Raw genomic sequence first — 144,179 nt, 5'->3', positions numbered from 1 at the left:
GCGTGAGCCAATTCCTATAAAAATTCTCACTTTATTTGTTGGTTTGGTTTCCCTGGAGAACGCTGACTAATATATCAAGGGTTAAAGATCAAATTAGAAAACATGAATATACAACTTAAGCACTCATAGCAGTGCTTCACATACAGTGGTTACTCAATAAATGTCCAGTTGTTTCTATTTTTTCATATTTAAATAGTTATTTATTCCGTACTGAATTTTAGGTGCTAAACTTGGAGCACAGCACCCTTAAGGTGAGTCAGGTTGTGACTGTGCAAGCAGACCTTGGGCTTTCCAGACATCCCTGGCAAACAGTTCATCTCAGGAAGGTAGTCCTCTCAGAAGCCACAAGTCACCTTAATTACTTAATTACTGGGTAAGAGCTGGAGCAATATATGAATATCCCTGTAGCTGTTGATGGAGCCTCGATCCATGAACGTCCTGGGATATAGCCAGGTGAAGCAGACACCAAATGCTTGCAATCCCACAAACCTGCAAGCAAAGCCTGGCTCTACCACTTGCCATATGAGTTACTTTGAATAACTCAATTTCTCTTAGAGTCCATTTCCTCGTTTATAAAGTAGATCAAGAGACTTAATGTGAAAATACGCCAAGATAATATATAGAGAGTGCCTGGCAGAGTGTAGAGCCTTATTCTGGTAAATGCTGTTGCCTTTCTCACTATGTTATAATCCTGGAATGTCCAACTCCTTTATTCAGAACTAGTACTTCCTTGAGCCTTGTTTTATCTAAGGCTTAGTCACCCATGCCATCCATGGGCAAGGGTAGTCACTGTACATAGTCAACTTAGTGACCAGACACTTAATGAAAATCTCTGTGTGAGAAAGAGCCCCATTAGTTGATTTTTTAAATGCCAGGTTTACTTTGTCACAGGAAGGAGTATTCTGCAAGTCTCTCTCCTTCAGTTGAATCATTCATTCAGTAACAGAAAGTATCCTCAAAATTTACAGAAGTCCTGCCTCTCCTGCATGTGGCTGAACATTACAGATAGACATACTATCCCCTGGTTCTGGAGTCTGGGGGCAGTGGGAGATACTCAGGCTAGAGAGGGGCACTAGGCCAGAAACTTGCAGGAGAGTTGCTCAATTGCTATGAAGGAGAGTCAAAAAAACCACTGAGGCTAGGAGTGCTCCCACACCCAGACGTGAGTACTGAAGTAGAGGTACAGAATGAGTTCTCAGAGCTAGGGAGACAAAAAAGGTCAGAGCAGTGCACCCTCAACTGGGGCAGGGAGGGCTGGTGGTCCGGAGCAATTGCCTTAGATGCCAGAAGTATGAGCTTCAGGTACTGTCTTTCATCACAGATTCTGGAGAGCACAGTATGGTTGAGTTTGGAGTTCAGCCACTTACTGCAATATAAGTTCTTCATCTCTCTAGACTCAGTTTCCTTGTCTACGAAATCAGGATAACACTACTACACTACCAACCTTAGAGATTTGTGGTGAGGATTAAACAAAATAATCAGTGTCTAGCCCTTAGATTCCCTGCACATGGAAAATATTCAATAAAAGTAAAGTATCATAATCATGCTTGCTTTCTATTTTTGGGCCAGAGAGGGGGCATTCACAGGGTCTGAAACCTATAGAGGAAGGTACAATCTATTTTACCCACTAGGTCCCATGGTCTCTTCCTATGACTCAGCTAATAGTACCTCAATCACACAAAAAAATTACATTATGGGGAAGGGACCTCAGTTCTAATTCAGTTTCCAACACTTGATTTCTGAGTGACTTAGTGAAGCAATAGAACACAGTGACTCTGCATTCTGGCTGCTCTGCTGTGGTATTCTCCACCAAGCTCCACTCAATGCTAAGTTACTTGAACCCACAGGCCCTCTGTCCCCTCATCTCTGAATGAGCCTGGTTAAACTGTAACTTTTCTTTCAGCTCTAAAATTCTATGAATATCATGATTTCTATTCCTCAAGCTCTATTGTGGCTTGATAAATTCTGCTTCCTAAAAACATAATAGTTTTCTTACTTTAAAGCATTTATTATTGTGGGTATGTGTGTGTACACGTGCACATGTGTATGCATGTGTTTTTGGCAAAGTGGTCAGGGAAAACATCGAGCATATAGCCATGCTTTATCTAGACTGAATTCCCTAAAATATACTTAGAAGCTTACTATATTTAATTCAAAGTTCTCCTCCATTCAGTAAAAAGAGAGAAAAAAAAGGAGCACACCTTTATCAAGTACTCTGTATTAAACACTCAAAAGACATACTCTTATTTAATCATCATAAGAACACTGGAAAATAGATATTATGTTTCCTACTTTATAAAGGAGAAACAGGCTCAGAAAGCCTTTAAGATACTTGCCCAGGCTTAACACCCAGTAATATACAAGCATGTGGTGAAATCAGCTGGAGCCAACTACCCAAGCTAATGAGAATGGTGTAACGAGCAACAAGTCTCCAGGAGTGCGGCAGATTGATTCAGTGAAGGTAAGTTGGTGAGAAGACAAGGTAAGAGAGAGAACACCAAAGACGGAAGAAAAAATATGAGAATTTATCTCAGAAACTACAAGCTTGGTCCCTTCTGCTCACCTGGAAAATGTTGCCACAGAAAAGAGGGAATGTTTCTGGATTATTCTAACATAAAACATGCAGAACTGAGTCATTGGCAGGAATGCTTTCTTATTCACAAGGGCTAGGTCTATGAGGAATAATCCAGCTGACTGTACTCAGCAGGAATGTGACTGAAGTACACCAAGCACAGAAGGCACAGGAGATTGTACCAGGGAAGCAGTGCCAAGGGCCCCATCAGAGGGCAGCACAAACTACCAACAAGCTATAACTCAAGGAGTCAAGAACCAGGAAACTCAAGAACAGGTCGTAGAGTGGGTACAAGATGCACAGAGGTGAACTGTACAGATGGCAACTACAAATCTAGGCACTGCTGTGGGGCCTCATTTCCATTAGTTTCTATAGAATGAGGGTTAGGGGCTGCTTAAAGGTGCAGAGTTGGCCTAATACACATTGACTTAGGTTGTCAGTTTGTAAATAATTAGGACATAATAAGGTATTTACTCATAGCATTCTATAGAGCAAAATTTAATTTCTTTGATAATTTAAATAACTCCTCAGGAAAATAAAACATTTTCCTTTAATCATTCAGACCATTAGCAAAGCTAATGCAGAAGCATCATTTTGTAACTGGGTGTTCTCTCCTCTCCCCTCATGGTTGAACTACTACAACCACTGTCTTCTGTTTTTTCATGAATACTTCTCCTCCATTACCACCATTCAAATGAAATGCTTCCCTCATATTTATTGTTGATCTTGTTCCAGGTGCTGTTAAGGCATATTTTTGCATGTTAACTTCCTTAATTTTTTATTAACCCTGAAAGGAAGCTAATTCAGAGATTGCAGCAAAGATGAGAGTTTAAGCCCAAGTTTCCACAACTCAAAGCTCATGCTGGTTCCAATATACTACACTGCTTCTCACTGGTCACTAAACACCTCTGAATTTCAAATCAGGGATCTTTTGTCCAGACTTCACTCTCTTTGACAACTCTGCAGGGTTTTCATTATCAGAGCATCCCGGTTCTAGGGCAATTATTTCCCCCATAAGATTACTTAATTCTATATCTCCTACTACCTCTGATTACTGTCTCCCTATTACCTTTACTCTTAGCCAGCCTCTTTATCTTTTATCTACCCCCACTCCTGCTTCAATTTCCTCCCCTTCTCTCTTGCTACCCCCTTTTCCACAGAGTTCGAAAGTTTTCAAATGATATTTTAAGTTTAGTGTTAACTTTTCCTGTAGCATACCATAATTCATCTCCTTCCAGACGATTCTACTTGGATTCATTATTTTTATCATTTCATCCTTTCTACAATTACTGAATACCCTCAATGTGAAAAATACTATGCCAGGTGCTATGAATGACACATAGATGAATAAGATTCCTCCCAGATTATAAATAGCCGAGACTGTAGCAGACAGATAAGAGTCAGCATGTTATAAATGGTAGGAGGCAAACATGGTAACTCCTTGTAGCTCCCTCTAGTCTTTCACCTCAAAGTCTTCCAATGATTCTACTCCATGAAAAGGCAGGGTTTCTGTGAGAGGCAGTAAAGCCAATATCCAGTGCTCACTAAATGTCATTCGTGTTGAGCTAAATTTGTTCCAATTATCAATTGCTGAGTAACAAATTATCCCAAAACTTGAGTAGCTTTTAAAAAGCAACCCTTTATTATATCTCATGAATTTGGGCAGGGTTTGTGTAGGCAATTCTTTTGCTCCAAATGGCACCAACTGAGATCACTGAGTGAATTAAGCTGGTATTTGGAAGGATTAGGCTCCTTGCCTCACATACTGGGTGCCTTGGCAGAGACAGCTGAAGGCTGTTCTCAGCTGGGCCATTCTTTCTCACCATGGAGTCTCAGGGCCCCTCCATGTGACCTCCCTAGCTGGCAGTAAGAGTCCTCGAATTGTATTTCAAGGCTACAAGTGTTCCAAAAGGTCCAAGAAGAAGCTTCATGTTTCTTTTGAATTAATCTCAGAAACCTCAGAACGTCACTTGTGCATTCTAGTGACTGAAATTGCTAAGGCCAACCTAGAGTCAAAACAAGGCAAATGAGGCTTCACCTCCCAAAGTGAGGAGTTGCAGAGAATGAGAACTTGCAGTCCCCTTTAATTTTCCACATTGGTACACTTTGATAACTAGAGCCATTTTAAGACCTGGAAAGTTAGGATGGATGATTAGCAGAGTCACAAGACAATACCCAGACTGGAAAAATCCTGAAGGAAGACAGAAACTCCTAAGAGGAAAATAAAATGGTGCCAGGGAGCTCCTGACATCTTGTTCTTACTGCAGTCCTCTGTCCTCCAACCAACACACAGAGAATAGGGGTTAGCCTGGCCTCCTCTAGGCTGCATTTAGGAAGCTATCATTCTGGGGAGAATTCAGAAGTCCTCTCCTTAATGGAGCATGAGTGCTTTCCTGGTTGAATTTGAATCAAAATTTATGAAAGGTGTGGGAAGTCACATATTATACTCATAGTACACATAGTACTTTGTAAATCATGTTTCCCAAAGAATATTGAAAACATGGAGCTGTACAGGCTATGCACTCACAGCTTCAAAGAAGCTGAAGATGGAGAGAGATCAAGGATGTTATCAAGTGATCTTGCATTTTTTCAGAGAGTGGCTGCTTGGCTCTTCTTTGGAGAAATGAATGACAAATCTGCTTTCTAAGCCTTTTTGGTTTTCTAAAAAATCAACATTTGAAAGTGAGGATGGGAGATATACAAATGAGGTAAGCAATAAAGCATTTCTAGTAAAAACCACATATTTCCAATAGGTACTTAAGTTTCACAAGGTTTTCAAAATAGTAGCTAACCTGCAGGCTTAGGAAATAGCTCCAAGTCTCTAAAGACAAGCGAGCATCTCTGATTTTTCCTGATAGTCTCAAGAGAAGAAACATTCCTTCATCAGGACTTTCATGTCCCTCTGCTTCCTTCCAAACTTCTCCATTCTGTGTCTTTTTCTATCATGGGCTGTTTTCCTGGGAAGCAGACCCTAGAATGGAGATCAGCATGCAAGCGGTATATTAGGGAGTACTCTTAGGATAAATTCCTGTGGAAAGGAAAGGAAAGAAACAAGACTGAGCAAAGGAAGAACTTGATTTGTGATCCAGTCTCAATGCAGGACCCAGTCAACTCTACAGGGATCCCTGAAGTTGGATTGTCCCTTCAGAATTGCCCTGAATTGGGGCAAGTGGCCTAAGCCCTCCATGGCAATCAATCATTGCATATGGGCCACCCTAGGAAAGAGGTGTGGCCTTGGGTGAGGTGGCTCTCCTCACCTAGGCAGTTCCCACAGGGAGCTGATGGTTGAGAGCTTTCTACTGGCAACAGTTCCAACAGTTGGGGAAGTAAGTCCCTCCTTTCTACAGGGGAATCTGGGCTGTGTATTACATCAGCCAACATAGTATACCTCTTATTGGTTTACATTCTTATAGTAACTTCTTCATGATTCTTATTGGGGGGGAGCAGGGTTCAAAGAAGAAGGTGAGTGAGATGAAGAGCAGCTTCTGCCACTGTTGCTGGTCTTAGGGCTACAACAGTGTTCAAAATGACCTAACTTTACAATCCATTCTAGATTCCTCTTACTTTCAGTTGTACTTTTAGTACTCTTGCTGCCTACACATTTATTTTGCCCCTAGGAAGACCATGTTTTTTAAACATAACCATAAAAATCTGAGTTGTCAGGTTCCTCTATCTGCCCCTTCCAGCTTGTTACTTCTAATAATTGTGTCCACCCAGTGGCTTCTAACAACTGGCATCTATTATTCTTGGATTCTACCATCCAAATTGCTATCAGTGATCCAAATTCATTAACAGCACTTCCTATCATCAGCCCTGGCCTACAGAGGAATTTCTCACTGAATTTCTCTCTGATAGTTGGGCCCCTCTCACCGCTGGGTTCCTTGTTGCTTTGCTAAATGGTGCATCTTTCAGGTCTTCAGCTGGAACATAGTCCTCTAGTGGGTTTCCAGCCTTATACTTGCTCTAGCATGCCCACCTTGCTGTGCCTTTAAATTACTTCCTCCACCATCTACCACGTATATTCTGATATTTCAGTCTCAGTTAGTGTGGCCTTGATTTTTCATGATCCAGGAGCCATCTTTGTACCATTCCACACTACTTTCCTGGATCCTTACAAAGATGTTCAACCCTGTATTCTAAGGGATGGTTCCCATATCAATAAATTTTCCTTTATCCAACATTATATTCTGCCTCTCTTGATCATGTACCTTCAAATCCAGAGTCTAGTGCCTGCTGGTATCTGAGTCCTTCAGTACCTTTTGGGTGTAGTCCCTTTCCTCCCTTATCAGAGACAGCATATACCCACCTGGGATGAGTTATGACTAAATGCTAGTTCTGATCTTGTGGCCCAGAGTTGTCATGGGGTTCAGTACCTGAAGGGGACACATGTTATCTTACAGAGAAGAGGCCTCTTCATCATCTTCATGCATGAAGGGTAGTGTGAGCTCTTAATAGGGAGGAGTGAGCCATTTCTTAGACTGAGGATTCAAGAGAATCTGGGAACTCAAGATGTTCAGAAGCAGCAACGCTATTTCAAATGTCAGGATCCTATTCTTTCACAACCCGTTCCCTAACCTTAGCATAGCAGACCTTCTTTGCCTGGTATTTTAACCTTCATTGGGTCTCAGCTATTCTTATTCTTAAGTTCTGGGACAAACGCTTCAGCTTTTTCTGTCCTGCCTAGTAAAAGATGGGTGCCTCTTTTGTGCTACCAAGGAAGCCCTCTGGCTTTCACACTTAGCTTTTAATTGCCAATTAATCACACTAGCTTCTTGTTATCCTTTCACACTTAATAAGAGGAACCCAGTTCCATTGCCTTTACATCACAATTTCCCTCTACTTCTCAACCACCTGCTACATCCCTGCAGCAAGTGCATTCCTTTCATCATGAGTGAAAATTTTAGCAGTTGTGTGGTTACTTTATGTCAGGGATTACATGCCCTTCACCCACCACCAGTGATAGGATTCTCATTGGCAAAAGAGAGGTAGGTGATCCAGTTCTACAAAACCATCCCAGAATAAGCTTGCTTGGACTACACCTAACAGTGTTCACAGGTTGTGTTTCCTGGGAAGCAGGCTCTGAGATGGAGATTAATGTGCAGGAGTCTACCTGGGGACTACTCTTTAAGTTGTGCTGTGATGAAGTCTCAGGGAAACTTCATCCAACCTTAAAGGGAGTCGTGAATCCAGGATGCCTCACCAGAGTCGTCCCAAGTTGAGGTGAGAGTAGGGATCCAGGTCTTTAGAACCCCACATGAGTGAGTCACTGGACGTGGGCGTCTCTGGAGGTGGGTGTGGCCTTGGGTGAGGCAGCTGTCTGCTTGGCCAATCAAAGTAGGGAGCTGACAGCGAGGGGGTCCCTGTAAGCAGCATCCTAAACGGGGCTTTGGGGTCCTCCCCATCTTCCTAAATCTCTGCTAGGTGAAACATATAGATCTATTTAGTAAAGGGACTAAAGGGACCCTGCACAGGAACTAGATCAGAGTCTCCCAGTTGCCAGCAAGGAATGTAGTACCTTCTCTATTGTTTTCAAGGCACAGGACCTCCAGGGTTATTATTTACTTAATCTAATCTTTAAATCAACCCACTTTTTAACCAAAAAATATATTTGAAAACGCATTTTATGTCATTATCATGAACAGAAATCTGGTACATCTGGCCTTATAGAAAAATAAATACAATAAAACAAAAACAGTATTTCTAATTCTAGCCAAATGGGCCTCCTACCGAAGATTCTGAGCTGAGGCTGGCTAATACACTTTTGGTTAAAAAGAGAAAATAGCAAGTGTTAGAGAGGTTAGAGACATGCCAACCCTCAGCTGAGACCGTCTTTTTACCAGAAATGGATAGATTGATAAAAACTGAAAAGGACATTACTCTCTTCTATAAGATTCAATATTATTTAAAACTAATGTCATATACGACCTGAAATTATACTCCGTAAATACAGGGGCATATTACCAAACTTTGGGAAACACTGTCCTAGGGGAAAGATAATGTAAAACATTTCAACATAAAAATACTTAAAAGTTATTGCTGGTAAGGTATGTTCCTGAGTTAATAACACTGTGCCAACATCAATTTCCTATGTTTGACAATGTACTATGATTAGGTAAGATACTGACATTGGGGTAAACTAGGTAAAGGAACTCTCTGTACTGCATTTGCAATGTCCTGTGAAACTTAAACTTCCAAAATAAAGTGATAAAAAGTATTGCTGGGTGACTGTTTAATAAATGAAGAGATGGTCTGTGACAAAAGGAAGGCTATTGTGTTAAGCAATACTAAATCAAAGATAGGAAGAAAGAGCACCTAAAGAAGCTTGGTCAGTAGTCCTTCACAGCTGAAAAGGAAAATCCAAAACAGCTATCCCAATTCTATCCCAATTGAAGAATCTTCAGATAACCCAGATAGGTGGAAATCTGTCTACTGAAATGGTTTCAAAGTCCTTTCCAGCACTAACTTTGCTTGCGGACTGAGGACTAATTGCTGGCCAATATGGCCCTTTAGTTTTCCAAAGTAGAGACGAAGCTCAGAGACAAATGTTCCAGAAAGAACTTCTCTCTCTCCAAGCAAGTTCATCACATTTCCTCTTTGGCTTGTCATCTTGCAACTCCGTTCACCAGCCTCCTACTCCAGGAGGTCCGTGTTCCCATCATCAGAGCACTGCTGACTTACTTCTCCAGAAGAAGAGGAAAAGGAAGGGTTGAAACTACTGAGGCTCATCTCTTCAAAGTTTCTCTTATTTTAAAAAATGTACATGAAATGTCTCAATTGCTAAGGTCACTAACCATCCTCTTCTTTATCTTTAAAGTAGGTAATTGTTAGACAACAGTTCTAAATGTTTAAGAATGGAATCCTGGGCTTTGATTCCAATGTTAATGCTTATAAGTATTTGCTGTTTCAAAGACATGTGTTTTTTCTTTGGCTCTTCCATTTTTGTTTGTTATTTATGCAGCTCATTCTGTTGCTTCCTCTCTGTAGATCATTTCACAGAAGCAGTAAGGGCGTCTTTCAGGTGGGGGGAGCACAAATGCAGAGTCAGAAGTAAGAACTGGGAATCCCAACTGTGCTACGAAGTAGTTACAAGACTTTGAGCACACTGGTGAACCTCAGTTTCTTCTGTAAATTGAGGATAACAATCCTTAGAAGGTTGGTCATAAATGCTTGTGAATTTTTTCAATTACAAGTGAGAGACATGCAGACCGAAGGAGTTCCAGAAGACAAGGAATGTATTGATTTACGTAGCCAGGAAGGCTAGCACAATGGGTCCCAGGGCTGCAGAAATCCAGCGCTAAGTGCCACCGGGTCACTTGCAGGCTCCCTACTCAACTCTGCCAGCCTCTGCTTGGTTTCATTGTACAGGCTCCATCACCACAGACTCTGACTTGCTTCTCCACAAGGGATAAAAGCACTTGTTTCCCTCTCCTTGTATCCATTCATCCGTCCCACAGAAGGATTCTAATTAACCCTGCTCAGGGCATGTGTTCACCCAACAGGCTGTTGTTACTAAGGAGATGGAGTATTATGATTGGCAAACATAGATTAAATGACTTTTTCCACAGCCAGCAGATTAGAGAAAGAGAGAGGGGGAATTTTTGCTGAATCACCCCCAAATCATCACTGCTACCCGCAGGTATACTTTGGATTAAATAATATAGGGCAGGCAAGAGACGGGTACTGCTGCAGCTTATGCGGGAGGAAGTGTGTGTGATTGGGCTACCAGGAAGTTAGATCGGCAGCTGGTCAAGGTCGGAGGCAGATGCTCAGGAGGCCCGTGGGATGGATCACCAGCCCGGCTGCTGCATGCCTGGGGCAGAGGCCAGCGTGAAACAAAGAGAGAACACACGAGCAGAGAGGGTGTAGGCAGGAAATGGTGCAAAGGCAGGCCAGAAACAAAGGGACAAAATGGTATATGCAGGGGTTCTTAACCAGGGGTCCACGGACAGATTTCAGGGGGTCTGTGAGCTTGAATTGAAAATTCAGAAAACCATTATTCTTGTGCAGACAGGTTGGTACAGGTGTGTCACAAAACCCTCTACTGCTGCGTTCTGAGATGGGGTCCATGGTTTTCACCTGACTGGCAAAGGGGTCCGTGGAACAAAAAAGGGTTAAGAACCCCTGGTATAAGGGGAGAGTCCAGGTGCAACCCAAGATTGGAAGGAGAGAGGAACAGAAGGCGCAAAGGGAAGGAGGGAGAAAGGCCGAAGGGCCTAGACAATGTCTGAGGGACAGATGGGCTGGTGGCAAGCGGGCAGGGCTCCAGGTATCTCTCGGTGCTGAGCCCTCTCTCTGCCAGGCTTTCACCCAGATCATAAAGGCCCACTCAAGTGTTTCCCACAGCACAGTGCCTGACGCATCAGAGGCACTCAATAAGTGCATCTTAGTTCCTTTCCTCTGAGTGCTCAGGAGACTGAGCAGAAATGGGGGCATAGGGTCTTGATGAATTTACATTGATGATGGAATTTCAGCATGAGCTTTTAATCTAGTCCTATAGCCTGAAACAGTTTCAAATGCTATGCATCTTTGAAGTGTAGAAAAAGCTGTACTTCAACTCTATAATTTTCCCAAATTACAAGACAAAAAGACGAACAAAAAATATCTGTTCTCTAAGGTAATAAAAATGCTCAAAAATGAACACCAAGGCTGTGTCATTGCTCCTTACTCATCTGAAAATACAGAAGCTTATTTTAAATGTTAACCATCATCATATGTCTATGAAAATACCTCACAAATAATTTATGATAAATGCATTGCCTAAAAGGATGTACAACTTGAATTTTGGATCGAATCTATAACATCGTATTAATTAGACACATATCATTAAATATTAAATCATCTCAGCCTATACAGTTTTTAATATGTGGTTCAAAATTATATTTGCAATATGTCCACAAGGCTTATTTGCTGCAAAACAAAAAGTCTATCAAATTCCATCTCATAGTGAATGTAGATGCTTGCTTGGAAAAGAAAGAGAAAATAAGGCTGATTCCATATTATCTAAGCTAAAATGTATGCTTCCATTCTTCACATACACAAAACCTATTTTCTGCCATGTAAAATAAGTCTCTTCAAGATGCATCACATATACTGTCTACTGTGGAGCCTTGCTCACGTGATGTCACATTTCTTCACAATTATTGTTACCTAGTTCATGTTCAGGCTACTATTTCCTAAGAAAAATAATTTTGCTCAATACCAGGATTAAATTATATTCAGAGTGTATTTAAATTTATAAACAACATATAATTACTCATTTCAGCATTGTACCAATTGTTAAGAAAGAGAAATTAACTTTACAGCTAATCAAGTTTTAGAATTTGGCATAGAATCAGAGTAACTGCCCGGGACTAAAAACTGGGACAACCGGCTTTGTTTTGCTTTGCTTTAATTTGCTTTGTTTTGCTCTTGTTTTCTGCTCACAGCACTAACTCATCAACTTGCTGTAAGACTCTGAGCAAGTCTTCACTCTTCTCTGAGGCCCAATTTCCTAATCTGAAGAATAAAGGTAGTTCCTGAGTCCTCTTCCAACTATCACGTTCCATCTTCCTATTTGAGGGAAGGAAGGACTGTCAAAAGGAGATTACAGACAATATAAAGTTAAATGGGATGCCGCTGCTATATCTGCAGCATAGAAACCCTTCATGTTTTGCAAATCAAGATGTTCCTCCCTTTGCCTATTATTTGTCTGCATAAAATAATGAAATGTCACTTCATTCAACAAACCTTTATGGGGCACCTACTATGTCAAAGCACTCTTTTAGACATTGAGGATGTAGCAGTAAGCAAACAGTAAGCAAAGAGACAAAAATCCCTAATATCATTAAACCTACATCATAGTGAGGGGAAACAGACACAAATAAGTACAAATATAGAGACTGTTAGATGTTAGGGTTTTTATTGCCATGTAACAAATCACTGCAAACTCAGAGGCTTACAACCACACATATTTTTTAAAAATTTATTTATTTCTCTCCCCTTCTCCCCCCTGCCCCAGTTGTCTGTTCTCTGTATCTATTTGCTGCGTGTTCTTTGTCCGCTTCTGTTGTTGTCAGCGGCATGGGAATCTGTGTTTCTTTTTGTTGCGTCATCTTGGTGTGTCAGCTCTCCATGTGTGCGGCACCATTCCTGGGCAGGCTACACTTTCTTTCGCGCTGGGCAGCTCTCCTTGTGGGGCGCACTCCTTAAGCATGGGGTTCCCCTACATGGAGGACACCCCTGCGTGGCACAGCATTCCTTGCGCACATCAACACTGCACATGGGCCAGCTGCACACGGGTCAATGAGGCCTGGGGTTTGAACCGCGGACCTCCCATGTGGTAGATGGACACCCTAACCACTGGGCCAAGTCCACTTCCCCCACACACATTTTTTATCTCACAGTTTCTGGGTCTTCTCCAGGGTCTCACAAGGTTGCACTCAAGAGGTCAGCAGCCCTGTGTTCTCATTTGGAGGCTCAAACAGGGAAGGTTCCTCTTCCAAGCTCCCTCAGGTTGTTGCAGAATTTCCTAGAGGCTACAGACTTCATGACAACATGCTACTTCAAAGCCAACAATGGAAAACAAGGTGCTAAAATGAATCTTCTATGACCATGAGGTGCAGCGGAACTCAGAGATGCATTCACCAAGTGCAATGAGTGTCTCATGATGATGGAGGAGGTCGTTGTTATGGGGGGAGGAGTGGGGTGAGGGGGCTGGGGGGTATATGGAGATCTCATATTTTTTGAATGTAACATTAAAAAAAATAAAGACAAAAAAAATTGACAAAATAAAAAAAAAAACAAAAATATTTAAGCAGAGACTAAATGATTACCTGCTAGAAATGAGAGAGAAAAATCCCTTATGAATTTGAGCTACCAAAATAAACTTCTCTCTGTGTGTACTTCTGCAAAAAAATCAAAATTAAAAAATTAAAAAATAAAAACAAAAAAATGAATCTTCTAGCAAAACCTTATATATAATGTTATACAATGGCAGGAGTAACATTCCATCACTTTACCATCTTCTTTTGGGTAGAGGCAAGTCACTGATCCCACCCACAGTCAAAGGGAGGGGAGTGTATAGGATTTGAACAACAGGAGGGGCCACTTGAAAGTCTGTCTTCCAGAGAAAGCTATAAGGGCAGTGGAGAAAGACAAAGTCAGAAAGGGTGATGGAAAATCCCATGGGAAAGCTTAGAATGTAAGCAGGTAAGAACTTGTTGTGAAGGAGGTATCTGAGCAAAGATTTGAAGGAAACGAGGGAATTATCACAATTATTGTGATTCCAGATTCAGGAAACAGCTAGTGCTAATGCCCTGAGGGAGGAGATGCTTTGGTATGTTTGGGAAGCAACGAAGAGGCCATAGGAGAGCCCAGAGGAAGATGAGAAGATGAGGTCAGAGATGTGAGGGGACCAGACTATCTGGCTTGTGGACCTTGGCAAGGACTTTGGCTTTTATTAGGAAGGAGATGAGAAGCTATTGCAAGGTGTTAAACAATGGAATGACAACTGCTCCTTAATTTTGTACAGTATCACCCTGTACAGTATCACCTTCACCTGGCTACTGGGTGAAGCAGAAGACAAGCAAGGATGCTATGGCCATATACCATCCTAAAGATGATGATGGCCTCAAGAAGGGGAACATCTGGTGGGGGGATAGTGAGAGGTGTTTGAATTTTCAGCTTGATTTTGAAGGCAGCTCCTTCAGGATTTCCTGCTGGGTTAGAAGTGAGATACTTCAGCAGTCAAAGTTCTACAATGATTCTAATGTCTGTTCCCTTGAATTCAAAGGCCTCTGTGATTTAACCTTACTTGGTCCCTCTAATTCTAGCCCCAGAGCTCCCTGACAGTACCCCTAGCCAGTGGGGTTAACCTCTTTGCAATTCTTCCTGGGCCGTAACGCTGTCTCCTGCTTCATATCTTCTCATCTGCTAAAAATTTTCACTGCCTCTCCCCTGATACATCTTTCCCTTTCATTCCTTTTATAGGCATATTTCATCTCATGGAATTCCCTTTCCTAAAATACTGCCTGGAAAACTAATATTCTCTTCTCCGTGAAGCTTTCCTCAGCATCTCCAGGTAGAATTAATAGCATTCTGCCCCATTTATTTATCACATCTGTCTTTCACGAGGCTAGGGTTCTTGAGGGCATTAATTATGTCCTAATCATCCTTGAACCTCAGCCTCTAGGATTGTGCCTGACATAAAATAGATACCCATTAAATATACTCATGGAGTGCTAGAATGGAGAGGTTATGGTAGCCAGGAAATGGTTAACCCAGCTGGCCAGAAAGCTGAGTTTACAAAGCAAGTCAAGTGAGGGAAGTAGGGTTTCCAGGCTACTGATTGGGGGCCCCAAGCATCAATGGACTGAATTATCAACCCAAAAGGCCAGCTCAGAACTCACAGACAGGGAAGGGAGATCGCTGAAGTGAAGTGAAGCACATTCAACTAGCAAGTCGGCAAGAAATGGGTCAAACTCAGCTCTGTGCATGCCAAGCAGCCTGGAGAACTGGGGGGCATGGAAGAAGTGCTCAGTGTATGGTTTGTAGTAGCAGGTGAGAATGAAGCCCACGGCACAAGAAAAGTCTGGAAGCGATCCAGACAGACTCCTGGGCCCCAGTCATGTCAGCTGGGATTGAGCACCCAGCCTGGAGGACACCAGCATCAGGAGGCTTGTGCTCCAATCTTGTCTGGGCCAGGCCAATGGCTCAGCCTCCCTGAGAGCCCTGACGAAGGAGAGGGCTAAACTCAGTGCGGCCCAAGGTCCACCTCAGCCTTTGCGTGCTGTGCTTCTCAGTTTCTTCAACGGGGCACCAATAACCCTCCCACCCCTGAGAAGAGCCCTGGAGGCCCCCAAGTCTCCTTCTGTGCCTCCTTGTGGCCTCAGAGCGGCTTACTCGGTCCTTGGTGAGTCAAACCAGCCGGCAGCAGTCCACACGGAGCCACTGGAAGGCTTCTTGTATGGACAGCAGTGCCCATCTCCTGCCTGCCAGGACCCCAGCTCTGAGACGGGCTTTGTAGACAGGACGTCCTGCTGACCCTCGAAGGCCAGAATCCCCACTGTTGAAGACCTTTTCCTTCAGTTTCCTCTCCTCTATGAGAATGCCAATACTCCTGGGTGAGATGATACATTAACCTATTTCTCACTGAGGCATGGGTCATTTATCAGATCCATTTTCCCCTTCACAGGAGGAACCAGACTGCCAGGAGCACCAGACAGCTTCAGCATCAGGGAAGGGGGAGACCAGAGGCTGCCAAACGCTCACTGCTGCAACCTCGGGCTTGTGCCAAGGGCGAATCCGGCCCATGGCTTCCTATCAACTGTATTTTCAGGCAAATCTCTTCCCCTCTCTGAGCCTCAGGTTCATAACTTATAAAAGTGGATCCCATAATCTCCAAGTCCTGTGCTTCTATGACTTCTCTGATTATTCTGGAAAAGGATTCACTTGCATTTCTCTTTCCCCCTCAGTCAAATTCCAGGGTGAGATCTTGTGTTTCATTCAAAATGATTTCCGAGGCAGACAATAATGCGCCAGCCACTCTCTGGTGTTTTCCCACTTGAGATTTCTGGCCTGTCACTCTATGTATTCTTTCCTTTAAATCAAAATTATCCGTATTGAGAAAATCAAATTAGCAGTGGTTCACGCTAACCTGTACAGTCAAAGGTGACGTGGCTGTCTTTCGATCATGCTTTCTGAAAAGGATAAAAACGGGTGAAGGTGCAAACCAAAAGGAAATGAATGTGTGGAAGACTTAAGAAGAGGGCTGCATCAATTAAACCTCCTGGAGAGTTCAACGTTCCCAAGCCCTGCAGAAAAGAAAATGGCATTTGACAAACAATGATGACGGATTAAATTGGTAGCACTCTACCCAGGACATCTGAGTGCAGTGTGACTCACAGTCACCCAGGCAAAGGGTTTGGGTTAGGGGAGCGAGGAGGTGCCACCCAAGATGCACTGGGTGAGTCTGTGGAGGGCGGAAAACACAGGCATACTGAACCATATCAGGAAGGAACAAAACATGGCATTCGTCTGTGTGTGGGTGTCAAGGAAATCGAGCTCGTCTCGGTGACGGTGACAGGTGACAGGCTGAGAACACCAGCTCCCTCCAGGCGCCAGAGTTCCTGGGCCACTGAGTTCTCGGTGGGTCATTTCTCCTACCCTTGCCAGCCTCTCTCTTCCCAAGCAGGGGGGGCATTTGATGCTTAAACGGCCCCCCACCTATCTGTTTGGTTTCCTGAGAAGGCTCTAGAATGCTTTTCAAAACCATCTCCACACAGAGCAACGTTTGCCTTCGCAGCAGTGTTTGCCGAATACACCCATATAATACAGCTACATTTATTGAGGACCTAGATGTTATCACCCCTAAAGTAACCCTGGAAAGCTTTCTTGGTTGGTGTGTTTTAATCTTTTCCATTTTACAAATAAGGAACGTGAGGCTTCACAAGGCTAAAGTATTTCACCAGAATTGCAGAGCTCAGCTGGTAAGTGGCTTGACCAGGTTCCCAGGATCCAAGTCCAAGGATCTTCGCTGAGCAGTTAAAAGAGTCTTTTGCTTATCTGTTCATTTGGGTTTTGTCTGCACACACACAATACCTGGAACAACAAATGTCCTGGGGGATGAGGAGCATGTCACCCTGCATCTCCACTGAGAGAAATCGAGGGCGACCACCGAGAGCCCTAAGTCACCTTGGACCTGGAAAGCCCTCAGGGTCAAGGACCAAGGGGTGCAAAGATAAACAGTCAGAGCTCTGGAAGGCTAGGACTGGGAAACCTGCAGAAACAGGAAAACAGGGCTGACATCCCAAAATGAGACGGGAAAATGGCAAACTCCCTCCAAGGCAGGAAACAATGGAGAACCCTGTGCTTCTCCCAAGGAGATGCCGATAAATTTTAGCAGACAGAAATATTTTCAATAGGAAGGCTAAGTGGGTGGTTCTCAAATTTCCTCCAGCCCAGTTCCTGGGAACTCTACCCAGTTCTCCAGAGGGAGGGCAACTAGTTTGGCGACTAGGGTAGAGGCTCTATAGCTTAACTCTGAGGGATGCATTCAGTCCCCAGGGATGGGAGGCACTTGACATGCCCAGACCCTGGCCTTGAACTAAAGAGGAGGCCCTGAGTGAGGGCCAGGCACTAGAAACCCCACTGCAAAAGTTGCAGAGGGAAGACAAGAGCCAATGATACTGGGTCAGAGATGGGAGGGCTGGGACACAGAGACAAATGCCACAGCCATTGCCACTCCAGTTCTTTCCTGTCCCCATGGCTAGTGTGACAGGCAAGATAAGCACTATACCAGTTTCGGGATTTTCATTTTTTAGTTGAATGAGTCATTGAACGAACCCAGCCCCCTTGGAGGCTAGAGACACCATCAAATCTGGAGTCCTATTAAGTACACATAGAAGTTCTCAAGTCCTTCTTGAGACTACGAGGGTCTTCGGGTCTCCTCTGACTTGGAGAGCAGATAAAAATGAGAAGGATTCATTTTCTGGCCAGCTCTGTCCGTTGAAAGGATTTCTCATAAGGCAGTGTTCAAAATGATCTTTGAAGCCCATTTCTCCTCTAAAAAAGAAATATAGGAGGAAAGGAAGGAAGGAAGGGAGGGAGGAAGGGAGGGAGGGAGGGAGGGAGGAAGGAAGGAAGGAAGGAAGGAAGGAAGGAAGGAAGGAAGGAAGGAAGGAAGGAAGGAAGGAAGGAAGGAAGGAAGGAAGGAAGGAAGCAAGGAAGGAAGGAAGCAAGGAAGCAAGGAAGGAAGAGAGAAAGAGAGAAAGAAAGGAAGGAAGGAAGGGAGGGAGGGAGGGAGGGAGGGAGGGAGGGAGGAAGGGGGCTGGCTCATATTCTGATCTTGGACAAATTTTTGGAACTAAGTTCAGGAAATATATGAAAATTAACCAGCCTACAGAAGGTTAACATTTTACTGATAATAAAAAATGAGGAAATCTTCCTCCACATTTTTATGGCTAAGGAGAAATGTGGAGGAAAGAGGTTATTCCCAAGATGATTTCTATAATACGGCTCTCCTACATATATAAAGCCGGCAAATTGAGGCTGAAATGTCACTTGTAGAAGCCTCTATATCAAGGTGGAAATGGCTGTTGGGGGAAGAATATCAAATAGGAGTCCTTCTCAGGAGAGCACCTTGTTGCTTTTGACAGTCCCCTTCCTCTCTCTAGACAGCCCCCCCCCAGGAAGCCCCAGCTAGACTCTTGCTAATTAGATGCCAGACCATTTCCCATTCAAAAGGCACTAGCAGAACTTTGCCAAGGTTGTCAAGCATTCCCCAGCCACCCCCATGCCAACTGGCTCCTGGGATCCCTGTCCCCATCCCAACCCCCACCAGCCCCAGGAGGTGACCAGACATCCTGCAGTGGGACTTGCCACTGTAGAGAAAATTAATTTCCCAAGGGTCAGAAAAATGGGTCCTTGTCCTGGTTTTATTCATTCTGTAACTTACAAGGATGGAAAAATACTCTGGAAAAACTGAACCATTAAACAGCTATAGCATATGCATTATTGTTGATGTTAACAATGGGAAAAGAAGAGGCCTTTATGGTGACTGCATGGAAAGTTCCTGAGGATCTACTTTTAGAACAGGCACATCATTATGCACAGGAACATATCATACAGGAGTGAAAATACACAGTTGTTAAGTGAAAAGTGAAGCAATTATATTCTAGAACAAAGGAGATGCAACAGAGAAGGCTTTGGTGAAAAGAAATGCACCAAGTGGTTCAAAGCTGCAGAAGGAGAGGTCATCAGTAAAATATGGCAGGATCTTCCCTTAGAAAAAATCTTAGTGGGTAGAACTCCAAATTCCCAAATCTGAATGACTATTCAACCACCAAGTTGTATTTCTAATAGACATCTCAAATCCAAAGGTTCAAACACAATTCTCAACATCTCCCTATCCCAGTCTTGCCCACCACACTGTGACAACTTCATTTTACCGAATTCTCAGGTCAAAAATCCCAGGCACCCATGACTCCTAGCTTTCCCTCATACTCAACATCTGGTTCACCAGCTAAAACAGTCAGCTCACCACTGCACAACTGCCTGCTAGTCTATCACTATCAAATTCCTAATGACACTCTTGATTACACCCTAACCCTCCTATTAGTCAACTACAGGGGTGCTGATGCAAAGTCTCAGAAATCTGTTGACTTTTATAAAGAGTATTCATTTTTACATTTATATTTATTTGGGGAAAAAGCTTACAGTTATAAAACCTAAAGAGTCCAACTCAAGGTTGCATTCTCATCAAAGTCTGTTGCCACGTGTCGAAGCAAGATGCTCACTGATCTCTACCTGGTCTCTCCTTCCTGGGCTTCGTCTTCCTCTTGAGGCTCCATTGGCCCAACTCCTTCCCAATCTCAGCTCTACCTTGGCATAGGGCTCTTCTCTCAGGGTTTCCTGTATCCATCTCCTGCATAGAGCTCGTTTCTTTCCCACCCTTCTCAGAGGCTCAGCGACTCTGTTCTCTTCAGCTGCAAACTATCAGGTAAATGTCTCATCTCTTGCTGGGATCAACCATGACAAAGCTCTCTCTCTTCTGGTGTGTCTTCTTGACCAAGTGTCCATTGAAATAGGGCCACCAAGTGTCCTGCCTTACTGATATGGTCGAATCAAAGCCCTAATCTTAACAGGTAGTTTCATCAAGGACCCCTCAACTAAATCCAATATAATCCAAGGGTATCAGACCCAGAATAGACTAGTTTAAAAACATAATCTTTTTCTTTTTAGGATTCATAAATAATCTCAAACTGCCACACCCTCTATAATCTATACTTCACACAGAAAACAGAATAATCCTAATGAACTAAGGCAGACATGTCACTTCTCTGCTCACACCTTGTAGTGGCATAGGGGACAGTCTCACTTCTGACCTCGCCTCCTACCACTTTCTTCCTGGTCTCACTTCAGACCCTATTGGTCTCCTTGCTCATCCATAAACAAACCAAGCTTGCCCCTGCCTCAGGGACCTTGCACAGTCTCTTCCCTCTGCCTGGGATGCTCTTTCCCCAAGTAACCTTACGGGCTGCCCCTTGCTTCCTTTAGGACTTGATTCACTTATTAGGGAGTCTTTTACTGTCTAAACAATATTTAATAATAATCTCCCCTCTCGTTCTATTTACTTATCCTGATTAACTGTTCTTCAAGGCATTCAGCGTTACTGGTTAAAATATCCGTTTGTACTTTTATTCTCTCTATAGACCACCATATACAGGCCACTGAAACACAAAGTTCCTTGAGAACAGCAACTTCATCAATCTTTATCTGAAGCCCCTAGAACAGTTCCTGATAGACAGCAGGAACTTGTTAAGTATTTGCTGAATTGTGTTCAATTAAGAATGGGCATTATATGAGTAGGCCTTGAAAACACTCTAGGGGAGTTTATTAGTTTCCTGTGGCTATTGTAGCAAATTACCACAAACTGGAAGCTTAAAACAACCAAAATTTATTTTCTCACAGTCATGGAGGCCAGAAGCCTAAAATCAGTATTCCTGGGCTGAAACCGAGGTACTGGCAGAGCTGAACTCCCTCCTGAGGCTCAAGGGGAAAGCAATGTCTGGTCTCTTCCAGGTTCTGGTGGCTGCCGGCATTCCTGGGCCTGTGGTCATATGGCTCCAATCTCTGCCTCCATTTTCCCATTACCTGCCCCTCAGTGAGGGTGTCTTCTCCTCTTCTGTCTACAACAACCCTCTCTCCCCCATCTCTCTCTTATAAGATGCTTGTAATTGCATTTAGGGCACACCTGGATAATCCAGGATAATCTCATCTCAAAAATTCTTAATTTAATCACATCTGTGAAGATGCTTTTTCCTTATAGGGTCTCATACCTGGAGGGGTGGGGGTGAGGGAACTACTTACCCTACCATGGAGAGAAAATTCAACCTAGAGTATATGGGAGGGGGGAGAATCCACCTTCAGATCATGTGGATCCATTTCAAGACATCTGAAAGATCAGATCATGAAGTAAGAAGTGCCAGGCCTTCAGGGCAGATAGGATCAGGGACTTTAGGACCCCTTAATCATGCCTCTAGAGCTCTTAGAAAAGATGGCCTCTATTTTATGATAGTGGGCAGCTGGTAAAACTGATTTAGGAAATATTACAAAAGGCAACTTCTTAGACTCCAGACGCAACCTCCAAGAATATGTCTCTTTGTTTCCTGACTTCTATGGCAAATATCACACAATGGGTTTGCTTTAACAATGGGAATTTATTGGTTCCTACATTCAGAGGCTAGAAGGCTTTCTAGAGCTGGTAGCATTCTACCTGGGTGGCAGTCCTTGAGTTCCTTGGCTTTCCTGTCATGTAGCAACGTCCTGTTCATTCTCTTCCAGGTTCCATTGGCTTCTATCTTCTAGTTCCTTCCAGCTGTCTTTTTCTATAAGCCCTCCAGTAATAGGATGAAGACCCATCCTGATTCAGTTGGATTGTACTAAAATTATCCTCTTCAAAAGGTCTATTTACAATGGGAAATAGGATTAAGATGAAGACCATGTTTTTTTCTGGAGTACATAATCCAATCTACCACAATACATTTAACCCTCCTGTGAAATGGAATCATGCAAATGTCCCATTTTTCAGCTCCTGAAAGCATGTCAGAGATTTCCAGCCAAGGGAAGCCACAGATTGAAAAGGATAGCACAAGCACAATGAAGAGCAGCAAATCCTGTTAGAAAGATGTGGTGGTTTGAAGCTGTATGTACTCCAGAAAAACATGTTCTTATCTAATCCATTTCTGTGGGCATACCCATTATAAGTAGGACATTTGATGAGGCTACTTCTCATTCAGAATGGGTCTTAAACTTATTACTGGAGGCCTTTATAAACAAACATAAGACGAAGAAAGCAAGCCATGGAAGCAAGAACCTGAAAGCAATGAAACCCAGAAGAGAAAGGAGAGACAAGCAGATGCTGCCATGTACCTTGCCATGTGGCAGAGTGTGGCAAACCAGACTGCCTCTGGGAGACCCTGATGGAAGTTCAAGGAAAACTTTGAATGTAGGTGGTTAAAAAACAACCGTCGCCATCATGTCTGCCTGGGGAGCCTTGTAAGTCACATAGCACCCAGGAAAATTTGTTGAGTACACAAGGGGATGAAAGCAAGTGCAACATTCTTATCACAGCCTGCTGTAAACACACAATGAAACATTTAATCACGAGCTATACTAGGCCAGAAATGCTAATGATTAACCAGGAAAACAAATTCCTAAGTCCTGATCACTTGTTAATTCTGTATCATAGATGGAATCTATTGTTAATTCTACATCATAGCTGAAATCTAAGAGATATGTATACCGGGCAGAAACCAATAAAGGAAGCTTCTTCTTTAAGCATACAATGGCATGTATGCTTATGCTTTCTTCATGCATCTGAGTCTTTCTGGACAAGACTCTTCCCACTTCTGAACCCCAATAGTAGAGGAGTCAATGATCGCCAGTAGCCAGTCTTTGGGAAGAAAGCAGCACCTTGATGTTGCCTGAATTTGGACATTTTCTCAGCCCCACACCGTAAGCTAATAAATTCCCTTTGCTTAAGACAACCCATTTCATGACATCTGGTTTAAGCAGCCTAGGAAAGTAAAACACAAGAGAACCCCACACATTGCTCCCTCTCCCCCTTATTTCCTCTGAGAGTCAGGGCAAGAAGGGCCAGTGGCTGTCCTGAAAGAACACAAGCACAAAAACTCACAGGCTGAGAGGGGATTGCCAAGGTTCTGGTGTGGCCTTCACTGAGGGAGGTTACCACATGTGGAGGCGGAGAAGCTTTCCTTCAGCATGAGCCATAAGACACAGGGAAACAGAGGGGAGGACCTCAGAGACTTGGCTTGCCCATGTCCTTACTTGCTGGTTACTCAGAACCAAGGCGATTACTTCACAAGTTCAGACTCTCACCATATATACATCCTTCCCTTCCAAAGGTAGTGTGCCATTATACCATTCGAGGGTGAAGTCCTGTCTTTAATACAGTCAAGCAGGACATCGCTGCAAATTTCCTGACATCCTTGGAGCTGCCTTTCAACTCAGAACCTCATATAATGAAGACACCAGAGACACATCTTAACATCACAAAATGTCGGTTGGGAAAGGATCCGAGGGTACAAGTTTTTGGTAGCAGAGATGAGGCAAGCAGTTTTGCAGAGGTGTGAGGGAAATATCTGCTGAACTGTTTGTGAAAGAGCTTGGCCTTAAAGTAAATTAATTGATTAAAGAAAATCCTTATCAACATCTCTATTAATTCAGGTAATGCTAGCTATTGTAACAAATTAAATCCCCCAAATATATAATGATTCAAATATGATAGATACTTAATTCTCATCAACCTAAACTCAAAAGCTGGTGCTTTCATTGATGAAGCAGAGATTCTGAGACCAAGTTCTTTCTATCTTTTGTCTCTTTAATGAGTGATTTCCAAGGTTGCAGTGCTCATTTGCGTCCAAGATGCAAACAAGGGAAAAAGAGCATGGGGGATCATATGTAGTAGGTTTTAAATGGGCCAGGCCTGAAAAGAGTGCCCATCACTCACTCTCACAATGGCAGGAAGCCAGTCACGTGACCATTCTTAACTGGAAATGCAATCTAGCTCATGCCCAGGAAGAAGAGGGAATTGCTTTGGCGACCAACTTCTTAACCTCCAACAGGATCATATAGATCACAGGCAAACATTGAACCTGGAGACACAAGTTCTATTTCAGATATGTATTAAATATCTGGGATGTCATTAGGGAATCTCGGTATCCCCATCTGTAAATGAGGGAATAGCACTAATACATGAATATGCACACCTTAACATTTTTTTAGGTAAGGTGTTTATGTTAATTTTCTGGTCATTTGGCTTTAATGGTTATCAACATGGACATGGGGTGGGTGATATAAGTAAGTTTGAAGGCCAAGTTCAATTTGACAGCCATATCACAAAAGTAGTAAGAATCAACCAGGATGGGTGCCTTATGGAGGAAGGAAAGAAAGAAGGAACCTTTGATGATGGCATGAGAAAGAGAGGAACTTGGAAGAAAAGAAATGGTGAGGAGGAATTCTAATAGTTTACTGTGCAATATGTGATATAAACAGTGTCTATTGGATTCCCTCTAAATTCTTCAGTAAATTCTACATATCTGAGCAAGAATATTTTATGAGGAAAAGGAACCACAAAAAGGAAGATGAGAAAATATGGCATCTATATTATCTGGATGGCCCATAAAGTCCCTTTCTCAAGTGACATTTTGTAATGTGATGATGTGTCTCTGGTGCCTTTATTATAATGAAGGTTCTGAGTTGAAAGGCAGCATCAAGGATGACGAAATGTTGCAGTAATGTCCTGCTCAGCTGTATTAAAGACAGGACTTCACCACTGAATGGTGTAATGGCACACTAATATTTTACAGCTCACTAGCCTCCAGGATTTTATCACCACAAATCTGGCATATTGTTGCCAGGCCCTACTATTTTACAGTTCAGTAACTTCTAGGGGGTTTATCTCTTATAAAAGCTCCAGCCACAGTGGAAGTGTCCCAAACAGCTTTGATAGGGAACAGTCATAATCATTTTAAATTCTGAAAAGTAGCTTAAGCTCTTACTTATCAAAAACTGCTGGAGTTAATCACCATGGACTCCTTCCCTATGCCTCCACCCTCCTTCAGTGACAGATAATTCTCAGCTCCACTCCAGGACTTGAAGCTTTGAAAGGCTTGAAACAAATTCCAAATTCTTTGAGAGGAAAAGAATAAATGAAAAGAAGTGATAATTTCTTTTTTTAATTTTTAATTTTTCCTTTTGAAGAAGCTTTAGATTACATAAATTTTACATTAAAAATATAGGGGATTCCCACATGTCCTACCCAGTCCCCATCCCACATCCTCCCACACCAACGATATCCTTCATTAGTATGGTACATTTGCCACAATTGATGAACACATAGTGAAGCATTACTACTAACTACGGACAGTAGCTTACACTATAGCTTACACTCTATCCCACACAATTTTGTAAATTATGACAAAATATATGATGGCTTGTATCTGTCATTGCACTGTCATGTAGGGCAATTCCAAAGTCCTGAAAATGCTCCCATAACAGACCTATTCTTTTCTCTCCCTACCTTCCAAACCTCTGGTGACCACTGTCTTTAGAATAATGATAAAAGTTCTTCCATTGCTAGAATAGTAAGTCCAAAATAGAGTAACAGTAAGTCTACTTTAGTCCATTGTTCTTTTCCCAATCTTGAGAATCTGGGAATGGCGATGCCCACTCTGCTTCTAATTGAGAGAGGGCTAAGGTCCATGGGACAGATGGATGGAACTATATTCTTGCAGTTGCAGACATTCTCTGTTCCTTGGGATGGGGGTTGTCCATCATTATCTCCTCCTTAGTTGTCCTGGGAGAATCCAATGAACTGGAGAGTAGGTGGTGCAACTCTGCTGAGATGAAGGGCTGAACTGACGCATGAACAGACCAAAGACTTAAGTCTCTGGGACAGGTATTTAACAAGTATAGTGCTAATTATAGGTTCAAATAAAAAAAAGACCTTGACCAAAAAGGAGAAATATTCAATACAAATGAGGTTTTATATCCAAGAGATTTCAAAGTGAGTTGGGACATCATTTCAGAGGTTATACTTATGCATATCTCCCAGGATTTCACTGACTGCCACAGTTAACAGTGCCTCAAACAGCGGGGCTCCTGAGGGCTCTAGAGACATTGAGACACTGGAAGCAGGGGCAGGCAAGCTCGGGAGCTAGGCACCCTGTCAGTGGCTTTCCTTTGGAATTTATACTCCCCAGCAAAACAGAGTTAGACTCTTTTATAATTGCCCTACACATGACTCTCCTGCCCCTTTTATTTTGATTTCTTCTTAAGCTATCTTTAGTGTTATTGTTGTATCCACCCCATCTTAAACCACCAATTGGTACCAGCCCTTCACACCTCTAACATGGTTAAAATGGCAGCTAGATCAGTAATGATTTGGCCAAACTTCACGAAAAGTTGGCCTCAGAGTGTTCTACCTTTTAAGAAGGCTGGAGTTGTGTAGGTGGAGGAGGTAATATTCATTTACTGGTTTGATATGAGAAGCATAAGGAAGGCTTCATATACTTAAAATAGTTTTCAGCCTAGGGAATAAATTGCACCAATAGCAAGCCATCCTTTTAATCACGATGATTTTTCCCAAGCCATTCCATTCAAAATAGTAACACTCCAAAGGAGGTAAACACGGAAATCATGTTTCCTGTCACGAGTGATGAGACAGCCTGGGAAGCTGGAATACAGGGGTTCTCATTCCCCCAACAGAACTGACCTGTGCTGCGTGCTGTTTCTCAAGACTTCCCTGGTTAGTCAGAGAAACTGATCCATACTGGAGAATTACTGAACATTGTCCTAAAAATTTACGGTTCGCCCCAGATAATTCATTGGCAGCTTGATGGGTCGTTTGCTGCCTCCTGAGTGCCCCACAGCCAGGGCCACCCATCTCCTCATACAACCGGTGAGTCCCACTCCAGCTTTCACACAATCCTGATTGACAAGGAATACCCAAGGAGCCTGAGCACCATGACCACCCAAAAGCCAGGATAGCCTAACGCCACATTGCTTTCTCTGCTTTGTAAACCCAGCACTGATAATGAGGTACTCATAAGCATGCCCTGCAGGTCTGTTCCCTAAAGCTCACAGAGAACCAATTGACCCTGTACCAGGATTCCCGTGCTCCAGCTCATCTCTTGGGGCTTCTGACATGGTCCCACTCTAAGAATACTTTTCCAATTTCCTGCAATGTCCCAGGCATTTCCTAGAACAGGCTCTCGCTGTGCTCTCCCCACTCTTGCTCCTGCTCCAACCGCAGCTCAGTGACCAGGGCTCTGTTACTGGGAGGCAGATCACCCAGAGCCAGTGGTCTCTCTTCTGGACAGAGAGTTTTTCACTGATGACCTGGCGTTAGTCTCTGCCAGCTTTCAAGATACCACATTTCTTCTCGGACACTTGGGTGGACTTAACTGTTTTCGATTCCGGACTTAGATTGCATATGTGGCCTGAGGCAAGTCAATGATCTCTTCTGTGCCTCAGTTTCTCCATCAGTGGCTATAACAGAGATTTTGTGAGAATTAAATGAGATAAAAAGCACACTGCCCAGTTTCTGGACTGCAGGAAACAATTGTTTTATTACCACCCTTCTGGTTTATCCTACTTCACCTCTTAGGTCTGCTGCTGGCACCTGGTCCTCCCACCTTAGTGACAGACCCTGTGCCAGCTCAGTCCTCTGCATCAGGCTGTTGGTCCTTCCTTGCTGGGGCATGGCACTCATTTGCATGTTGAAAGACTCCCCAGGTAGACAATTCCTCAGCCTATCTACAACCCTGTGCACTCCTCTCCCTGCTAAACCTGTCACCCCGCCCCACCACGGTCACTGCCCAGTGGCTGCCTCTAATCTGTCTCTGTACAACCCAGCCTTTCCCCTGCAGGCATGCCTTCCTTGGTTATCTGGCTTCAAGGAGCTGTTCAGGACAAGCCCAGTCACATTCTTCCTGGAGAAGCCTTGCCTTCCAACTCTTCTCCCCCCCCCCCCCCCCCCCCCCCCCCCCCGGCACATTCCTAGCTCTATTATAAGATCCTCGCTCTATTATAAGATCCTCCCACTCTACTGAAGTTACATGTTTTTAAATCTGTTTCCTTCACCATACCCAGACCTCCCAGTCTGCAGGAATTACATCCCATCCACTTTTGCTGCCCCAGTCTCAGGCACTATTTGGTGCTAAACAGACTTTGTGGAATGAATGAAAAAAATGAATGCATGGATAAAAAATTATTGTAGTGGTGGAAATTAGTGGTATTAGGGTGATATTTTGGGCTCCTTAAAATCGCTTCAAATAGGCAGATGACTTTTGGAGCAATAGACAACTCCAGCTCTGGGGTTGAACTTGAAGTACTGGGGTTGTGCTGCCTCTTTTGGATCCACATCATGGAGAAATCTATATAACCCATTCATCTAAAGCAGTGGTTCTCAACTTTGGCTGCAAATTGTAATTACTAGAAGAGCTTTTAAAATTACGATGCTGTGTTCCTGCCTCCAGGGAATGATTTATTTGGTCTGGGTGCAGCCTGGACCATGGGAATGTCAGAAGTTTTCTAGGTGATTCTAACATGCTGCCAAGGTTGAGAACCAGTGATCAAAAGCGACCTAACTCAGGGTAATTCCTCAATGGCTAGGAAAGAGATCCTGTGTTGGGCAGCTCTTTGTTCCCTTCAGGTTTCTCTTCCTTTGACTCCCCTCTTTTATGGACCACAAAAAACTTCCCATTCCCAGGTCTTTGCTCTTACCCCTATGGGAAGCATGCAAGAAAAGTGGTGGAGGAACGAACACAGCACAGAGGAGAGAGAATGTCATACATAAGCAGGAAAGGGTCAGAGTGCGAGGCAGGCAATGGCAGGCAGCATCCTCTTTGCTTCTGCCTCCATCTCCTCCCTCTCCGGGCAGCCCCGTTTCTTCTGATCAGTTCTGACAATGAATCCATGTCCTCAGAGCTTGGATTCCAGCCAGGTCCATAACGCCAGGAATACAGAGCTCTAATTAACGGCCCTCATTAATCAGGGCTCAAACTGGGCAGAACTTGAGATCCAGGACTGATGGGAGACGTGCATTTTCTGAACTGACAATAGTCAGTCATTTCCCACTTGTTGAACACCAACTGCGAGCACAGTGATGTGCCAGGCCCTCAGCAGGGAAGGGCGCTTCAGATTTGGTCAGAAGGAACAAGAGACCCAGACTCTGATCTTGGAAAGAACATGGAAATATCACTATAGGAAGCCAGGGAGGCTTTTTAAAAATGCTGATTTTCTGCTTTGCTTCGCGGCCTCGAACCTGGCAGCAGTTCTTTCCCTGCCAACAGAATAAAACCCATACTCCTCAGTTTGGTGTTGAGTGCCATCCGTGATCTAACCCTTGCCCAATTTTCCCTTTGTATCTCTCAACTTTATCTACTCTCCATGACAAGTGCAAATATACATTCTCTCAGCCTGACTCTAAGCAAAGTATGCCTTGCAGACCTGCTATGCCATGCCCCAGGGGTGGTAAGCATTGTGAAGGGCCCCCACCCCCGCCCCATGCTGCCCACACAGGCAGGGCTGGATCACTCCAGATGCTCCTTCAACCTTCACACTCAGTCACTCAGTTGTTGGGTCATATTCAGCTGCTACGAGCACGAAATGCACTTGATATAGATTTTGGGGATTTAACTTTGTATCTTGGAATTTGACTTCAGTCAGACCCTGGCAGCTCAAAGAGGTCCTTCTTATTCCTTTACGTAAACACATCCTGGATTTTGGACCCCCCAGCACTGGCTTGTTCTGCATCCTCACCACGAAATACTCATTACCACATTGGTGCATGTTGAATCCCATGCATCTTCCAAAGCTCTACTCATCGAAAGTTTCCCTGGTCTTTTTGCAGGGTCTTTGGACTCTTTCTCCTATTTTCTTCCATAGGAATTTATTTGAACACCATTATGACACATCTCACATTTTGCCATTTATTATTATTTAAAACAATATTTTATCTCCCCTCCTAGATTTTAACTACCTTGAAGATAAGACTGTCTGACTAATCAATCCTCCCTGCCACCAGTGTCCAGTACAATCTTCCCCCAAAAGATTCAAACAAATGTTTGTTTAAAAGATCCTTATTTTCAAATAACCAAAATTCAAGGATATATATTTATTTTTTATTCCCTTTTTTTAAGATTTATTTATTTATTTATTTCTCTTCCCTTCCTTCCCCACCCACCCCAGTTGTCTGTTCTCTGTGTCTATTTGCTGCGTCGTCGTCTTTGTCCGCATCTGTTGTTGTCAGTGGCACGGAAACTGTGTTTCTTTTTGTTGCGTCATCTTGTTGTGTCAGCTCTCCGCCATTCTTAGGCAGGCTGCACTTTCTTTCATGCTGGGCGGCTCTCCTTACAGGGCGCACTCCTTGTGTGTAGGGCTCCCCTACACGGGGGACACCCCAGCGTGGCAGGGGACTCCTTGTGCGCATTAGCACTGCGCATGGGCCAGCTCCACACAGGTCAAGGAGGCCCGGGGTTTGAACCGTGAACCTCCCATGTGGTAGATGGACGCCCTAACCACTGGGCCAAGTCCGCCGCCCAAGGATGTATATTTATGGCCATGTTAGCCCATGCTCTCTCTTATTTTCAGATATTAGAGGAAAGGAAATGCTTTATAAAATAACTCTTGATTTTCTAAAAGGCATAGGGAGGAGCCCAAATGAGTCACCAGAACAGGTATATTTCACAGGTAAGCTAAGGAACAGCAGGATTATCATGTTTGCTTTAATATCTTAAAAGCAATCATTCAAGAACATGGTAAGAGCCTCAAGCAAATGTAGCTGGGCCAGCTATTAACTGAGGCTTTGGAAGACCTTCTCAGAGCATTGCTGCTCACAGGTCTCTAGTGGCATGGAGAAAGGAGGAGCTGACCTCAGATTGCACCATATCTACCTAACCCCAAAAGCTACCTGTAAGACAAAATTAATTTTGGACTCAGTAAAAATTCATGTTCATGCATGTGTCTCTTCCTCCTACAAGTAGAGGGCAGCCTAAAGTATAGGTTGATTGAAATGTCTCATTATTTCTAGATTATGGGGACTTTTTTGTTATATCTTTAGTTGATGTTTATTTACCCAGCAATAGCCAACAGACATGCATTTAATACAATTTAATGCCCAGCAGCACATGGTTCTTCCTAGAATCATTTTAGGTGTGGAATCATGGAAACTAAACATGGAGTTTGAAGGTAGACATTGGTTGAGTCTTGGCTTTGCATTTTCCTAGGTGGGAAATCTTGGGAGAGACTCAATGTCTTTGAATCTCACTTTCCCTATTTATAAAAAGAGCCTAAAAACACCCCTTCTACTTATTTCCCATAATTGCTTCACATATCACATAAGATAATATAGTGAAAGCAATACTGAAGCATCTCTCTGCAAAACAAAGAAAACAGTATTGAACGATGCAGCTTTCGAAACACAAGGAGCTCACACGGCCGAGAGTGAGAGCTCATGAATGCTGGTTTCTGCCCTTCCAGTTTATTCCCACTGAAGCCTATGTGTGACTAGTTGCAGACAGACAAGAGAGCAGAGGAGAACCTTAAATCTGGCTGGAGTCATAAACGAAGGCAGAACTGGTAAGGGGGAACAAAGTTGATAACTATCTGCTATGAACTGTGTTTTATATGGCTGACTGCTGAGCCAGAAACCAGTTTTTCTCTGGGCAGAAAGAATATCTGGGAAGCAAGGGAAGGTCTTAAGTCACACGCATACACACACACACACACACACACAAATAAGAGTACAGGCATGGAAAGACCCAGACAGAAATCTTCTAGACGCTTGTGACCTACCCAATTGCTTTCTTTGCGGGGGAAGAAAACCACACAAGCTTATCTTTTGTACTGAAAGACAAAGGGAGGGCATGAACACAGACCCCCTACCACCAATCATGCAGTTGAGTTTCCTGCATTTGGGGAAATCGCAGGGGTCTGCACATCCGGAGTGCAATGGATAAGCTTAGCCTGGAAAAACCACCTTCATGACCCTGGTGTCTCCCCTGCCAGGTAAGTATCCCAATTGCTTGAATGGCCCCTTTCTCTCATAGGCAAATCTTCCTACCCCCAGAGCATCTTAAAAGAAACAGGTGGCTTTGGACAAAACCCACAGCTACTGGTGAAATTGTACATGTACTGTCATTATCATCATTGTTTTAACCTTAAATGAATATTGTTCAAGAAGTCTCTCCTGAAGGCGCCATTTTCACTCGAATCCAAGGATAACTGGCTCAAGTTGTCCTGATGTCAAAAAGAAAAATATCATGAGTTGCTCATCATCTTTATGTTCATGATAGGCTTTGAGGCTACTATTTCTTTAATTGAGCAAAATAAGTGTCTTACTTTTTAAATCCCTGAATGATTGTTTTAATCTTCTACTAGTTGGCTCAGATAATTTTCTAAATTCATCTGCTGCTTCCAGTTATACCATAATTGAGCAAGGCTCTGAGTGAGAAATCTGGTAAGCAAGCTGGAGGTCCTCTTTAGCCTAGCACATTCAGTCAAAACCCAACCCCTATCCATGCACCCATTAACACTTCTTGATTGTTCTCTCTCCTGGCCCCCTGGAACACCCCAGGGCAGGCCTTCATCATCTACCTCCTGTGGTCTGCAAACAGGATTTCCACAACACACAACTGATCCTACTTAGGCTTAACCAACACACTCCTCTGCTTAAAAGGACTCAGTGGTTTCCCATGACCTAAAAATAAGAGTCCCATCTCTAAGGTTCATAAGAGCAGGACTTCCTATCTGCTGCTTAAAGGGACCAATTTTACCTCTCTCAAAAGGGATAATTCAAGGGGAACTCTTTGTCACCCACTCTGAGTAGGTCTAGGTTGCCATATCTTGTCTAGTGGGATGAGAATATCCTCGCCACCCCTTACTGCATGACTCACTACAGAAAACTCCCCCAAAGAGTTCAAATAACTATATATTCTGGGTTTCCCATGTTGAAATTCAAACTACACACATTACATATGTCTTCTGGAGGGAACTGGCACAGAAAATAACTAGGTGTTGTTTTCATGATATAGCTTCCATCACCCACTGAACCCCAGGAGTAGAGGCCCAACTGCTCATATTTTGGGGTTATCACCACAAATCTGTCTTCTCATGCCATCCCATGCAGAGAGCCCCACTCAGATCTTCTCTCCCTCCAGCTCCTTAGTCACATTTTTTTTTCCACCCAAGGCCAGACCTCTTTACAGCCTTCCCAGAGTCATATCCCCTTTCCCAGTTCTGAGCCATCTTTCATGCCTAGAAGATCATCATAGCCACTGGCATAGATGTGCAACAACTTCTGCCCCAACGGGAAAATTGTGTACACTAGCATACAGTAGAAGAGGAAAGGAAGTGATGTTGCTGTTCTGCTGTGATTTGTTTTGTTTTCCCTATAGTCTTGAGCATCCACAGAGACTAAACTATCTTCTGCTAAAATGGCATCTCAGCCTTTTATGACCTTGGGATACATTGCAAAGTCATTTCCAGTAACAAGTCTGGAAGGCTCAACTCCAATTTTCCTTCCCAGTTACTGCGCATTCCTCTCTTGATGTGATGAGTAGAGGTGAGTGTGGGGAGCATAATTCTGCCACAAAGTCCCCTATGCTCTGGCTCTCTCTCTCTCCAGTCTTCTTTCTTAGCCCATTTGCTATTTCCTCCTGGGATGCCTTTCCTACCCTTCAGGTAGAGCCCACCCCTGCCTCCTTTATATGTCTGCTATTCCTTGTATTTTATCTTTAGGCCAATACCCATAAAACCATATGGCATTTATCTTTTTAACTGTTACCTTCCCTTTAACCATAGTTCCTTGAGAACAGATACCATGTTCTATTAATATTAATAAAAATCAACAACAATTAACATCTACTACGTGATTTTTACCATTAAATATATTACATGCATTCCAACTTGAAACCTCACAACAGTCCTCATTTTATGGATGAGAAACCTAAGGAAGAAAGAGATAAAGTAACTCGCCCAAGGGCACACAGCTAGGAAGTTGTTGGGGATTGAGGCAAGTCCCCCACAAAAGTCATGTTTAGGTCCCAACCCATGGTTCTGTGGGTGGGAACTCATTTGGAAATAGGACCTTTGAAAATGTTATTAGTTAAGGTGAGGCCAAACAGAATGAGGCTAAAGTCCTTATAAGCAAAGGATATTGGATACAGAAAGAGAAGCTACAGGAGCAACCAGAAGCAGAAAGTCAATGAAACCTGGAAGAGAAAGAAGATGTTGCCATGTGCATGCCACATGATGGGAAAGCCAAGGAACTCCAAAGATTGCCAGCCAGCCAGAAGGTGCCAACCTGGTAGGAAGCAAGCCTTCAAGCCTCTGAAACTGGAAGCCAATAAATTCCTGTTGTCACAGTAACTCATTACTTAGATTTTTGTTTCAGCAGCTAGGAAACTAGAAAGGAAGTGACCCAGCCAGAGTTTGAACCCAGGTGGAATCTATACCCTCGGCAGCAAGGAAAATGCTTGATCTCCATACAGAATGTCTGTAAAAACAGTCATGTCCAAAATGCTGGTGGTGTCAGTTGTCTATGACCAAAGCTAATGCTGAGAAACAGGGCAAGCTCAGATACCTGTGTGGCTGTATGGCTTGAACAATTTCATATATCATATTCACAAATGAGCCTTGCATAGATTTATATGTGTTTCTGTTGTGGGTCCAGCCCTCAAAGATGCCTGACACTCAGAAGGGGAGGCTGTGGAGAAGGGGCTGGCCCAGAGCCACTGAGTCCCAGACAGCACTGGAGCTCACCACTCGCTCATAGGAGGAGAAGCCGGGAGGCAGTGGGTGGAATCAAAAGGGCTTGGGGTTTGGAGTCAGTCAAGCAAAAGCTAGAACAGAATTTAAAATCCGATTCTGCAGGCCACAGAGTGAACATTTTATGAATACATTTTATGAATACAAAGAATTGATCATTCTTGACTAAATTAATTCCCGAAGCTTCTCTGACTTATCTCTGTATAAGGTGGTCTGGAATTGGGAGAGGGGCTGGACAACGAACACAAGGAGAAGCAGTATGCATTTCCTTCCGATTGTTTTCAGGCCTATTCTTTTGTTAAGTTTGTTTTCACATGCAAGTAAAACTATCATGTGTGGATGACATCTTGATGTATGTGCTGGAGGCTCTTCATGATCTGGTCCTACCTGTGCCTTCAGAGAAATCTTTCCAGATTTCCAGGCCCTCGATTCCCCAACCTTTGAAAATTAACAGTTCATTAATACTAAATACTTGGTGTTCTTCAAGTACATCATGTTCTCTCATGCTTCCCTATTTTAGCACTTAAAGTTTGCCCTACAAGAAATTCCCTCTCTTCCTGCTTCTACCCCTGATCTTGCTCATCTTTTCAAGGTTATGCTAAAACTCCCCTCAGGCCATTCCTTTATCCTCCCAATGCGGCTTGAACTTACCTCCTATCTTTACCTGTAGGGCATGGCAAGATAATTACTACTTTACCCAAGTACTATCCTTTTCAGGACTCTGAGATTCTTGAGAACAAGATACATGTCTCTTACTTCTTAAAACACATGTGTGTAGCTATCACATAGCAGGAGCTTAATAAAGGTATCAGGGTGAATACATAAATGAACAAACCAACAAACAATTTACCCACCTACTAGGCTTGTGAGAACAGGAGCAGGGCATTGTGCTTAGAATAGCATTTTCTTTTCTTTCAAAATCTTCTTTTTCCTAGGTAATTATTGTTCCCTATACTACAAAAGCTTTTTTATCTTTTCTTAAAATAGGCCTCTGTGATATCAGAGTAATGGGCCTAAGCATGCCCAGGGAGATGGATGTTGCTTTGTTTTAAGCTTTATCTGAGAACACACATGGAAACAACTGGGTTCCATAAACTTCCAAACAGGGCCATGCTGGAGTCACTAGGTTTTGTTCCAGTAGATATCATAGGGGGGGAAAAAAACAACATAAGAAAGTTAGGGAGATGGGCCAGCTCTGAAGACCAGAATTACACGACAAAAACAGATATAAAAGCTTTTTGAAGTGAGGGATAAAAATGTAAACTAATTAATCTAAAGGCATAATTTTCTGGTGGGTATTTGAGTTTGCATGGACACCATCTGGCCCAGCACTCAGCACTCACAGAGGAGGTAACTGGAAGCAGAGAAACCTACAAACTCATATTGGAAATGAGAATTTGCTGGGTGAACCCCTCTATGCAGGCCACTTACAGTTCAGGGTCTGCTCCTTCCTTATTGTCTTACTTTTGTCTTTGATTTTTACCTGACATATGTAGTGCTATGGGGAACCCTCTAGACTTGAGGTCAAAGACCTCGGTTCAAGTCCCAGCTGAGCCTCCTCTTGCCAACGTGACCTAGAGCAAGTCCCTTTCCCTCTCTGAACCTCAGCCTACCTCTTTGTGTGAAGACAGTTGCTACCTCACAGGGCCCTTGCGGAGTAGAGATAACCTAGGTGATAGGGCTTTGCTAATAGCAAAGGACTCTGCAAAATGTCAGCTCCCATTATGTGAATCCTGTCACCTTGATGTTTTAGAAATCTTGCTGAAGCACAAAGCCACATTTTCCAGCTTCAAACTCATTTACTCATTCATTTGTGGATCCAAAGCATTCTGTCATTGGTGTTTAATGGATATTGGGGAGTTCTGAGGACAATGTTTAATATCCAGTATCACCAAGCTTTATGGCCATTTTATACTGTAGGAGATTGTCTAATATAGAGTAAAGAACATGGGCTTTGGAGAACCATGTTTGAATCCCACTTCAACTCTTGTGTGATTATCTTTAAATGCATGAAGAGTCTGGCCTATAGTAGATCCCCAACAAATGTTAGTTTGCTCCTCCTTTCCCTTCTTTTCCTCATCCCGTCAGATGAAAGTCTCTCACAACAAGTTATAGAGAAAGTTCAATCTATGCTGATCTTTGGGGAAAACATCAACAGATGAATGGTGTGAATTGACACTTCTTCTTTCCTGGCATACCTTGACCTGAGTATAAGGTCCAATGACAAAAATCTATGAAAACACTGATGCCCATGAAGGTAGGTATATATTGATGATCATGAAGACAGGGGAAAAACGGAGAGATGAAATGGTCGTTAGAGATCTCCTACCCCTGGTAGTGTCTTATGGATGTCACAATGACTTCTAGTTGCCAAAGCTTTTGGATGCTGTCCAAGCCCCATCATCTCACTGCTGCATTTGATGGTGTTCCAGTCACTCCCTGGAACTCAATTCCGTCAATTTTCATGGCACAACTCTCCCCTACTCACCTCGTCCTTCTCATGCACCCTATACCCATGTCCCACATAAAATTTACCTATTATGTTTTTTAATGTATGACTCTCATTCAGATAGTATTGTCTCTTGGGAGAAACTCTGCATCATATTTCACATCCATCTTCCATTTCATCTATGCATTCACATACATTATCACGTATGTATTTCACCTATTTCACATTTAAGTCTTTTGTATCTCACACACTTGGTGGGCATTTGACAAAGTTTTGCTGAACTCACTCAAGTGTAAATAAGGAGCATTAGCTCTGTTGGCTAAATCCACATTATTACAACATAACCTATAACTCATTCATTAACTCAGTAAATGTCCATTCAGTGTCCTCCATATACTACTTGCAACTCTATTACAAAACTATTGCCTGGTATCAGTATCTGTTTTTACACATCCATCTCCCCACCGGATATAAACTCTTTATGATCAAAATCAGTTTTATTTAACCAATCCATTTTCCAATATAGTTTCTCTGTATCTGGCATTGCGCAGGCACACATACATGCTTGTGGAATAAGCTAGACATTGGTTGGTACACTCTAAAGTTGACCTTTCTCTTCGCATAGGCATGAAGACAAGAGGGAGAATCAATTCCATTCTCTGCAACATTAGATTCAGGGCCTGCCCTCCATCCATTAGCAGAGTCTACACACGTGCTGCCTCGCTTCCGAGTGACGAGGACCAGAAGCCAGCATTTCCCCAGCAGTGGCCTCAGGATCTTGATCACTAGCACCTTTGTGCCTCCCAGGTCTCTGTCACAGGCCAGCAGGTGGCCATGCACATAACTCAGGAGTGACATCCATGTCTAACACTGAAGGCCTGGTTACTCCTCAACACCACATTCCACCCTGTGATTACATAATTAATATCCTAACACAGTTCGCTCACTGACATGCAATATGCTGTAATTCCAGACGTTGCCACTTATGGCTCAATCTTTGCAGGATTCATTAGGTTTGGTTGTTCACAGAATCTGTTTAATTTCTAGTTATGCCCTGTCCTGTCGAAAAAAAATTATAATCTGTAACAATTACACAGTTCACTTGTTCAATGGAAAATAGATTTGTCATAATTCTCTTGCTAAAAATGGCTTTACCTCCGGAGAATGCACTGAGTGTCCTGCCAAGCCTGGCCTAAGGCCCAGGCCAGCCCAGAGCCTTGCAGTGGCCTCTGGAGTGGAAACAACTTGGGTTCTCCCTGGTTCCCAACAGAATGAGGGGTCCAACCCCAGGATCACTTAACAAACCTGATCTCCCTCTTTAACATAGGAGTCTATCTCTAAACAAGTGTTTCTATGGAAAGCCTCTTATGATGAATCGGTGTTAAATGAAGAAAGGGGTCCGTGGCTAAATAAGTTTGGAAAACACTGGGCTAAAATATTAAATATAAATATATGCTTTAATATGCCAAGTCTCGATATTTGGGACTAACTGAGAAGGGAATATAGCATGCAGCATTTTCCAAACCTGTCTGCCTCCAGAAACCCCCCTCCTTTTTAATTTGAGATCAGCTGGTAGAACCACAATTCAGAAAAGCATCCTAGGAAAAGCACTGCACTAAACTCCTCAGCTACTATTCAAAAGGCAGTAAATAAGCAAAGCACAGCGGTACCTCTTCCACCTCATGGTTAGCTCTTTCAACAAGAAGAAGAAAGGGAACTCTTTGAAACATATCATTCCTTCATCCAGTATTTCCTGAGCAGCTTCTGGCATTGGAGATTGCTTTAGGTCAGGTTCTCCAGAAGTTGTCCCTGAAATAAAAGACTGGTGTGCAAGTGACTCATTAAGGAAGTACTCCCAAGGGAGATCTGTGTGGCAGCAGGGAAATAAGACAGGGAAAGGGAAGCAGCCAAACAAGAATGTGATCGAAGCAAGCTCCCTCAGAGGGTAGCTTCCTCCTGTTCAGACGGATAACTTGAGAGTTGAAGTGACACTTGGGCTCCTCTGAGGCAAGGGGGATGGGACTTTCAAACTTTTCCACAAAGCCAGTGGAGATTGAGTGTAACGCAAATTCTTAAGGACTCTCAGCTCTGCAGCGGAGCCAGAACAGCAGGCTCCAGTAGCGCTGGGGCAGTCCTCAGAAAGAGAGCTGCAGCACATACGGGGTTTTGGAAGAAAACGCACACTGAATAGAAGGTAAGCAAAAATAGTGAAAAGGCATGTAGGGGGCTCTGGGTGGAGCAGTGACATTATCTGCTCTGGGATTAACAGAGATGAACAAAAGAAGCCTCAGAGAAATTCTTAAAAATCATTTGGTCTCCTCCTGCCCCTTATTTCTCACAACAGCCCTGCTTTGAAACTCTGTTGATTTGTCCCTTACGGTGCCCTCAGCTCCTTGACACTCCCAATATCCTAGACAAAAGCCCACTCTTGGGCCACAGCAAGACTTCCTCGTGATCTCCATGCCACTTGCATATCCTCATTTCAATCAAACTTACACGCGGCTGCCCAAGTCCTCCGCCTAAAGTCACTTTCAACCTACATCTCTTTGTGACTTGGCGCAAGTTCTGGATTATAGTAAGTTCTTAATAAACCTTTGGATGGAACAAATGAATGAGGATTAGATGGATAAACAAGTGGATCTAGTCATGCCCTTTTGCAGAAACCTCTGATTGAAAGAGGCAATCTGGTCTCACTGATGTAGGAAGGCTCTGTAGAGAGGACGCTGGGTTTCGGGTTTCAATTCCACACTCACTGCATGACCTTGTGTAAGTGGATTAACATCTGTGTCTGTTCTTTCATCTGTAAAGGAGGCTTTAAATGAATTGACACATCCAAAGCACTTAGAAAAGAAAGCACTCAATAAATATAAGCATTATCATTTTCATCACCTAGACAAACAAATGAACAAAAAGCAAACAAATAACTGCAAAACAGTTCCCAAATACGGCATCTAAGGCTTTCTACTGTCCAGCTCTTTGCTTTCTAACTTTACTCTTTCCCCTTCACATACGCAATAGCCTATCCAAACTGGATGGCTCCTTGTTCCCTGAACATATTTGGTGGTTCTAGTCTCCCAACCCTCATACCATACTCTTTCTCTCCTTAATTTTGAATTCTCTTCACATTATGTCCTTCTACATATTACATCCTTCCCAGACCCACCCCTCTCCAATTAAAATTATTTCCCTTCAATAACTTCTCAGCATCTGTCTGACCCTTTCTCTCTGCCCTCATCATGTTTTGATGGGTCTTAATCTGTTCTCTGGACCTTCCAGATCTTCCAGCATAATGTCTTATACAAAGCAGAATTTTCAGGGGTGATGAAGGAGGGGGAGAAGTTAGTAATAATTGAATGTCCTATCCTTGTAGGAAAATGCATGGAAATTACATTTTCCATAATGAGTCTAATGAAGTTCTTCATTACTGTGACATCGAAGGAGTAAACCCAACTCAAGTAAAAATGTTTTGTGCCATTTCTCCCAGTCAATGAGGACACAGGTTCCAGTATACCCAAATGTCTAAATCGCTATATTCACCAGAAGGCCAGATTCAATCATTCAGATTTGGGACCTTAAAGTTTCATGGAAGCAAAGATGAACTTATTTAATTTCATTAGCATTTCTCAGAAATCTGCAGAATACTATGAGAATATGCTAAATCAATCCGGTTTGTTAGGAAAAGGTGGCTCTGGAAGTTCTGGAGAAATTTCCCAGACACAAGCAAAGCACCAGAGAGCTAGCTGAAGTCTTGAATAAACAAGGAGGTGACGAAGAAGGTGGCAGCTCAGGCTGCTCCCACTTATCTGGGCAGACCAGCTACACTGAGGTCTGAGCATTTTCCTCCTTATTAGTTCCTTGGTGCAGAAGAGCTTTGAGGAAAGACAAAAGCAAAAGCGAACAAGCAATGGTGATGAAAGCAAGCAACACCCTCATGGGTTCTGACACCACCTAGATCTCATTGAAAGTTTTCCTCATATGTGGCATTAAAAGACATCATCAGTGGGGCAAGATCATGCACAAAACCCAATATATATTCCTTTATTCATCTAATATGTTGACCAACTGTTAAGCACCAGGTACCTTTCCAAATGCTGAGAGGCAGTGATGCATAAGACAGCAAGGGTCCTGCATGTTTGGGGCCAGGGGAATGGGAAGAAAGAGCAAACACTGATAAACTCTGAATCTCAGTTTGTAATGATGCCAGCCAGCACCTGGGCAATCTGAGGAGCAGTAACCTGAAGGTCAAGGATACGGCTGTGCCTAGATCTAGGGGATCGCTCTACAGAAGCCACACTCTAACAGCTACTGCAAAGGTGGGAACAATCTTGGTATATTTGAGGAATAGGAAAAAGGCCAGGAATATTGTATATCAGAAAGAGGACTTTAGCGATTGTATTTAAAGTAAAATTAGAAGCATTGACATGTTCCAACAAAGAAGCAACAGGATCTAGTGTCTGCTTTTGAAAAACGCTTCTACTCCTGTTGGGAATGGCTTGTAGGAAGGCAAGATTGGAGGGATAAAGCAAAGTTAGGAGACACTTGTGGTAATCCTCAGGTCAGGGGATGGGGTTTATACAAGGGAGAGGGGGTGGCTATGGCACGGAGACAAGCAGGTGATTCGGAATAGCTGGAGGAGGTAGTCAAAGAAGTTGCTGATGGATTTTAACTTTAGGATAAACAGACATTTTTAGTTTGTACAAATTAGTGAATGTGGAGACTAATTACAGAGATGAGGAATCACATGGGAGAAAAGGTTTTGTTTCTTTGGAGAGGTGAATGGGGAGAGTAGAACTGTTAAAGCATGAAACTATTTATTGAGCTTCAAGAGTAAATATGAACAGACATGTTGCGAGGCATTATGGCCCAATGACATGGACTGGAACAGACATAGCTGGGTACCAGTCTCAGGACTCTTAGTTGGGTGACATCGAGCCATGATTCAACAAGTCAGCACGGTGGCCTCAGCTGGGATTACAGTGGTGTACCACACAAAGATGATGTTCCTTTTAAATGAGATAACCAGAGTGACTGACAATTCACATTCTCAATAGCTAAAACTATTGAGCCAAATGGAGCTGAAGCTTTATATGTGGATATGATTCATCACATTTTACATGAAAACCCACCCACCTGTGACCTTTGATTAAAAGGAGAAGGGGGTATAAGTTTCTTTTTAAGGAGACAGAAGTTCATAAGAACAATTATATATCAGGAATAAAAAGAAAAAAACAGATTCTAGAACTGAGAATTAAATATCATTAAAAAGGAAGAATCACGATACAATGGAGAAAGAACACAATTATTCAACGCGTGTTTAGGTTTGCCAGGCTGTTATGACAAACACCACACAATGGGTTGGCGTAAACACAAGCACTCATTAGCTCATGGATCTGGAGGCTAGACATCCAAAATCACAGCATTGGCAAGGCTACATTTGCTTCCTGAGGCCTGCATGTTCTGGAGCTGGCTTGCCACAATCCTTGGGCCTCCTGGGCTTGCACCCCTGCCTCCCATCCTGTGGAAATGTCCTTGGTCTCCTCCGATGCTGGCTGTGCCAGTTTCCACTGATTTCTGGCTTCTGGCTCCTCTGGCTGCTTCTGGAGTCTCCTCTTCCAAGGGGCCTCCAGTCTTACAAATCAAGGCTCACCCTCATTCAGTTTGGCCATATAAGAATAGGATCTTAGAACACCATGTTCACAAATGAGTCCACACCGCAACTGCAAATACATCTTTGAGGGTCCTATTTACAAATGAGTCCACACCCACAGGAAGAGGGGCTAAGGACATGTCTTTGTTGTGATGCATATTTCAATCTACCCCAAAAAGGCATTGAGAGAATTGTCTAACCGGGAAAAATTCTAATTACAGTTTTACTTCATTTCATACATCAAGTTAAATTGCAATAAATTAAATAGATGTAAAAACAAACTAAACCCTAAAAATGCATACAGTTTCTATTTAGTTCCTTAAAAGTACTATAAGTTAGAGAGAACTAAAGGTGGGGTTCTAGAAGCAGAAAAATGCAGGCACAATTCCAGAATTCATTAGTATGTTGCTTTAGGCAAATCACTTAACCGCTTTACATTGAAGTTTTCTTATATATAAAAATAATAGAAAATATCATGAAGACTAAATAAAGTAGCGCATTCAAATCATTTAGCACAGCCTAGCAAATGATAAGTACACCACTTTACAATAGCTATAATTATTACTATAATAGTATGTATTTTGTAAAAAACTTCAACAATAGTAAAGAAATGCTTTTTCTTCCTCGGACAACCCTCAGCCCTTCAAAACATCACTCAGAATGTCCACTGTATTACAATCAGCTAAGCTGCTATTAACTGTCCACCCCAATTCCCATTATAGGGTCACTAAGAGCTAAGCAAAAAATCCAAAGGTATGTTCATGATGAAAGTGCACTGCTGGGGGAGTCTGTAGAGTAGAGTAGAAAATGCCAAATGGTGAGCTCTGAGATGTAACCCTGGCTCTTCCAAGGCTCTCTATGTATGGGCGGAATGTCCTTTGAAGAAGCCTGGTCAGAGGAAAACACAAGGACCAATGTTGATTAGGACCCATTGTCTGCTAGCGTGCTCTCTAATGATTACACACATTATGCCACGAAATCTCCATGACAACCCAGGCAGGGAGGAATTGTTATCTCCATTTTATAGATGAGGAAACTGAAATTAAATCAGGTTAATTTACTCAGGGTCAGAGTTTAATAAGTAGGAGAGGTGAGATTTAAGTAAAAAACGCCTGCCTTACTCTGAAGCACAAGCTCTTTTCAACGTGACACATTCAACCTTCATTCGCCTTTGGAGCAATTACTCTGGCCAGGCACTGAGCTTGGTGTGGGGCATGTGGATGAGAGCCAGTTAGAATCCATAGCTGCCCTCCCACAATGTAGACTCTAGAAAGGGAGGCAGTGTGCTAAGCCAACTGTTGTACTGATGACTGATAAGTGTAAGAGGTATACAGGCACCAGGGAAAGACAGCAGTGAGAATTCATGCTATTCTGATGCAAGATGAAATTATTTGCACAGGAAGAGCCATTTGACTAAGGGAGACCTTCAGTCTTAACTGCTCTCTGGACCTTAGTTTCTTGTGCTCAGAAAATGAGGGCCCTGGATGCGATGGTGTCCGAGGTCTAAATGCCTGTGATTCCAAGACAATTGAAAATGAAATAAGTCCGAAGCCCACACAGGGTGAACCTGAGAGCACTAATCTCAGTGCGTGCTTCTTATTACCCAGCTGTCAAGGGGCTAAAAGAACAAATGCCACAACCCTCTGCTTCCTCCGTCTACAGAGGCTTAAGGGTGTCCTGCAGGATGCAGTAGGGAGTAGGCTCCCCTGCCTTATTGCCATCCTGACACTGTAAACCAGGAAGCCAAAGCTTGTAACCATTGAAGAAAGGCAAGTGCCTAAACTGACTGTGATGTTGGCCATGTCGAGATCAACCTCAAAGCCATAAACCCACAAGGAGTTTACCTTTGATAAATTGAAGCTCCACCATAAGGAGAGAAGCTCCTGGGAGGTGGTTAAGGAGATGTCTATTGTGGCCCCGAACGATGGCCTGGGCAGTCATCTATTTTCCAAATCCCATTTGCGAGAGTCCCAGTGAACAATTTTGTTTCCTATTGGGGTAACTTATCAGTCTACTATATCCCTGTGACAGCACCCGGGGTTTCCGCGCCAGCCTCCCTCTGCTGACCCAAACTGCCCACATAATCTCTCCGACAGGAATGACCTTATTTCGGCGATAGAATCTTATAACTTAAATAACTGGAGGTTGGCCTATCTGAACATGACAGATAACATATTTTCTGTCAACTACACCATGAACCAGTTTTCCACCTCATTTTTTTTTAGATCAGAAATAAATGAAAGAGCCGGAGATCTCCTAAGATGATCGTGGAAACAGTTATTGGCTGCCTTCCATGTGGGGGGCACACGCGCAGATGCTGTGAATATGGAGGTAACATGTGGCTCCAGCCCACAAGGAGTTTATGGGATACAGGAAAGAATAAAACAACATGGCAGAAGACACAAAATTCAGGACAGTGTATTTTCAGAGTCTGAAGAGGGGTACAAAGTAATACTGAATTTAGAGGAGGATCAGAAAGAGCACTTCTGGCTAGAGAATAAGGAAAGATACATGATAAGCACCTAGGATTATAAAATGACTGATTTAAGGAATTGAGTAAACTCAATTGAATTTTACTATAAATTTTACCTCTAGAGGATCATATCTATCCATTACCAGTTAATAAGAAGCATGCCTTTGTGTTTAGAGATGTTTGAAGAAAATGTGTTTGGAAAATGATGCAATAACAACAACAACAAAAAATTACAATTCCCAGAGTCTCTTACTGATGGTACCTCTAAGAATCAAAGTTTTCTTTTTACTTTAAATCTTCTGGTGGCTTTTTGGGGAACTGTCATCACATTATCACACATTTGGACTAAAATGTTTCCATTGAAATAATGAATGAACAAGTAACATCTGGCCTGAATTTAATTGACCAAAACTGTACCTTCTGATTGTAGATCTGTCATTTATTGAAACTATGCAAAGTTCTCCCACACTACTAGGAGGTGGGAAAGAGTCCTGCAGTGCTACATTTATACTGAAAATGATGTGGGATGAATTAAAACACAAAGATTTGCAGTATCAAAGAATATATGGAAATGATTGCTTTTCAGAAGGCACATTGGTTTCTAATTCTCAGCCAAGAGAGGAAGCATTTATTTTGTGACATTGTGCTCACAGTGAGGGAAATGGAGCATTTCCCATCTTTTTTTGTGATGCCACAGTTTTGCAAGGAAGGCTGAACTAAGGCCAGGCCATGTCCCTTCTGGCAATCCCAGCTCTACTGATGGTCCTACCTATCTGACAAGCCACTGTATGATAACAGACCCTCCTGGGGGCTTCCTTTCAGGTGTTTCCTCCTGCTTTTCCTCTCTCCTCTATTTTTTTCCCCTCATCTATTTTCACTCATTGTTTGCTCACTGTTTTTTGCTCATTGTCTGCTCATTTGTTTTCGCTTGTTGTCTGGTTGTTGATTTTTGCTCATTGTCAGCTCATTCGTTTTTGCTTGTTGTCTGCTCGTTACTTTGCTTGTTGTTTTTGCTTATTGCTTGTTTTCTTTAGGAGGCACCAGGAAGCAAACCTGGGACTGCCCATGGGGGAGGCAGGTGCTCAACTGCTCAAGTCACATCCATTATGCCTCCTTTAGTTTCTAGCCAGACTCATGTCCTCCGGGAAGACTTTGCTGATGAAACCAACCCTCTGGGACTTTCCTTCACTGAACCACTGAGCACACTCAGTCCAAGCCACTCTGGCTCGTATGCTCTTCATAAAAGTGAGTTTTCACTCCCTTGAGCAACAGAAAGTGACCTGGGAAGGACCAGCCAGGGACGAGGGCTCGTTTCTAATTGGTGGACTACCTTTCAGAAAATCACGTGGGAAACACCCTTAGTGTAAGCGTGAATCTCGGTTCATGATAAAGTGTGCCAGATCTGAGACCAAGAAGCGGGGCACCAGGCAAGGAGACCACGCGACCAGCAGGTATGACACATCCATCAAGCCAGTCCTCCCTCTCACGCTTTAGACAACGCCCCAGCCCTTCTGCAAGGCCTAAGTGCCTTCCCATAATCTCTTTATTCTTCACTCCCTCTCCCCACCAAGTGGTCCAGCCAACTGGGCCACTTGCTTTACTCTGAACCGAATATGCTTCTTCACACCTCCGTGCTTTTCCACATGCTTGTCCTCCTGCCAACATTTGTCCCATGTCTTCTCTATGGAAAATGATGCTTTATGCGGTCTTCTAGAGCTAGCCTGAGCATCACCACCTGCTAAGACCTCCCATCCTCTACCCTGGCAGAATGGCTCCCTCTTCTGGGTCCCCCAGAATTCTTCAACTTAGCTCTATTCCCTCTCGTACCGCAGTGGGATGTGACAGGTTTATTGAATCATTCCCTTGAGCTGCCAGGGTCTCATCCTGTCCTCCGCTCGCTGGCCCGGGGCCTAGCGTGCACCTGACACACAGTAGATGCTCAATAAACGTTAATGACTAGGGGCATGCTGAAGAGGCTCTGCATTAGAGAAGATGAAGAATCAAATAACAACCCACAAACCTCACAATTAGAAGCACCGTGGGTGCCAGAGGGTGGGAGCGGGAACAGAGAAGAGAACAGTTTGGGTCTCATTTCGGGATTCATTAGCTGGAAGTGTCTGTTGGAGAGGCCTGTCAGAAAGAGAGACATGCTCCCCGCAGAGCTTCCTGCGAGAAACGCGCCGACTGTGAGCCGTGCTGATCTGATGATCAGAATGTGGAACCCAGCGTAGCATCCAATTGTCAGAGAAGCATGAGGCTCCACTTTCAGCCCGGTCCCCATTTCTAAAGGCAGTATGCTAGCAGTTATTTTTAATTGGGCCTGCGAGTGGGTATTTAGATGCTCCTATCAACATCAGAAATAGGCCAAGCACTTGCTCCTTGATTTAATGAAATGCAGGAGAGGAAAGTCTCATTCCTGTGGACAATGAACATCAGAATCTGTGATAATTCAGACATGATTTGGGCCGAGGCTCACTTCCCACGAAAAAGGATTTGCTAAGCAAATCAGTAATGGAAAGGAGATTTCCATCACCATCTCCTTGGGGGCATGGCCCTAGTTTTTCTTATCTTTGTATCCCTTATTGCACTTAACAAGGTTTCTTGAATAAGGCAGCATTTTCAAAACATCTGTCAAGCTTTATTGCAGATTGCAGGGTTTTATAAAAATAGTTGTTTTTTAATTGGAGTTGGGTGAATTTGGGTAGGATTGGAGTCAGGAATTTAGCAGCCTCTACTCAGTGTTTGAAATACAAAGTAGGATTACCTATTTATTAAAACTGCTCTGTTAGGGCCACGACTTGGCAATGCTATTGGCCATTAATAATCTGTTTATTTCATATCAATTACCTCATTGGATCCTCACTGTGACCCAGTGAGGCAGGTAAGGCACACATTATTATTCTTATTTTGCAGATCAGAAAATCAAGCTTTAGCCAGATTATGTGATTTTCTCACAGTTACACAGCTGGTAAAAGGGAATATCTGGACTCACACTCTAATACTCTTTAATAGCCTTCTAATTCCAACACCAGGGTTGCTTTCATGTGCTGTGGCTGAGTATTTCAGTATTGACATCAGAGTAGTAAAGCTGAAGTTCTTCAAAATAGTTACATAATCTACACTAAATCGTTCAAATAGTGAGATGCTTAATGTACATGGCAAGCTATACAAAAATAAAATATATATTTAACTAATAGCTGCCAAGTTCACCTGCTACCTGCAAAATCTGTTGTTGAGCATAAGAAATATGCAATAAAGGGATTCATTATCCTCCTTATCAAAGCTGAGAGTGAGCCTAGGGCAGGCACAAACCACTGGGTGCAGCAGCATTCAGGACCTGAAGGGCCAAGCATATGTCCCAACAAGGAGCCTTTTCACTGACCAAAATAAAAAGGAAATTATAGTACACACAGGTTCTGTTATGGCTGCAAATATGCTGAAGCTTATAAAGTCACTTGAAGCCCTTGTGAAAATTCTTATGTAAAATGCTGGTATAGAACCTGACTTGGTGATTGTTGAAATCATCCTTTTCAGCACAGTAACCTACAATTGCAGGTGTATAAAAGTGATGGGACTGGGGGAGTTCTTATTTGCCATCTAGATCAACTCTGTCAATTTGCAGTTGATGAAAAAAAGGCCAACTCCTACTCTCCAGCTATTTGGGCTTGCCCTAGACGACTAACAAAACGATGATGGTGGACAAGACTCTTCCCCCAAATCAAGGAGTAGCTACAACTGCAAGCAAGACAATTCTTTCCATCTACCCCATAATATCTAAGTCACCTCTCAGCCTGAAACAGTCAGAGTGGACCTCACCCCAAATCTCTCAAGACTAGGAATGAACAAACATAAGGGGGGAGTGTAACTATGGATGAAAGTAGATTTACTGCTATTGTAGTTATTATCTAGTGTTAACAGAAGAACTGTGGACCCTAATAGAAGGGTAGTGGTTGCCTGGGGTTCAGAGGAGAGAGGGAGGGAGGAAGGGGTGGAACACAGAGCATTTTTGGGACTGTGGAATTGTTCTGTATGACACTGCCATGATGGCACATGACATACATTTGCCAAAGCCCATAAAACTGCACAGCACAAAGTGTAAACCCTACTGTCAACTCTGACTTCTACAGGGGTACATCAAGTGTAACAAATGCACCACACTAAAGTGAGGTGTTATTAATAGGGGCAACTGTGCATGGGTATAGGGGGGTGCGGTATATGGGAATTCCCTATCCTTTCAGCATAATTTTTTCTGTAAATCTGAAACTCTAAAAATAAGGTTTATTATTACTTAATAAAGGAAAAGGAAAAGAGGCATCAGTGCCAAGTGAGGCTGGGTCCTGATGTTGATTGCTGACAGAGCCAGCCTGGGACACCAGCACTCCCACTCTGTCTGGCCAGGTCTCCCCTGCACCTCTTTGAACAGGGAGAAGATCCTGAATGTCAAAATGTTTCCATTTGAAATTTTCTTTGCCATGAATGCTCTTTATTCGGCCAAGAAGGACGAAGAGAGCAAATGACCCAAAACGGGAAAAGCAAGAGTCCTGACATTGATTAACTAGAAATTACTTATTCTTATCCCACCCTCCAACATTTATGAAAATTCTTTAACCCAAATTATACTATTTGGGCTATAAACCAAAGTACATACATGGTTTGGGGGAGTCATGGTTATCTGGAAGGGTTTCTCATCAGTCATGAATATTTTCTCTAAACTCAGAGGCACTTGAAACCCCAAGTTGCACTATGTGACTAATAGCATCACTTAAAGTCTTATTTTCCACTGGGAAAAAAAAATAGAACTACGAAGAGATGAAGTAGAAGATTATATTACTGCATCTCGGTTCATAATAAAGTGTGCCAGATTATATTAGCATTTCACAAATATTCATTCTGCCTTCTCGCCACGGGAGGAGATTTTGGACTTGACAGTGGACTTGCTTTGGCCAATGGGATGTGGGTAAATATGCTGCATGCCAGGTGGCTTTAGAGCCGCTTGTGTGGTTGGGCCGGGCATCTTTGTAAAAATAAATGAGTGAATAAAAAACAAAGTTTGTTTTATAAGCCCCTCAAGTGCGAGCATTGCTTTATCATAGTAAAAGCTGACTGGATCAGATGGCTGGACAGAGAAGTGGACCAAAAGGGCAAAGACAACATGCACCACATACATGGGTGGGCCCACCTGTGATTCTCTCACTCGCACAGTGACGCCCTGCTTACCCAAGGAAGTCGTCTGAGAGTGCAGCCACCTGACGCAATGGCAAAACTCTGTGTAAGTCACAGGGCTTCTGAACAACTACGATAAATGCCGACGGTAAGTTAATGCATTTTACTGACCAGGATAGTAGAGACATCACTCTCACACCAAAAAAGGATAGATTCATCTTTCCGAGAATCCCATCTATAGCTGCTCATTAAATTAACAGGAATCTGTCCATGCTTCCAGTTCCCAAAGAAAAACTGAAAGCACGTGTTGGAATCCACAATAATCACCCAAGGTCCCCTTCCCTCATTTCTGACCTGCTGTCTCTGACAGAATTTTCTCCTCTTGCCTCTTAATTAGGACCCGCCTCCCCTCTGGCCTAGGGGCTTTGGTGTTGGAGCCTGGCCTCCTGGGAAGCTTAAACTTTGCCTTGCTCCAAGGGCCAAGACGGGCGAACCTTCTCATTGCCCTGAGCTGCCTTGAACACCACAGTGAGTTTCCCAGGAGGAAAGAAATCAAAGGTGGAGAAAGATCCTCAGCAGGCTCGGCAGTTATGACGATGGCTGCAAGAAGAAGAAAGAAGAAACACAAACTGCAGCATTTCCACGTTTGGGGGTGGGTGGGGGAGGGAGTTGTTTGTTTCATATGGAGCAAATTCAATTTCTGAGGGCAACGCTGTACAAAATTTGATAAATTCATGCTGCCAATGATGTTATAGACATTAAATTGTGTTCCATATTTTTTGATGAGTTAAAAAGTGTAAAATTATACTAGATTGTTTATTCTTAATAAAAAATATGCTTATAATGGTTCATGCTGGGTAAGTTAGGACAGCCATTGTCCAAAATAGCATCTTCCTTCCTGGACAAAGTCTGTTACTGTACAGCAGCTATCGTTCTTCTCCAGAAGCCCTTTAACTTGGAGTCACCCTATACCTCCTGCCTTTTGGGACGGGTGATGGAGAAGTTCTGATCAAGGCATTTAATAGACTAAGAATGGTTTCTAGGTTTCACTTCTTTCTTCCTTTTGGTTCTTTTCATTTATTTATTTTTTATTTATTTCTCTTCCCTTCCCCGCCCCACCCCCTAGTTCTCTGCTCTCTGTGTTCATTCGCTGAGTGTTCTTCTGTGTCCGCTTGTGTTCTTGTCAGCGGCACCCGGAATCTGTGTCTCTTTTTGGTGCAACATCTTGCTGCCTCAGCTCTCTGTGTGGCACCACTCCTGGGCAGGCTGCACTTTTTTCACACAGGGCAGGTCTCCCCATGGGGCACACTCCTTGCGCATGGGGCTCCCCTACAGAGGGAACACCCCTGTGTGGCAGGGCACTCCTTGCATGCATCAGCACTGTTTGTGGGCCAGCTCCACATGGGTCAGGAGGCCCTGGGTTTGAACCGTGGACCTCCCATGTGGTAGGTGGATGCTCAATCCATTGGGCCCAATCCACTCCCCCCTTTTGGTTCTTGAGGTTACAGGCTTTCCACGAGGATTTGGAAGAGATGTGAAGAGTATCGAAGACAGTCACATCACTGCTGCTTCAACCTTTGGTCAACTCAAGATTTCTCAACCTGGGTACCATGGGCATTTGGGGCCAGGCAAAGCTTAGTTGTGGGAGACTTTCTTGTGCATTGCAGCATCCCAGGCCTCTACCCACTAACAGACAGTAGGACCCCCTCAGTTGTGACAACCAAAATGCCCCCAGGCATGCCCCTCAGGGGTAAATCACCTTTGGTTAAGAAGTCTTGAAGCAGTTTAACAAACTGACTTGAGGCCAGTGCTTGTTCCTCCTATTCTGGTTGTGAAAAATCTGTTTCAGAATGAGCTGGGGTGGGACTGAAGGGGGTATGGGATTTTTCTTTTTGGAGTAATGAAAACATTCTAAAATGAACTGAGGTGATGACAGCACAACTCAGTGATGAAACTCAGAGCCACTGAGAGCACACTTTGGATGGACCGTACAAGGCAAGGGACTGTATAACACAGTGAAGCCCACAGTGAATGATGGACTATGGTTAACCACACAGATATGAGAAAGTTCTCTCATGAACTGTAACAAATACACAATACTAACACATGGTGTTAATAATAGGATGGTTTGTGGGGAAAATACACCAAATATGAGCTGTGGACTATTGATAGCACTATGACGATGATGTTCTTTCATCAATTGTAACAAATATGTCACACCCCAGAAGTTCAGTATCTCCTTGGGGGAAGTCAGAGATGGCAATACTGAAGGTTTTTAAGAAGGCACTTCAGGGAGAAAAAAAAAAAAGGGAATTTAAGTTGAGAGAAAAGACTCCTGGCAGGACTTGGGCTCCCTCTTGCTATAGAGTAGGCTGGTTTACTTCTTTTCCTAGTAAGGTGGGCAACTCTTGAGAGGCAGAAGGAGGAATGGAAGGAGAGCCAAATTTCTAGGCTATTCTGGAGAAACCTGTGCTTTCAGACTTATACATAGGGTGGTCACCCAAATGGTGTGATTTCAGAGGTGTTTAGAATGCCCCCACAATGGCTTGGAAAGAAACTAAGTTCGTTTGGATGCTTTCTATAACAACTAACAGAAAACTCACCAAAAAATGACTTCACAATAAAGAATACTTCATGGAACAGAAATGCTTGTCATACTGCTAGTTGTCTAGGGTTAAGCATGTCAGCAACTCAGCGATGCTACGAAAGACCCAATGTCTTTCTGCCCTTGGAAAGGGTTCCTCAAGGTACAGGAAGACTATGGCAGTTCCAAGTACCACATGTAGATGGCAACATCCAGAAACGGAAGAGGAAACACTGATACTTGGCCAGATGGTGTTACACATTTTTGTCTAAAACAATACCTGACAGAGGGAAAAGGCTTACCTTGACTGATCTAGACCAATCATGAGTCACCCTCTTCAGACTAGGGAAGAGGCCAGCTTCCCTAGAGGATGTAGCCAAACCCACGACTGAGCCAAATTAGGGTGCCTGAGCAAGAAAGGACAAGGATAATAGCTGTGTGATAGGAATCCATGGAGTCTGACCCAGAAACTAGCTTTTTCAGAGCCTATTTGGTTCAAAACACTGAATCACCCACTTCACATATTCAATCTAATTTATCCTCACAATAGTCTTGGGAGTTTGTTACTTATTATTACTATTTAACACGCATGGAATGGAAATTGATAATCTGAGAGATTAAGTGATTTTGTCAGGGTCATGCAGGTAGTAACTAAGGCAGAGCTAAAATGTGAACCCAGATCTAACCAGCTACAAATCCCATGCACCCGTGAAAGTATTATCCACACAGGATGGAAGGCACACATCCTGAGAGGAATTAGTGTTTTAAAATTTTAATTATCACGAATTACCTTTAAGATGATCCCTCCCCCCCAAAAAAATCTAACTAGCAGATCAACCTTCCATGGATTTTACTGATTTTCTTAGAAATAAATTTTAAGAAAAATATTAGGCAAATGAAAGAACTGACGACTGTATGGATGTGACCTAAAAAATGGAAGATGGTGCACAAATAAATGCTTAATGCAGGGCATCTTAGCCCAGGGCTACCTTCCTCTGGATGCCATGATTGCTGATGTCCTAGGAAAGGAAACTTACAGTCACATAGAGGTATGATTAAAATAAGAACATTTTCTGAGCTTATTGTGACTAGGTGATAAAGGTACTTCATACACCAATCTGGACCCTGAGAATAAGGTTAGAGCAAAACTTGCCCTTAGTGGACTTACAAAGCTATTGATGGTTGAAGGGACTGGGGTGGAAGAAAAAGGTAAGAAGGAAATCAGAGAGAGGCAGCATTTATGGTCTTCAGCGAACAGGAGTCCTCTGCTCTGATGCTCAGAGACAACCTTATATAAATGCTGCTCCCAAGATAATAAAGACAATTTCACCCTCTCAAATCTGCCGAAACTGGGTCCATAGACCCTAATGTGAGGAACCTTCTCCACTAGCCAATTTATTCAGTTATCAAAGCTCACATACATCCTAAATGGGGAGAAAACTTTGAGTTTTCTCCTCCCTGCTCTCTCTTTCTATTTGGGAAGCAATTAAGCTGAGGGTTACCATAAAAACAAAGTTATAATTTATTGAGCACCTTTTCAATACCAGTCAGAATATCTAGCCCCCAAAACAACCTTCAGTTATGTTGTTCTTATTTTACACATCACAGGTGTAGTCAGGTTCAGTGGAGGCTGCTCAGTGTAATTTACCACCTTTGGTATAGGAGAACATGCCCCATCTTTACCCTTCTCTTCTGAGTGCTATTAAGATCAGGATCATTTGGATTTTAAAGCACTTTGCAAAACTCCTTCTCCAGTGGCGAAGACAACAGGAATTCTGTTAATATTTTAGGGGAAGTTTGGAACGAAACTTCCAAATATACAGGTTTACACAATTTGGGACCCTAAACATGATGCAGAGGGTGGGGTGGGAAGTTTCACCAAAAAGAAGGGAATGTGGGGCTCTCAGGTTAAACTCCATGAGGTTAACGTGGGCTGGTAACCGAAGTGTTGTCCTTCTTTGTAATTTACCAGCCATATTATGTATCACTTGCGCAACATCTTCCTCTATTATGTTCTGTCTCATAATATGCTGATTAGACTCAAAACAACAGCTGATTTTGGATGAAAACACTCTTGTATTTTCAGATAAAATAATATTAATTTGGACAGTGAGCATCTGATCAGGATTCCTTATAAATTTTTAGATCAAGTGCCCGGGGAAGAAAGAGAACCAGTTAATTGTAATTAATCATGGATAATTCATTACTTACAGTATACATCACGGCTGGAGCTTCATTGGGCTCTGCATCTAAACGAGGCACCAGACTCCAGAGCTGAGCATGACATAAAGAAGGTAGCGTCTCGTCAGGCGCTGTGTGACAATGAAAAATAGCAATTCAGGGATAGCCACACTGGCCCAAGCCCCATCTGAGGGTGCATGGGAACCAGTCATTGTTATGGGTGGGCTGTAACTCATTTTGAGGTACAACACAGCTCAAAACTCAAGAGGTGAACAAAGGGCCAGAAGTGGAGCCGCCAGAAAGTCTCCACATAGATCTTGGTCCTTTCGCTGAGTCTTTAGAAGGGTCACTTAACCCTGGGGAACCTCTGGCCCTCCCCTCCCTAGGGAGGAAGCTCTTGGCAGTAACAGAGCTAAGCAATATTATCTTGGATATGGAGGAATCTCATTTATTAAATGCAAGCATGATATGTCTGAAAAGAATTGTATCCAAAGGCTAGCAGGAAGGAGACACTGAATACCATCACCCTCATCTACAGACAGCTGAGGAGAAGAAGTCTGCAGCTAGTCAGATGGCGAGGGTGGAAATGAAACACTGCAGGCACGCAGCCCACTTTCCAGAGCGAACAGCTGTTAGAAGTGACACAGTTTCACTGACAGAGGTGTGGTGGGTGGGGAGGGAAACATGGTTGTTGCCTTCAGGTATAAGGAGATGGTATGGGGTGTGGGGATACTTAGGAACAATGGTTGGAAGGTTTGAAAAAGATTTCATTCCAAGATTTGGAATCTTAACCCTGGGGACAAGTAAACACCTGCCTCGCTCATCCTCCTCGCCAAGCCTTCCTGGTTCTCCACCCATAGAACAACTTTCTTTGTTCCTTCTCTACCTCTCTTTCTACTGGCCTAGTTTAAACATTGCCCTTTCTTACTTGGATCACTGTAACAGCCTTCAAATTGATCTCCTTGTCTCCAGCCATCTCCTCTTGCAATCCGTTTTTATATAAAGGCCATATATCTAAAATGCAAATCTGATTGTCACTGACTTTTTACGAACTCCTCAGTCACTTCCAGGTTTAGGTTCACTGTGAAGATCTTTACTAGTTTGCCTCTTCCTGGCTCTGCATGTTCTTAATGGTCACTACCACGACCACCACCTGGCACCACCCTTTTGAGTGACTAGTATATGCCGAATCCTGCCAGGCTATTTCACAAGTCCATGCCTTCATACGTATTGTTCTTGATGTCTTTCCTCCACTTGGCCTCCTGGCTAATACTGCTCATCTCATAATATTTATTTTGAGTACTCCTCCATGCCCCTCACGTCAAGCCTTTCCTGGGCTCCCCAAATTCTCTTCCTTGTGCCCTCCACGGTACCCAGTATTTTGCCTCTTTCATCACACCTGGTGCACTGAAGGGCATATAGTGTGTATGAAGTCGCCCTCCCCTTCCCCAACAAACTGAGCTTTTCCTATGTTTCCGTGTCTCCCAGAGTTCAGCCAAGTTCCTCGGACATAAGAAGCACTTGATAACCATTTGATACATGAGTAAATGAATGAGGGTGGCCCTCACAGGAATGTAATGATCTCCAACATGTAATCAAAGCTGTTTCGGGGAGCAACTGAATGAGGCATCTGCTTTGCATACATGTATATGTGGTTTGAAGGGCACCAACAGACTCTCATATAAAAATTTCCCACAACATCCTATCACAGTGTGAGGAACATCTGCATTAATTCTCTTTAAGGACTTAAAGGCTATTGTGAAAATACAGAGATTTTCTGGGCTAGGGAACCATCCAGTCATCATGTCTTATGTCAACACTTTAGCCTCTCCAATTAGCAGGTCATGAGAAAATGAGGCTCAGGGAAGATATGTTTCAATAGATTCTACACCAGAAGACATTGCCAAACCTTCCAAGCACTGGTGCTAAAGCTGCCGAGGACTCAGGCATCTTAAGGATAGCCCTGGCAGATGGAACAGGAGAGAATAAATCTGGAGATATATCATGTGATGCTAGTCTATAGAAATCCCATGATTCTCCAGTGATATCTGATATATAGATATAGAAATAGAAGTAGAAATAAAAATAGATATAGATATAGATATAGATATAATCTTCTCTCCTAATCCATCTTGCCGTAGAATCACAGAAGGGAGTATCAACATTTTTATACTAATCTGGAGAAAATATCTAGAATCAGTGAGTAGAACTTCAGGGAGGCAGATTGGCAGATTTGGGTTTAATGGCTCATTAAAAATTACAAAGACCTTTAACAATCCCAACTGTACCAAAATGCATTGGTCTGCCTAGAATGCAGTGAGTCTTGTCCTAGAGGAAGCAGAGAAAAGCTTGATGGGCTTCATGAAAGTCACTAGAGAAGGGATTTCTAAATTCTCCAGGGTCCCTTTTAATTCTGACAGTCCATAAAAATGACCACTAGAATTTCTGTACTTGGAAACCATCAACTTCAACACTTCCCTAAATACAGTGTCTCCATGAGGTCTAAACCTCAGAGGAGAGTCATGGCAAGCCTATACTTCATTTCTATGTGGCTTAGAATAAAGCATCTTCTCTGGGTAGAGGAAGAAAGCAAGCTATATAGCTTGGCTGGTGTTTGCTGCCTTAGGGCAAAGTAAGAGGTTTCTCTTCCTCAGGGCACATCCAGCCTCCCCAAGACCTTAAGCGAGGTGCGTAGATCTCGGCAGGGGCCAGCCTTTGCTCACTCCCTCCATCCTCAGCTGAAGCCTTTATGCAACATGCAAACATCACAACTACAAAAGGGCAATTCCATCCAGAGATTCCATTTTTCTCTTCCTGATTTACTTCTGTCCTCTGCTCCCAAGCCTTTTGATGTAGGTGGCAATTTTTTATATGGACAATGATAAGATCTGACAAGAGTTAAAAAAGTATATAGCAAATAAAGTTAAAAAGTTGCCACTCAAATGCTTAGGTTCAGATCCTAGGCCAGGTATTTAATTGCCATATGATCATGCAAAGTGATCATGTACAAACCAGTTAATCTCTCTGTACTTCAACGCCCTTATCTGTAAAATAAAGTGAGTGCTAGGGTGAGGTTAAAATGAGTCATGGATGTGAACATACACAGAACTCTAAAACATTTTACAAATGTTGAGACAGTTACTTGGTTAGTTAATACTACCAGGAAATATTTAACCACTTTGCCTGAAGAGAATTGTCCCTCAGTTATCTTTGGTTGGACACTGAAAGTTCATTTCACAGCATCTTATCCATGTTCAGAACTTCCTTCCTTGTCATGTTTTCCTGGCCATATTTGATTAGGAGCCCCAGGCACAGGTGCCAACACATTTTTAGAATGTGACCAGCATCTGTCATATTTCTTAGGCTCAATTCATTTCTGATCAAAATAACGATTATGTTGGGAGTTATTTTTTAGCATCCTGCTGTTTGACACCTTTGAGGAGTTCAGATAGTGTTTTTGAATTTGGAAACTTTTGCTCAATATATTAGTTCTAAGGCTGAGTGAGTTCTAAAAATTAATATCTCAAGAACTTTCTATTCATTTCTTTTGGTATTTTTCCTCTGTCAACTAATGGAATCCAAAATTCAGGTGGTGACTTATCCCCCAAAAGTAGTATTTGTTGTATATAGGTAGCAATGTCTGATCCCTCTAGAACAGGGGTTCTTAACCAGGGATCCATGAGCTTGAACTAAAATTTAAAACCACATTATTCTTGTGGGGACATGTTGGTGCAGGTGTGATATATATTCAATAATACACAGAATAGTGTGGACTTAGGAAGGGGTCCATGGTTCTCACCTGACTGGCAAAGGGGTCCGTGAAGCAAAAAGATTAAGAACCCTGCTCTAAAAAGACTTGATTTCAGAATGATATTGGTGAAAATAGACATAATAATGATGATCAAAGTGGCTGCTTTGAGATGTGAATAGTTATTGGTAAAACAAAAACTTAGTAGTCTTCAATAACATTAAGTTAAAACCTTAACTTAGGGAAGCAGATGTGGCTCAAGCAATTGGGCTCCCATCTACCATATGGGAGGTCCAGGGTTCAATTCCCGGGCCTCCTGGTGAAGGCAAGCTGGCCCATGCAATGAGCTGGCTCGAGTGGAGAGCTGGCCCATGCAGGAGTGCTGGCCTGCATGGAGAGTTGGTGCAGCAAGATGATGCAACAAAAAGAGACACAGAGGAGAGACAATGAGACGCAGCAGACCAGGGAGCTGAGGTGGCACAGAAGATGGAGCATCTCTCTTCCACTCTGGGAGGTCCTGGGATCAGTCCCTGGTGCTGCCTAAAGAGAGGACAAGCAGACACAGAAGAACACACAGTGAATGGACACAGAAAGCCTAGCACAGAAACGAGGGGTGGAGGTGGGGGAATAAATAAGTAACTCTTTAAAAAAAAAACCACCTTATTATAACTGATTAATTGTGACAATCTAACAGGCACTATAGAGAAATGAGGTTGGAGAGCACTAAATGATTTAAGAAATGGAGAACTGCTTGCTTAGTGACTGCTGCATCCAGGAATACACAATAAATACTAATACAGCCCCATCCCCATGGAGAAATCTTCATAAAACAAAGTTACCATACCTATTGTTTTGACACCCCGGGGAAGATAAGTCCCTCCTGATAGGCAGTGATGTCTATCACATAATGGTCCATAACCAGAGCATCAGTGTGAAATGAAGATGAGTCCAGGTGCACTGCATTTAGTTGAGCTTCCACTGGATCATCTGTGCGCAGGGAGAGAACAGCTCAGAGAGAGCAGCTTTATCTTGGTGCATGCAGGTAATGGATCATCATGCAAGGTTGGAGTATTAGTTCAGCCATTAACTAGCTAACAACCTTGGGCAGGTTACTCAACTTGCCTGTGCCTGAAACTTCCCAGAGGATTTTTGAAAGGATTGAATACATGTACACATGGACAGCATTTACAGCCTGGTACATCCTAAGAGCTCAATTCATGCTCTTTATCCAGATCAAAGGTTGGCAAGCCACTGCACGCAGGAGAAATCCAGCCTGTTTGTAAAAAATAGTTTTATGGGAACACAGGCCCCCGATTGGTTTATGTACTGAGGATGGCAGCTTTTGCATCACAACAGAAGAGCTGAGTAATTGCAAAGGAGACTCACTTGTCCTGCAAACCTAGACTACATACTCTCTGGCCCTTTGTGAACCAAGTTTGCTGATCCTTGTTCTAAACTGAGCATACCTCCACTTTTCTATTCACAGGGACAGATCAGGATGTCTGAACCCAGTCCTGAGCTTATCTGGAAAAATAGTCTTTCAGGGCCTCTGGGCCAAGGATGGCTTAAGGGGACTGAGCCTGTGCCAGACCAGGGGACAGACCTAGATAAAGCTATCCTTCCAGCAGTGGGAGGGAGGAGAGACTCCTGGATTCCCCACCCCAGACCTAAATAACAAGGCCATAAGGCCCTTTAGAGCCCACCTGCCCTCCCTCTCTTTCAATCTTAGAGAAGGAATTGAAACTCGAGGCCTTAAGCAATCTTAATTAGTTAGTTTAATTATCACACTGACCCCACTTTTAAAAATATATTTTAGTTTTTGTCATCTGTTGTGCCATTATTCCAATTAATTGTGTTGGAAAATACTGAGCTTCAGAGAAAAAGGTGCTAGTTTTTGAAGTACAATGTTTTTTGATGATGGAGGCCTCTCATGTTTCAGCATTGGAAATGGATTGGGATATTATGTAATCACATGTATTTGCATATGCATAATAATATAGATCTATATATGTCCATGTAGTTAGGTATATGTACAGATCATCTTTCTTCTAATTGATAACTGCAAATAGCCATTGACATATATTTCTATAGTTCTGTTTATTCAATCAGCCTCTAAGCACTATTGATAGATATTCATTAAAAAGTGACCTTTCTTTCATGTCTCTTCCCCAGAAATCATAAGCCATTAACAGAAAGTAAATGAAACGCAACAGGCTGGTACCTTACCAAGTTGCTATTATGAATTGTGGAGGAAGAGGCGAGGATATAAGCGGAGCTATCAAAGAACCAACAGACATCCCAGTGTCATGCCTGGTTCGAAACCTCTGGCTAACAGGGGTGTTCACAGAAGCTGTCCAAACGTCAACCAAGCAAAACAAAATAAAACAAAAAAAAAACACCTACAGAAAACATTGAGACGAAAGGGAAGTTTAGAAGCAACCATTTTAACTGTCCTGCACAGCAGTTATTTAGTAAGATCCTTCTGCTGCCTCAGTAGTTCAATCTACTAAACACAGTTCACTCCGAGACTCATGCTAGAGGGTCTTTTGAGGCACAAGGTCCCTGATCTGCATCTCAAGGAGGAAGTTTCTATGTCCCAAGCCTCTGCTGTTATCTAGAATATCTGATTTTCCCAGTTATGTTGGTTCCAGTGCAATTCTTTTAACTTAAAGCCCAGGAGAGCAAAACAAAAACAAAAAAGATGGTTATTCAGTGGCTCACTCACTTGGTTTCCTGTCAACTGAAATTTTATAGTAAAAAGAGCTTTTAGTTAGAAAAGTATGTTCTTGGTTAAATTTCTTATATAGCAAAGTAGCTCTTTGCCCTTCCCAAATAACTTTGACCTCCTACCAAATTTGTAAGATGAATAAAGACGGGTTACTGCTCTCATTTTGTAGATGAGAAAACTGAGTCAAAGAGCCTGCAATTGCCCAGAATCATCAGCTAAGCTAGTGGTCCAAGGGTGGCTGCTGACACTGGCAAGTTTGCCCTAGAGGTTTCTGCTCAGAGCTGCTCCATTCAAATGCTTAGGTGCACACTTTTCCCAAATGATTTTTGTAGCTTCTTTTTGTCCATAGCACTCATGAAAAGTGCTAAGCATATAGGAAGTGTTCAGCATGTAGGTGATGAACAAATGAATGAATGAATGAATGAATGAATGAATGATTAGCTGCCCAGAGATAGTAAGCTTTGCCTATCTTTGTTCTTTACCCACATATGAAAAATTATATTACAGCCAGGGAAGATATTCATCTTTTGGAGTCAGATGCCCTAGACTGAATCTTAGCTCTACCACATCCTAGCTATATGTCCATGTGCATTTATTCATCCCCCTTGGCCTTAATTTCCTCATCTAAAGCATACACACACACACACATACACACATGAAAGTAATGTATGGCATAGTGAGTGCCTGGTTCAGACTTCATGGTTCTAATTAGCTATTGCTGATATTGCTATTATTATAGTAGACACCTTAAGAACAATACTGCATTTGGTCATTTTATTATATTTTCTATCATTCCCCTTTCCTTAGATCCTTGAGCTCAACAATCCCATTTATGGGCCAATCACATTAAAATTTCCAACAAAGACATTTACTCTGTAGATGACATTTGATTGGCTTATGGTGATTTCATTGGAGTCTCCTTCAGAGACCACTTGGCATCATGGGGTAGAGGTAGGAACTATTTAATGTAACAATTTGGCCATTTTAAAATTATGTTTATGATGTCACATGTCACTAAGGTCTTTTTACTCTTTATTGCCAACCTTTGACAACCACTCTTTCCCTGGATGATCATTACCACTATCATTCATACCTTGTAGGAAAGGACAAAAAGATGTAAATATTTATTCTCCACCTCCCCAGGACTGGCTTGACCAGGCTCTGTCAGAGAGGATGCCATAGAGGGGAGACATATGGGGTTAGATTAAGGCCAAAGCTGGGAACTGAGGTAGGGTAACTCAATAATTTATTATCTAAATCACACTTGAGAGAGACATATGGGTAGGATTAACTGTCTCTGGACAGTGGGTGTAAAGTGGACATGTCAAGGGGCAAATGAATGAATGGGAAATGAGCAAAGCCCGAATTCATAGGAGAAATCCCAGATCCAAATTCCAGTAAGTTCACCCTCACACAATGAATCCTGAGTTAAATGCCGCCTTCTGTGTTCCTATTGTAGCCTGTACTTACTTTGATCACTTGCTATACTACATTATTTATATTTCCCTTGTTAGGTCTCTCTCCACAAGACTACGACTTACTTGAGGACAATACTATGTATTGTACTAATTATAGAGATCCTTCATCCCCCAAATTATTTAAGGTAGCTTACGTATCTATACACACCTGAGAATTCTGAGGAAATGGAACTGAGAAAAATAAAAAGGGAAGGAAAGAAGAAATAGTAAGTCATGTATAATATTACCTTAAAACTCATTTTAAGGTGAAAAATATGAAACTGCCAATAGAGCATTCTATTGGTATTTTCATGTGGTTCAATCTAATACTCTTCCTCTACTTCCTTGATGTCTAATGCCATGTCTTATACCCACTTCAATAAAGTTGAAGGAAAGGAAGAAAGGAGGGAGGAAGGGAGGGATATAGGGAGGGAGGGATGGAGGCAGTGAAGGTGGGAGGGATTAACAAAATGAAAGGTCTTCTATGCTGGCTAAGGGAATGACTTAATGAAAACTCTGTGATACAGAATTATAATTTTTTCCAGAAAATATTAAAAACATAAACCATCATCTGAATAGCATGAGTATGGAATTTTCTGAGGTACTGTGCCCACAGTCTCTCTCAGTGGCATGGTGGAGAAGGGCATTATACTCAGAGAAAAGCCTTTGTATCTATTTGCCTTCCAGAGGAAGAGTTACACCGTACAAAGGAAATATATAGGGAAATACAGTTAATTTGGCCAGTCAGATTTTGATAGACAATATAGAAACCAAGTGAAAATAGGCCTGGTGCAATATAAGGACAAGAACAAAACACATCCTTGGCCAATTTGTTTTGATTAGGGTAGGCTAACTGTTCTAACAAATCAACCGTCAGGTACATAATGGCTCAAGCACAAGAGAAGTTTAATTTTAACCCACCGCACAGAATCTGGGGGGTGAGCAGATCTGTAGGGCACCATGACTCAGGGATTCGAGCTGATAGACGCTGCCGTCTTCAACAGGGCTCCCGTGCTTGTTTAGGGCCCCTGTCTCCACGTCAAGGAGAGGAAGGAAAGAGAGCTTGGAGGAGCATGCCCAGGGGGTTTCTGGGCCAGACCAAACGTGACTTACTACTATACTTATTTCATACTCCATTAGACAGAATTAGGTCATAGCGTCTCACCGCATATCAACGGAGATGGAAAAACAGTATAGCTATGTGCCTAGGAGAAGGAAACCTGAATCTTGGTGAATGGCCAGAAACGCCTGCCAGAGTTGTTCAGCCAAATTGGAGAGACAGAAGCCCTCACTGATCTAATTACAGATGGCCAATAAATATTTGCATGATACAGGGGAAAACTTAGTATTAAAAAAAGCCTTAAGAGACAGGTACATTGATATTAGTATTTGGTGATGGTAAAATGGAGACTCTCAGTAAATGAATTTAGGGGCTCTACAATGCATTAAAGTTTAGCTACCAAAAAAAAAAAAAAATAGACTAAAAACTCCTAAATTGAGTTCATTCGTTTACTCATTCAAACATTCAAATATCTATTTAGTGACTTCTCTCTTGAACACTCTTGTATGTGGAAAGGACATAGGTAAACAAATTAAAATAGAGAACTCAAATAGGATTGACTGACAGGCCAATAGCAAACCCAAGTGTTTCATTAATGCCACTACATGTCAGACACAAAGATGGGTACTTCTGAGGAGTTTGTGAGCTCAGAGAGACATGATGACTTGGTAATTTTAGAAACAGAGTAAAAGTGAGATGTGGTGGTGAAAGGAATGATTTTGAGGTTTAAAGAACTTCAGTTTGAATCCTTATTCTTCTACTGTATTTCTTGTATCATTCATGCATTCAACAAGTATTTATTGAGTATAAATTATAGTGTAGCTTTCAAAAATAAAAGCAAGACTCCTGTTCTGATTGAGCTTATATCCCAGGGGTGAACTAGACAGTAATAAAGAAAACAATAAAGGGGAGGATTACAAATATTATGTTTCCTGGAAAAAATAAATAGGGTAACGGCATAGGGAATGGATGTTGCTATGGGTACATAAAGTTTCTGCCTAACCAGCGTTTATTCTTCAATCTCACCATTTCCCTTTAGGGACCAACCCACCCTGCACTTTTCTTCCATGTGGATCAGATGGAACTGCCCACATTATTGACTTAGGAGCATGTGACCTAGTCCTGGTCAGTCAGAGCTCAGCATCATCTTGTCCATAGGTGATTCCAGATTAAATGCATTTTGCAAGCCAGGTCCATGAGATTCCTTCCCAGGACTTTTTCTAATGTTATCAGGAAAAGAAACCCTCTTTTACACCAGTCTCTGGTTTGGAGCTAGGTAAACTTAAAGCTACTGAAAGCCACTGGTCCTGATCACATGGAGAAAGCTCACCTGCAGTAGTCAATAAGGTAAACACAAGGGCAAAATTAGTTGAGAGATGCAGAAAAGACTGTTCTGATGACCACACAGGAACCCTCCATTTAGCCATGACTCCCTAGTTCTGGGAGCTAGTAAATTCCAGTTTTCTTTAAGCCATTTTGAGTAGTGGTCTTGTAATTTGAAAGATAAAAGTTTCTAATACACCAGCAAAGAGCAAGAGTGGGAGACAGTGGACAACGGAGGCAACTGATAATAATGTGGTCAGGGAAGGCTTCTTAGAGGTGACATTTGCACTGCAGCATAAAGATAAAATGAAACAGCCATATGACAAGGTGGAAGAAGAGAATTCCAAGAAGGAACAATAAATGCCAAAGCCAGTAGTTGGGTGAAAGAAGTAGAAGTCCCAAGTAGCAGAAGCAAATGAGCTGTAGGGAGAGTGGAATGAGATAAGATAAGAAGGACCCAGATGAAGCAGTATGTGAGTCTCTATTTTATTTTAGGAATAATGGAGAAGCACCAAAGAGTTTCATGCAGAAAAGTGACATGATCTCATTAATGTGATTAAAATATCACTCCGGGGAACAGAAGCAGGAAAATTATTTCAAAGACTACAGTAGTAGCTCAGGCAGGTGTTGGTACTGATTTGGATTAGGTAGAGACCGTGAAGTTGGGAAGAATTGGATGGATATAGGGCACCCTTGGAAGGTAGAGCCAATGGGTCTTGCTTTTGGCCTTGATGAGGTGGGTGATGTCAAGGAAGGAGTAGAGGGTGACCCCAAGTCTCTGGTTTAAGCATCTGGGTGGTTGGTGGTGCCATTTTCTGAGAATGGTGAGGTATTGGGGGAAAGGACTTGGGGGGAGTTGGCTTGGCCCTGTTATTTTGAGCTCCAGACTATCCTTTTGTGTTGCAGTATTATTTACTCATTCTAAGTTATTAATCACCCTCAATCATACTTCCCCAATAATAATTTTTTAGAAAGAGCTCTACTGTGAGAATTAAATTGAGGTTATATATGTGAAAGTGTCAAAAACAGTGGCCGGCATATAGTAGATTCTCACTAAACATTAAGCATACCTTGCATGTGGATATAATGTGTGGCTTAAGGAATGGTGTAAGTCTTACACTTTGGATTCAGTACCAGATGCTCTGGCAGATTCTACAGATATGTGATATGGATACCAGTGTGTGTCTCAACTACACTGGCCACTGGGATTTAGACATATCTGGGCTTGTTTAATAAATGGGCAGAATAGGACTTTCTAATTCTATTTGCCTAAGGGACAGAGCGACCTCCAGCAAACCAACTCTTGTTAAGGGGTAAAGGAGTTCAAGCAGAGTTAATCATATTTTTGCTTACATTTATCTCCAGGTCCAGAGCCCCACAGACCAAAATGTAATTCCTAGGACAAGGAGAAAAAACATAAGAAAAAAGAAAAAGAAAAGGCTATTTCACTAAAATCTCCATAACACATAGGAGACGAATGTTTCCCCCACTTTTTCCCCAAACACCCCTGGCTTTTACAGCTTGAGATCCCAAACATCCTTACAGCTGGAGAACTCTCGTGCATCAGTGGGTGGCCAAGCCAGTGTGGCAGGGCTGCTTGGCACCTACAGCAGCACCCAGTATGGGGTAGGTGCCCAGCAGAGGTGGCAGTGCCTGGGAGGTAGGGCAGACGCCAGGTAAAGCAGCAGAAGGGGCCAGTTAAGGTGGCAGAACCCATAAGCGTGGTAGTAACCAGAGAAAGTGGGAGGGGTAACCCACACAAGCGTGTCACAAGAGGTGGGAGGAAGGAAACAGCTACCATCAGCGTTTCCAAAGTAGACATGTTATTTCAAGTGAGAAGCCCCCAGGGATGCCAAAGCAAATAAAACACCCAGGGGAAACTGTGCAAGGCTCCTAAAAAAAACAGGTGGGACTGGTTGTAGACATAATGACTAGATCCCATGATCAAGTTACATTCCCTCTTTCAGGAACCCTCTTACAAAGAGCTGGGACTGGAGGCTCACTCCAACCCAGTCCCCAGGAGCCGGTGGTACTGTGTCGCCTCTGCCTTCTGCACAATCCTGCCTTTTTGTTTGTTTTTCTTTTCTAAGCTTGTTATTCTTCTATTTGTGCTGATTTCTTTCCTGATGCATTTGTTATTTGCTATTGTTCTCATTCCAGAACTTCGCATCTAATCCCTAAAACAAAAATAATAAATATGCCTAAACAGCTTTGCAGAAATGTATAATTAACCACTTCTGAAATATCTTCTCTTTATACATTTCTTAAAACTTACAAAGATTTTTAAAGCTCTTTTGTAATAAAGAAACTATTTTTAACCAAATGCAAATCCTGGTCATTTTATTGGCACAAAGAGAGTGTCTGTAATCAAGTCCTGATGACTGACCTGTAGAAATGCATCAGCTGAACTCTGCAAACAAGACAGAGCCTGATCATATGGAAACTCACTTACTTCAATGGATGGCCATCCGCCTGGCCCACTCCTTTATCATCACTGCCACACAACTCGCTCAAAAGTCACTGGTGTTGAGTTTGTGTCTCTGAAGCATCACCTCTTGGAACTCCTAAAGGAGGAATAGCAGCAGGAAGCTTTACCTAAAAGAATGGCTTTAAACGTTTTATTATAAAAGCCATATTTGCTCATGGCAGAAAATTTAGGAAATACAAAAAAAAACAACCAAAAAACAACATAGAGGGGAAAACACAAATTACTCATTTCTCCAACACCCCAAAATAACAATAAGCCCTTCTAAGCCTTAGTTTTTCTCACCCAAAATGGGAATAATATGTGCCCTGAAGGATTGTTGTTTGGGTCACCTACAAATGTGTGGCAAGACCCTTTTGGGGTGATGGACACAATGATGGAGTCCTTCAAGAACTGCTCTTCTCCATTCAAAGAGCTGAGCCCCGAAGACATTTTTGTGCTAGTAACCCATGACCCCTGCCAGCACCAACTGGACCTGGGAAGTTGGGCCAAATCAGAAGCATTCTCTCTCAATTGGCTTTTATTGTGGGCATGGTAATTTCAGGAGCGGTGGGAATCTTTCTTCTGCTATTTATACAAAGAAGCAGAGAAAGCCCATCTCCCGGGAGAGAAGACCAAGCAGACACAAAGAAAGAAGAAACAGATGAGAGACCATATGCCTGGGGGACCGTTTGTCCAGGTACCTTCCTGTCACCTTCCCAAGTCTGACTCTGCATCTGCAGCCTTTGGGACCCCTTTCATGCTTAAATTAACTTAAGTTGGATTTTGTTAACTATACACTGGGTAATACACCTAGCTCAGAATGATAGTTAACTATTACTAAGAATCTGCCATGTACTTGGCACCAAGCTAAGATCCTTGCATATATTAGCTTAATTATTCTTACAGCGATCTATGTAGTTTCTACTTTATCTACATTTCTCCACTGATGAGGACTCTGAATCCAGGAGCAATGAAGTAACTTGCCAAGGTCACAAAGCCAGGCGGTGGTTGGGCTAGAATTCAAAGTCTGGCAGTCTGATTCCCAGAACTCATCTTCAAAGTTGTATGCTCAACTGCTAACAGCAGCAGAAGTGCCAACAGATAGAAGAATATAATAAATAGCTTTATATCTGGAACATTCTCTTTCTTCTCCTTCTTTTGGAGTTGAGATGGTCTATAGCTTATCGGTGCCATCAAAGGCGTTCAGTAAATTTTTACTCAGTAACAACTCTGAGCTAGGCACTATTCTAGACCCAGATAATTCAAGAGAAAATTATACAGCCCATGTCCTCAAGGAGGCAGGGTCTAGTGAGGAACCAGACTTGCAATGCAAGGTTGTAGGAATGGCTGCTTGGGGGTTGGAGTCCAGGGAACAAAAGTGCTAAAGCTGAGGTGGCGGCTCCTCACAGGTACCTTGACAGCAAGCACTGCGAGCCTTGCAAACCCAGCTTCTCTTTGATCAAGACTCTCAGACGCGCCAGCCCACCTGAGGGTCAGAGCCTGAGTGGTCGCTTCCTTTTCAGCTTGCTGCATTGCTCAGCCATATCCTGGGTAGGATACCAGCCCCGGGAGGGACCCGAACTGAGTCTGTGAAAGATGTTTTCCTCCCCAAGTATGTTAATTGAGGTCTCACTGCACGTCCTTTATTTCTTGACCCAGCTCGACACTGCTGAATCCTTAATCTGTCAATCCATCCTAACATCAAAAGGAAGACTCTTTAAATTCCCCCAGTGACATCCCAGAAAACCCCAAAGGAATGATCACTCTAACAGTTCTTTTTTTTTTTTTTTTTTTGCCTCATGTCAATATTTTCAATAACCAGCCCTTTTGCTTGAGTGCTCTTAGGAATATGATTAACATAATTTCCTTCACTTTCTCAAAATTTGATGTTTACAAGGCTATTTTGGCAAGCACATAATGAAGTCTGCCTGGGACACAGTGTTGAAACAATCCTTTTACTTCTTCTGATATTAATATTGGTTCTAGAGTAGAGTCATAGTGTTCTGTAATGTTAATCCTTAACCATTTCTCTGGGGCAATTTGAGGAAAAAATGCAGACATTTCCCAGAGAGAGGAGTCCTGTGAACTCTGGAGTTAACAGCTGAGGCAATTCCATAAACAAATGGGCCCTAATGACACCTTCCAGGATTGGTGATAGGTTATTTATTCTTTAAATAGCCGTACATATTTTTCCTCCTCCAGGAAGCCTTCCCTGACTTCTCTTTCTACCCTCTGGCAAAAGGGCAAAAGAGCCAGGAGCTACCAATGTATCTTTTTAATACCTCTATTATTGCACTTGTCGAATGACATCAAAATAACTGTGTTTATGTATGTGCTTCTCTTACTAAATTGTAATGTCCTTGAGGTCAAAAACTGTATCTTACTCACCTTTGCAGCCCCAACACCTAAAACAGTAGGTGGCATATAGTAAATGCCCATGGCAGGCAGTCTCTAAAATAGTTTCCAATGACCCCCACTTCCTGGTATTCATACCCTGTGTAATTCCCTCCCTTTGAAGGAGGGCTGAACCTTGTAACTTTTTTCTAATGAGACTATGAAACAAAGGGATCCCATGTCACTTTGGAGATTAGGTTACAAAAAAATGATGGGGCTGGGGTTGGGAAATTAACTAGTTTGTAAATCCAAATTAATTTTTAAAAAACACGATGGCTTTCCTCTTTCTCGCTAGCGCACTGTCTCCCTCTCGTCACTGAGCTCCCACTCTAGGGACGCCAGCTGCCACGCTGTGAGTCTCCAGTGGAAAGACTCATGGGGAAAGGAACTGGTGTCTCTCTTTAATACCCGGGACCCAGGGCCTGCCAACAGCTGTAGGAGTGACCTTGAAAAAGGATCCTTCTCAAGCCACGCCTTGAGCTGACCGTGACCTGGGGGACACCTTGAAGGCAAGTTGAACGCTGAGCCAGAAGACCCAGTTTAGCTGTGCTCAGATTCCTGACCCACAACAACTGTGAGATCAATATTTTTTGTTCGTTTGAGCCACTAAGTTTTGCAATAACTTGTTACTTAGCAATAATAACTAATATAGTATCCTTTGTTAATTTCAATGGAATAGAATGCATTTTTATGTGAGGGTCTTAAAATTACCAGGCAGATTACTAGTGAGAATATGGTCAAGTGACTAAATTACCAAAACTATAGAGTCACTAGGACAAGAAAGCACTCTTTGAAACCCTAATGAGTTTGTTTTAGAACCAATAAAATCAGGTTCTTACTGCACACAGCCCAACCCAGTATTATGAAAGGAGCATAACCTGGAGATTTAAATTTCACTGGGTTCAAATCCAAGGTCTGTCATATGGATACTGTGACCATGAGAAACTTATTTATTTAACTTGTCTGATGTTGACAGAGAAAACCAAAACCCAAAATCTATCTGTAACCTCACAAGCTTGTAGTAAGAATTGCTTCAGCCAAAATTTATGAAATATTTACTGATAACCAGTTGTTTATTGGACCTTTATTAGGAGTTGGGGGATATAGAGAAAAATGTTCATTGTCTCTAGCCTCAAGGATTTCACAGTGAATATAATGACAAAGACTTTGCATGGTCCCTAAGACCCAAAAATAATTAATAAATATTAGTTCTCTTTTTATTCCCACTGTGGCACATAACATTCATAAGAGGTTATATGTTTGTGTGTTGGAGTTGGGGGGCATTTCTGTCTAGGATAGTTTTTGATAACTTGAGGTGAGACTGAAACATTTTTAACTAACCCTTTGAGAAAACGTGAATACATGCTGTATTCTCCTGGTGTTGTCCTAAAAGAAGAAAGGGTGAGCTGGATATATTATACATCTAATTTAGAACAGAATTTTAGGGGTGATCTGTTTCTATGAAATTTTCGGGTTTAGACGAGACACTGGAAACTATCCAATCCCACCTCCCTTCTGAGATTTCACAGTCTGCTGCAGCATCCTTGATGAGCAGCTCCCAACTTCTGCCTGCAGTACCTCTTGGGACAGCTCACTCTTCTTTTTGCAACTGTGGCAACTAAAATATACTTCTACATACTGAACTGAAACCAGCCTCCCTGAGGCTTCTCCAGCTGCTCTCAGTTCTCGCCTGGGAAACAGACGGAACAAATCTCGCCTCTCTTCCTCGGGGCAGCCCTTACTGAAAGACTGTCAATAATCTCTTTACCTTTCTAATCTCCAGATGAAACACCCCTCTTTCAAATATTTTGACTAATTTAAACAGCAGAAATAGAACTGTGTACTCTAATGAAAAACAACTGAAGTCTCTATGTTTTAAGGATCCTTCAGTTCAACTAAACTGTGGCATCTTGGTCTGATAGAAGTTTTTGCTTCTGCTGCTGACCCAGAAGAGTTGAATTTATCTGCACCAGGTTTTCAAATGTGTTTTTGTTATGTTTGTATTGCATTTTATACTTAAGAAGACTCTTGATTACTTCATCTACAATAGTGTGAATAGCCTTGAAAAATACCCTTCTCTTTTACATCCAAGTAAGAACAGGGGCCAACTTCTACCTACCTCTAAGCCAGGTGACTTGGCCCAGGGAACGTAATGGATTAATAACTTTCCCATAATGCAGGAAAGAAATTACTTACCAAGCACAACTGAGCATGGTATTGGCAAAGTGGTTTCTCCTTTTTTTTTTTTTTTTTCATTACCTGCAAACAAAGTTCCATTTTATACAGATTTCTAATGCAAACACAATTCCTAAGTCAAGGATAGGTAAGATGAGAACTCTGAATGGGTTGGTAGCAAAGGTAAAGCTCACACACACCTGACTGTCTTTTGGCTTCCTGTGGTATCTGCAATCACCCCAATGACTTTGGGATGCAAACTTCCAGATTGTTCTGCCTCTCCTCTGAGGGCTGCAGCCCAGTTGGAAAGAGCATTGAGAACAGAGCCGCCTCAGGCTTCCTCTAAGATGGAGCAGAATAAGAATCAGCTATATCAGGAAATGAAAAAAAATGGGGAAAGAGTGCCCTTCCCCAAAAGTACCAGTCAATGGCACCAAGACTCCTGATTTTCAAATAAGTTAATTGGAGGACAATGGCAAAGTAATCCAACTGCTAGAGGACCTGACCTGTGGCCCTTGTGCCTGGGTATCCAATTATATTTCTGGAGAGTTGGAAAGATACACAGGCTGATAATAGATTTCCTAAAATAGATTATTTGGGAGTAAAAACTCACTCTTCTAATACCTCTCTTCCTCCCAACATGCACAGTATATGATCAAACAGGAACAATAATGTGTAATATCTTCAGTCTATCTGACCTGAATTTTCATTTCCACTTAGCCTGTAAGTTGGAGAACCAGTCCTCAAAAGCATGTAAGGAAGCATGACAAGGGTCTGCTACTGTGTGTACTGAGGACTCCCCTCTCAGCTTCACCTCTGCTGGGGACCTGCCACCTTTTAGATGGAGCCGCTGAAGTATGTGGCTTCAGTCAGGTAGAACACCTTCGAGAGAGAATGACTTGGCTCCTGTCAATGTAATAGCTTTATTTTAAAAACACTTGTATGAAGTAAGTAATTAGAAAATTAGTCCCATGACCTCCACTGACCCTCAAACAGGGCATCTGGACATGAACTAAGAACTCTAGAACATTATCTGGATCTAAGGCATAGACATAGAGACAGTGAACAAATAAACACTCCAGGGTTCTAGAATCCTTAGTTCTAGTTCTGCTTGGCTAGGGGATTTGGGCATCTTCACTTTCTGCCTTTGAACTTCTATTTCTCATGCTATAAAGTGAAGTAGTTAGGATTCCATTTTAGCAAGGATGAGAGCCCACATACATTTAACTCCTCTCTTTATCAAAGCTCCATTGAAACCATAGAGGAACTTTTCAAAAATTATAAAGTTACAAGGCAAAGAAGAGGGAGAAAGAAGATATATCAGTGCACAAGAGATTTCATGAAATTTTCGGAAGATGAAACCCAATGGAGAACACTGAACTTATTAAAAGAGTAGATAAAAGCTTACACACCTATAGACAGGATATAGGTGAAAAGTGAGCCAAGCCAATTGCCACCAAGAAAGCTAGAAAGACTTAGCTCTTGAAGGCTCCAGATGCTTGGAAGGTGGGCAGGAGGCCCAGGGCTGAGAGTAGAGGGACCTTCATAAAACCCACTGCCTTCCAGGCAATGTCCTAGTACTGCCAGCGAGCAGGGAAAAGTCCCAGCAGTCTACTCCACAGTGCAGATAGAGAGAATCTTATTCTGAAGAAATTAGATGTTCTCAGAAAAGGTTCTCTGAACACCGACATTTGGGAGTGCCTCCCCCACCCAATGACTTGCCAGCATATCTACCTACAGTAAAGTCAAGAATACCTGCCCAATGCCCATCCAAGGAACAGTGAGTATCTGCAACTACAAGCAAGATAGCTTCATGTATCTGCCCCGTGGAATCTAAGCCCCCTCTCAATTAGAAACAGAGAGGGCACCACCACCCCAGAATCCTCAAGATTGGGGAATGAACAGTGGACTAAAATTGTCTTATTATTATTCTATTATCGACTTATTATTCTAACAATGGAAGAACTTACATCATTGATATAAAGGCAGTGGCCACCAGAGGTGCTGAGGGGAGGCAGGGGGAGGAATAGGTGTAATATGGGGGCATTTTCGGGACATTAGAATTGTCCTGCATGACGTTGCAATGATGGATACAGGCCATTATACATTTTGTAATAACCTACAAAATTGTGTGGTGCAAAGTGTAAACTATAATGTATAGTCCACGATTAGTAGTAATGTTTTGATATGTGTTCATCAATTGTAACAAATGTACCACACTAATGAAAGATGTTCTTAATGGGGAAATGTGTGAGAGGGGGAGGGGGTGGGGCATGTGGAAATCCCCTATATTTTTTATATAACATTTATGTAATCTAAAGCTCTTTTACAAATAAAAAATAAAAAAATTAATTAAAAAAAAGAATAGCTGCCCAAACACACAGAGCTGTACACGGAAGGAAATGTAGCCTAGAGCACTCCTAAGCACAGCAGTAAATTACACAGTCAAAATGTGGTGAGCCCAGAACACTCACAAATTTTTCATTTAACTACATGGAACTATATTGATAAGGGGGAAGAGAGAGAAAGGAGGAGTGTGAAGAGTAAATCTTGATCTGTCATGTTAGTAAATCAAGAGATTATATCTAATCTCTAACAGGTGCATAGCATTAGAAACATAAGGGTAAACACCCCACACACACACCCAAAAGTTTAAAAAGTTGAAAGCGATAGTTTCTGATGAGTAGTACCAGAGGGGGGAGTGTGATGGAGCAGAGAAACTGCTATTTTCATAAGCCATTTGACACTGTAGGGATGCTAGTTTGGGAAGCCCAATAAACAGCACCCCTCTTAGAGTTCTGAGCCAACTGGGAGTCACACAGACACAGGCTAGGCTGGTGGAAGAGGATCAGGAGTGAAGCAGTGATAATGGACTTCTGTTCCAAAATGCAGAATCAGACAAATAAGCTGGAAAACCCCAGCCTCCCATCATGTGACCTGCTGCTGTAAAACTCAAGGCATGGAGAAACAAACCAAAATACGTCCTTCCTTCAAGAAGATGGATGGCTCCCAGGAAGAAAGAAGAGAGCAGGGTTGAGGCACATCTGCCCATTTCCTCATCTCAAACTCACCAATTAGAGAAACCGATCATCCACACTGGAGAGGAGTGAGTGGGGGTGATGAGATATCAGGAATGTCACACTGTGGATTTCCTCCACAAGATATTATCAGGAGTGGGGAATCTTCCCCCCCCCCCGCCCCCCGCAGTTGTCTGCTCTCTCTGTCCATTCGCTGTGTGTTCTTCTGTGACCACTTCTATCCTTATCAGTGGCACCAGGATTCTGTGTTTCTTTTTGTTGCATCATCTTGTTGTGTCAGCTCTCCGTGTGTGTGGCGCTATTCTTGGGCAGGCTGCACTTTCTTTTGCACTGGGCAGCTCTCCTTATGAGGTGCACTCTTTGCACATGGGGCTCCCCTATGCAGGGGACACCCCTGCGTGGCACAGCACTCCTTGCATGCATCAGCACTGCATATGGGCCAGCTCCACACGGGTCAAGGAGGCCCAGGGTTTGAACCACGGACCTCCCATGTGGTAGGCAGATGCCGTATCTATTGGGCCAAGTCCACTTCCCAGGAGTGGGGAATTGATGCCTTCCCCATCATGTCCAACTTGATTTTCTGAGCTAGGTGTGTTACTTTGCTTAAAATAAATATTAAATTCAGAACGAGAGGCTGGTTTTGACTACCTTCCTGGTCCCTTCCGTCTTTGGTCTTCTCCAAGTAACTAGGGAAGCAAGCTGCATACAGAAGATGGAGGAGCCTGGGACTCACCAGTAAGAGGTCACGAAATCAGAATTCTGAGGGGTTGGAGAATAGAAAAGACCCCAGGTCCAAGCCTCCATTGGAACCTTCATCCTCCTTCACTATCTGACCGCAGTCAAGTTGGTGCAGTCCCCACCAATTTAGAAAGGATTGGGTTGTTAGCACATGCAAAGTGGAGTAAGCATGGACTTTGAAATCAGACAGATCTGAAAATTAGCCCCACTATTTATTATGTGACCTTGGCAAAGATCTTCAGCTGCTCTGAGCTGGTGTTCCTACATATATAAAATTGTGGTATCAATGCAATGCATGGGTCCCATGAGCAATGAAAAGAGATAAAATGTTACTTGATTGAGTGTGGCTCGTGGCTAGCAGTCTCCAAAGGAACTTCTCACAACTAAAATGCCCATGTGCTCAAAGAAACAGACAAAAATTCAGAACACCAAAGCAAAGATTGATGGGCAATTGATGAGAAAATCTTGGAGGAATCCTCACTAATTAAAAAGCAGATGGAGTTGTAAGAAAAACCTACCCAGGCTTCAGGCTTCAAATTATTACAAATTATTACAAACCCAGGTTCATGTCATAAAACAGAGGCAGCTTAAAAATGTAAATTTTCTTTAAAATAAGAAGGCATAAAACATTTAGCACAAGCCTAGCATATGTTTGCCACTCTACCCTGTGCGTTTCCTTGCCTTGCCATTGTGTAGAACTGAAATGTGCCTCCCAGTAACTTCCATTCACTGATCCCAAACTTGACCTTTGGGACCCATCAAACAAGTCTAATCTCTGAATTGTTTGCTCTAACTGCAGGTCTGTCAACAGGAGCAGATGAAGCCAAAGGCTTTGCTAGAGCCGCCCCAAACCAGGGAAGAGGACCTGGTCCACTCGGGGGGTTGCATGCGGACTTCAGGTACCCATAAAAATAACCTTCTAAGAAATAAAGCTGTCCATCCATGAAGGCTGCCTTACAACTAATTGGCTATCAGCCCTTGGAGATAATCAAGTAGACCTGGAGAGCCCCTTTTCAGAAATATTGCACAATGAATCCTCAATTGACTGGGAAATCAAGATGGCCCCAGCAGTTCATTTCTACAGTGTGGTTCTCTGTTTCTGTATCTTCAGATAACTGGTATTCTACAGTTGATATAAGATCTAATATTCTGGTGTTTTATTTTCCCTTAATAAAGCCCCTTTTTTATACTTTGGGCTAAATGTTGAGTGTGGGAAACTCACCTGAGCCTTATCACCTGATGACAAGTGCCTGGGCCATTTGTGCCGAAGGGATAATTATGACATCCCCAACAGCAACCACAACCTTGCTTTAGGCCTTTGGCAATCAGGTCCAAGGTTTGCATATCATCGTGACTGTTTCTTCTCCTGCAGACATACTCTTTGGGTAAAGAAGGTTCAGAGGGTAACCTGTAAGGTGTCTTCAAAAATTTGAAGTGCTGTTGTGTGAAATAGGAAAAATAATTTTTCTGTGGGGACCAAATGAGCAGAATTAGAAATCTGGAAGGCAAGTGCAGGGGAGGTTATTTAAGGGTCAATAAAAGAAGCATTTGCTGGCATTAAAACCATCCAACAGTGCAATAGGCCACTGTGGGGCACTAGGCTCCCCAGCTGAGCAGATTTATAAGCAGTGAGTGACCACCTGGCAGAGGTGGCACCAAGAGGGTAGAAACTGGACAAGATCACCTAAAACACTGCCTGCGATCTCTAAGCCTCTGTGATCTCAGTTTCTCTGTTCTCCCTTCCACTCTCATCACCACCTATTTCTTGTAGCAGTGATTTGCCACACTGGAAGTACTTTTAAATGCCCACTGGACACATTTTGTACATTTTATTAGTTCCTGGTGCATGTCCTTGCTTTCTGAGGGAAGTCCCCATAAAAATCTAATACATAATTGAAATAATAAATTAACCAGAGAGAAGTCATGTGACTGCCAAGGCCGCACAGCGGGGACCAGGCCTTGGCCAATCACAAGAGGTGGGCTGGGGGAGTTTCAGGACGTTCCTCACAGAAATTCCTTTCTTCACTCACTCCCTGCTTCTCCTACTCTCACCTGCTTGCCCAATCCTTACTCTCTGTCCTGCTCTCCCTGGAGCAGTTGAAGGTGGCCGGACTTGACCCTGGGGAATGCTTGGGCCTCGGCAGTCACGCCTGAGGGCTCAGGCAGCTTTCAGCAGGTCAACCTCCCGCTATAATGGAACAGCCTTTGTGGGAGCCTTTACCCTGGTCCCAGAAGCTTCCAAATATGGGCCCAGAACTGCAGGTGTGAAGGCAGAGAGACGGGGTGACACGGGGAAGGCGGACAGTGGCAGAGTATCATAAGGTAGGGGAGGACGTGGGCAGGGTCAGATGAAATCATCCTCCCCCCCACATACAGGATTTCCTAATGTAACACCAGTTTTAAAACACAGAACCCCTTCAGAAATTATCTACGGGTGTACCCGAAAATCAAAGCTTATGCCACAGCAAGGAGTTGAATTCAAGCTAGACAGATGTCCTCAGAATTCCTAAAATTTATGGAGCACATAAATAGTTTTTCAGTGCCAGATTGACAATGGATACTACCCTGAGGTTTCAACAAGGCCAGTCAGAAGAGTAAATTGAATATAAACCAGAGGGTCCAAGGGAACCACCTCAAGAAACAGTAAAGTATTTCCCCCTGAAGAGTAGGTCCCCCACCCACCAATGTGTCCCCCCAACCAGGCCCCAAGTTGCCTAACCATGTCACAATAGAAGGAGCCCTAACTCCAGAGTCAGACTGACTATCTGTGTGCCTTTGGACAAGTTCCATTGCCTCTCTATTTCAATTTCCTCTACTGCCAAATTAGGCAGCCCCTACTGCCCTCAGAGGATCAAATGAGAACATAGTCACGAAAGCATTTCCTGATCTTGCACGTGATGGGCAGCTGTCAAAGGCTGGCGGGAAGCAGGGCTGCTGTTACTTAAGTCACACTGCCTACAGACAGCCACAACCCACGCTTCTCTGGGCCGAGATTGCCACATTCTGCTCCCTTTTCCCTTGTTGCTATGGAAAGATGAGAGCCGAGAGCTGAGCTCAGCGTGAAGGCAGACTCAGAGTCTCTCTTCCACAAGAGGAGCCTGCAGTGAGGCTGGGACAACCTGGCACTACGCCAGGCAGCCTTGCTTGCCCCGTAGCTGAGGGACCCAGCAGGATCTAGTCCTCGTTCCACCTCTCTTTCCAACAGAGTGATGGCCACCGAGTCTCCAGCTCCCTTCCTCACCCCAGACTCCGGATGGAAAGCCAGGAGGTCACTTCAGATACCCTGCCATGGGTTGCAATCACTGTGCTTTCCATTTTTCTGAGTCTTCCACCAAAAAAGATCCCAACCTGGAGTATAAGGTCAATCTTGGACATAGCTAAACAAGTCAGATCACCTCCTTAGAGTGATGTGAGGGGCAATGTACCTGCCTCCCATCACCACTGTCCTTTCAACCCCTGAATTTCAGGAGAGGAGAGGGAGCTAACATTCACGACCTACTATATCAAGCACTGCGCCAAGCACCTTTCAGGCATAATCTCGTTTAACCCAAACAACAATCATGAAAAGGTATTAGCATTATCCCATTTTACTGATAAAATAAAATGTTTCTGATAGTTAAGAAACAGGGCTAGGATCACACAGCTAGAAATATTCCTAGTTCAATTCATTAAACTACCAAGGTTGCACTCGTACCCCAAGCCCAAACTTACTGTTTTAGAGTATTGCCACCCCAGGCCTTTGTTTATAAAGGCGAATACTTCTCAGAAGTAGCAAAGAGCTTCAATCCATCACTTTACCTCTCCCAAAATGAGTCTCATCCACTGCCATATATTCTAATACAGTCCTTAAGTCAATGATATTCAAATTTACATTTCCAGTTTAGAACTTTCTTCTAAGGTACACATTCAAAGACATCAAAACCAACTTAATATTCCTATTAAAGTTTCTCAAAGACATCTTAAGCATAACATGTTCAATATGGAACTCTATTTCACCCATATACCCACACATCAAAAATCTTTTTCTTCTTTGTTTCCATCTATCGCGTGGTGTGGGATCATTCTCTACTTCACTTTCTTTACACACAAAAGCCATTCTAGGAAAAAATTATGATTCTACATCCTAAACAGATCTCTATGACCTCCATTACCATTTTATGCCAACCACGGTTATCTCTGACGATGACCACCACAACATCCTGGTAACTCTTGTAGGTCCACTTTTTTTTTTTAAGATTTATTTATTTATTTATTTCTCTCCCCTCCCCCCCCCCCACCCCTGTTGTCTGTTCTCTGTGTCTATTTGCTGCATCTTCTTTGCTTCTGTTGTTGTCAGTGGCATGGGAATCTGTGTTTTTCTTTTTGTTGCATCATCTTGTTGTGTCAGCTCTCCGTGTGGGCGGCACCATTCCTGGGCAGGCTGCACTTTGCTTTGCACTGGGCGGCTCTCCTTACGGGGCACACTCCTTGCACATGGGGCTCCCCTACGCGGGGGACACCCCTGCGTGGCAGGGCGCTCCTTGCGCGCATCAGCACTACACATGGGCCAGCTCCACATGGGTCAAGGAGGCCCGGGGTTTGAACCATGGGCCTCCCATGAGGTAAACGGACGCTCTAACTACTGGGCCAAGTCTGCCACATGTAGGTCCACTTTTGACTCCCTTATCCACACCACAGCAAGAATGCTCATCATTAAAAGATAGATATGATCATGCCATATTCTCATACTGAAAATAATATTCAAATTCTTTATCAGGACCTAAAGACCCTACTTGGTCATTCCTGAGTCAATATCTCCACCTCACTATAGTCTAGCCACATTGAACATCAAGCTCTTCACCTCATCATATACTTTTCACATGCTATCTTAGCCTGCCAGGGCTCCTATGAAAAATGCCACTCACTGGATTGGCTTAAACAATAACAATAAGTTGGAGGCCAGAAGCCCCAATTCAAGGTGTCGGCAAGGCCTTGTTTCCACCTGGACTCTATAGGATTCTAGTTCTGGCATACCAATCCTTGGAGTCCTTGACTTGCATCTCTGCCTCTGTCACATGGTAATCTGTTGCCTTGGTCATCTCCTGTGGCTTTCTCTTTTAGCTGGCTTCTCTGACTGAGTCTGCATTTCCTCCTTAAAAGTCCTCTAATAAAATGAATTAAGACCCACCCTGATTCAATTGGGCCACATCTTAACTAATAACATCTTTTAAAGGTCCTACTTACAAATGGGTTCACACTCACAGGAAAGAAGATTAAGGACATGTCTTTTGTGGGGACATGATTCAATATATGTGATTCCTTCAAACCAAGATGCTCCTTTGCCAGATATTAACAGGACTGCCCCCTTCTCAACCTCTGGGTCTATGCTTAGCTAGCACTTGCGCAGAGGGACTTTTTGTGTATGTTCTGTTTAAACTCACTCACTATACCTCTACCATTCTCTTACCCAGACTCTTGGTTTCTTCCTTTGTAACAGTGATCTGTTGGTCATTATATTATTTATTGATTTAATCCCCATTACAATATAAGTCCCAGGAATGCTTATCACCACCAGTTTGCCAATGTGTAATATAGGGTCCAGCACCTAATAGGATCTCAACACAATTTTGATAAATTTAATAAATAACTTTCCTAACAACAAAAAATTAGATACAACAGGTATTATTGTAATTTGTCCTTTAAAAATTAGAATGCTGAAGCCCAGAGAAGTTAAGTGTCTTGTCTGAGATCACACAGTTGATAAAGAGAATAGCGGAAAAGGTTAAGTGAGATATTAGATACCAGGGAGCTGAAAATGGGTAAGATGCTCTGAAGGATGAAATGATCACAGCCTATTTTCTCTAGATAGTTAGCCAAAGTCAGAAACTAGGAAAATAATGATGACAGCACTAGGGCTCAATGTAGGGAGAAGATCACTAATTTGGTGATGGATTATCAAAATTCTTGCTGCTGTCAGTCCTGGCAGAAACATAGAATTACACTGGAATCAGGTGGGAGTCAAAGGAAGAAGAAGCATAAGATGTCAAATACTACGGTAGGTTAAGGATGGCCACACAGTCTTTGCCATTTCTCCTATGGAGGTGGAGTCTTATTTCCCCTCCCCTTGAATCTGAGCTGGCCTTGTGAATCACAAAGACCAACACGATGCGGACAAAATGATGCACCATGACTTCCAATGATAGATCATAGGAAGGCTTACAGTTTCTACCATTGTCTCGGGATTTTCTTTTTATGGAGCTCTGAGAAGCCATGTGAAAAGACCAGCTACCAGGCTAGAGAGGCCACAAGGAGAGACCATGTGGAAAGGATTGGAGGCTACATGGAAAGGCAGAGAGGTTTAGCTGACCCAGCATGCTAGCCGCCCTCTGACTGCAACCACATGAAAGACCCATGTACAACCCACAAACGTACGACCCAGTCAACCAAAGAATTGCAGGAGATAATGAACAGTTATTTTAAACCACTGTGCTTTCAGGATGATTTATTGTGTAGCAACAGATTATGAGAACAAATAAAAATTTCCCACCTTATGTGCCTGGATTTGCCTTGTTCTGTCTTCAAGACTCACACAGCCAGATTCTCCACTGCCTCAACCAAGGAGCAAAGGAGGCTATGTTTAATGCTTCCTGCTTCCTCTGTTACTTCAGCTTATCCTTCACAAAGATGACAACCTCCCTCTACCTCATAGCCAGAACACCTCAAATAACTTCCCTCCATGACTCTACTTAAAATGTGTGAACTTACTTTTTCTAGTGGCACTAATTAAAAAACAAGACTGAATTATTTGTGCCCAGGGGATGGAAACCAGTTCCCAAGACTGGGAGGATTTAGGAGGTGGGCAGTTGATTGAGGTTGGTGAGACATCTGACAGTTTTAACCATCAGAACTGGTCATGTCCTGCTTGGTTGCTGGAGAGTAAAGTTAAAGACATGAATGGGTTCTAAAGCCTGCTCCTCTCAGCCCCAAGTTCTGTAGGAAGATCACAGTGGAAAAGCCATGGAAAGGGAAAGAAGTCTCCACAATGACAGAATGAGCACTGGGGAATGTAAAAACATCAATCATAGAACTTCAGCGCTGAATGGCTAAGACATCATACGATGCAATCCCCAAATCCATAGGTTTTATGGATTGAATCATGTCTCCCACAAAAACATGTTCAAGTCCTAACACCTGGTCTTGTGGATGTAAACAGGACCTTTGAGGCACCTATTAAGATGAGGCCAAACCTTTTTAGAGCAGGCCTTAATCCAAGATGACTGGCATCCTTTTAAGCAGAGGAAATTTGGACATGGAAGTAGGAAGGGACAGAAGAAAACAGAAGGCCATGTGACAGAGGTAGAGACTGAGTTATGGATCATCTACAAACCACCACTAGAATGCTACAGATCTCAGAAAAGAGAATTTAACTTCGGACTTCTGACCTCCAAAACAGGGAGACACATTTCTGTGGTTTAAGCCAACTCATTGGTGGTATTTGTTAATAGCAACCCTGGCAAACTAAGACAATAGGTAGCAAATTCATTAAACTTTCCATCCCAGCACCTTTCATAATATCTGGGAAATATCATTTTCTCAAGAAAAGTTTGCTAAATGAATGATAAGCAAATAAATTATGAATGAGTCCCATTATTATACCCAAGTATTAAGGTGGCTTAATACTTGTTATCCATTGCTGCAGAATTAACTACCCCCAAATTAGTTGCAAAAAATACTACCTCTGTGGTCACAGCCTCTGTGGGCCAGGAATTTGGATTGGACAGAGCAAGGATTGCTTTCCTCTGCCCATGATATCTAAAGCCTCTAATGAGACGACTCAAATATCTGGGAGAAGCTTCTTCAGATGTCATTCCTGAGCTGGAATGACTCAAAAGCTGAACTCAGTGACACTGTTGAGTGTCAATTTGTGGCCTTTCTATGTGGCTCAAGTTTCTTCCAGCATGGTGGGCAGGTTCCAAGAGGGAATGTCTTGAAAGGAGCTCCTGGAGAACAAGTATTTCAAAAATCAAATAGAAGCAGCATCCCCCTTTATGATCTCATTTTGAAAGTCACCTAGCATCATTTTTACCTCCTTTTATTGGTTGAAGCAGTCAGAAGCCCACTCAGATCCAAGAAAGGGGCCACAGACTCTATTTCAGGAACAATGTCAACAAATCAACGGCCATTTTTAAAACTGCCATTGTTAGGAATCCAGATAAAGGGATCATTGATGCACATGAGTCTTCAAGAGCTGATGAGATGACCCTGAAAGTGAAACTAGATCTGACTCCTCTTGAGCTACTCCTCTGTTTTCAGGACAGCAAAAAACAATCACCAAGTGTCTTTACACCTGTGGAGAAAGCAGTGACTAGAAAAGGGCAGGTGAGGCCCAGGAGTTAAAGACAGACAGGCATTTTTAATAGAGTGACTTCAACCTCATTTCAAAACACATCATAGAAATAAACTATCCTCTCCCTTAAGTCTAAGCGCTTTACAATACTGTGTAGGCTCTTGTCAACAGCTTCCCAGGTGAGATCAGAAACAATGATTTATCAAATGATTTCTTGATATCCTGGGTTAAAGCGCATATTCTAGGAAGAACTACATCTGTACCTCATTTCTTTCATTTCCACTACAAAAGGAAAAGAGGATAGAGCAGTTATAACAGTTTAATCTCAATATAGAGATATCTTTAGGGCAGAAATCGAGCAGTGAGATCCCACATTGGCTGGACTTATCAGAGCAGCAACAGGATTTAAATTGTTTTCCAGCCCTCGTACTCTTTGCTTTCTTCAACTGCTCTTCATTTGAATCACTATCCTTGCCCCCAAATTCCAAATGTTGCACATAAAAAAGATGAGCCATAATTCAGCAGTAAACTCTGGAAAAATCCTTGGCCTGTGAGCACTAAAAATTTTAAAATACACATGTACACTCTGAAAATGCAGGTTTTTTCTAACCGACATAAAAACAGCATGAGCTTTCCCTTTTTTTTTAAATCCATGACCACATGGAAGATTCACGGTCTGCCCACAGCTGAGAACAGAAGCTCTGGGCAGCTGGTCTCTGCTGCGTGCAGGCTGGCAAGGGCCAAATAGGAGAGACAGATGTGTGCCAGGTCCAGCACAGGAACGGTTGTCAGACTGTCCAGAAAGCTCAGGTTCATGGAGAGGCAGTTTCTGCCCTGTGGCAGGGAAGCTACAGGTAAGAGCATGCGATTCCACATCCTGTTCAAAGGGAATGTGATTCTACCATCCAACTGTCCACCTCTTAAGGGCATGAACGTAGCCTGGTTTGCTGAAATCAATTCCAGTTCATCACTATTGTTTGATGGAATCCGCTACAATTTGCCCAAATTGCCGAGGTCATTCTTAAAGTGTTAGTTTAAAACCCTAAAATTATTGTCTGCCAAATTGAAACACAATTTTGAAGAGTGACTAATTTTTCTCTTACAACACTGCTGGCTTTAGTGGGGAGAGAAGAAAACAGCAGAGAGCTGGGTATTTACATATTTGGTACATTCACAAGGGAATTGGGAATGTGTTGAAGAGCTAGAGCTATAAAAATACATCTTTATAATAGTACTACATTCCAGTTTTAAAAGATGTCCCATAGATGCAAATTAGAGATCAGTTAGGGAGGGAATAAGTGGAAAAGAAAGATCTCAATAAAAGGTAAGATGGGAAATAAAAGTCCGAATACACAAGCCCACGACAGAATTCAAGGATCCATAATAAGGAATCATATCACACCAACCTGCTCCCAATCTCCCATCTCTCTCTCTCTCTCTCTCTCTCTCTCTCTCTCTCTCTCTCTCTCTCTCATGCACATGCATACTCTAAGCTCTCTAGCTCTATCTCAACTCTATCTCTATCTCCATCTCTATCATCTCTCTATCATCTCTGTCATCTCTCTTTCATCTCTCTCATCTCTCTGTCTCCATCTCCATCTCTCTTTCCCTGGCTTATCACTCTTTAATATGGCCTATCACAGCTGCATGCCCTGGCCCATCAGTCTCATCTCAGTCCTTCTTCTCATCCTCCCTCTATCCTACTGGCCCCCCTTCAGCCCTGTGCACTGGAGGTGCTCTTCCTAAAACAAGGCCTTTGTATGCTGCTGTATCTACCTGGGACACTCTACTCTCGGCTTTTACACTAATTCGCTCCTAAATGACATTCAGCTCTCCTTGTTTAGGAAAGGAGTTTATGACCTCCATGACCAGATAAAGCCTGTGTACTTTTCCTTCCAGCACAGTTGAAATTGGATATTTGCTTGTGTGACTCCTTGATTTTGGCTGTTTCCCAAATGCCCATCACCATATCTTCAGCACCTAACATCATGCTCAGCCTTTGCCTGGTGCTGAGTAGATACTGTGGATCAATGAATGAATGGATGGACGAAGCAAGGATGGAATGGGTGGCAACTAGGAAATGGGTTCCCTAGAAGCTATGGGGGCCACGCAAACAGCAAAGCAGGGATCGAGCTGGTCTTGCCTCAGGACAGCTGTGGCCTGCCTCTGCCCTGCTCTCACGGCCCCTGCTGTGTGCACACAGGCAGAGATTTAATGTGCTGGGTGCAGGGAGGCCAAACCTCCTCACCCTTCCCAGGTGGTCGGAGCAGCTGCTTCCAGCAAGAACACAGCCTGTGCTGACAGCAGGAAGCTAAATGAAGCAGGGTTCACATTTCTCTCCCCTCAGTGGTTTCCCTCCACGTCCCCTGTCTCTTCCTATTTATTCTGGGCCACTGCTCCAGGCAAGTGTGACCTTCCAGCCTGCTGAGATGTACAGCTCTGGTTGCAGTGGGGTAGTCTAGCTGTACTACTAGTTCTCCATAATCTATTTCAGGTTCTGTGAGTCTACTAAGTGGGCCCTAACTGATGAAATGATGAAATCATTCATTCCTAATGATCAAATCATAGGCTGTTAGAGGTAGAAAGCAGTGAGATGCTGCCACATCTGCCTGTTCTTAACTGGAAGTGGCCTCTGCAAAATTAAATGGTGCACACGCGTCTATTTTCCTTGAGAGAGGATCTGTTGCTTTATAATATTTCCATTAAGGCCCAAGACTCTAAAAAGGTAAAGAATCACAAGCCCAAGCCCTTCCAAGTACAGACAAGAAAAAATTGCCCACAAAGTGACTATTCGTGACAGAACTGCTTTTGAATCTGGCTCTCCCCACTCGCCATCCGAAAGCTTCTCAGCACAGGGGACTTCTTGAGCTGTGTGCATGTCCCCGCTGCCAGCCTGGAGGTCCCCTTCATCCCAGATTGTCGTCTGAGCTCTCGGGTTCCTGACATCCCCCTCGTGGGGACCTCCGCCTCCACGGGCTTCCTCCTGGAACCTTGAACGAGTTTCCCGTCGTCTTCTGTGCCAGGCTTGTTACTGCTCTTCCACCTTCCAGTGGTGCTTCTCAGAGCCCGAGAGCCAACTTGGAAAGGAACGCCCTGACCAGTGCTCCAGGCTGGAGATGCGCGGAGGTGGGCACCCACTTCTGAGCTGTGGAGGAAGAACCAGGGGTGGGCAGAGGGGGCACCTTTCAGGCCGCGATGCCACTGGTAGGACAGAGCAGAGGCAGTGGATGGAGAGCCACAAAGGGGCCGGGGGCCTCAAAGAGGCCAGCCCCCCGGGAAAGCGTGGAATAAGGGAAAGGGGGGAGAGGGCCATGCAAGTCGCAGCCCTGGCTCTGAGGAACGATGGACTCACTGGGGAGATGGCACCCGAACACCTTGCAGCCCCTGCAGGACCAGCACCAGGCCCTGGGAGCGGAGGCTGCAGAGGGGTCACGCAGGCTGGAGGCGAGGCCAGCGCTGGCGAACGCCGCTGAGCTGCCCATTGAATGCCCATCTTCATCTGGAGCCTGGTGCCAGGCACAAAGCACCTTGATTCAATGGACAGTTCAATTAATTCCCTGAGAGGAGTTACCATGCCCTCCGAAGCCTTGGAAAAAACAGGGGATCTGTGAAGGAATTTGTCAAGGATTAGGAAGCTAATAAACAGAAGTGCTGAAATTCAAACCTGAGTCTCATTCACTCTTTTTAAATAAAAATTTTATTTATTTTTTTTTAAAGATACATAGATGACACAAAATGGCTCAATGGTTAGAGCATCCGCCTACCACACGGGAGGTCCACAGTTCAAACCCAGGTCCTTCTGACCTGTGTGGTGAGCTGGTCCACGCGCAGTGCTGATGCACGCAAGGAGTGCCGGGCCACGCAGGGGTGTCCCTCGCCTAGGGGAGCCCCACGTGCAAGGAGTGTGCCCAGTAAGGAGAGCTGCCCAGCATGAAAAAAGTACAGCCTGCCCAGGAGTGGCACCACACACGCGGAGAGCTGATGCAGCAAGATAATGCAGACTTGGCCCAGTGGTTAGGGCATCCGTCTACCACACGGGAGGTCCGCGGTTCAAACCCCGGGCCTCCTTGACCCGCATGGAGCTGGCCCATGCGCAGTGCTGATGCGTGCAAGGAGTGCCCTGCCACACAGGGGTGTGCCCTGCGAAGGGGAGCCCCATGCACAAGGAGTGCGCCCCGTAAGGAGAGCCGCCCAGTGAGAAAGAAAGTTCGGCCTGCCCAGGAATGGTGCCGCACACATGGAGAGCTGACACAACATGATGACACAACAAAAAGAAACACAGATTCCTGTGCCGCTGACAACAACAGAAGTGGACAAAGAAGAACACCCAGCAAAACAGACACAGAGAACAGACAACTGGGGCAGGGTGGCGGGGGGGAGGGGAGAGAAATAAATAAATAAAATAAATCTTAAATAAAAAAAGGAGACACAGATTCCTGGTGCCACTGACAAGAATACAAGTGGACACAGAAAAACACACAGCAAATAGACACAGAGAACAGACAACTGGGGTGGGGGGGAGGGGGATATATATATATATATAAAAGGGTTCCCATATACCCCATTCCCCAAACCCCACTCCTCCCATATCAACTGGGGGAGAGTGTAAACTACAATGTGAACTATAATCCATGCGGTGTAGCAGTGCTCCAAAATGTGCTCATCAAATGCAATGAAATGTGTCACACTCATTCACTCTTCACTGCCTCAGGCCCCTCTTGTGTACTTGTCCACATTGTCCACAACGGGCAGGGTGAGGCGAATCGTAGAAAAGGGGCAGAGGGAGGCTTTGACATCGCAACCAAAGAGAATTGTTCCTTAAGGCCAGAGAATTAAGTGAGACCCGAGGGGTCCCTCAAATGTGCTCTGTGGACTCACAGCACTGGTGTTACAAATGGGTGTGTTGGAAATGCAGGTTCTCAGGCCGTGTCCTTCACCTGCAGAATCACAACCTGCATTTTCACCAGCTCCCCAGAAGGTTCACATGCACGTTGAAGTTTGAGAAGCATAAATCCAGTTCAAACTCTTCGGGGCACAGATAAGAAACTAAGTAGCTTCAGAGAGGTGGTGTGAGCTGTTCGCGGGCAGCAGCTGGTTAAGCAGGGAGTAGAATTAGAATCCAGGCTTGCTGTCTCCGGTTTGATGGAGGAAAACTCAGGAGAGGCGTGGCCATTTCCTTGAGGGACTGTCAAGTAAAAGAGGAATTAGACTCCGTGTGCGTGGTCTCAAGGGAAGTGATCTGGGGACAGATTTCAGTCCTATCAGGGAGAACTTCCCTACAGTGGGAGTTGGCCAGAGGCAGGGTGAGCTACCTGCCTCGAAGGGCAGGTTAGCTCTTGTAACTGGCCTTGAATCACGGGCAGGGGTAGTACGGAGGGATTGGTGCCTTTCATCCAATCACAAATATTTCCTGATTTCTGATGTTATGCCAGGCATGCTCTCATAATTAAAGAAAAATAAGACATGGGTCCTGCCTTCAACATCTCACACAAGGTGGTACCGGGGCACATAGGAGGTACATGCTCTGCTACCTGCAGGGTCAGAGTGAGATGGAAGAGGAGGTGACACAAGAGCTAAGGGTTCAAGCACACGCAGGAGTTACACAGGTGTGGAGTAGTCTGTGGAGAGACAGGTGCTGAAGCCCGGGAGAAGCTGCTGGTGGTCCAGTGCCATTGGGCCATAAAGAAGACAGGTAAAGCCCCATGACGCGCAGGCAGGAAGTGTACGAAACGTCAGGGCAGGTGAGCAAGACCCCAGCACGAAGGGCTTCATATGCCATGCCAAGCAGTTTTGACTTTACTGAGAAGGCAATGGAAAGTCAGTGAAGAATTTTCAGCAGGAGACTGAAATGATCCTATTTGCCCAAAATGAAGGAAGCTCCCTGGAGACAGTGTGGATGGAGTAAAATGGGTATGTTAGAAAGGAAAGGGGAACACTCTTCGATGGGACAGGAGCACATAACTTGGGGCGGAGAGACCCGTTCAAAGGTTTTAGAAACAGACCAGGCCACAGACAATGAAGGCCTGGGCAAGGACATGGTCATAGGGTGGGGAAGAGGGAGGGGTGCTGAGGGAAAGTCAAAGGCAGTGCTTTTGATGCTGGTTGAACGTGGGATGAGCAATGGGAGGTGGATAAGGATGACCTCCAGACTTCTGCTTTAGATTTGAGATAAAAGCCAAGAAATACTCAGTTTCATAATGGTTGGCTTGGAGGCACCCATGACTCTTCCAAGGAGAAAGGTCAAGGAAGCAGCTGGAAATGCAGATCTGGAACTCTGGAGAGAAGTCCAGGAAAGAGAGAGATATGTAGGAGTCTTGCAAGGATGAGGCTGCAGCCAGGAGTGAAGATGAGGCCACCCAGGGACATTGTGCAGGGTACAAAAGGGCCAAGAATGGAACTCTTAGGAACACAGACATTTAAAGGATCAGCAAAAGAGAGGAGTGGTCAGGGAAGGGTGGGGATGAACTAGATGAGAAGGATACCTGGAAAGCCAAGAGAGGTCAGATTTCACCAGCAGGAAAGAGTGGACACTGATATCTAATACTACAGGAAAGTCACTGTAAAGATAAAGATGGAAAGTGTCCTTTGGTTAGGCAACTAAGTGACTTTCAAGGCTTCTTCCAAACTTGGCATTCTTTCATTCTCTTACCACTACTATACATCGCCTCTTCTTTTCACTTTCTTTGGCAATCCTCCACCCCTCCCAGCCCAGACTTCTGGACACACAAGAAAAGAAACACAAAGATTATTTATTGAATGGATGAATGACTGAATGGATGGATGGATGGATGGATGGATGGACAGATGGATGGACGGATGGACGGATGGATGGACGGATGGATGGATGGATGGGTAGTGGATGAATGAACATATGCAGTTTATGTTACCAATGGCTGAGAACCAGTAGCAAGGCTTACTGCTTTAGACAGGTATTGGCAAGCCCATCAGCTCCAGCTGTGCACAGACTCAGTCTGACAGCAACTCTGGGCTGGGGCACAGCTCTTCTGTGGACAGGTGGGTGAAGAAGCCCCAAGCAGACTTCATATGTCAAGGCCAAGGTAGGTACAGATGCCACAAAAACACCTGCAGGGACTCCAGATATACCGCGATTATTGACATGTCATGCCATGCTCTTGCCATGCTCTTTCTCTACCTATCCACCAGGCATACACACACACACACACACACACACACACACACACACCAGTTTAGTATCTCTCTCGAGGAACAGGGACATTCCCACTGCTATGCCACACCCTCCTTTCTGCAGCCTGGGCTAACCTCTTGCTTTCTTCACTCTGATTTACCTTGGCACTGCCCCTTTAAGGCACTCTCAGCATACCCTGGGATTTTCCAGCCTTTTTTTTTTTCTTTTATTTTTGGCTGTGTGCTGCTCTCCCTGTCATCTGGTCAAAGAAACTGACAAGCATGGGCAGTTTGCCAACTTGGCCCAACTCCACTTGGTGGCTGGACTGACAGATAAATTGGTCCTGGAGGGGAGGCTAGGGAGGGGTTGGGGACAGAGAGAGGGTAGAACCCAGAGGGAAAAATTTCAAATTCATTTTTCTGCTAAACCAAGCCCTAGCTTTCCAAGGTCCATAGCTGTGGTTGCGAGGAATGACAGAGTGCCAGCCTGGGGAGCAGGCAGATGGTGCTGAGAGGGAAGTGTGGGACAAAGGGCTGAGTGAGGAGGGTGTGGGCCAAACGGCAGAGTGGACAGGGGCCCCGTCAGAGTCAGGATCAAACAGTGGCTTTGGGAGAAAGAGTCTGGCCTGATGATCTGAGAGATGGAGGTCTCTGGAGCCCATTCCAGTTCATTCTGGTTCTGTGAATGTCTGGGAGCAGAGTCAGATCCCACCTGAGAAGGACTGACTCTCACTGCTTGAGAGGAGATTTGATCCACACCACAGGGGCCACTGCTACCGGCTCAGCAGGCAGGCCCTGATCTTTGACCCACGTATATATCAGTGGATGATACTGGGATGCTTATAATCCCAGGGAAGGAACTTGGACACGGCAAAAAGGATTATGGTTAGCAGCTACCACAAATGAGGTCCTCTGGCAAAGAAAATTGGGATTTTTATACAGACTTCCACAGTGTATCCTTTGTAATTTAATATATAGTAAATTGTGCATAGTTTTAATTCCATGATGTGAGTTCACTCATTGTGGAATAAACCTGTTGTTATTTCTCTAAAGTCCCAACACAAAATAAATTTAAAAATTAAAAATTTTTAAAAAGCCTTGCAGGTATTGCTGTACCTAGATAGGTGACTATCCGAACTTGGAGGACTTCACCAGACAATGGCAAGCCACAGTCCTTGGGCCCAGAGTGAGAAAATGCCAGGTAAGGTGCCTCCTTCTCATCCAAAGAATGTTGTCTTAATTCTTATTTCTGAGTATATTGCATGGTCCAGAGGTACCGTGAAATCACAGCACACTTTGTTTTAAAGACTTTTGGAAAAAAGGCAGTTTGGGTGTGTTACAATAGGCACATTTTAACTGGGCTGTCTAACAGCCTATATTCCCCTCAATGTTGGCCAGCTCCGCATCTGCCCATAAATCTTGGTTCTCCTACACATCTGCTTGAATAAAACACTTCCAGTCATGTTAACCTGACATCCAATCCAGGTCTATCTAGACATCATTTGAACTTCAAGGACTTGGTTTGGTTGCTTTGCTCATGTTATCTCTGGCCCTTGACCTTGACCTGCTATTTTTTTTCAGCTTCCATTTTAACTCACTAACTTCAACTTGCCAACCAAGACAATTTGGAATAAGCCTGAAATCTTGTTGGAGCATTCAGACAATCACTCCACAAGCAAAAACAAAACATATAAGCTGATATACAAACTCCATATGTGTGGGAGACAATCAGTGCATCCATGTTAAAAGAATAAATGTTCCTGGGACAAAAGATTATTCACTGGATAATTCATGAGTGTGATGGAGGCAAAAATGAATCCTAAGAGTCTCTCTAATGCATCAGCTATTGATTACAACCACAAATAGGATGTCTACAAAGAAGTCATATTGAAGGAGAAATCCCCTAGTAGAGGAAAGAAAAAATATGTATCAATATATACAACTATATATGTTATCTCTTAAGTTTAAAGCCAATGTTGCCGAATTTGAAACCCAATTTTAACTGTTCTTAGCATGCATAATGTGAAAGGTGAGAGGCCTAAAATCCTGCAGTGGGTCTTTTGGATGCCACACAACTCTTACAAATTGTACATTCATCAACAAAACCAGAATGAATAAAAAACATGCTCATTGGATTCCCTTTGATAAAGACATACCAATCAAATTTAAGAAGACCAGTACTTAGCATAAAATATTTCAAGTTTGTTTGAGCAAAACCATTTGAAAATTAGTATGAAAGCATCCCGAGTCAAAACTACAATAACTAAAACCCTGCTTCTCTCAAGTATCATACCCTCACAGAGAAAGAAATGCTTATAAGAAGACTAATAATTGTAAATTGAATCCATTCCTCAGAAAATAGTTAGAGTGCATTTTTAAGACATACTAGTATTCAAATGTCCTTACTGGCAGGGGTAGAGTGTTTCCTGCCATCATCACCTTCCTTGAAATGAATGTTCCAAATAGTAAAGGTGGTGGAGTAATGGTAGTAAATAAAAGGGGATCACCTGGAAGTTTGGAGGATTAATCTGGAGATAGACAAACGTGGACACTTCCTTGGGAAGGATATAAGATCTAACTGGATTAAATGTGCCAAAAGGGTATTTGACAGAAATAAACCTGGAAGATGATTTTCGTCTCCAGGTATTGATCATTCAACAAAGATTAATTAAGCACCTACTAAGTGCCATATGAGAATGCAGAGATGAATAAGACATCATTCTGGTCCTCCTGGTAGTCAGCCTGAGTAAGGATGGAATTGTTCCATCACTCTCTTATCCCATATCCATGTCAGATGTCATCAGTTGATCACTAAATTCTTTCCTTCTGTGCCTGAATGTGGACTCCAAATCCTGTTAAATATCTGGCTCTTCACAACCACCTACTTTCAATGGTGTCAGTCTGCAAGATGAGTAATCATTTCTGGAATAGGCCCTTAATCTCCCTTCCACTATGTAATTAGACAGGTTGTACTGTGGTGTTGGAAAAAACATGAGATTTGTGGCACAATCTCCGTGTAAGTCCTGGACCTGGCATTTACCAACCATGTAATCTCAATCAACTGCCATGCAACATCTCTCTCTGGGCATCAGTTTGCTCCACTGTACAATGAGGATACTACTTCATTCCTGATTGGAAAGTATTAAAACTAAATGAAAAGTCTTTCCAAATTACAAAGTAGTATAAAAATATTAGTTATCATTTTTATATATTTACCCAAAAATGCAATGTTCCATTGAGTTTCCTCAGGTTCATGGTATAACTTGGGATGGGGGCCATTTTATACAAGCAGGAGGAAGAGACGAATAAGCAGATGTCTCCCTGAGTTTTTGAAAACACTTGAAGTCTGGTCATTGTTATCCTGCTATCCTTTAGTTAAGAGAATGACTGAAGTTAAAGGCATAGGAGGGCATGTCAAGAGCCATTCCTGCTCTAAGGGCTCCATCCGGGGGAACAATCCACTCTGCACTATGTCATTTGTGACTTCAAGTCCTGGAACAATGGAGAGGCCTCTCTCCCTTTACCTTTCAGTCTTCACTACAAAATCCAATGGGATATTTCAGTTTTGGAAACTTTAGAGACCCAATAAGCCTGCCAAAACTTCCACATTCCCAGAGTGAGCCTTTATTGGAAACCAGGTTCTTCAAGTTTGCCCAGCTTTAAAGAATAAGCTCAGTATATGCACAAGCGAACACAGGGAGAAGGCAAATCATTGTATGGAGCAAATCTGTGGGCTTGCAGCCTCACATAGCAAAACATAAACAGCAATTGTATATTGAGGCAACTTCCAGAAGGCTCTGCCAAGTAGACCACTGAAGAGTCACTCACAAAAATGAATTCAGAAATTTCAGGAAGTAGTCCCCATCCTCAATGACAAAACATATTTACCTACCTAATTGAAAGCTTTCATCTGCCCTTAGAACCCAGGTCTACATCTTGAATTAGGAAAAAAAAAAGACAAAGCATGTACACTTTTGAAGTTTCCATGGAGATGTAAAGGTCTCATAGTTGATTCTTTCCTTAATGAGAGCACAAAGAGAGCAGGAGGCAAGAGCAGAAGAGTTCTGGACAGGGAAAGGCTGAAAAAGAGGGAAGACATGATAAGGAATAGATTAGACAGAGTATGATATGCCCAAATCAAGTCTCCCGGACTTCAGGAGTGTGTTCATGTCTTGCCTTAACCATTAATAAAATAATGCATTTAAGGCCCATCAAAATGTGACAAGATCTATCCCTCTTCTTCTCTGTCCCTAAGCCTCTCCAAATTGAGTATCTTAGTGTGCCAGAAAAAAAACATCTGAAATTGGTCTCAGGGCCAGTTCATTCCTTCATTCCTTCCATCTGCAACAGATTGTGAGAGCTCAATGTAAACTGGACAGAGGGGCTATCACAGAGTTCCACGTTCTGCAGAGGCAAGCTCAGTCACCCAAAGAGGAAGGTAAAAATTGACACAAGTCCCTATAATCTAGGAAAATCCCTTAAACCACCCAGAAACGAGTGTAGCCAATTTTTCCTGGAATAGTTCAGCAGAGCATCAAATGAAGTAGTTGTCTTACGTTTAGAGGACATGGTGTGTATCTCTCCACCTTAGAAACACATCCAGCATTGTGTAATGCACACCTGTGAGAAGCATAAAAGAAATGGAACTGACTGGGGTAACAACAGATGCATGCCTGCCATCTCACTGGACAGATATATACATAATCTTCTTCAGTGGCACTGGGGCAGAAGCTCCACAACCTTGCTCGCTCGCTCTCTCTCTCTCTCTCTCTCTCTCTCTCTCTCTCTCTCTCTCACACACACACACACACACACACACACATACACACACACCACTCAAATGGCACAGTTGATTCCTGCAAGCTAAATATGCATTTGATGTGACTATCACGTATACAAAGCTGAAAAAGAAAATTGCCCCAGGACCAGTATCTTTCTTCCCAGAACCAGCAAAGGAGCTCTTCAGCAGAGCTCAGGAGACTCATGCACTTTTCAAAGATTTGACCAATTTTCCTCATTTTGAGTAGATTTCAAACAGAAACTCTAGTGATCATCCCTTTTACTTATTCATTTATCATTGCCTTGCTTTGCTCTCCGTTCTTCTTCTCTAGGTGGACGCAGGAAGAGTCAAAGAGAAAGAATCCCAAGGGAAAGGGGAAAAAACAGCAGGGCCAGATCTGGAGTGATGTGGTAGTTGTCCCTTCCCACATAAAGTCTCCTCCTGGGCCTTCCTCTCCTCCAGTCCGGGAGGGACTGCAGCTGTTTCCTCAAGAGCCATGCCCTTGGAAACATCCCTTGACTTACATGTCCAGAGAGCTTCTCCAAAAAAGACTGTTAGTATGGCCTTGCACGCTCCTAGAAAGCCTACTGGATCTACAAGGGATCCATGCTGCGGCTTCTAACTGGTCCCAGACTGTGGAATCCTCCACACTAGGATCTGGGGTCCATTCTAAAATTTTGATTCTGTTGCTCTTGCCTTGGCTTCCTTGCTAAAATGTAAGCCAATAGTTTAGCTCCGTTATAACCACCCCTTAGAACCATTAGGGAAGATAAAATAGTATCTAATTAAGAGGAACAATTTATTATCTTACCGACAGCAGGAATTGGAAGCACTATGCTGGGAATACCGTCAGGTTTTATGCCTCCCAGCCCATAAACGGTGCTTCCAAATCATTCAGAGCGCGGCCTGTGCCTCTTTTCGAGAACGGGAACTTGGGCCCTTTTTAGGCCCACTTCCTCCCTGCTGTGGTCCCTTCCTGTCTGTGCCCTGCGCTTCCGGCTCTTTGGAAGGGCTCACAGAGCTCCTGTTTACCTGAGTCTTGACTCTGTCAGAGCCTCCTACACGCAGGGGCCTGCTGAGGAGGCTTCTTCGGGGTTCGCTCGGCCTCTGGCCGTCGTCCAAGTTGGCAGCTCTCCCCGGAGCTGCCGCGGGGGAGGCGCGGGAGCCAGCTGGGCCGGGAGCGGCCGTGGAAGCCCAGACCCGCCTGCCGAGCCAAGATAAAGCCGCGGGAGCCACGTCGCTGCCAGAGGGGAGGTTTGCCGGATTCCCGCAGGTGACTGACAGCAAGGAGAGAGGCCAGGCCAAAGACTCCTGTCAGAGACAGTGACGGGCTAAGAAGCCACCCGACGGCTGTCTCCCCGGCCGGTCTCACAGCCACGTCAGGCGCCTGCCCTGGTAACGACAGCTGAGGCAAGGGCGGCCCTCTGCGGTTTTAAGAACCCCTTTTCCTACAAGTGACAGTGTCTAACACTTAAAACAGCGCTGGAAAGTAAAGCAGGCAGGTACAGTTAGCAAAATTGGACAACAAAGCAAAGGTCCAGAGAGGTGAAGTGCCTCGTTCAAAGAAATGTCAATAGTTGGTTGACGGCAGAGCTGGGGCGAGGGCCCGGGAGTCTGCCTCCTAATTCCGTGTGTGTGGCCATATGCACAGACTGTTTCCAGATTCGTCTCTTGGTGAACGCTTTAGCTGTGCCATCTGGCAGGCCTGATTTTCTCTTTCTCTAGGCGACACAGAAAAGTCACTCAGGTATCAAGGGTGGGTGCCATGGATTCTGTTGGCCTTCGTGGCTCATCTTGCCTCCCACACACAGGGTTGTACAGGCTATCATCCATCTTCCCCTTCAGATCCACTTCCCATCCTTGTGCTGTGGAGGCAGCCTGTATGGACAAAAACAGGAGCCTCCTGTGCTTCAGTCAATGGGAAGCGTCAGTAGGACAGTGGAGGAAGGGAGAAGGTGTTTTTCCCCAGTACCCTCCCTGTAGGATCACTAACACCTGGCTTCAGCTTTAGACCGGGGGCCGCAGGGCCCATCACATTCGTCGCCTAGCTCTTCTGGGTTTTGGAAATAGTCCCACCTCTTTGCGCCTCCAGGCTTGGGGTGGTGATACTCTCCCACCCCTTAGTAGTTCAGGGGTGCCACACTAACCTTTGTGATTCTCCTCAGTACGACCCACGTTTTTGCCAATAGACTCTTTATTGCACTCTTCTCGAATTACCAGTTTGTGTTTGCCATTTGTTTTCTGCTAGTATCCTAATTGCCACAGAAACCATCTCATCTAATTTCCTTATTTTACAAGGAAGACATCGGATTTTAGAAAGGGAAAAGATGTGTGCAATGTCACAAAGCCAGTCAGTGGCCGAGCTGCCCCATCGTCAGTATTACTTTGGGGTCTCACTGTCTTCGCAGGGCACGTGTGTCCATTCTCCACTCTGCTGAAAGAGTTTCTGCCTGTGTGTGTGCCTGTGTGTGTGTGAACTGGACGTGGTGGAGGTGGTAGGTCCTGCTTATCCAGGAACAAGAATTCTGGATCTAAAGTAAGGAGCATCCCAAGAACACAATATTCCAACAGGTGAAAGCTGGGAAACCCATGCTGAAACAAATACTTTACATCTGCAGGATGCATTTAAGCACACCCAAGCAATTACATGTCTATTATTATCAGCACTCGTAATCCTAAGGGAAAATTATCATAGGTAGAAAGAAGTGTTTACTTCCACAATTTAAACGTGATAAAACAGAGACCCAGAGATTATCCAGCGAATGGAATAAAAACCATGGATAGAGTGGTGCCTCTTGTCTTTAGGGTAGAGAACTTTGCCCTGGACTGATAAATGTGTCATGTTCTTATTCTGCCAGGCCTCTGGGTCTGTGTGATGTCACATATCTTCTCTGGGCCTCAGTTTCCTCATCTGTAAAATGAGGTCAGATCAGATTATCTCTAAGGTATCTTTTAGATCAAAGATGACTCTAAAGTTGAGTCATCTAAAGTTACTAATCAGTGAGGCATGCCTGGCTAGAAATGTAACAAAAGGTTCCCAGCTGAGTCTTTCTGAGCATCTGATCTCTTTACACACAAAAAGGCCAGAGTTCAGCTCCCATTAGCTTCTCCTTTGCCTGTACCAGGAAGGAAGCCCCAAGGCCACTAGGAAAACACATTATCCAATACATATGTCTAGTCCAGTCTCGATGGATCATTGGCAAGAGCTGCAATATAAATCTCAACTCCAGTATTGCCATCTCCAAATATGTGATAAGTTTACTTTGTATTTTTTCTCCTTTCCTCCCTATGATAAAACACTGAAGATGTCATATGGGAATCTATCAGAGAGAAATCATTTAATAAATATCCTTTTCCCTACTTCATTGTGGAAAATATTTCAAAAACAGAGCAGGCATGCAAAATCTCATATATAGCTTGTAAAATCAAGATAGAGACAAGCCCCCAGGGTCTCAGATAAGAACTGCTTATTTTCCCTCCATTTAAAGCCACAATGTTGACCACTCTTATCCACAACTATCGACTCCTTGTCCACTAGTCCCTCTCCTAGTCTCCCTAACATCCACCTAAAGAACTGGGGCTGGGAAGAAAAGAAAGCCAAGGAAAAGGTACCAAGAGGGAAAAATAAAGTAAAAAATGATACTCCATGATGTCTCTGAGTCCAAACTTTTAAAGCAAAAAACAGTGAGCCAGAGTAAGCTCTTAAAAATTAAACCTATCTCTAACTGAAGCATCTTTTATGCCATAAACTAACGAAGCAAATTTCATTTCACAATTTAAACCTTCTAGCTTGTCTTCCAAAGTGTTTATAAAGCCAGGTGTTTTGAATTTGGAGCATGTCTTCCCATGAAGGCAATGGAGCACGTGTTTGGGAAGCTGCCAACTCACCCTCAGAGGCTAATTTTAACCTTCAGGGTTACTGGGTTCATTTAGATGCTGCCTCAAATTCAGCTAATCATCTGCTGGAAGGGCAGGGGATGGGCAGATCTTGGAACCATCTCCCCTGTTCCTTCTTCCACTTTGCTCCTCACACCTTTATCTTCCTATATCTTCCTGCAGTTTTTCAATGTTATCTTTTTTTTTTAAGATTTATTTCTCTCCCCTTCCCTGCTCCCCACCTCCACCACCATTGTCTGCTCTGTGTCCATTCACTGTGTGTTCTTCTGCGTTCACGTGTATTATCAGGCAGCACTGGGAAATTGCCTCTCTTTCTGTTGAGTCATCTTGCTGTGTCAGCTCTCCGTATGTGCGGCACTACTCCTGGGTGGGTTGTACTTTTTTCACACAGGGCGGCTTTCCTTGCAGGGCCCACTCCTTGTGCATGGGGCTCCCCTACGCGGGGGACACCCCTGCATGGCATGGCACTCCTTGCTTGCGGCAGCACTGCACATGGGCCAGCTCACCACACAGGTCAGGAAGCCCTGGGTTTGAACTCTGGACCCTCCATATGGTAGGAGGATGCTCTATCAGTTGAGCCACGTCCGATTCCCTCAGTGTTATCTTGAGCTACCCTAGAAGCATAAGACCTCTAGAAATACTTGCTTCGGAACCACCTCCATAATCTTATTGTGATTGCATTAATATACTTGGTAGGTGAGGTAGTTTGAAGCTGCATGCACCCCAGAAAAACATGCTCTTGAATTTAATCAATCCCGTGGGTGTGGGCCCATTGGAAGTAGGACCTTTTGGTGAGGCTACTTCAGGTAAGATGTGACCCACCGCGTTCAGGATGTGTCTTAATACTATTACTGGAGTCTTTTATAAATGAAATGAATACAGAAAGCAGCAAGAAGCTGAAGGAAAGGAAACACGGAAGAGAGGGAATGACCAGTAGATGTTGCTATGTGCCTTGCCATGTGGCAGATGGGCCAAGGATTGCCAGTGGCCAGTCTTTGGGAAGAAAACATCACCTTGATGATGCCTTGATCTGGACATTTTCTTGGCCTCAACCTGTAAGCTAATAAATTTCCATTTTTCAAGTCAACCCATTTCATAATATCTACTTAGGGTAGCCTAGGAAGCTAAAACAGTAAGGTACTTGCCTCAAAAAGCCCAGTAAATGTGAAGACTGTCATTTTTTACTATTATAATGTTTTATTTTCATGGTCAAAAGGAGGAAGATAATTCAGCAATGTGGAGAAACGTAAGTGCTTTCATAAATGGAGGTACTAATGGTTGCCTCACATTGTTCAAAAGGAATTTCATAACTTAAGAGTACACTTTTCTCTCTTAGGTTTCCCGGGGGACACCCTCCCTAGATTCAGTACCAGAAGACAAGGGCCTTTCCAAGGCATTATTCCTACTAATAGCTAACTTTTATTCATTCACTGCTTACTATTTGCCAGACACTCGACATGCACCATCATTCTTAACCCTTGCAAACATCCTATGAGATAGATTTTACAGGTTAAGACACTGAGGTACTGACAGATCAAATGACTTACCCAAGTTCACATAACTTGTGAATGCTGGAGCTGGAGTTTGATCCCACATAGTCGATCTTCCAAAGCTATTATGTGCAAGTTCCTAATTTGAGTACTTGATCTTCAAGAGAATATTTTGTCATTTGTGATTTTTTTCCCCATGGCCCTATGTTACAAACTTCAACTTAGATAATACTTTGAGGAATGATGGACAAACCGAACTCCTTGGTTCCAAAATAAGTCCAGGAATAAATAGAACTTTGCCCATGTAGAAGAGAACCTCAAAGTGCTTATAAACATTAATTATTCACATGAAAGGAAACACAAGCCCCAACAATAGAAACACAAATGGTGCTGACAAAATCAAAAATGGAAGAGAAAAAATAAAAAGACAGCTTTCTCTTTAACTATTTTAAATCTGAGCATTTCTTTTAATTTTAAAGAAGGCTGAACATCCCAATATTTTCAATATATTCTTGGCTTTGAAATGTTTGTTTTTGGGGTTTGGGTTTATTTTCTCCTTTCACCACAGCAGGAATTGAGGCTCAGGGTCTGAGTAGCTGATTTTGGTGGGAGGTTATGAGAACAAAGGGGAGGGGGGGGCACATCCTAGGTGATATATTCAAAGCCATTCCCCTGACACTACTGTAAACCTGCTGATAACTGCTCTGCCATCTCTCATAAACCTTCAATAAAAAACAGCAAGACTGCGCCCCAAATTCCCTTGGTGCCTGTTTGGAAATTCTATTTGCCGCCGACAATTTATGGCATAAGGCTGAAAACGCAGGCTGAGGAGACAGCGTTCTTGATGAACGTTGTTATTTTCTCACGGTGACCCCCCACTCTAACTCCTATTTTTGAAAGAGAAAGCACCTGCAAGGAGCCAGGACTATCACAGGCTGACTTCCCACCTGCCTCATCCCCCACCTCCCGGGAAGCCCATCAGCCCTCTCCTCTCAGAGTAAAACCCCCGATTCCCTTCCTCCCCAGGCCTCGCTCAGGTAGAGCGCAGGGCCTTGATTAAAAAGCCGCAGCCCACCTGCAGCAGGGAACTTGACAGCTATTTATTGTTCAGCCCTCTCTGGGCTGCTCAAAAGGGAGGAAAAAAGGGGAACAAACAAATGAAACAAAACAAAAAACGGGCAGCTTATGTGGAAAAGGTGAATTGATCAGTGTCTTAATCGACAGAAGGTCACAGAGGCCCTGATTCTGGGGTCTCTGCCTCTCAGCCTCGGGCTCCTTGCTGTGTAGACAGGAGGATTCAGCCAGGTCTTCCCAACACAACACACATACACAAACACATTACACACACGTTTACAATACAGCACACACCACATGCATGTCACATACAAACATACACCACACTACACACACCCCAAACCCCACACACACTCACCCATACGACACACATAGAACACACCACACGCTGGATGTGGCACTTTGCTGTGGTTCTGCCCTTTTGAAGCCCTACACACTAAAATTACTGTGTTGCCCGACTCCACCTGCTGCCAACATCTGCTTTTTCTCCTTTGCTTTTTTTTAATTTTTTTTTATGAGTTCTTCCCCTGTCCTCTTGTGTTGGGGCTCAATGCTCTGAGAAAACCCGGAGGAGGTAAAGGAAGACAGATACTAGGGTCAGTTGGCTGAGACGAAAGCTGGTCACACGCCCAGACAAATGACCAAGGTGCTCTTCCGAACTTGCCGGGCGCTGCGCCCAGCAGAGGCCGGAGCCGGAGCCCTGGCCTGGGAGCCAGGCAGGGGGGCGGGGAGGGGGTGGCACCGGGGGAGGGAGAGCCCCGGGAGGGAGAGCCCCGGGGGGGTGGCGGCGGGGGAGGGAGAGCCTGGAGGGAGATCCCGAAGGAGGGTGGCGGCGGACGCAGACGGAGGGAGAGTGGGGAGGAGGGACTGCGGTCGCGGCGGGGGTGCGGGAGACCGAGAGCGGACCCTGGGAAAGGTGACCCCGGCCGGGGAGGGCGCCGAAGGGGCGCCGCTCGGCTCGCCCGGGGCACCGCGAGCAGGTGGGCGCCCGGCTCCTGCGGCGCCGCTGGGCACCGCCGCCAGGGCAGGTGCGCTCCCCGGCCAGGGTCAAGGTCGGGGAAATCTCTCCTTCCTCCCAGATCCGACCCTTAAAAAGAACACACGAGCTAGACACGCTCCAAAAATGCTCGCGGCGACTTCTCCACGCTCTGCGGCTGCAGCAGCTAAGCATTACAGCGGCGAAATGACACCGTGCACGCCTGGGCCTCAACTGACCGGCTCTGTGTGCCCTGAGTCTCCCAGGCTGAACTCGGGGAGCCGGCCTCGACTCCTCACCTCCACATCCGGTGATTTCTAAGACTTGATGCATAGCTAGCTCCTTTCCTTTGCCTCCACCTCCTCTTGGGCTCCCACACTCATCACCTGCTGAACTGATTCGTGCAAGTCTAAGGATCCCCTTGCAGTCTCAGCCTCCTGCAAGCCACCCTCCACCAGCTCCGAGAGGGATCTTTCTTAAACACTCTCTCCCCCCTCTCTTTCTCTTCTCTGCTTAAAACTTCCCTCTTGCTTCCTGATTCAGTTCCAAAGCCCTTCATGATCATGCCCCATGTATCTTGCTTTCTCTGCATGTGTCCTGTAAGTTGATCATATGATGTATGTCAAAACTGGACGATTTTGGAGAGGAAATGGAAGGGCAGGCTGCTATCAATTGTTTCGGAACAAAGACAAATGCAGACTGTCTCAGGACATAGAGCATCCGACATGTGTGTCTACTCGGGTCCCTTTTACCCTCCAAGCATCCTGAGACACTCTCTGCTACTTGAACACACCGCAGCCTCTACCCACGCGTTGTGGTCATCTTGGCAGCCTGGTATCCAGCTTGGCGCCTGGCACATGGTAAACAACCAATCAAAATTTATTAAATGAATGAAAGAATTACTAGTCATTAATTTTACTTGCTGACCTTTTTGCTTGCAATACACCTCTTTTCCTATTTGCCTACTGGGTAACTTGCCTACTGGATAACATCGTAGGCTCATCAGTGAAGAGGGCCTAATCCTAGCAGAGGGAACTGCGTCTCCCTTCTGATACCTCAGTGCCTTCCATTCCCTGTATCAGCTCCCTGGACTGTCCTGTGATTGTCAATACATCTTTTCCCATTACCCTTTGACTTCCTGCAGGCAGGTGGTGTACTCTCTCGGTCAGTGTTTACTGACTTGCTAATCGTGTAGCCTTCTGTACAATTTCCAAGTCAAAAAATAGAAATCTCATTATCCAATGAAAGAGTATTCTAGATGGAAGCATGGCAAAGGATCTTTGCTTATCAGAACTAGAAAGTCTCTTGCCCAGCCTCTAATTTCATAGCTGGGGAAATGGGAGGGCCAGGGAAGTGATGTGATTTGCCTAAGGTTGCTCAGCAAATTGAGGTAGAACGCAGGGGCAGGATCCGGTTCCCTGACTCCCAGTCCAACGTTTCTTCACCACACTCTGGCTGTTCTGGTAACATTTCAGACATCCCTAATGTAATTAATCCAAAGTAGCTCTTTCATCCAGCAGCCTTTGTCATTGTTCTGAGAAACTGAGGAATTCAGCAAGTGCCGGCGGCTGACACTCTGGAGAGCTCTTTTTCAGAACACACACTGACAGGAGTGTCTGAGGACCAGAAAACACCCAGATATCTTTCATGATTCCAGTCGCTGGAAAGAAGGCTTTATAATCACTGTCTAGCAAAACACTGTTGGAGCGTCTGGGGAGGACTGAATTGATTCTCTTGGAGTACCTGGGCCAACATAAAGCTGGGGTCCCTTCCCACCCTCTCTCCAGCCCATCTTAAACCATTCCTTATGCAACTTTTATTCCTACCATGAAAACTATACTTTCCTGAATACATCATGAACATTTGTGCCCGAACATTTTCTCAGGGTTTTCCTATGCCTAACTACCTTTCCCATTTTCTAGTTATTCCAGTTCATTTTTCTCATTAGGCACAAGTCTCACCTCCTCTTCTTGAAAACCTCTCTAACCCCCGCCTCCCATCCCAGTGTGATCCCATCGTGGCTTACAGCAGCTACCTGTGTCATACCACCATACGCTGTTGAAACTGCTTATTTACCTGCCTGTCCCATCAACCTCCTCTCCATTCTGTGCTCAGGTATTTATTCACTCTTTATCCATGGTTTCTAGCACAGTACCAGGTAGCTGTCAGGTGTTCAGTGAATATTTGCTAAATGAATTAATTATTTCAGTGTTCTGCAATACACGTATCCAGACATCGCCTTTTTTTTTTCTTATTTTTCTGATGGGGTATTCAGAGAAGAGGCCTCTCTGATTGAATGAAATTATGAAGTCAGTGTAATTGTGGTTTGGGGGACATTGGTCTACTCCTCTGCTCCTTCTCCCCCACTGAAATCTGCCCTTAGAGTCTCCTGTCATACTGCAGCTTAAATAACTGCTACTGTGTGAAGCCCACAGAGGGTCTACATTTTAATGACCAAACTTTTATACAAATAAGGTATTTTGCAAGCATTATCTAGTGTAAAATGATTTTTTGGAAGGTAGAAATAGTTCCTCCTTAAAGTCACCCCACAAAGGTAGGACCCTTTTCTAGTAAAGAGTGAAATTAGTCCATCCTGTAGATTTAGGACAATTTTCTTAAAGATATTTTATCAAGGTAAGTCCTTAAGGAGTCTTTATTTCTTCCTAAAATAAAGGACCTATGAAAAGGACTAGAATTTGAGCAACTGCTCCATGGTAAAGGAAGAAGTAAGTGTTCTCAAGAAAATAAGTATGGATGTACAATGGCATCACCCATACTTATTATGGTGAGTGTACCCATAATGCACTGGAAATATAATTAGCCTTTAATTTACATAACAAAAGTACCATGGCAAGGAGAAGAATGCCAGGGCATGCCTTGACCTTTTTGTGACCTGAGATCCCAGTATCCTTCAGAGATACTTCAAGATCCATTCATTACTTATAAAAATGGGGGAGAGGGTGGCTTCCTAACTGGTGTTTCTCTTCTTTTGTCAACCTGTTTAGCTACTGACAGGATTATTTTTACATATGAAACTGATGATGTCATTCCTCTGCTTTAATGCCTTTAATGGTTCTCCACTGCTGACAGAAAAGAGAAATCCTCAGTGTCCTAAGCCTAGCACACAAGGTTCCTCAGGATAGGTTCTTTCCTGGGTTTTTCAGTCTTGTCTCCCAATCCTACCCTCTACCCCAACTTCCATATCCACTCTTACTCTGAGATCTGCCCTGTCCAGACAAACTGCCATTCTGAAACATCCTTACCTTACAAACAAAACTACATGTGAGGTGCTCATAGAAGACTAGGAATCCAGGGGTTTTAAAGAGAAATAGAGCTGGGCTAAGAGATTAGCATGCTAGGCAGAAGAACGAGCTGAGAAAAGGAATGCAGGTGAATGACCAGTGCTGCAAATGACCAGTACCCCAGGAGGATGGGGAGGGTCCATAGAGCCAGAAGAGTGGCAGGAGGAGAAGGTGGAAGGACAAAGTGGCCTGCATGTGAGGGCCTCTTGTGCCTTGCTAAATAGGTTCCCAGTTCTTTCATATCAGTGTCACATTGGATCTTCATGGAATGCAACAAATATGATTCTTCACACTGTCTCTCATTGTATTGGAGGGAAAACCAAGGCTCACTTAGGTGAAAAACTCATCATAGGTCCTGAAAACTCCTAACTGGGAAAATCAGGGTGCAGACAGAAGTCTCCAGACTTCTAGGCAAGCCTCTCTCCTCTATACCACACTGCAACTCTTTTCAATAAACCTTTCTCCGGTGCCCACTTTGTGCTCATGCTAGACACAAAAAACATGGTTCTTGTGATAAACCTATTAGACAAGATGAGAAACCCAAGAAACAATTAGAATAATTCCAGGTCTTAAACAATCAAGTTCTAAATTGAATAATAGAAACTGTAAGTGCTACAGAAGTTCTGGATAATGACAGTCACTATGGATTGGAACAGTCAGATAAGGCTTCAATGAGGGAAAGAAAACAAAGTAGGGAGGCAGGAACAAGATGGACTTTCAGAGAGTAGAATAAAGATGTAAAGATGATGGGCTGGTGGAGAAACAATACAACTGGAGCTGCGATGAGTTTTCTTAGCCGAAGGCTCCATCCTGCTGAGAAAACATGTATATCAGTTATCTGTGGTCACAATCTGCTGCATAACAAATTTACCCAAGACTCAGTAGTTTTAAGGATCAATAATTTATTGTTGGTCATGCTGGGGTTCATCTGATCTAGGCTGGGTTTGGCCAAACAGCTCTGCTATAGGTTGTGTATCTGTGGGTCAGTTGGGATGGCTCTACTCAGTATGTCTCACATTGTCCTTGAACCTTTAAGGTAGTTAGGGCCTATTGTTCTTAAAGTACTGACAGGGGTTCAAGACAGCAAGCAGAAATGTAGGAGGACTTTCAAGGCTGAATTTTGAAACCAGAACACTCTTATTCCCACCCACATGCCATTAGCCAAAGTCAAGGTATGAGGAAATACATTTTGTCCATGATGAGGACAAAGCAATAGGGTAGATGTAAGAAGGAGTGAAGAATTGTGACCAATCATTTAATCAGCCACATCTTGGATGGCACTCCATGACCTACTGTGTGACTTAATTATAGAGGCACTTCACAAACTCTCCATTTGGCCTCATCTCTTCCTTCTTCATACACACACACACATATATTATGCACATGTTTTATTTAGTTACACATAAATCAGATTGTTCCATCAACATATGAATTTTCAGGACTTTACACCTTCTCTAGGCAAAAGAATATTTCAATAACCATCAGAAATGGGATCCAGTGAAGCTCCTTCTCATCTTTTGTATCTTATTTTGAAGCTTTGCCTCCAAAGCTTCTACTACTCTCTATCCTTGACCCTTTCCTTTAACTCCTAGGAAAATTAATACCTCCTGCCAACTGTGAGCCTACTATATTTTATTACAACATTTATTATCATATTCCATTGTAATTCTATGTATAATATGGGTCTTCCCAGATATAAAATGACTCCAAAAACCAGAAACTGTGCTTCCTTGTTTTTATATTCCCATCACTTAACACATAGTAGGACCCAAAAATATTTAGCCAAAAAAATACTGGATAAATTAAATAAAGGATGAATGTCCTGGTAAATAAATTAATTAAATGTAAAATGAGACCATATTAAAGACAAAGACTAAAATAAATCTTTGTAAATCAAGGAATTCTAGAAAAATAGATCTTTTTAAATATCGAAAAGGGAAATTTTTGTAGAAGAAGAAAAGAAATGATTCCCGCAAGGATTGAGCTAGAGGATTGTTGACAATAAGGTTGAATGTTTAAAAAGAAAGACTGTGGAAGATTTGGAATGGGTGTGATTCTATAGCTCTTATGCTATAACTATAGGTTAGTAATATGATATAAATGAAAAAAGCCTAGAGAGGGCCATGAGGACATGAGGATCTGGAAAAGTCCAAGCTTTGATGGCTGACTATCTTTAGTTCATGGCCAGATGCTTAACTAGTGTGCAACCTTGAGCTAGTCACTGCATCCCTCCCAATCTTAGGCTACTTACCTGTAATACAGGCACATTAATATCCTGCTAGTGTTGTTACAAAAACTAAGTGAGATAACTCAGCTAGGCATTGAGTCGATGCCTGGCTCAAAGTGGATGCTCAATAAAGATTAGTTTTCTTCCTCCTCTTCCACCTACCCCCTTCTTCTACTTACTAGCATATTCCTAATTATACTAGAGGTGGACTTAGTAGCATATCTCCTGTGGTCTCATGTTGCCTGACTGACTGGATGAATGAATGACAGCCACACCTTTTATATCCTTTCTCATGATACCACACCCGGAATGGAAAATTGGACTGGATGACTCCTATGGGTGACTTAGATATGGCTTTTTTTGATGTTCTTTGCAGTTGATACTTTTATGACTCCATAAAACATTCCAGCCACAGGGCGATTTTATAATATTATTTGATCAGACAACCTAAGGAGATTAATGAGAATTTAAAATAAGTAGCAACAACAATTTAAGATAGGCTAAAAGTGTTGACAATAGCCATAAGGAGGTATGAGCAAGGATGGGCATGAATTCTAAGACTCTCCAACTCTTATTATTTAACTTTCAACTTTACTTCTAACATGCCGTTGTGTTTTCTGAACTCCTACTATAAAATGACTTTGAAAACTATGAGAACATGAGAAATCCCTTTGCATGCAGACTCCCCTGGGATCTTTCTCAATATTTACTACTTCGATGTGAAAACAACAATTTCCAATCATTTTAAATTTATAATTCATGTTATTGCTAATATTGCTGTATTATCTATCAGCATTCAATCACCACATATGAATATCAATGGGAAATCATTCCCCTGTTATTATCACGATTTTGTGAAATGATTGCTCAAAAGTTCTGGGAGGTATAATGTATTTGGCCCACTTAAAACATAACCATGGAATGAGGAAGATATGACATGGTTTAAGAAGAAAGAGGATAGCCTTAAGAGTTACAGAACTTGGGTTACAACCCTGTTTGGTTATTTTCCTCACTATGGAACTTAAAATTTCCCAAGACTCAGTTTCCTCCCCTACAAAACATATAAAATCTTCATGAGCCAATGATGGACTGTGCATGTGATAATGCTTTATAAATTGTACAGCCTTAGAGGATAGTGGTGATTATTATGAAATTCTGGTCATCTCATTTTTAAGTTCAGATATTTACTGAATGCCATGGTTTGCCATCCCTAGGCTCCCATCACATCAGATTCACATTTCTACATACTCTCCTTAGTTGATCTTATTTTCTCTCATGATTTTCACCTTTACATACATGCAAAAGAAACCCAATTCTGTAACTAAAGTCCAGCTCCACCTCTCCGAATTTCAGGCTTATTGCCAGGCTTAACTGACTACATGTCAAGTCACTTGGATATCTCACGAACACCTGAAAATCAACGAGTCCCACATTTAAGTCATCATCTTCTCCACAAAACCTGATCCTTCTTTCTCTTTTTCTTTTTCTCTTCTATTCCTGTTCCAAGTTAATGGAACCAAACATCCAAGAGGTATCACTATATCAGTCAGAGTTCTTCAGAGAAAAAGAATATAGATCTAGCTGAAGCTATAGAGAGATTTATTTTAAGGAATTGATTTGTGCAATTGTGGGAGCTGGCATGTCCAAATTCTGTAGGGCTGGCCAGAGGTTAGAAATTTCAGAAATTCCACTGAGTGATGTTGAAGTGTTGAGTCTAAATTTCTTAGGGGAAGCCAGCAGGCTGGAAATTCTGGTAAGAGTAAGAGCTCATATTGAACTCTTGAGTCCAAAATCCATAGGAGATCATCATAAATACTTAACCATCATTCATTGTTGCAGTGAAATCTGCTTCGGCTACCAATTAAGTGACTGAACTGCATGCTGTATATTTACAAATGTCCTCTGGAAGGCCTTGGGATCAGGAAGTTTTATGAGACTTGTCTTGGGTGCATGGGTAGAGAACTCTTCATCACAGTGCCTAGCACACAGTAAGAGCTAAATAAAGCTAGCCATTATTTTTAACATGATCATTTACCTACTACCTGACTTAGTAACACTACGCTGCTAATAAGTTGTGTTTCTTCTTGCTATTGGCTGTCAAGATTTATCCTTCATAAAAAAGGAAACGCAAATTCCTAATAAAGACATAAAAAATTGATCCCCATTAATAAATAAATATTACCAAAACAAAAATATACCCATTTTAATATATCACCACTTTTTGGAAAGCATGTAAAATTGATTACATGTGCTAGATTCTTCTGGTAGATCTATGTTTTTGTCCAATCTTTCTGGGAAAGAATGCCACTGTATTTATCAAAACATTTTAAGATATTCATATTTTATCAGAGATAATAAAATAAAATACAAACAGGAGTTTAGACTCAAAGTTGTCTGGTATATATCAATTTATTTAAGGACCAGGTCTCATTGCAAGCTGAAAGCAATTTCATTGTTTTATACCACTTTCCTACAAATATACTCTCTTCAATACTTTTTCCCACCCCTAAATAAAATCTTGAACAGATCCCATAATTTTTATGGACAGTTTTAGATAATAAAAGCCTTCTCGTCAATTGCAGATATTGGAAACTCCAGTCGAATGGAATATCAAGACTCCCTACTATTATCCAGTTAAAAATGTGTCCTTTCCCAAACTTAAAATTCCTTCGACTGGAATGTCTTCAGTGAGGGGAGGTGTGAAATAGAAAGTTGATTTACTGTTAGAAGTGAGGAGAAAACTCTTATTAAACTGGTTCTACTGTAATTAGTAGTCATTTGTGCCATCAAGTTATAAATGCTGATTCCTTCTCTGGGGGGAAAAAATGATGGCCAGCAATAGGGGATTGTCTAAGTAAACTCTTGTTTGGATATCATTTGATGAAATTTGATTTTATGTAATATTATATCACCATTAAACTACTTTATAAAAATATTTAATTATTTGCAGAAATGCTGTGATAAAATATGAGGCAAAAAAGTAGTGCACAAAATTACATATATGATTTGATATAAAGAAAAGTTCACATAAGAAAGACTTAAATAAAACATAGGAAATGATAATACAGTGTTTGTGTGTGGACAGAAAAGGATGAATATTTTTTACTTTCCTTTTTTATGTTTTCCTATAATATTAAAATGTTTTTTGGTTAGGATATACTACTTAGATAATCAGAAAAAATACATAAAGTTTAAAAATTGAAGAAGAAACACAAAACTACTGTTCTTCCATGCCTGAATGTCTTGCAACCTTTCTCCTCTTTACCTTCCTCTGATTTGTCCATAAGTTTAAGATAAGTTATTTCCTCCAAGGAAACAAGGTTTTAACTCTTAAGAAATGTGGCCAGCACCCAATGTCCATAATCGTAATCAGGCTGAAGAAAAGGCCATGATTTTTTACCTCTGAAGTTCCATCAGAGAATCCTTTTTGCCAAGACAGTAATTTATTCAATGGAAGCTTACCGAATGGGTTCAAAGTAGCCACTGAGTTTCCTGCCTCATCCAAAGAGAATTATGGTGTCAAAGATCTCAGAGCCTTATTTTTTCTTTCTCACAGAGCAGAAGATTATCTCTACAAGGCTAAACAGGAAGGGAAGGAGAATAAGTTAGTAGGTTGAGAAAGAAACTAAAAGGGTGTTCTAATCAGAATACTTCATTTGCTCAAAGAGAGAGACTTATTCCAGTGTCCTTAGGGAAAAGGGAAATTACGAAAAGGTTCCAAGATGGAGCCCAAGTCAATTTGAACAAGCTAGCCTTCGTCAGGGCAGGAGCCAGGAGGCTCCAACGGAGGGGTCTCTCCTGTGTCACTGTCAAGGTCCCTCTTCACGAAACATGGAACTTTGGGATCCCGGGGCAAACTGACGAACAGTTGAGCAGCAGATTCAGCCTAGCTGGCAGAATCTCAGCATAGTTTCTTAATGGCCTGTACTAGAGGAGGATAGGTTATTATATACTCCAAATGGATATTCTGAATTGGTCTCAGATATAAAGGAGAGAGGAAAAAAAAGAAAGGTTTTCCCCTCACTGTTTTGATCTTTTCCCCTTTCTGTCTGGGAAGAACCTTTCTGAGTCTCTGTGATTTCTCTGAACCTTTTCACTCTTAGGTCATTTAGGGACATTTAGCACCAGTAGATCAGACCCCCAGAAAAGGTAAACATCTATTGTTTTTTTCTTTATTTATTTATTTAAGCCTTTCATCGTATTGTGTTATAACTGAACCCAAGCAAAAATGCTTGGGGTAAAAGTATGAATTGAAACTCATTATGATTATGCAAACAGATCTCCTTAGTCTCTTGACTAGAAATCTATAGGCTGATTTTGAACACAGAAGATGGGCAGGGAACACATTTAGAAGGTTGTTTACCCCTTTAAACAAATTGTGATCACTCTGTTAAGCCTCCAGCCAGCTTTTGTCTATCTTCTTTGCATGGTGACTTGACCTCTGCCAGGCTGGTCTTTTATCCTCTTTTCCTCACCCAGGTTTCGGACCTCACTCATTTTGCTCAATCCCCAAGTCACTGGACCTTTTAGCTAAGTTTTTCACAGTAAACTGGTAACTTCCTTTTATGTCTTATATTTTGAATCCTCAGCATACTCTGCCAACACATCTTTTCTAGCTTTAACTTGTTACACTTTGCTAGTCCCCAGTGCATCAGGTTGCTGACCCAACTCCCATCAACTGAAATCACAAGTGGAAGGCAGGGGGATTTTTCCAGAAGAGCAGGTGGGCAGGACAGGCAATTCTAATATGGGGAGAATGTTGAAAGATTTTGCCCTTGCTCAGTGCAGTAGATGGCATGACCATTGTCTGAGAGTGAAGGAATCTGGAATATTAATTTTTTAAAGAACATTGGGAGAAATATAGTGATACCTCAGGTAAAATACAAATATGGGTGGTATTGCATATACAAGACTATTTTTACAAAATATAAATACAAACATACTAGAGAGAAGGAAATAGAATAGTAGCTAGAGGTGATGAATTTTGTCTATTTGGTTTTTGTTTATTAGTATTATTGGAATAATGAAAAATGCTCTAAAAATTACTGAACTGATAATGAACAACTATGTAATTACCATACCAAATATAATTGATCATATACTTTGGAAGGATGTATGCTTTATTAATATGTATCAATAAATTGATTTGTTTAAAAAAAGCATGTGTTGAAGCAATTTTTAAAGGTATAACAATTTAAAATTTTCATCCCATTTTGCACACTACTTCATTGTATACTTACAGTGATATATAATATTTCTGTTCATTTTAATTTACATGTATTTTTCAACAAAATATTTAAAAATAAAGAAGATTTGGAGAGATTCCAAATAACCACCATGGAAAATGTGAGGGGAAACTACCGAGGGATGGATAACACAATTGTTGAGCAGCATTTGAGAACTGAGATGATTAAACAGGATTTTGTAATGGTTCCTCTCAGGGGCCTGGTTATCTACGGTAAGAAAACCAGTAGCAGTTAAAAATGTTAAGCTCGGGATTGAAGCTTGGTAAAGAGGGTTGTGAAGGCAGGTGGGATATTCGAGAGACTAGGAGTTCCGGAAAAGCTGAGGAAATAGAAGCTATGATGCATGAGAAGAGCAGATTTCGTGGAAATTGTGGAATAGTAAGGATAAAGAGAAGAGAGCAAAAACGATTGTGGTCATAGAATTTTTGATACATATTCTTTGAAGTCAGGTGAACTCAAGGTGATGACAAGTTCCAAGCTCTGGACTGCTAAAGAAAAAATTCACTGCCAGATCAAGGACCTGGGAAATCTGGTGGCAGGAGGACTCATGCATTTGAATGTTGGAGATGGAAATTAGAAGCAGATGCCTTAATCCCAGCAGACTGTTGTAGGTAACTTGAGGCTCTACAGATGATTAGGACTGGGCCAGGAAGAGGGTGTGGCAATGCAACAGCCCAAACTCCAAGGGAGAAGAAGAGCTGTCAAATGAGGGAGTTACTAGAAATGGGCGAAGGAACCAGACTGCCGAACTGGGTGTCAGGTGTGGAGCAACCTGCATTTTCCAACAGCATGTGAGCCCTTAAGCAGCCCTGATGTGGTGAGGAAGAAACCAGACAGCCACTAAAGATGGCAGAACAGAAAAATGGAAGGGATCTGGGTCCCTGAGAGAGTCAGCATGCTGAACCAATGCACTGCCTCTCCTTTCAACTACTGTTAAGATTTTCTGTCACTTTGCTCCAAATGCAATCCCATCATGAGAAGTACTTCGTTCAAAAAATAAATAGTTCCTTGTGGTAAATAACACATATTCAGGCTGCTTTGTGATCTCTAAAATATGAAAGAAATACCGGAGAAAGAAATACGGATGCTTTGACTCATTGAGTCATGTGAGCAGGACATGTATTTATCCCTTCAGAACAATGCCCCCAGCACAATCATTCCAGCCAAATTCTGACTTGTGAGTGCTGCACTTCAGAGTTCATACAGATCGCCTTCCCATTCCCATGAAGACAACATCCCAGCAGACAAGCAAGATGGTAGAACACACCTTATATTTGATAAGATGTGGGAAGTACACTCCCATGGTTCTGCGTTGTGAGGGGAGGGGGAACAAACTATTTAGGTACTCTGATGAAAGTTACGACCACTCTACCCTCTCGAAATCCATACTTTTACATACAAACAAGAATTTTCACCAAATATAGGGACTACATTGATGTGACACATCAGTGAACTCCATGTAGAAGTCATGTGCACTAATCCCTTGATAGAAAGGTTTAAATGAGACTAGGGAAGGTCCTATCCTTTCAGAGAGACACATAAAGTAACCCAATTAGGAGTGAATTACAACCTGCTTATGATTTCCCTAGTCACTGACTGTAAGACACACGTCAGAGGAGGAATTTAAAACCCAGACAAAACAAGAGCATCCAATCCAAAGAAAGTCAAAGGGTTATTGTTTTGTAACAAGTGAGGCTATTGGTGCCTTCGTACCATGAAGTCAGCCAAAGAGGAAGCCACTTTGGGCAGTGCTGGAGGTAAAGAGGGCCACTGCTCAGACACTAAAACTGAGTTCTAGAAAACATGATACTTCTTAAAAAATCCTCTGGTACTAAAGCCCACAGACTGGTAGTTTGATCCACAGAATGTTGAAAAATCACTCTGCAATTCAGAAAGTCAGACAGCAAAATGAAGTCAACTAGTCAGCAGCCCAAGAGGCAGTGAAGGATGACCACCATCCTCCCAAGGCGGGTAAAGCTATTACCACCAGATTAAAGTCACATCGTGACACATGACAGCATCTGGAGAGCCCAAATGGGAAAAGGAAACTCCAGGACTCTGCTTTTTGTGAAAATATCCTCAAACAGAGCTAGCTGATGTATTTTCTGGACAAAATTCATGCAAATTTGGTCTCTTTTCCTCATCCAATGGAAACTTAAGGAAAAGTATGCTAAAAAGAGAGCAACTGGATGTCGGTGACTTATCTTTATGTAGTAAGGGAAAATTTCCTCCTTAAAACCAATTTTTCTTTATAATGGATTTATATACAGAGAATGATAAAATCAAAGGACCTTCTAGCTGAGAAGGACCTGGAAATCAATCTAGTACAAGGTTCTCATTTTAAAGATAAGGAAATTGAGGTCCAGGCTGACTCTGATTTGCCCATAGTCGCATAAGTGATCAGCAGCATAGCGCACACACACTAGTCTTTGTATCAGCTAGACAAAAGTGAAAAACTGCAGGGGCGGGACTTTGGTAGCAGTTTGCAGAACATCTGGACAGAAAGGAAAGAGTGATTATGTTTCTTAAATATAATCATATTCCTAATAAACATATATGTCAGGTACTATTCTAAGTACTTCTTAATTATCTTATTTAATCCTCACAACAACCCCACCAGGAAGGACATTTTTATCATCATCACTTTATACATCAGGAAACAGGACCTTATAAAAGTTAAGGACCTTGCACAAGGTCACACAGATCGTAAATGCTTGAGTTAGGATTCAAGTCTTGGCTTTCTACCTTCAGAGTTTACATTTCTAAACAGGATACCATCCATAAATTAAATATCAGTACCTGGATTTATGAGTATATCTTTGTAGTTAAACAGCCAAAATCTTGTAATTAAGGATTATTTGCCAGCATGTTATTTTGAGCTATTCTGAGGCCCTCATTAGATGGGATGGACTCTAGAGGTATGTTTGGCACGTTTTCATAATTCAAGTAACACTGTCTCTAAAGGGGTTGGTTGAGTTGGACGCCTGTAAGGTAAATTGAGAGTAGTATATTAGATAGAGTTTTATTATCCATACTCTGAGGAGATCCAGAGAGAATCCATCTAGGCTGGTGCAGTGTTCTCTGCAATTCAGGGTCCCCCGATTGATTCAGTATTCCTTGTTCTTCCTCTCTTCCTGTTCCAACAACCTTGGCAAGTGGTTTTCAACTCCATGATCACCTGATGGTTGCAAGAGGGCTGCTTCACCTCAAGGCTCCTGTTGTAATTCTAGACAAAGAAGATAATGGAAGTGACAAGGGGGAGGAAGTGATACCCTGATTCACTCCTTGATTGGGAAAAAAGGGCCTGTAGCACATGGACACATAGAGAAAAAATAAGGGCTGTGCTAGGAAAGAGAAGGGAGGAAAAGACATTGGAAAAGCAGTCCACAGAGTGTGCTACACAGGTGAACTGACCTTATGCAGTATGTTTTCTCCAGATTCTTTATCAAAGTTTTGAGGATGCCATGAATACTTGAAAATTATAATTAGAAGAGTTGGCTTTCCTTGAAGCTTTGTTGTGAGTGTGCGGCATGACTGCTCCCCTGGAGTCCCTCAGGAAGGAGCCGGTTTACATAGCTAAGGCAGTCATCCCCCTTAGAACTGCCCAGAGGGAGAAGCAGACTTGGCCCAATGGATAGGGCATCCGCCTAGCACGTGGGAGGTCTGCGGTTCAGACCCCAGGCCTCCTTGACCCGTGTGCAGCTGCCCATGTGCAGTGCTGATGCACACAAAGAATGCCCTGCCACGCAGGGGTGTCCCCCGCATAGGGGAGCCCCACACTCAAAGAGTGCCTCCCATGAGGAGAGCCGCCCAGCGCGAAAGAAAGTGCAGCCTGCCCAGGAATGGCACCGCCCACATGGAGAGCTGACACAACAAGATGATGCAACAAAAAGAAACACAGATTCTCAGTGCCGCTGATAAGGATGGAAGCAGTCACAGAAGAGCACACAGCGAATGGACACAGAGAGCAGACAACTGGGGTGGGGGAAAGGGGAGAGAAATAAATAAAAATATATCTTTAAAAAAAAAAAAAAAAACAACTGCCCAGAGGAGTGCCAGCAGGCTTTCTAAGGTATTCTCAAGGAGCAAGATGCCATCAGGAGATGCCAGTGTCATTCTCCTTGGATGTGTAAACTACTGAGAACAGGCACTATTCCATTCACTCTGTATTTCCAGTATCTGGAAGAGCTAACAAGCATAGAAGGTGTTAATGTTTGTTAAACAAATGGATTGATGAATTAATTCATAACCAGCCACATGACCAATTAATCCATCCAGACATTGCATTAATTTACCTTTAAGTCTGGCCTGAGAGAAAATACTAAAGAGTTTAAGCAAGAAAACAATAAGATGTCCTGAGACCACCACTGAAGCTACTAAAAAAGTGTCCTGATGAAACACCTACTATCTGCAACAACTACCCCACCTTCCTCGGCCCATACTACGCAACAGTGTGGGTCTGTCTAAATTAAGAGAGAGATGCTAAAGCAGAGGGAGAGGAGAAAAGAGGAAAAAGAAGAGAGAATATCTTTTTTAACGACTTTGAGTTTGGAATGTTCTTATCAAATTCTAAATTAGGTGCCTCTTAGGTACTAGAGCTTACGTCCTACCAGGTACCACCTTCCGAGCTTTTATAGAAACCAAAGGCAACTGCAGAGCTGGCCTTACATCTCCAGGCATCTGGATTCCACCCTTCGCAGTGAGCCAGAGATGAAAGTCAATTCAGAAGCCAAGGCCCACGGTGACAAGCCATCCCCCCACCCTAGTACTTTGCCTTCTTCTGCTGTGAGCTCCCTCAGCCTCAGCCCCTCTACTCCTGCCCCTGTCCTAGAACTGAGCTGCTTGATCACTCAGCATCATTGTACCAATTTCATTTTGGCCATGGCCCCAAATCTTGGAAGCCAGATATTTTGCAAACGTGAATGCAAGACTTAATCAGTGCTAGGGAGACCGCTGAGGTGCCTACAGAAGGATAACCCTAGTGAAGAGCCTGCCTACAATCCACCCTCCTGGGGCAGCAGTGGTTACGCTTGGTCTGCATCTACTCCCTCTCTACCCTTGAGGATTGTCAGCAGTTATTCCCCGAGGAAGCTACTCCAGACATCCAAATAGCCATCACCATTTGAGAAGATCCTAGATGAAACATTTGCCGCCTGGCATTTATTGTACTCCTGGAATAGCCAAATGATTTACAAAGACCCTGCCAAGTAGACATTTATAAAAAGATTTTTTAATGAATCCTGCATGTTTCTGAAAGGCCAGAATAAAAAGAAGGAAAGATGGATTTCATGCTGGGGCAGGAGGTGGTGGGGTGGGTAGGTGTCATGAAAACTTTATGCCAGACACAAAGTGCAAGTGTTCCTGGGCTTACCCAGTGTTTAGCATGTGGAATTTGTGTTTGTTTATTGGTTGGTTAATTGGTTGTTGGAGTGAATCTTCTCTCTGTGGGAAAAAAAAAGTTAGTGTCTGTTTTCCACCTCCCAGAATGAAAATGCTTTGCCAATGAGAATGTACAAATTCTGAGCCTGGTACAATATATTCTGTTAGGCTGCTCCTTACCGCTTGGGCCTCACCTTCTAGTACTAAGCTGTCTTCCGCCCAGAGGGCTGGCAGCTCTGAAGCATCTGTCTGCGTCTTGCTGATCAAAGAAGGGGATGCTTTCACGTTTTCATCCCAGGCATCCTGGAGAGCTGTTCTCAGACAAGCTGGTCAGAGCCCATCTGCAGCACTCACACGGTTTCTGTTCCATCTGCAGCACTCACAGATTCTGTTCCATCTGCAGCACTCACACTGCTTCTGCTCTAACCTTTAAGGGGTGATGGATAAGCCATGAGGCAACTAGAGGAGGGACAGCAATCATTAGCGCCTAGTCATTTCCCCAGCATCTGCCTTCCCCAACTCCTTCCAACCAGACCCGCAGAGATGGCTCTGTCAGGCTCCTGCCCTGCCCCTCATCCTTATTTAAGGAGCTTCAGTCCCTCCTCCAGGGACTCAGATTAAATGGCACTGGTGACTCTCGCCGTGCTACATGTGGTGCCCCCACATTGTCAACTGGGCTCCCACTTGTTTTCCTGGAGGAAAACCAATAGTAACAAGAGTTGAGATTTGTTGAGTACTAGTTAAGTTCCAGGTGCCATGCAAAGTCCTGTACAACCATTACTTTTTTATCTTTATTGACAATCCCACTTTAAAGAGAAGTAAATTAAGCCCTAGAAAGTTAAGCTAAGAATAATAATAATAAAACATCTAAATAGATGACTAGATGTGCTCTAAGTATTTTCCATGAATCAGCCTATTTAAGCCTGATATGAACCCTGTGAGGGAGGCACTATTATTTTCATCCTTATTTTGCAGACGAAGCAGCCGGGGCACCGAGATGTCAAGAGCGTACAGCCAGTAAGTGGTAGGTGCAGGCAAAGATGGTGGCAGTCTCTGGTCACCACTATGCTACATTGTTCTTCAGCAATACTAACATATATATTGCACTTACTATGTCGCAGGAACCCTTCCATGTGTTTTGCATCAATTAACCGATCATTATCAGAACAATGCCTTAAGGTAAGTACTGTAGAGCCACTTGCACAAGATATGATAGAAGGGATTCAAGCATCAGATTGTGTCTGAATTAGATGACCTTCAAGTTCCTGTCTAGCCCAAAACTGGAAAAAATTCAAACATACACGAACTGGTGAACAGAAAAACACACCGTGCTACATTCATACAATGGACTCAGCCTCCACGATCAAAGGGGCCATACCACTGATATGCACAACAAAGCAGATGAACGCCAGACGAAAAAAGCCCAACAAAAGGACACATGCTGTGTGATCCCATTTATCTCACATTCTGGAAAAGGCAAAACTGCAGGGACAGGAAACAGATCAGCGGTTGCAAAGGGCTGGAGGTGGAGGGCCGAGTTGGCTACAATGAGTGTGGGGGAAATTTGGGGTGAAGGAAATGTTCTACCTCCAGATCGTGGTGGTGGTTACATGACCATACATGTTTACAAAAACTCACAGGACTGAACACTCAATAGAGTGCATTTTGGTGTCTATAAATTACACATCAATAAACACGACTTTAAAAATACCTCGCCGGGCCCTGGGATTCTGCGAGTCCACACAAGGTTTAGATCAGCCAGGTGGGCATCCCAAGATATCAGGGTCACTCTGGGCAACCTTAGGGCCATGCACTCTCCAAAGATGAGTGGCCCGTGTGCAAGGAGTGGCAGAACCGGGCCCCCTTCACTCTGATTTCATCATTCTCACTCCCACCACGGTGTCCCCTGGTGTTTTGGTGTTTGTTCATCCGTGACCTGTTAACACACCATATAGCCTTCTGTTTAGCTAATGCAAATGGTAAGCCCTTTCCCAGTTTACAGACTCAAATGCTGCAATGGATCAGAGCTGGTGCGTTGGTCAATAACAGATATGTATGTGCTTTGGGATGGCCTTTCTGAAGAGGACAGAGATGGATGTGATGTGCATATATCCCACATTAGCCCTTATTAACATTCTCATCAACTCCTCTGTATGGATTAGTAAGAAGTCGGTGGCATGAGAAAATGGTAGAAGGAGAAATGTATCCCCATTAGGGATCAGCTCCTATTGAAGGAGGCGAAGTCTGTCTCTCTTTTCAGTTGTGCTCTGCTCTGTGCATTCAGAATTAACTCCTTCAACAAACTGTGTGTTTCGATAATATTCACCATTTATATCTTGGTTTTTCCACCCAGAATTTGACTGGACACTTTATGCTAAAGTACTCATAGCAGTTACAGTATTATAATTCTATGTACTAGCTATGGACTCTTACTAGCTATGTGTGGTAATTCATCTGTCTCTGACTCTGTTTCAAATCTCCAACATGGACAAGTTAACAGAAAATATGTATTCAGAGAGAGAGTTGTATTTGTCTTTTTTCTAGCATGGTAGAGTGCTTAGCTAGTAAAAGGAGATAAGAACAGACTTGAGACTTATTCCTCTCAATTTAGAGATCTTAAAAGGGACTCCTACCAGGCTCTGAACAACTAGAGGGGACAGAAGAAAACTCAGGCATCGCTGATGTCCCATTGCAGCAACCTTAACCATAAGAAAGGGAGTATTTATTGAGAACCTCTTCTACGGCAGTACTTTCCATATATTATGTCATTTAATCCTTAAAGCGAGCCTTTGAAATGAACATTACTCTCTCAATATTTATCCATGAGGAAACTAAGGTTTGGGGGATTTATGGTATTTATTTTTAAAATATGCATTTAGTAAATGAAGGAGATTGAAAAGGAAATTTTAAAAAGAATAGCAGTTACCACTTATACTGAGCTAACTTGTGGCATATCCCACGGTTATTCTTTCTATTCATGATGGGATGGACATGATATGACTAATTCTTGCCAGTGGAAAGTAAGCAGAGGTGCTCTGTATTAACTCTAAGCAGGGGCTTTTAAGAAGAGGGTGGGACTTCACTGAGACCCTAGGATATGGCAGAGCCACTAGATGGAAGCCTTTGTCCCCAGATCACCATATGGGAGACCATTCACCAACCAGGAACACTTGCAGAAGACTGTGGTAAGCAAGAATTACATTTATGATATTTGGGGTTTTTTAATAGCAGTTAACTTTGCCTAATTAAGCCAATGTTATTGTTCCCTCTTAACATGACAAAACTGAGATTTGAAGAGATTAAGTATCTGCTAATGTCCCACACTAGGATAGGGCATTCTTGGATTCACTCAAAATCTGACTTCTTCAAAGCTTGTGACCTTCCATCCCTGTGACTGCTTCTTGAAAGGGCATGTGTCCCTTCTTTCCCCTCTCTTCTAGAAACCTAGAGTGACAGCAGTGACCCTGACTCTTAGAATCTGAGTGTTTTGACAGAAGGAATTACATCTCCTTCATTATGGTAACCAGCTTTCCCACAGCAGTGACTGACTGGATCCAACAATTTAGACGATGGGATGAATGTAACTCTAAATCGTCCTCCAGCAGCAGGAGGAAACTTACAAGAGCCCTATAGCCACTTAAGATGAACCAGTGCAGGAAGAGAATGATACAGATTGGGCTTCCCCTAAATGTTTCCATTTCTAAAATCAGTCAAATAGCTAGAGCTTCCCCCATTTTTATCATTTAAAAATGGTATTACTTATCACTATCAAATCACAGAATTGTATACCCAGAAACTTAAGCAAGAGTATACTCCTATAAGAATCTGTTATTAACAAGAATAACTCAAGTAATGAAAAGGTTCCAGGCAACAGGCAGGAGATTATTGAACATCTAGCACAGTGTCTGGCAAGTAACAGACTCTCAAATATTTGTTGAATGAATGGGTTGTTTTAAAAAATGAGAAACAATACAGTGCTGACAATGCTTTATATCACTGCATACGGGCATTAAAAATAGAATCTACCTTCATAATCTTTTCACAAAAAAAGAACAATTTATCCTCCCCCCCCCAAAAAAAAAAATAGGAAGGGTGTGATGGTTAGGCTATTGTGTCAACTCAGCCAGGTAATTGTGCCCAGTTGTTTGATCAAGCAAGCACTGGGCTAACTGTAATACAAGAGCATTTATGGACTTTAGTCACCATTGACTTTACTGCAGTGGTAAATCTTAGATAACTGGTTATAATTACATCAGTCAGGGAAATTGACATCTGCAGTGAGTGACACTTAACCCAATCAGTTGAATCCCTTAAAAGGGGAAGAGATTTCAGCATTGAGAGAGAATTTCCCAGCTCATCTTTGGACAGCCAACATCTCCCAGAACTCGTCAAGAATCTTCACTGAACTTTCATTGGAGCTCCTGGTTGCAGCCTGGCTGGGGAACCTGGGCTTGTGCATCCCCACTGCTGTGTGAGAGACTCTGATAAATCTCTTACTATTGACAGATATCCCTTGTTAATTCTGTTTCCCTAGTGAACCCTGACTGATACAAAGGGTATAATCTCAAAATAACCCTTTCAATGAAATATAATCAAATGCCTTTATGAAAAAGATGCAACTTGTCTATATTTTCTTATTTGTCCCACACTGGTAGAAATCATTAACTATTGTCATTGGTTGATGGCTGATGTTTGTAAAACATGAAGAGTCAGGCAGACATGGAGCTGAGTCTTGGTTTTGCCTTTTATTAGCTGTATGTCTTTCGGCAAGTCAGTCAAACTCTCTGTACTCCAATTTCTTTCTTAGGAGAGAGGGAACCTCAGTGATACTTACTTCGTTTACTTGTCACAGCTTTTAAAAATTGGCCATATTAGAGACTATACAAGGTTTACTTGATGCAGCCATTCTGTTTGTTTCAAAAGAAAACATAGGAGACATGAAGGCTCTCTCCAACACTGGAATGATGGGAATGCAGAAGACAGATTAAGCACACTTTGATAGAAGGATTGACCCTCCTTCTAGTCATAAGATGACTAGAGTTTTCCTATCATGTCGGACAATACTATGCATTCACCAAATTGTTTCTTCTACCAGGCACACAGGAGAACTACATTTCCCAGCCTCCCTTGCATTTGGGTAGGGGCCATGTGACATTCTCACCAATGGCCCATGAAGACAAGTGAGGTGGCACTTCTGGTCCCAAGCGTGAATAGTCCTGTGCCTTCTCCACCATCACTCTTCTCTTGCTGAGGTAACTCTGAGGCCCTACGTCTCCATGGTCTGACTACAGCCTGGATCTCTGGGTCAGCACCTGGAGGGCCTCAGAGCAGACTGTGCCATGTGAGCCCCAAATAGACGTTTGTCATTAAGCCACTGAGATAATAGTGTTAACTACTCTGAATACTATATCTAATCAAACCAAAGTCTTCATCATCCCTCTGCTCCAAACAGAGGCTCTCCATCTCACTCAAGTCAAAGTCCTTAAAATGACCTAGAAGGTTCTGCATGATCCGGTCTCTTTGTTACCATTCTGACCTTACATTTCACTACTCTCTCTCATTTCACTACAGCTATGCTGGCCCTAACTATTCCTCAGTCACCAAGCATGCCTCTGCCTCAGGACGTTTGCACTTACTGTACACACGTCCTCCAGACATCTACATGGCTTATCCATTCACCTCCTCTAAGTCTTTATTCAAATGCTATCTTCTAATAAGGCTACTATTGACCACACTCCCTATGCCCTGTCCTTATTTAAAATTTGCTCCTTAATTCTTATTACCATGTAATATAAAATATATTTTACTTATCTATTTTGTGTATTTTATATCTTTCTCCAATGGAATGCTGGTTCCATGGAGGCAGTGAATTGTGTGTCTGTCTGTGTGTGTTGTGTGTTTTGTTCATTCCTATATGATCAGTGCCTAGAACAGTTTCTGGGACATAAAAGGGGATCAATGGGCATTTGTGAAATGAATGGACTGGGATACCTGAATGAATAATACAAACAAAGGAGAGAGGAGGAGATGGGAAAAAATAGGAACTCCTTTACAAAAGAGGTAGATCTTGGAAAATGAATTGCCCAGGGAAGGCTCAATAGAGGACATGGAATTTCAGGCACTGGATGAGGAACAATTAACTTATGTGACAGGCTAGGAAAAGACAATTGAATATGAGAAGGTCACTAAGTAGCAATATTCTAGGGAGTAAGAGCAGACAAGGCAATTGAGATTTCCATTGAAACCAAAAAGGAAAACAATAATGATAGGTGCAATAATTATTTATAGCAATATTGAATGGCGTGAGCATTTTCCATGGTTCACGTATTGTATAAACTCCTGAGATGTATTGTTTTATTTAATCCTACTGAAGAGTAGGTCCTGGTATGAACATCCCCCAAACCTACCACATTATCTCAGCCACGGTCACGACTAACTCCACTTCCCTTAAATTCTTCAGAATAACCAGGAAAGCGTTGACTAGGTTGTTAGCAATCAGAAGGGAACATCTCCTACCCACAATTAACATCCTGTAGGGTATTGTTCAGACTCCATAATTGCTGTGATTGTCAAATCTTGTTTGGGTTAAATTGTTCCCCTATCTCTTGTTCCCCTGGTACAATGCTATGCTACATTTCTGAACGTCAGCTTGAAATCTGCTTATTTTACACTGCCAAAAATACTACAGCCATCTTTTGTTTAAAGCGCATTAGCTTTGCAGCCTTGAGCTTATGTAATAGCTGAAGAGGAAGCAGGGAGACGTCACCGCTATTTTGAGGCCCTACTGTGTGTGAAGCACTGACCTAGCTTTGTATCTGAATGGCTGTCTTACACAGACCTAACCACCTGGAAGGAGGAGATGCGGTCACACTAATGTGAAAAATAGTATTTCCCGGGTTCAGCCCAAACGTAAAACTGGGAGCCCACAGCCTGTCTTCCAGCACATTGGGGCCACCGGTTTCCTCCCGTGCACTCACAAAGCTGTTGCTCCTGGTCACCTCAGCGTCTTGAGTCCCAGGCTGCTGCCCGCTTTGACATCTTGAGCTCCTGCTGGAGGCTTGGTGCTAGGGTGCTGGGAGGAAACGGGCGCCACGACGAACGTGACCACGGTTTCAGTAATGCCAGGCACTTGCTTGTGGTCCCACCGTGGGTTGAAGATAGCATCAAGACTAGAACTCGGGTCTCTTGACTCTGCTGTAGGATTTCCTCCACCAGTCCCCACGGCGCCATTCGTACGACATAAACCCAAACACTCCAGAAAGATTTAAGATGTCACCAGCATCCTGAAAATAAAGTGACCTCTCATTAGCACCTGGTGGTCCATGCCAGTGAAACCCTCTATTTCTGGGAAATGAACCTGAATGAGTAAGTGGAAAACTGTTTTTGTTTAACTTAGTAAAATGGTTCCATAGAAAAAGGCAAAGTTAAGTCAGAAGAGCCCAGTTACAGCTCTGGATCTGTCTCACCCAAGCTGTGTGACCCTGGGCATAGCACCCCCTTCCTGAGCCTCCAGCCTTTCTGACAATCCTGTTAATGGTTACTGCCTCTACTTTTAGAGGTTATCGTGAGGAACAGAACGAAATAACGGAGTTGACGGAGCTTCGTGAACCATCAGGCGTCATCCAAAAGTCACTCTCTTTTTCATTTCCCTTTCAGACACCTGCTAGTGTGATTTTTTTGTAGCTTGAATCTTTTTATCTTTTGTTGTTTAGGTACCAGGGGCCAGGGACTAAACCCAGGACCTGGTATGTGACAAGCTGGTGCTCAACCACTGAGCCCCATTGTCTCCCCTGAACTGGTTTTTTTCCTTTTCTTTTGCTTGTTGTTTGTGTTTTTTTTTAGGAAGCAGCAGGAGGCAAACCCGGGGCCTCCCTTGTAGGAGCCGGGCGCTCAACCACTTAAGCCCCGTCTGCTCCTGTAGCTTGAATTTTATTTCACAGCTATACTTCACTGGCCACTGTGCCTCCCTAGTGCCTAAAGGACAACTTCCGACCTGACCCTAAGCGCCTTCCTAGCTGCACCCCAACCCCCCGTGTGGCTCCTGCTCTTGCCACATGCTCGCTCACGCTCACACACCAACAGGAAAGCTCCGGCTCCCTATTGCTCAGGCATGCCACATTTTCTCCTTCTTCTGAGCCATCACAAAGGCTGTTCTCTGTCCCAGGAGCCCGCACGCCCACCCCATCCTTCTCTGCCAGGCAAACTCCCACACATCTCTTGAAGCCGCCCCTCTGAAGGCCTTCCCGCCAGCCCCCGCTCCCTCGTGTCCCACCGCACGTCACCCACAGCCCCGCCACCCACAGCCCCGCAGGGACCGCGCACAGCACTGACGCGCCAGCGCTCCCGAGGCACAGTGTGGACAGAGCAAGCGGTCTCTGCTCTTACTTAGCAAGCTGACCTGCTGCTACTTTCCTTTCCCAGTTGCTTTTGGCTTTCATGCTCCAAACGTATTTATACCACAACGTTTAAAGGTTGCCTAGCACATGCCCAGGGACATTTCCCTGAATCCGCTGGAAAAATCCCCCCCTCCGAGGCCAGATAAGAAGGACCCCATTTTTAACAAGGCCCTCACTAGCAAATGGAGCCCTCATACCACTGTGCTGCCTGACCCCCGCTGCCTCTTCACCCACATGTCCCTCTCTGCAGTGTGTCTGGCCTCAGACTTCCTGGATTACCCTGAGTAATTTTCCCTAATAGCCATTATGGCTCCCAGCATGCCTTGGGGCCTGTTAGATGTCTCAGACCCAAATCAAAAGCAGAGTGCATTAGCTTTAGCAATTGCTGGGCCCAGCTTACCGGAATATCAGAGTTTATGGTCTCCGTCTGAATCATCTGTTTGATGTAATTCCCCAACTGAGTCATTTTTCATTATAAATTCCTCTTTAAGGCTCAGGTTTCCAAGGCTGGCGTCCTCACGGCACCTCTCACAGGCGGCTGTGCTAAGGCTGATGCAAGATCCCTCACCTCTGAGGTTGTGTCTTCCTCCTGCATGACAAATGATCTCAGTGGCTCTAAAACAGGTGGCGGTGTCTCAAGGCTCAGCGGCCGCATCACGTTCCTGGCCAGGCCCTGGCATCAGGGGAGGGGGAGCCTCTGTGAGCTCTGTGTCAGCCCGATGCGCAGTGACGTGCCCACACCCAGGGTACATCATGGGCTCCGTGCTGCAGACACAGGGGTCCAGAGCCTGTGGGCGAGAAGTGGGGGTCTGGGTACAGGAGGAAGCGCATTTCGGGTAGTCTGGGTTATAATTCTCCTCTCACATTCGGAAACAATGAAACTCCCTTCAATGATTTCTTCTCCTCCCATGCTTCAAGCCCAGGCCAAGCCTGATACGACCTTCTTCCATTCGGCCATGTGACTCAGTGAGAAGGTCACCCATCTAAGTTTAAGAGGTCGGAAGGTAGTGCATATCCTTGAACTAGCAGCATGTAAATATCTAGATTAAAAAGGGTAAGAAGGCAGTTTGGCATCACTGAAAGGGTTGTCAATTCAAATAGCCCTGCTTTGTTCATTACTGTACACATAACAACCATCACACAGTAGGTGCTCAATACATGTTTGCTGAATGAGTTCAAATCCCAGATAAGCCACTAACCAAGTGTGAGGTTTTAAATAACCCCGCTGGCGCCCAGGCACCATCTATAAAATGGAGAACATACCCCCACGGAGTAGGTTTATGGTAAGAATTAAAGGTAATATCAATAAAGTATTGAGTACATAGTAGGTACTAAATAAATGCTAATTATTGTCATCGTTATGACCCTCATTGTGTTAGGCACTTGCAATACAGGTGAGAATAAGAAACATACTCTGTTAAGGAGCTTACGGTCAGTGAAAAATGCACACACAAAACACAAGAGGATCTAAAGCATAGGGGCAGAGGAAGGGGTGAGAAGAGGGTACGGGGCCTTCCCACAGGAGCAGAATTTTGCTTCTTAAATGTTGACCAGGAGGTAGCCAGGTGAAGAAAGGGAGAAGGGAGTTTCTAGCCACAGGACGTGTGTACGCGAACGCACGAGGTCTGCAACAGTCGATGTAATGGCAGCAGGCCCAGATTCTGGACTCCATCAATAATTAATAATCCCCTCATGTCTAGGCAGACAACAGGCAAATTCTAGAGCAGAGAGCTAAAGCGAAAAATAGCAAGAGGTACAGGTAGGGCCCTGGGCTCAAGAGACCAACGGGCAGCTCAGAGCGAGTATTCAATTAATAGGTGTTGACTTAATTGAAGAGACCTTGGTCTACATCCCAGCTGGCCATGAATTCAGCACTGTGACCCGGTGTAACCCTAAATGATGTAACCCTGCGGCCCATCAAGCTGCTCCGGCCTTGGCACACAGGCCAGGTGTCTCCAGCTCTCCCCATCTCTTGCTGTGCTGAGATGAGCCAGGAAGGCCCCAAAGGGCACTCGAGTAGCTTTCCCTCCCCAAACGTGCAGATCTGCAAAGAACCTTCTCCAAGTTCCTTCCCAGCCCAACACGCCATGCTTTCTTTTCCTTCTCTCTTTCACCATCGTATCGGGAGGAAGTGGGAAGCTCAGGAAGAGATTCTCATGGCCTGGAAGAGGGGTGAGAAGGAAAGGGAAATGTTTTCCCCCAAAAATCTTGTCTCTTAAATACCTACATTGGCTTGAGCTCCTTACAATGAGGTTATTATAGAACTTAAAAATAAAATAAAATAAAATACAAAGGTGTAGCTTTCCTCAGAGAGGGGGTGTGTTGGATGCCACGTGGTCTGTGCCTTTTTCTCGGTGTGTAATCCCAGAGCCAAACGCACCCCCAAAAGCTGGCAACGCTGTGCAGGATGGAGCGGTGGCCCTGCTAGCTTTTATGGCTCCTTCTCCCCATCTCCCTCCCCCGCCGCAAAGAAAGTAAAATCAGTGCTCAACTGGCATCTGGAATTGGCTTCTTCGTTGTGTAATTTTTTTTTTTCTTTTCCTACCGAAAGGGGTTCAAAAGTTGAGAGCTGATTTGTATTCCGTGCACCAGGATGACTGCTGCAAATCCAGCTCGACGGGGGACGCGGCTGAAGCCTCGCAGAGCTCCTGCCAGCCCCAGCCTGGGTTTGAGACCCTGCTCTGCGGAATCTCAGGGCTCTCTTGTTGATTTTTCCCTTCCCTCCCCCACCCTCCCCTCCCCCCCTTTTTTTTCCTTTTTCAGCCCTTATAATAATCGTGTCCCTGCTTGCGTTCCATTTCTTCTTTATGATAATAACCGTCTAACCACATACAGTGGTGGAATTCGGGGGGGCTCTCCAAAGAATTTCATTCTGGGGGCTTTCCAGACAAGCAGCAGGCAAATCATTTGCATACATTTGTATAAGTTATGCATCAGTATACACTTCTCTTTAACATTGCAACCTAATGAAATCACTCAGGCACATCTAAAAAAAAAATAGATTTACTCTAGGAAGGCTGACCCTTTTAGTGTTAAATCATTGGAATGATCATTTGAATACATTTGCACAAGTGGCACATTAAAATGGCCTTTCTTTATATTCGGAATGAATGCAACAATTTGGCCACCTTTAAGGAGTGGGAGGAGGAAGGCACCTGTCAACAGTTGCCTGGAAGACTTCCAGGGACTTCCATCAGGGTCAAAATGACCCAACAGGGGCACCCTGATTTTAGCGCTGGGGCCTTCCCTGGGCATTGGGAAATGAGCCCAGAAATTCTCCAAAACAAATGAGTTTTACGTCCCCTCAGGATAGAGACATAGACCTGATGCTCTGTGGAGGCATAAGGGTGTCAAAGCAAGTTAAAACAAGCAAAACCCACAGGGCACCCACTCCAGAGCTGCTGGGAATCCTGGTATAAAAGGGTGTGGGCAGGTGCCTGGGCCCAGCCATGCTCTACCACCGGTGAGGAGGGAATGACAATTCCGTTCCCTGCACTTGGAGGAGAGTGGAGGAAGCAGTCTCGCTGCAAGGGTTAAGGCACACTCAGCTAGATTGGCAGGGGATGTTGGAGCTCATTATGCATGAAGACTTTCAAGCCAAGCACAGAGCACTTTCTCTCTGGAATGATTTAGGTGCAGCCTTGCCTGGAGGCTGATGGCTGCTCAAGGTCGAGCAAGCTCAGGCACATCCAAGGCTCCCGCGGAGCTAATGCGATTCAAAATGTGCTGTGAGGACCAGGCATTGCTTGAGAAGGGGGTCTTGGCAGGAGAGCCCAGAGCAAATGATCCTGAAACCTACCTTGCTACTTTATATTTCACAAAGTGCATCCTTCACATACATTTTTTCTTCCCACTTGGTTCTCATGAAAACCCTCAATTAACAGATAAAGAAACTAGTCCACGACATGATGTGACTTGCTCCAGGTTACTCGGCTCATCAGGGGCAGCACAAAGACATGAACTTTCTGCCTTCTGACCCCAAATCTCTACCTTCCCTTGGAGCTCCTGCCCTTTATGAACCCTATCCCCTGTCCCGACGTTGACACTTTGGCTGGAAGACCCCTTCCAAGACTCTCTAGGGCAGGGGTTATGTGTTTTTGACCAATCACCTGGCGAGAGTTATTTCTTCCCTAGGAGCGTGACCGGAGAATGGACTCAGAAGAGAGACCACCACTTAGGCCACCTGGCCTCTTGGGAGGCCCAACCCCCTGTATCCCTTAACCCAGGGCCAGTTTTCATTGCAGGGCCCTATGGCAAACTCCAGCTCTTTTGCTCCCTGGACTCCCACATTCCCAGAACGGACATAAAAGAGCAGCCGAGTCAGCAACCTCTGCCCAGGTTTAGAATTAATCTCCAGGGCCTCCTGTAGCTACACCTGTGACCACCTCAACCCTGGACTCTGGGTGATCCGATAGCTGATTTAGCTGATTTTCCCCAACACCAGATGTGTGTGCTTTTCTGGATCCCGAAGTCTGACTGGATCTTTCCAGTTCTCCCTGCTTATCTGGAAACAGAACTCTGGCTTTCTGGACCATCTTGCCAGGCTTTGATCTAGCCCATGGCCTCGTCCTTCCCAGGGTTACCCACTCTCTGATTCCACTCCACTTGGCAAAGATTGATGGATTCCTGTGATGGGAAAGGCACTGTGACATTCAGGAGCTGTGCATGGACCAAGTGACGAGAGAGAAAGGTTGTGGATTTAATACCTGTAAGGTATTAGGTGGAAGTCTTTTCTTGCCATGTGTGCCACCATGATGGGCAGACATTTTCTACCAACTCTAAGCATGTCACTATTTCCTTGGCAAAACTGTCTCATCCATGCTATGTAACCCAAGACTGGTTTCCAGGAGGAACATGAAATTGCTCCCTTCATCTTCAGGTTACCCATCAACAATGCTTTCATTCACCTTTTCCTAACAAAAAATGATAATATATTTTGGGTTAAAATCACTTTTTTTTCCTTCAAGCAAAAGATCTAGGTGTGAGTGAGACGAGGTCAGAGGCTGCCAGCGTTGCATTGTCCCCTGACTTTTACATCCAGCCGCTTCCCCAGAAATGCATCCTTAATGCCATGCACTAAACTGCTCTTTCTTGACAAGGACCAGGCTGGAATTATCTGCTGCAGACGGTGCAGAGCTTTCCAAGTCTGCTGACGCTTTTATTTCTGCTTTCTGCCCACTGCCCCCATCCAAGAACACAGGGCTGTCAAAAGTCAGCCCAGACTCACTTTTTATTTACCATGTGGAAATGCAACCATTTTGCCAATTTTAATTGCTCCATAGTCATTATAGGATTATAGAGTTGACAGTGCTTCTTGCAAGAGTGGCAGATACTAGAGCTTTGTATCAAAGAAATAGCACTGGTTGCAAATAAAATGATACATAACTAATTTTTACTATTGGGGCAGTAGTTTATTTTCCTCCATATAAACTGAGTCAAGATTCCACTTGAGTAAATTCTTTTGATGAGGTCTTCACCAAACATGTGCTGTTTATTGCTCCCACTAAATGCAGGTGCTGTTCTCTTAGTGAAACAGATGCTTTCCGGCAGAATCAGCTGCAAGGAGAGTTTCTCCTCCAGTATGGCGCAAAATGCTCGCAACTGCGGATCAGGAGTCCCAGGTTCCAGGCCGACGCTGTCATCAACCGTCCGTGTGATCTTAGAATCTTCCCTCATCTTCTGGACCTCACCAGATCTGCATGCCAATGGGCCCCAGTCTTCCAGGCACCTGCTTCTGGACTCACCTGCTTTCCCCAGAGCAGCTCCACTATGTATGTTGTGATATGTGAGCTCCTGGTAAAATGTCATTTGAAATCACTGACTGTAAAGTAATTTGGGGAAAAAAAAACCAAAACCTCTAAAACAGATCAGATCTCTAAGGTCCTTTTCAGCTCTAACAAGGTGTGATTTATACACACCCACCACATTTTTCACTTATTAAATTCTCTCTCCCAATATTAACTATTTGATTATGAAAAGAAACATAAGCTAATCTGAAGAAGAGAAAGTGAGACAGAAGCCAGCTCTCCTTCCTTTCCCTCAACCCCCCCCCCCTTCAATCACCAAATAGTTACCTACAGAATGTCTCTTGCCTTCACCCCAAAACCTTTTATTCTTAACGGCCACTGCCCTTGTTCAGACTTGCATTCCCATCCACCTGCATTACTCATAATCTCAGTTTAAGTCCCTGTTCCTTTGACAGATCCTTTCACTGCCCTTTAATCTCAGAAATTAATCCTTACATGCCACCAAAGCTGTTTTCCTAAAATGCAGTGAAATCATAATATTCCACTGCTCGGAATCCATCAGTGCCACCTCAGCACCGCAGTGCTGTAGGCGGATGAATAGATTTAAAATACATTACCTGGAGTTCAAGGCCTCCCCAGGTCTTTGCCCAAACTCTTCTTACAGCCTCCCCTGCTCTCCCCACTTTGTGCTTCTGTTTCCCAAACTCGCCGCCTCTTTTCACACCTGCATGTCCTGGTCAGTGCTGTGCCCTCAATGCAGCACAGCCCTTTCCCTGTTCTATGCCTTTCGAAAATCCTATTCTAATCACTCAGGGTCTGTTAAAGCTTTACCCACTTTGAATACTAATGATTTCCTCCTCTGCACTACCACCACCTTTGACTCATAATTCCATTGATCGCTAATCCATGTTTGGTTTGGTTTGGTTTCTGCATTACAATCTCACACACACAGGCCGCTGTGGGCACAATATAATGTCAATGCGCCCCCTGGAGTTGAGCAATGTAGTGGCCCTGAGAACACTGACCTGCCCAAGAAGATAGGAGCTTTAGTGTCAGTGCAATTCTTAATGAGACTCTGCTTTTCTGTGCTTGTCAAGAGACTAGATTGTTCAATTTTCTAATGGCCATTACTCTGGGATGATTGCTAAAATAAGCTGTAAAGTCCCTTCTAGCTCTAATTCCTAAATTCTTACTCTGCACCTATTCAACAGCACCTACTCACACAGCTATCCAACTTCTCTTAGAAAGTGAAGGGAGAAAAAGACTGTCCCAAATAAACAGGAAATCCCCCCAAAATCATCTTACCTTGGATATGAGAATCATAATGAATGCTTTTGGGTTTGGGATTTCTAGTTTTGATAAAGTGAATTAGGCCTGTGAAATAAACACCCTGCTTCTGGTGACGAAGAACCAGGAAATACGCCATCAGATGACTACAGCAAGCTTCAGATTCAAATTTAAGGCATAGAATTCATTGCCCCAAAAGAAGAACTTCCAGTAAGCTCTAAGCTGAATCCCATTATTTTAGGCTCTAGTTAAGAGACTTTCTTGGGAAACAGTATATGAAAACATTGTTTTCAAGCTCCTCCCTCGATGTCAACTGTCATAAATTCATCCAGGTAATTATTTTAAAAGACACTCTTTCCAGGGGAAATAGTTCACCATTTCCCAACTTTTCTGGGAATATCTAACACAGACAAATTTTGTGTAACCACAAAATTACATTAAACCATTTTTTAATAGAAAACATTGCACAACAGTATCTTCCAGTTATTTAAAAGTACCTATTTTTCTCCACTACCAAGTGGGATGCTTTATATACATTATTTTGTTTTCATCCTCAAACAGTCCTGTAACATAGCTATGAACATCTCCCCTTATAGTGGACAGAAACTGAAGCTCAGGTAGGTGCTAACTTGCTGAAGATGGCAAAGTTAAGAAGCTGAGGAGCTACATTTCAAATCTAGGTCTGCCTTACCCCAAAGCCAGACTCCTTCCCATCTGCCTCTACTGAATGTTTGCATCAAGAGAGAAACACTAGGAATTCCTGTGGCCTGCTGTGAAACTCCTTCCCCCTGACAACCACAGATCTGGTATTTGCCACACAAATTCTTAAAGTCATTTGCCTGGGCTCCCAGCACTGAGTTATGTAACCAGCCAAGAATTCTCTCACTTGTCTTAGTCAAACCACTAATATTGGTGGTTGTACCAATATTAGCTGCGCCTCTCTGGTTTGGGCGCCTATGCTGCCTCTGGAGAGCCACAGGCCAAACAGGAGCTGGTGCCCATCTGGCCACAAATCATTAAAATCCTTTTGGATATTGTCAAAGAGAGGAGAGCTTAATTATAAGTTGCTTGTGGTCGCCATCTTGGTCTTTCGTCAGGGCCAAAAAGCCTCTTCCAGGCTCCATTAGACCCTCTCATGGCTTTTTTGCTCACTCTCTTCCAACCACAGCCTCTGAATATTACAAGCCGTCAGTGTAGTGATGTTACAATGCGAAAGTAGCACAGGAGTGAGCAAAGGAAAGATGTGACGAACATCATTAGCTCTCTCCCTAAAGACCAATTATCTTCAAGATGGAGGCAATATTTGCTGCCTTAAAGCTTACACAGGAGCCAGATGAACCGCCGAGGGCTATCAACGTCCTTCTGTTTTTATTGCGAAGGCTCAAAATATTGGATGACTTTATGGAAAGTGTTTGGAGGTGATACTTTCCTTGAATCAACAGGGAAAGAAAATCAACTGATTGCACTTTATATATTTTTAAACAGTTGCCAAAAGATCTACCACCTGTTCAACTCACCCCCAACTCCAGATTATAGAAAAACAACCTCCTTTTTCCTTTGTTCCTGATGAGCAAAAGGATATGAGGTCTCTATGAAAAGGCACGTGTAAGAGTGGTGGAAGAGAAAAAATTCTGAAAAATCCTTTCAGGAACGCTTATGTTAATTTTATAGTTTATTTAGACCTATAATTACTGAAATATTTTTGACAAATTAAAATTCAGATAAAGTAAAAATGATATGAAGCACTTTCATAGCATCACACAAAATGAATGAATCACAAGACACCATGGTGTCATGTGTCTCTTGTAATTGGGAAGACATATTTTGACTTGTATACTTGAAATGTGATAATCATGTGGCAGAGAAGCAAACTGATAATTGCATTTTTTGGCCTTTGGAATCAAGTGTGCAAGATGGAAAGGTAATTTTCTTTCATTTTATTTCAATAACCTACTCTATTACTGACAGCAGACATCTGAGCCATGGTCTGGTTTGTGAGTGTGTTTTGTTTTTTTACCATTGCATAGACTCGAAGAGAAAAGTTAAGATTTGCATTGTGAAAATACCTTTCCAAAATGCCCCTTTTCCCCCCACAGGAAAGAAATACATACAGAGTCTGGGCACAAAGCCAAATGTTCCCCATTTTGAGATTTCTTTAATAACAAAGAATATTAGCGAAACGGATAAAAACAACATCAATATAAATGCAACTCATTGAGCATATTAACTAATCTTTGTATGATATGGTGAGTTAAAGTGTATAAAAAATGATTATACATCCAGTGTTTCATTTGATCCCCACAGCAAACTTAGGAACTGGGGATCATCGGGAAGCCAGGAACTGGGGATCATCGGGAAGCCAGGATTGAAATCCCAGTCTTCAGACAGCAACTCTTATGCTATTTTCCCTGGTTTGGTGTCCCCAATGCCTTCTCCTTTTTTTGGCATCTGTCAGCATCCATTTCAGAGGCTTTGTCTTCACTTTCAAACCAATCTGACTGGATTCCTTTAAAAAAAAAAAAAAAAAAAAGCAAACAACATATACAAAATGCAATCAAGATAAAAGAATTCAGATTTTAAAATTGTGTGTGTTTAAGCCTGTATGCTGCCAAATAACCAACTTGAGTGTTTTCCCTTCTGAAGCCATGATTTTTATCCTAAGCAGCAGGAATCAAAGGCCTAGCATTCAGAAAAAAAGAATGCCATTTTGGATACCTTTGGAAACAAGTGACTGGTGTGGCTCTGAGCAAGACCCAGAACTCTACGAAGACAGGCAAATAAAATGGTTTCCCCTCTGCTGCTGATTGCCAGGCAAAGCTAGAAGCACAGGTTGGTGGAAAATGCTTATCAGAGAGAATTTTCCCCAATCTGATCATAATTGATGCAATGTGCTGTGTCGAATCACTTCCTGTTTCCTGATTGCGGATAAGAAAACTGTGATTTAATCAGAGCATTTGCAACAGTTCAGAGCCCATGCAGCCTGAAACAGGTGCAACTTCCCCTTCTGCTGCTGTCTGCCACAGCCTGCTTGAAATACCATCACCAGTTCAGGGGCTAGTCTAGAATATAAGACTCTTGGCTTACCACCACAGTAAAAAAAGAGCTATAGATTGATCTTGGAAAAGGTAATTAAGAGATTAGGAATAACTAAATGTTCAATCTTGTCAGAAATCACCAGTTTCTAAAAGACCCTGGAATACATGTCTTATTTTATGAAGATGATACATATTGAACTGTAAATTCTAACAGAGAACTCTTCTCAGCCTTCATGACTGACACAGTGTCCCACCCAACCTCTCTATCTTTACTTGCAAACACAGAATATCAGTTATGCTCACACATTTAAAACCATTCATTGAGCCAGGTACTTTCTTACACTATTTCATTTATACCCAGTGAAGGCAAAAACTTTATCTCCATCACTTGTAGGCAAAATGAAACTCAGAGGAAAAGTGATTTCCCAACTTGCCTATCTGATAATAAGTCTCCGAGCCACCACTGAAACCTAAAATTTTTGAAGGCCAACACTGAAACCTAAAGTTTTTGAGGCTGCCTCCTTCCAACAATGCTGTTTGACCTTCTTGCTTGGCTCAAACAGTGGATTTGATTTGAGATAGAAACTAGGAACAATCCTTTGTGAGACCTGCTAGGACCTTCTGTATATTCCATGAGCAGCTGCCACATATCCATTCATTCAACAATTGTTTACCAAGCCCCTCGCATGTGCCAGCCATTGCTGTAAGTGCTCAGGACGCAGCAGTTTTCAGAAAGGCAAATAAGATCTCTGCCCTTGTGGAACTAATATCCCCACAAATACAGATAGACTATAAACAAAACAGTTAAGGAATACAGGAGAAAAGAAAGTGATGAACGGGAGGTGAAGCAGGAGTTCTGGGGACGTGTGTGCTGGGAATGGGGGGATTTGTGATTCAAGAGAGTGGTCGGAGAGGGCCTCACTGGGAAGGTAACATCTGAGCAAAGCCTTGGAAGAAGTAAAAGAGGGGAGCCATGGAGCTAGATGGAGAAACGGCATTTGGGGGAAGAGAGAAGAGCGCAAGCACGGGTCCCCAAAACAAGAGCATGCGCAGGCCAGCAAGGTAGCCAGTGTGCCTGGAGCAGAGCAAGCCAGGAGGAGCCCAGGGGACGATGGGGCTGGATGACGTGATCAGGCCAATAATGACCTTGGAAAAGATGTCAGGCCATAACCTGAACGGAACGGGAGCTTCGGAGGGTTTGAGCAGAGAGGTAACAGGATTTTAGCTTCTAATAGGACAAGTCTGGGCACTGGGTTGAAAATAGGCCAAAGGACTACAAGGACACCAGAAGGGACACTGGGAGCTGAGAAGTGATGGTGGCTTGGACCAGAGTGGTGAGAAGTAGTCACATTCTGGCTCTATTTGAAAGTAGATTCCATAGGATTTACTGGCGGACAGAAATGGGATGTGAGAGGAAAAGTCAAGGATGACTCCAGGATTTTGGACCTAACAACCTGAAGGATGGGGTTGCATTAAGATATGGAAGGCAGTGGGAATTCCTCTTGCTCCACAAGCCGCAATTTTCATTTTTTTCCTGTGGGAAGCCTATGCAAATTTATGGTATTTCTATCAAATGAAGCCGATTCTCCTCAAGTATATCATACAAAAATACTAACAGCAAGTAAAAAGTCTTCAGATGTTATTGCATTAGAAACAAAGAAAAAGTATCTTTTGGCTAAAAAAGTGATCAATAGTTATTTAACATTTATATAGTGAATATTTTCGATTAGAAATCAACATGTAATATCATGAGACTACAATTTACATGCAGAAAACATCATTGTCAACCATAACAATCCCCCTTCAATACAATTTAGAAATAAAATTACTGATTTCTACTAATGTTCAAAAATTCTAATTTTTATTATTTCTTCATAAACACAGTAAGGGCTAAAAGCTAGCAACCTAGATAGAGATGCACAATTCCATAAAAGCCAAATGTAAAGCCCATTCAGTAGATACGGAAAGTACATTAAGAGTCAGCAGTCACCTTAAATATCATGGCAATTTCTGTTTTGTTCCACTCCAAATTCACTGGCCTTACTTTAGTTCAGACTCTCTCACCTGAAACACTGCACCCAGCACCTGGATCACTGCAATCACCTTTCAGAATCTATGCTCCAGTCTCGCTCTCCTTCCCTTTTTAATCCAGCCTATATGATGCCATCGAACTTTCTAAAATGCCAATTAGGCAACGCCTTTCCCCTGGGATCATTAGTAGCCTTCAATCATTTTTCATTATCTACAAAATAAAGTTCAAGTTCTTTAAATAGATGTAAGTCCTTTACTCTCTGGCTCCTGCCCTCCTTCCTACTTTACCTGATTTCATTTTCTCTTCTCAGCTCGGTTCAGCCACAACACACTATATTCTAGCAGCTGATAAGATCATTCATGTCTCCCTGCTTTTCGATGTAATTTCACCTTTCCCTGGTATTTCCTTCCCCTATTCTTTGTTAAACCCGAATTCAACCTTAAAGATCCATCTCGTGACACAGTTCCTGTGAAACCTCCCAAGACTTACCTCATGCACAGTCAGGTGTTCCCTCACCAGTATCAGCATAAAATTTTGCATATCACCACATTAGACATATTTCTATTTCTTTGCCCATGGCTCATATCAGAAACTCAGCTTCATATCAGAAACCAGGCACATAGCTTTCATTAAAAGTAAATGAAAGAAATGATTCTCATCCTGGGACACCACTGATGTTATATAACCTGTTCAATGGGAAGTCCATTTTCTCTAAATTCCAAACCAGAACACATACTCTGATATGTGGTCTGACAATAGGACACTAGGTTGAAAGAAAAGTTATGCTTGGGGGAAGCGGACTTGGCCCAATAGATAGGGCATCCGCCTACCGCATGGGAGGTCTGCAGTTCAAATCCTGGGCCTCCTTGATCCGTGTGGAGCTGGACCAATCACAGTGCTGATGCACGCAGGGGTGTCCCCATGCCATGCAGGGGTGTCCCCTGCCATGCAAGGGTGTCCCGTGTGGAGGGGAGCCCCAAGCGCAGGGAGTGCACCCCATGGGGAGAGCCGCCCAGCGCGAAGTAAAGTGGAGCCTGCCCAGGAATGGCGCCGCACACACGAAGAGTTGACACAGCAAGACGGCACAACAAAAGGAAACACAGATTCCAGATGCTGCTGATAAGGATAGAAGCGGTCACAGAAGAACACACAGCGAATGGACACAGAGAGCAGACAATGGGAAGAGGGAAGAGAAATAAATAAATAAATCTTAAATAAAAAGAAAAGCTATGCTTGGAACTGACCTAGGAAACATGGAATACACAGTCGCTTTAGCAGACTCTTTATCTATTAGTAAGATAGATTTGCCAACAAAAGATTCTGTATTATTATGATTTATCACATCAACACGTATCTTTCATTTACATTTACAATTTGCAGAGGGTAAAGGTCTAGACACACCTAAACCTCTTTTCCAAAGTGTAAAAATGTTTAGGCTTGTAACAATTTTAAGAACTTCAAAGAATTGTTTACTAATTCCGTCATTAATTCATTGCCATTAAAAAGATTGATCTTCTTGTGTTTTATTCTAACTACTTGTCAAATCCCTTGCTAAGGCCTATGCATATATAAAAAATAGATGTCCCACTCCCCTCTCCCCCAGATATCCTTTGGTATAAGTGCCACAGCAGTGTGTTGGGGCTAGATCCATGGGAGTTAACAGACCAGAACCCTTACCTAATCTGGTTTCTTAGCAGAGAAAATGCAGCTATTGTAGATAAGAAACTGTCTAACCAAATGGGCTACTTTGTAACCAAATGAAATCTCAACATACTTTAAATGTGGCTTAACTAAAATTCAAATATCTTTTTGCAAAATATAAAACAGCTAACTTTATTAAACACTTATAATGTGTTTAGTACTTATTTAATACATTGTCATATGTAATCCTTGCTAAACTCCTATAATGCAAAATCTGTACAATTGTTATATGTATTTTACAGATTAGGATGCTGATGCTTTGAGAAGTTAAATAACTCTTCCGAGATCTCATAGACCTCATAGATCTTTTTTAGGAGATAAGCAAATTTTGATGGCTTTTAATGGTTTTCTATTCTGATATCAAGGCAAAGCTAATGGTTCCAAATAACTCTGTATAGGTATCTTGATTTGCATAAGGTTTCTCTAGTCACAAAAAGTCACTGAAAGTAAATGATACACCTATATTACAAAATAAACCATGCATGCGAAACCCATTGACATGGGGAATATTTACACAGACAAATAAGGATGTAACTGAAAACAAATAAAAAATGAGAACATTTTTCATATTCACTTCATTTAGGAACACTAGATATCATGGATATTTTAATTTCTGAAAAAAAGCATTCAGCATTGGTCCAACTGCTGGAGAACATCCAAAATTGTAAATGGGGCTAAGGAACCATATGCAATGCTATCGCTGATGCACCCTGAGAAGTCCCTTGTACAGATTTTATACCACTCATCGAAGCTGTGGGAAGTCTTTTTCTAATGCCACATGCAAGAAAAATGAAAGACTTTTCCATTGATCCCCAAAACTCTCATTTTAAAATTTTCTAATAACTATATTAGAGTCTGTTCAACCATAGCTGAGCTTGGGAAAAGAGTTGACTTTCCTCCCTAAGTGCAGAAAGTTGAATTTTGTACTGCATTTCCATGTGCCAGAGAGACTTCTCTTGAAAAAGCCAGTTAGATTCCTCGAAGAACTGAGCAGTTCCTAAGGCTGATTCCTTGAAACCATTAAATGAGGGACATTTCTAGAATTAGAGGAGCAAAAGTCCAAATCCAGAAATGATCAATTCTATCAGTTTGTTCTCCCTGAAGATGTGGCCTTAGTGGACTTGTGCATAAATCAAGGGCTCGAGTAGCTAAGTATGACCTACTTCCCCATCAGGTAACATGATCTACTACCATCAGTATGAGAGGGAGATAACGAGGCCCTTTCAGAGACAGAATATCATTGTTTTAATATAAAGACTTATTTTAAGGTAGAAAAGTCTAATGAACAAAATATGAAACACCACTGTATACCACCACCTCAAATAATAATTGCTAAAACCAATTATGTTAGCATTAAAACATTTCCCTCACTCCTAAAATCAATAATAATTTTCATTCAGCTGTAGTGAAAGTTGAAGTTTTCTTTGTTTCTTTTATATCTTCTCTTTAGAGATTATCTTGATCATGAATTTGGGATGTATCCTTCTGTATAGTTGTTTTATTTTCAAATTTATATATATGGCATCATAGTCTATATATCTGTCTGTTTTTATCCACTCAAAAATATATTTTGAAATCTACTCTTCAAGTTGGTACCTATTGATCTAGTT

The 144,179-nt window shown here is 43.1% G+C and overlaps 2 long non-coding RNA genes and 1 other non-coding gene across 5 annotated transcripts; 1 reads left to right on the top strand and 2 right to left on the bottom strand.

Annotated features, from left to right (window-relative positions):
- Window positions 1-31,990: 31,990 nt before the first annotated feature.
- LOC111760310 (U1 spliceosomal RNA) lies at window positions 31,991-32,151 on the bottom strand. The gene has a single exon (XR_002794046.1). It is a non-coding gene; the product is annotated as a U1 spliceosomal RNA (small nuclear RNA).
- Window positions 32,152-73,876: 41,725 nt separating this feature from the next.
- On the top strand, window positions 73,877-93,801 carry LOC131275957 (uncharacterized). 3 transcript variants are annotated; one of them, XR_009183426.1, is made up of 5 exons: window positions 73,877-74,532; window positions 75,645-75,858; window positions 77,328-77,427; window positions 93,097-93,201; window positions 93,582-93,801. It is a non-coding gene; the product is annotated as an uncharacterized lncRNA (long non-coding RNA). The 3 variants fall into 3 exon arrangements; XR_009183424.1 differs by lacking the exon at window positions 75,645-75,858; XR_009183425.1 differs by lacking the exons at window positions 75,645-75,858; window positions 93,097-93,201; window positions 93,582-93,801 and having other exon boundaries at window positions 77,328-77,717.
- Window positions 93,802-111,935: 18,134 nt separating this feature from the next.
- Window positions 111,936-129,411, bottom strand: LOC139437600 (uncharacterized). The gene is made up of 3 exons (XR_011647430.1): window positions 129,168-129,411; window positions 127,349-127,654; window positions 111,936-118,218 (listed from the first exon to the last, which is right to left on the bottom strand). It is a non-coding gene; the product is annotated as an uncharacterized lncRNA (long non-coding RNA).
- Between the last annotated feature and the right edge of the window lie 14,768 nt (window positions 129,412-144,179).

The sequence above is a fragment of the Dasypus novemcinctus genome, chromosome 25 (genome assembly GCF_030445035.2).
Source record: "Dasypus novemcinctus isolate mDasNov1 chromosome 25, mDasNov1.1.hap2, whole genome shotgun sequence".
Taxonomy (NCBI): domain Eukaryota; kingdom Metazoa; phylum Chordata; class Mammalia; order Cingulata; family Dasypodidae; genus Dasypus; species Dasypus novemcinctus.
This window is presented reverse-complemented; position numbering and strand designations above follow the sequence as displayed.